The 144179-nt window shown below is 40.1% G+C and overlaps 1 protein-coding gene across 2 annotated transcripts; it reads right to left on the bottom strand.

The window, feature by feature from the left end:
* Window positions 1-37808: 37808 nt before the first annotated feature.
* Window positions 37809-141010, bottom strand: Marchf11 (membrane associated ring-CH-type finger 11). Of its 2 annotated transcripts, XM_005081304.4 has the most exons (4): window positions 140225-140996; window positions 138985-139140; window positions 59273-59465; window positions 37809-38314 (listed from the first exon to the last, which is right to left on the bottom strand). In XM_005081304.4, exons 1-4 carry the CDS (start codon window positions 140732-140734, stop codon window positions 37992-37994), a joined length of 1182 nt encoding a protein of 393 aa, XP_005081361.1. In that variant the 5' UTR covers window positions 140735-140996; the 3' UTR covers window positions 37809-37991. The 2 variants fall into 2 exon arrangements, with proteins under 2 accessions (XP_005081361.1, XP_021089328.1); XM_021233669.2 differs by lacking the exon at window positions 59273-59465 and having other exon boundaries at window positions 38092-38314; window positions 140225-141010.
* Between the last annotated feature and the right edge of the window lie 3169 nt (window positions 141011-144179).

The following is a 144179-nucleotide window of genomic DNA, read 5'->3' as shown; positions in this document are numbered from 1 at the left end:
TAAGCTTTTGGGGAAATGAAACCAAACAATAGGAGTTAGTATGCATGATGAAATCGATTTGCCATCAAGACAGTGAACATAAAAATACTTGCCAGGTCCAAGAAGCTCAGAAAGCAGATGGTATATGTGTTGATTCCTCCCATCTTTTTCAAATGACAAGAAAAAACTCATAATTATTCATAGGCATCTAGGTATTACTGCTTGAAAATCACAGCATTTGAAAAGTCTAAACAATTCCACAGTCATTTAATCCAACCTGTTTGTTTTGCAGGTGAGAAAATATTGTAGACTTTTCCCTCTTTTGCAGTGAGTCTATCTCTCTGTATTGCCATTACTCTCTTTATGTCTGTCTGTCTGTCTGTCTCTCTTTCATGCCCCTTGCCTCTCTCTGTCTCTGCCCATTTCTCTGTTTCTTTATTTCTCTCTCCTCCCAATCCCCACATATACATAAATTTCACTGCATATCTAAGCCTCTCTTAAAGAATATGTGTGGGCATTCAACCAAATATAGATCTCTATAATGTATTTGTCCAGCTTCTGAATTGGTGGTATGAGGAAGCAAGGACTGGTTTGGAGGGTTATAATAGTACTATTCTTCAGCTTGGCATAACCTAAAACCACTTAAGAGACACATCTTTGGGCACATTTTAGAGGGAGTTTTTAAACAGGGTATATTGAGGCAGGATGATCCACTCATTCTAAGGAATGGGGTCCTAAACTGAATAAAAAGAAATCTACCTGTTCACCAGAATTCGTTCCTGTCTCCATGACTTCTTTGCCATGGTGACCTTTAGACTGAGAACCTTTCTTCCTTGAGTTGCCTTTGTAAGTGTTGTTTTAACAGCAAGAAATGTGATTATTACAGAAAATTAATACAGAGAAATTAAGCTATTGCTATAATAAACCAAGTCTTGGAGATCTCAGTAAGGCTTTGTGGGAGGGATGGAGAAGAGTTTACAACTATGAGCATTAAACGCCTTAGAATGACTTATTGCTGGTGAAATTGAAAACACATAGGACCACCATGGATATCAGTATGATGGCTCCTCAGAAAGCTGGGAACAGATCTACCTGAATATTCAGCTATACCTCTCCTGGGCATATACACAAAAGATGTTCATCCTACTACAGAAACACTTGTTCATCCACATTCATTGCTGCTCTATTCATAATAGCCAGAAGCAGGAAACGGCCTTTTCATCAAATGATGATTGGATAAAATGTTGTATGTTTACACAATGGGCTATTACACCGCTGTTAAAATAAATAAGATGAAATCATGAAATTCAATGGCAAATGGATGGAGCTAGAAAGTATCATTCTGAATGAGGTAACCCAGACCCCAAAAGACAAATATGATATATATTCTCTTATGTGTTGATGGTGTTTTCCGAACATAGCAGGGTTGATACACATGTGAACTCACAGAGATTGTGGCAGCATATCCAGGGTCATAAAGAGAGGGAGGGATCACAATGCTGAGAGGGAGAAGTGGACTTAGAATTCTATGCTATGAGCAGATTTCAATGGGCTGTTGTGAAGGGGGTTTGGAAAACTGTAATGCAAAGGAAAATGTAGATGGTGGAGTTGCAGTTCATGAGATTTCAGAGGGAAACAAGGAATCTACTGGAGACTTAACTAAAAGTCATTCGTCTTATATTCTGGTAAAGAATCTGGTTCCATGCTTCTCATATCCTCACTCATATCATTGAGTGAGGCTGAGTAAAAAAATAATAGATTAACTTGTTTGATGTAGTAATTTCAAGACAGGATGGTATCTGGGCTGTGGTATAACTTCTTATCTTATTCAGGTCTACAGTGAGTAATAGAAAAAGGATATGAAAAACTATAAAGGTTGGCAAAGAAAGTCACGTGAACAAGTTTAAAACTGTGGAAAAGGAGCATACAGATAAAGCATTAATAAAAGTACCTGAGGGTAAGACCCTACCCAGTTGAAAGCTTATCCAGCTGTACACCCACTTGAAAGGAAAAAGCCTAAACAGGAGGTATTAAAGGTATTCCCTGCTCAAAAAGAAAAGTGCTCAGGAAAGAGTTTCTTCAGCACCCTTACACACAGAACAATGCAGCTGTGATGTAAGGAGGCCATACTCAATTTCAAGCTGGTGGTGAAAGTTGGTGGGATAGTACATATGGTACTGGTTCTTCAAGCACGAAAGATACAAGATTAAAGAAGTCATGAAGTCTTGCATCAACATACTAGAGGGCCAGTGGGAATAAGCAATGCATGTTATCATCAGAATTCCTTCAATGAGAACTTGAGAGACCATTTTGTGAAGTTGCAGAGGTAAAGCCTAAATTTCCATGGAGACTTAAGATGATGAAGATGCTAGGACTGTTAGTATTGAGGCATCTGTGTGGGCTTGCCCTTTGGGTTCTGACAGGATAAGCCCTCAGCTGCAGCCACTAAGAGCACCACCTGTGCACATTCACTACTTTCCCTTTTAAAAGAGCCCTACCCACCTGCCATCCTCTCTCTCTCTCTCTCTCTCTCTCTCTCTCTCTCTCTCTCTCTCTCTCTCTCTCTCTCTCTCTCTCTCTCTCTCTGTTTCTCCTTCTCTCCCTCTCCTCCTCCTCTCTTTCTCTATCTTTCCTCCTCTTCCCTCTCTTCTCTCTCCTGCTGCTCCTGTCTCTGAAGGCTGGTCTCCCCCTTCCCTTTCCCTTTTAATTTATTTATATTTTGGTTTTTCGAGACAGGGTTTCTCTGTTGTTTTGGAGGCTGTCCTGGAACTTGCTCTGTAGACCAGGCTGTCCTCGAACTCACAGAGATCTGCCTGCTTCTGCCTCCCTAGTGCTGAGATTAAAAGTGTGTGCCACCAATGCCCGGCTTCCCCTTTCCCCTTTTTATGATCCCTTCCCCCCCACACACACAAAAAACCTCTACTTGAACCCTGTTGCATGGCACCTTTCTCTCATGCTCTGCTTTTCTTAACTTACAACAAGGACCATGAGATGCCTTTTAAGGAAAACTGCAAAGATGAACGAAAGCTGGCCCAAGAGAGAAACTATATGTGTTTCACCCAGTAGAGCTGGATGAATGGGGCTACTCCCCTAGGAGTTCATAGGACTCCATCATGGACCTTCGAGATTTGCTACTTTCTCTGCTGGATTTTGATATTGCCTTTTATGTCTGGTCATTCTTTACTCAGTCCCCTCATCTTTTGGAATAGCAATATTTACTGTATGTCATAATATGTTTGAAGTATTTTTTAACATTCAAATTTATGAAATTTATTTCGCTTCAGTTCAATCCATCCCCTACACAACCCTCTTAAGATTCAATGTAGCACAATGCACAGTGAACCACTATTGCATACAGCAATAGAAAGCAAAGTCCATGTGGCTTTTTTTAGAATAAATTTAAAACTTTTCTTTTAATTGTGACTTGAAATCCATTCCAACAAATGCAAACACATGCACATATAAAACAAAAAAATTTTATGTGTGATACTAAAATGTTTGAAGTATTTAACTTAGGTTTTGCTTATATGGGAGTTTGCAGTTTAGGGATCGTCTGGACCTCAGAATAAACTGAGCGTACACTTTTGAACAGTTTGTTGGGAGGATTACAGTGTGTGGAGACCAGAGGTTGAGTGAGTGCATTTTTGCATTATGGGATAGCCATTATGGGGATAAGAAGTGGAAAACTGAAAGTGATATCCTTCTAGTTGACTTAAGATGGCAGCGGGACCATGGAGTACCTCCAAGGAGCTTGAGAGACCGATCCATGGAGGTTCTGAGGGGAAACTTCAGAGTCCGAAGTATCTCCAGAACAACTAAAACAAAGCTGTTTGACCACACCAAAAATACTTTACGACGCACTGTGGTTTGCAATGCCACTATGACAACGAATACGTGCTTGAGAGGTGGGAAAGATGAATGAACAGATCAGCATGTGCATGGTGAAGAGCGGCAGAACTAGAGGCACAATGGTGGCAACAGGTGGGGAAGACGGCTGCAGTAGACAGGTGAGCATGCTGCTGCTGACTAGGCCTGCAGGGTGGTGTGCAGCAACCTGGAGCTCATGTAGGCTCTGCCCCTAAACATGTTTCCCAGCTTCATGACCACCCTGACTTTGGGTCAAGACTGGATGTTGGAGATGGGTAACAGTTCATTTTCTGGATTGGACCTCCTCAAAAGACTCACAAAGTCCATGCTGCCCCAAGAAGAGACCATGTTGGTGTCTGGGGTCTGTGCTGCAGCTTGAGACCATGTTGACATCTGTGGTGGTGGGTGGGAGGCCACTTGATGTCAATGGCCTGTGAAGCAACTGAGGCATCCATGGTCCTTGTGTGGCTGAGGGACGTGTTAACTTCCATGGTCTGTGCTCCCTTAGGAGGCCATGTTGATGCTGAGGTCTGTGTTACCACCAGAGGCCGTGTGGATTTCCGTGGTCTGTGTTGCCACCTGAAGCCATGTGGATGTCTCTGGGTTGTGCTACTGCTGAGGGTTGTGTTGATGTCTGCACTTTGTACTGGCACTGGAGAGCATGCAGGGGTCAATGGAACCCACTGTCACCAGTAGCCATGTGAAAGTCCATGATCCGTGCTGCCCCTGATGGCAAAGTTCAAGGAAGGTTCTTTTGTAGTGTCATTGATGACTTCTGACTTACAGTTAAGAATGAGAGACATAGAAGGCTTCTGTGACAACCTCTACCTCCTTCCTCCCAAACAGAAACAGTCTAGCCAGGAAGCCATTAAAGAGAACCCTTAAATTTGTGATAGGGTAGTCACCTCAGTTCCTGACTCATGAACTGGCTCTTTGGAACCTACTCCCTAAGGTAGGATGCCTCATCCAGCCTTGCCTTGCCCCTTCTGAATGGAGACAGAGTAGGAGTGGATGGATGGGGAGATAGAAGGGAGATGGAGGGAGAAAATAGGAGGAGAGGAAGGAGGGAAAACTGTGGTTGATATATATAGTAAATAAATAAATAAATGTATTCCAATTTACAAAATTGTGGTAGGGTTGCTGAAGTGTAGTTTTACAGAGTTGATGGCTTCTGGCATGGGTGGGAATAGGGGTGAAGATGGAGTAAGTTTTCTCTAATGGACTGGCTACTGGGAATACACCAGTGAGCATATGGGCAACACAAACTGGACTTGGTATATTTTTCCTTTCTTTTCTTCTTTTACTGTGGGAGGTGTTGAGGTCACAAGGGTGGGGTTGACATGGAAGGACTGAGAAGTGAGTGTGATAGGGATGCATTATGTAAAACTCCCAAATAATCAATAAAAATATTACATTGAAAAAGGAAAGAATTAATACCTTGGGTGTAAAGTTACGAAGGAGTGGATTTCTGGAAGTCAATCCTGATTGCTGACTTGACAGATTGATAGGATCTAAAAGTCTCCTAGGAGACATGCTCTTATAGATATCTGAAGGAGAGTTTTTAAATTGTGTGAACAGACATGGGAAGATAAAGGTGGGTGGGACCATCTCCTGGACTGTGGCCATGGGCTAAATACAAAGGAGAAAGTGAGTTGAGGACTGTTATTCCTCTCCCTGCTTTCTGACTGTGTATGCAATGTGGCCAGCTGCCTCAAGTTCTTGTCACCATGCCTTCTTTCCTTGGTTTGATGGATTACACCCTTAAACTATCAGCCACAATAAACGTTCCCTTCCTTACATACGGCTGAAGATCTTTGCCTATTAATTCTTCCCTCGCTTTGGCACTTGGTGTACACATTATTACGTGATGTACACAACTATTGTAGACAGATGACCACCGAGTCTAAAATGTTTATCATTAAACCTATTTGGTTACCAGAATCATACAAACCTTTAATATTACTCTACCTCACTCTAATCCCAATACCCTCCTAGGCTTTTGCAGATTCTGATGATGGTCTAGTTCCATTGGAGAGTGGGGTCAATGAAGCAGAGCGTTGATTTGATGGTTGTGAACAACACTTACTATGCAATTCTAAACTCATGTGGCACAAACAGCAGGTAGATCCCTTTGGAGATGTCATGTGCAGTGGTTTGAATGTTTCCCCGTAAAACTCATGTATGGGAAACTTTATCCTCAACGCCACATTTTCAAGAGAAAAGGAATAATAAATGATGCTTGGGTCACTAGATGAATGTTGTTACCTTACATTGGGTCTGTTATTTTGAGAGTGGGCCATGATACAAGCCAGTCCAATGTTCTTCCCATCTGTGAACCTCAACCCAAGGCCTCCTTTAACAACACACCAGTCTCTTCCATGGCAGACACTAGGCACAGATACTTCTGTATCAGAAGATGGGCATGTTTAGTTTAACTATTACAGACATGTTTAATACCTTTTTAAATGACTTATTGCATCAACACTTTCAAGTAGAAGACAAATTCTGAGTCAGCCTTTTGTTCTCCTGAGATCATCAGAAATCATTATGTACTCAATTATCACAAAAGACTTCCCAGAGAAATAAAGGACCTCATTTACAGAAAAGAAACATTATTTACTAGTATCCCTCCAAATTAAAACTTTAATCTCAATTCTGCTTACATCCTTGTCTGCAATTCAAAGAGGCAGTCACAGTTGGAACAACTAGGATTTTATAATGGCATATACATATGTATATATGCATATATATATCCCTTATTCTCATATTTATGCAAGTATATTAAAAGTTTCCCTAAGCAGGTTTATTACTGAGGCTGTCATGTAACCAGACCAGGCACTCTAACTTTTAATCTTCTTCTCCTTTACATTCTGAAAGCACCTCTTGTAAGCCATGGAGTATGCACTGATATCTGTCATTTGAAGAAGTATACCTCTCACCTCTTTGAACATAGAAAGAGTATTTATTTTCCTGCAGGGTTATTGAGTTAAAACTGACCTGTAAGAGTTGCAGCCACCTTACATTTCAGTAATTTCATTTTCCTCCATGTGTGGAAGGAGTGATGAATAGCCATAATGATAGTAAGATAAATAACAATAACTTTCTGCATAACACCTTGATAATTACAAACCGTTCTTACAAAAACTAAACACACACACACACACACCAAAACTGCTTAAATCTTCTAGCCTCTGTTGCGCATCATGTAACCAAGATGCCAACCTGAACAAATAATGACTATCATACTACTTTCTTTAACAGAAAAATAATTCTACAGTGATGTCAGTAAAAACTGAGCAACTATTCTCAAATGAAAATAGCTCTAGGCTTGCTTAAGAGAAACAAAACAGCCTCAAGTGATGGACTGAGCAGGCAGGATTTCTCACTGGGGATGCTATAAAAATTAAAAGCATTGATTTTGTTGTGGTAGAGACAGAGATCCCGATACTGAGAGAGAGCACCTGAAGTTGGGGAAACAGAAAGTACGCTTCGCATCAGTTGAGGAACAGTGAAGCTTGCTGTCACCATCTGAGAGAACATTTGTAGGGAGACTGGGTGTGGCCATTCAGCTCCCTTAGGAAAAGTAAGGCAGGTCCTCCCGCATACTAATACTCATAGCATCCCAGAGCATCTCAAGGGAATAGTGCATGCTTACTACTGTCCTGTGCAGGGCTGAGGTTCTCAACTTAGCTTAGCTCATGTCCCTGAGAGGCCTTCTCCATGATACTTCTGTGGCAGGTCCTTCCTAGAGAAAGGAGAAGAGGGAATGAAAAAATCCTTAAGTTGATATAAACTGCAGCTTTCATGGTGCTTTGTAGACAGTTGTCTCTCTCAGTCACTAAGCTAGCATGCAGGACACAGAATTTGGTTCTTTTCATACATCTCAAGAAGTAGTGAAAAGCAAAATTCTGAAGAGGGTCTTGCCCTCCCTTCGTTCCTTTATTCCTTCGTTCCTTCCTTTGTTCCTTCCTTCCTCCTCTCCTTCCTTTCCTCCCTCCTCCCTCCCTCCATCCTTCCTTCCTTCCTTTCTTCCTTCTTTCATCTCTTCCATCTCCTTTTCCTCTCTCTTTCATCTTTTTAAAAATTTAGAGTTCATTATCTCTGCAAATGAAAATCCTTGATGATAGGATTGATGACTATCCTGTATGCCATCCTAGAACCTTCATCCAGAGATTGATGGAAGCAGAGACAGATACCCACAGCTAAACACTGAACTGAACTCCTGGAACCTAGTGACACAGATGGAGGAGTGATAAGCAAAGGGGTCAAGACCATGATGATGAAACCCACAAAGACAGCTGACCAGATAAGGGGGAGCTCTTGAATCCTAGACTGATGGCTGAGAGTCCAACAGGAGACTGATCCAGACTCCATGAATGTAGTGCCAAGGAGGAGGCCACAGAAATCACTGGGGCCTTGGGTAGCAGATCAGTGTTCACCATGGTTTATGAATGAGCTTTGGGAGCCCATTGCAAATAGAGGGATGCTCTCTCACCCTGGGCACATGGGCAAGGGCCTAGGTCCTGCCCAGGATGAAATGACAGACTTTAGAGATCCCCCCCAAGGAGGGTCTCACTCTCCCTGGGGAATGAGGTGGGGATTGGGTGGGGTGCTGGGGGGGCTGGTGGAGGGACAAAGGAGGAGGGGTGGGAGAGGAAGCTGGGACTGACATGTGAAACATTCATGTTTCTAATTTAAATAAAAACATACATTGAGAAAAAGAAATTCATAAGATAAGGCTAAGTAGAAAGTTAGTCTTCAGTGCTCACTCAGCACTAGAATACAATTTGTCTAGCCAGTCATCTATGGACATATCAAACAATGGCACAGTGGGGTACAATAAAGACTGATGAAGGGAACTACATCCTTTCTGGGTATAACTTTTCTACATCCTAAGCTTGATATTGCTTGTGGATGTTACTGGTAGCCTTCAATGTTGGGAATCAAAGAAAAGTAAAATAGGAGAACACTAAAGAGTAAAGAGCTCCTGTCAGGCATCAGTTACCTCAGATGACCCACACTGACATTCAAACCAATACAGGCTCTGCCTTGTTCAAATACTGATGGGAATATTATCAGAAGAGCCACTTTTTTATTCAGCAGAGATAGAATTAATGGCTGCTAGACATAACAAGGAATTTGGAGGCAGACAAGCTCAATTGAAATGTCACCTCCATCACTTACTAGTCACATTACCTTGGAAAAGTTTGTTTAAACTTTCTTTATCCTCAGTTTCCTTGACTACTAAATGAAGTTGCAAATGTCTGAAGCCCAAAGTTGTTTTTTTAATGAGTTCAAAAATGAAATAAACTATGTCAATACACCTGATAGAGGGGAAAGTCAGTACACATTAACTTACTTTTGTGCCTCCATCACTAGGATCAAAAAAGGTTTCTGACTAGATCCAGGAGTCACCAAAGGAAGTAAATAAGACCTTCTTCCTCCACATAGCAGAGGTTCCAATTGACCTGCTGAATGGATGGATGTCATACCAGCTTATTGCCTGGCAGCTCTCTCCAGCTCAGGAGAGTTCTTCCTATTTCATCTCAAACATAAAAAGTACTGAGAATTTTTAGTTTAAATTTTTTATTTAAATTAGAAACAAGCTTACTTGACATGTTAATCCCAGCTTGCTTTCCCTCCACAGCCCCCCCCCCCACCAGTTCCCATAGCTCCCCGTCCAATCCCCGCTTCTTTCCCCAGGGAAGCTGAGGACCTCCATGGTCGATCTCCAGAGTCTGTCATTTTGTTCAGGACAGGGCCTAGGCTCTCCCCCAAGATTCCAGGTTGAGAAAGCATTCCATATTGTGGGATGGGCAGCCAAAGTCCATTTTTATGCAAGGGATAAATACTGATCTACTACCCAAGGCCCCATAGATTGTGTAGGCCTCTTCACTGACACCCACATTCAGGGGGTCTGGATCAGTTACATGCTGGCATCCCAGGCATCAGTCTGGCGTCCAAAAGCTCCCCCTTGTTCAGTCCAGCTGTTTCTGTGGGCTAATTGCAGCCCAGTCTTGACAACTTGGCTCATCAGGCCTCCCTCTCTGTCACTGGATTCCAGGAGATCAGTTCAGTGTTTACTTGTGGATGTCTGCCTCTGCTTCCATTAGTCTCTGGATGAATGTTCTGTTTCCCAGACTCTCTGGCAGTGGGATTGTATGCTGGCACTCCCCTGATCCATGACTAAAATTCATATATGAGTACATACCATGTTTGTCTTTTTGTGACTGGGTTACCTCACTCAGGATGGTTTCTTCTAGTGTCATCCATTTTCTGCAAATTTCTAGATTCCATTGTTTTTTTCCCACTGAGTAGTACTCCATTGTGTAAATGCACCACATTTTCTCTATCCACTCTTCAGTTCAGGGGCATTTAGGTTGCTTCCAGGTTCTGGCTATTATAAATAGTGCTGCTATGAACATAGTGGAACAGATGTCCTTGTTGTATGAATGTACATCTTTTGGGTATATGCCTAAGAGTGGAGTTGCTGGGTCTTGTGGTAGGTTTATTACCATTTTCTTGAGGAATTTCCATACAGATTTCCAAAGTGGATGCAGGAGTTGACACTCCCACCGGCAGTGGAGGAGTGCTCCTCTTTCTCCACATCCTCTCCAAGAAAGAAATTAAAGAAGATACCAGACAATGGAAAGATCTCCCATGTTCTTGGATAGGTAGGATCAGCACAGTAAAAATGACAATCTTGCCAAAAGCAATCTACAGATTCAATGCAGTCCCCATCAAAATCCCAGCACAATTCTTCACAGACCTTGAAATAATAATAATTCTCAAAATTGTCAACTTTATGTGGAAAAACAAAAGACCCTGTATAGCCAAAACAATCCTGTTCAACAAGGCAACATCAGGAGACATCGCCATCCCTGACTTCAAGCTCTATTAAAGAGCTATAGTCTTAAACACAGCTTGGTATTGGCACAAGAATAGGCAGATAGATCAAAGGAATCAAATTGAAAACCCTGATATTAACACCTACAAACACTTGATTTCTGAAAAAGAAGCTAAAATTATACAATGGAAAAAAGAAAGCATCTTCAACAAATGATGCTGGCATAACTGGACGCTGACATGTAGAAAACTGTAGATAGATCCAAGTCTATTGCCATGCACAAAACTTAAGTCCAAATGGATCAAAGGCCTCAGCATAAATCCAACAACACTGAACTTTTTAGGAGAGAAAGTGGGGGGTACTCTTGAACGAATTGGTACCGGAGACTGCTTACTGAACACAACACCAGTCACATAGACACTGAGATCGACAATGAATAAATGGGAACTCCTGAAAATGAGAAGCTTCTGCAAGGCAAAGGACACAGTCAACAAGATAAAAAGGAAGCCCACCACAGAATAGGAAAAGATATTCACAAACCCCACATCTGACAGAGGGCTGATCTCCAAAATTTACAAAGAACTCAAGAAACAAGTCTCCAAAACACAAAAGGATTCAATCAAAAATGGGGTACAGAACTAAATAGAGAATTCTTGAAAGAGTAGTCTAAAATGGCTGAGAGACACTTAATAAAGTGCTCAACATCCTTAGCCAGTAGGAAAGCACAAATCAAAACAATTCTAAGATACCACCTCACTCCTATCAGAATGGCTAAAATCAAAAACACCAGTGACAGGCTTTTTCTTTCCATTCAAGGCTGTACCATACATACAGTACCTGTGTGGAGTGTGTCATATGCAATGCTTAGTTGTACTCGGTCTATGCTCACTGCCACTAAAACTTGTTGAATCTGGGTAAATGTAATGAACCTTAAAGTATCTAAAAGTGTTTCCTCTTCCTTTATCTCTTCCTCCCCAGACATACCTCCCACACATACCCTTATCAAGAGAATTACTCTGTTTTTTTTTTAAGTCCAAACAGCATAGTTACCAAAACAATAAGTTTTTAGAACATTCATGAACTTTCTGTAGAGGTAAGCTTTTGAAGAAGTTAAATTCATAATTAATAGGCATCTCTCTCACCTGGACCTAGGCACATGTATCTTCTGGGGTTCCAACATGCATTGGCCCTGATTCGGGCATCCTGTGTCATTATATCCTTATAGTCTTAGGAAAACACACTGGATTTTGAAGGTGGAGAGGTCTCTTGGAAGTTCTCCATGTGGTTCAACTGGAAGATAATAATTTCTCATTGGGTTTGGGGGACAATGTTCCAGCTAACCCTGGGGCTGTTTCATCTTCTGTCTGTAACTCACTGTTCTGAGATTTCTCTTACTTGAAATCTCTTGACGAAGGGGTGAGTCTGATGCTACATGGTGGTCACTACTGAATTCCTGACAGAATGATGTCTATTGACTCATGAGTAGCTGGTGTCCTGAAAATACTCAGCAATCTGTCAAGGAGTGAAGGTAACTCTCCCTGCTCTTAATCTAGATCCATTCAGTTGTATAAGGTTTCAAAGAAAGAAAAACGCAGACAATACAGAAGAAAATAAATGTCTCCAAGAAAAAATGATGACTTTAAAATAGTAACAGCAGTCAGATATAGCAACAGCCAAAGCAGAAGTAATAAGGACATGCCAAGTATATTCTATGCAGGGGAGCACTTGAAAGCTTAATAAGAAGAGAAGGGGGAACTAAGGCAACACATGCAGGAAGTCTAGGTTTCTGAGCTGTGAGGGGGCTCTCAGTGGGTACTTGTGTGGAAGCATGAGACCCTGGGTTCAGATCATTAGAACCCACTTAAAAATAGTGTGGAACCACAGTGTTACAGGCCAGAGCAAGGACAATTGGATTCCAGGAGGAGCTCTCTGGCCATCCGATATAGCCAAAATGATATACTATGAGTTCAATGAGAGACCTTGTCTTGAAAGAATACAGTGGGAAGTAACAGAGAAAGAAATGTAAAATATGTAAGATTTTGACTTACATTATCTCCCATATTTCTTTCAAGTATAAGGTTTTCTGTGGCATGCAAATGGACTATGTAGTGACAAGATATATATTTTTGAACAGTGAAAGTTTTTAGCATTCTACCTAATTTCACTGTATTACTAAGCTGAAATTTTAAGCTTATAGACTATGAACATTTTACTCACACATGTACAAATAGACTCACAGAGTTCTATGCTCATCCTCACACATATGCCTTGTTGAAATACCTAGTGATAGAAATAAGGAGCATTTTAGGAGAATAAAAGGGGAAGACATTGGCTGATAAGTTGCTGAATGTGGCCCTTATATATTAATAAAGTAAGTGAAACACATAATAAGGTAAATTTTAAAAATATCACTAACCAGACAGTGTTACTCATAGAAAGAAATTACAGAAATAAAATTCAATAAATATTATGCATAGTGTTGGGGGAAAGGAATCATGGCCTCAAACTGGTGTATTCTGAGAGTGCAGTATCAAGACTGTGATGTCACTGTTGGCCAGAAATATTTACTGAGAGTTAGACACTATCTCAAAAGTAATTACTAGTTAAATTCAAAGTATTTTCTAAGCTTTAATATATAATGACATATATTTATGAAGTTATGACATATCTACCTAGTCGACATATAACATGGAAATTGAAAGCATGAACTTTAACTACCTAGCCAAGGTTTAAATTCTTGTCATTTGTTAGCCTGTGATCCTAGATTAAACTCTCTCCCCTATAACACCTACTTCATACAACTGTTGTGAGAGGCATTTTTTTATTTGGGGGCATCTCATACATGAATTATGTAAATGAATATTTATGTCATTTCCATCCCACCCTCTCTTCCCATGTTTCCCCACTCTTTCTCAAAGTCATGACCTCTCTTTAATTATGTGTGTGTATGCATGTGGTGTGTATGTGTGTGTGTGTTTTACTGAATCAATTAAGTGTTGATGTAATGTATGTGTGTGTAGGACTTACCACTTGGGATTGAGCAAACTATCAGAAGGGCTCATGCATTCATAAAACTGACTCTCCCTCTCTTATCACCCACTGATTTCCTATAGCTCTTTATCTAGGGATAGGGTTTTTGTGACATTTTCCCATCCACATTGGCATGCTAATTGATATAATTTTTCAGGTCTTGTTTAGGCAACTATACTATTGAGAATTCATGAATGCAATTAAGGAAAAATGTCACCTCACAGCTTGATCCTCTGGCTCTTACAATCATTCCTTCCATTCTTGCATAATGTTCCCTGTACTTGGGTGTAGGAGGTGCACTGTAGATGTTCCTGTTGGGTCTGGGTACTCTACAGTCAGTTGTTTTCTGCCTTTGAGCAACTGTGGATTTGTGTATGGTCGGGCTCCAGATGATTCTTTCATGGTGGTTGAAGCTCCTTTTACTGGAGTTTTGTTAGTGAATCTATGGCTCTTGGGGCAGTGTTATCACCCTATTTGGCATAACACCAATGTGTGTGTGTGTGTGTGTGTGTGTGTGTGTGTGTGTGTGTTTACTTTTTGAATAAGGTTTTGACCCTTAATTTTCCTCTTCACTTCCTATTTTAGAATTTTAAGGCATTTTATGTGTGAGCCTAGAATTATACTTTTGTGAGGAAGACTAGGGTCATAGAGCCAATATATGCAAAGTGTCAAAGTGAGAATTTGATCATTGCTTTCTAAGGTTTGGTTGCTCTCATTAGCATCATTATTATTTTAAGGAATAGTCATTTTCTTTCCCTAAGCAGTAAGCCTTAGTCCTCAGTACAGGCCCCTCAATGGAGATAACTGCCTCCTCCAAAGACCAGCACAATGACATCACAAAGTATTATCCTAGTGACCTAGAGTTTTGTGTGTAATAGTTCTGTTTGTTGGTTTCCCTTGAATTATTGAGATACCGGAGACATGTCTGAACCCAAGACTGCCTCACAATAAGATTTTTAATAAGGCATAGGTGTACAGGCAAGCAAAATTTTCAGGACTCACTACATTGAAAAATATCCTCATATTCAAGTCTGGACATGTGAGCCATATTAGTGATAGCTACCTTACAAATTTCTGTGTTCCTGAGACAAACAAATGTAGTGTTCTTCACTCATAGTTTTGAGTGTAATGCTAGCAGAGAGAAAGCTGTTTCTTCACAGAGAGATCAGACAAATGCCTTCAAGGAAAATAACATTTTAAGAAGCTACCTAACTGCTATCAAAACCAAAGTAGGGGTATAAATTAGAACCCAAAGTCTAGATAAAACTGTTTCATGGAGCCAGAAGTTAGAGGTTTATATGAGAACACATACAGTATTTCTTTCCAACACTAAACATGCATCATTATCACAGAGGGTTTTATTTGTAACATAGAGCAATAGCTGTATGAAATATGTAAATATGTGTCTCAACTCAAAGCACACATTAAAATGGAGCTAGTATCCTGGGTTTCATCCATCTACATTTTGCTAATATCAAGGTTATGCCAAGGCTCCCAGCTGCACACAGTGGCAAGGCTCCATCTCTAGTCTGGTCCTTTACAGTGAGTTGTCTGGTCACTGGACACTTTCAGGATATCTGTAAAGCTGAGGCAGAAGCTTGTTTTCATTTTTCATCCTTTGAGGTCAATTCTCAGTTGGACAGAGGCCAACATTTGTTGGCTTTTGAATTACTTGCACTAGAAATGAGCAAAAATGAGGGCAATGACAAAGTGAAGGGAGAAAAATGGCAGCTTTCATCACTGTCCCTTGGTGGGAATTAAGAGGGAGAACATCAGATCACAGTAAAGAAAATACTAGGAAATGCATTAGAAGAGCCCTGTGTAGGAACTCTGGTAGCTAGTGAACAAGGTCAGGTCTTTCAATTATATCTGAATTCTGGTTAAAGCAGTCTTAGGAGCTTTACCCTGAAAATGGTAAGGAAGAGAGAAAAGTCTATGCTTGGACTTGGCGTGAACAAATATTATGTTGCAAGTGGAGTAGAGCGGAGTGGAGTGTATTCATTACATTTCCTATCACAGTGACAAAAATATCTGGCTATCTGGCAATATTGGCTGACAGGAAGAAGAGCCTATTTGTGTACTCAGGATCCACCCTTCTCAGTGGGGAAGGCACCTTAGATCATTGTGGTGAGTTTAACAGGTAACAGAGAAACTTCATACCTCACAGCAGATGAAGATCAGAGAAGTCATGCTTGAAAACAGGCTGACAAATACTGAATGATCCACACCCTCTGCTACCTGGGCCACATGCCCAACAATTGAACTGACAACCTCCCAAAGCAATGCCACCAAGTAGAGATCAAGTGTCCAAATGCAAGTGACTCTGGGAGGCCTTGCACATTCAAATCCTAGCAAAGGGAACTTGAAGTCTAAATGCACACATTGTCTAAACAACAAAAGGAAAGAAATTGAATATTGATTATGCAACTATCCCATACCTATATCTAGCTTGTTCTTTTCCACATATACTCTACATGTGAAGGTCACCAGAGGCATCATCAATCATACTTGGTCTTTCATTGAAGGAAAGGGACCTCATAAGAAAGTCAGAGACTGGGACATAAATCCTCCTGGATAGAAATATTTTAAAGTGTGTCTTCTTATCGTACTGGCTGGATGCTGCTGGCCTGCCTCCCTCTCACTGCAGTATGTGACCTTGGGGAAGAACAGCTTGCCTTCTGCTCTTTATCTCTTTAACCAATATAGACATGAGGGCAACAAGACACACAGGATGATCATGTGAGGATGCAGCCAGAGATAGCATTTGTAAGCCTGGAAGAGATGTCTGGAGCCTGGAGAGTGGTCTTCCCTTAGGAACCACCATGCTGACACGCTGGTCTTTGACCTCCAGATGACAGAACTGTGTTTAGGCCATATAGTCTGTGATCTTTTCCTATTCCTAGAAGAATAACACAAGTTCCCACAAATAAAGAGAGTGGAAGAACACGGGTTGAGGGAACACTGGAATTGAACTGCACACTGCAGCAACTTCTCCTTTGTCTTGTCCGGGTACCACGGCAGACCCCTTCATCAGTAAGGACATCCTGGAAAGAAACGCACTTACCACAGACAGAGAAGAAGCAGGACATCCCCATCTGCGTCAGCTTGCAGATTTATTTCAGAAGGCAATTCTGCAAATCACCCAAAATCAACACGGGAGTCCTTAGATTCCCCAGAGCTATTGTCCTTTTGCAGACATAAGTCAATACTTTGTTTTCAAAATACTTTATTTGTTTTATGAAAGTCTTGGCTTTTCCAGGCAAAGAAATTTAGAGTCCCAAGTGAAATGAAATAGCTCTGTACAGTTTGTATCAGCATGTATTCATAAAGAACTACTCAGGGCAACCAATTAATGCCATGCTCTCTGCAAGTCGCTTACACTAGATAATATATGCAAGTGGTGCATGCAGCTCCTTACCATAGCCCCAAACTGCTAAGGTCCCATTGCAGCACGAGAGGCTAAAGGAGAGCATGCTCAAGGTTCTGCATCTTTGCAATATCATCTCGATCACAGCAGCACCAAAAATCCCACAGAAATCTAACAGTGTATTGCTGCCAATAGCTCAATTTTTTATTGCTAAATGTTCTCTTTCTCCTTTGCTCGCGGCATATTTTTAAAATCACGTAGTACAGCTTATGTTTGGGAGAGACCAGATGATATCTCTATATCCTGAGGTCAGACCCCAACAGACCATCAGTTAGCACTTGCCTGCCATGGCCTATGTGTGTGACATTTTAAGTACTTCATTAGTCTGGGGCCATGCTCCCTGGGGCTCCCATATAGCAAAGGGTATTATGGGTGCTTTCCAAATGCTCGGTTGTTATAAATCATTGTTATTAAAATGTAGAGGCTGTGGAAGGAACAGAATCCTAGGATTTTAGGTGGTGCTTTTGAAATCTTCCAGTCCATAGATGGCAAGTAGTTTCTACCCCGGTGGCAAATTCATTAACAGTTGCTGGTGGCTACCTAAAGCATACTGTTAGTTACTTCCTCATACCCAACTAATATCAACTCCACTAAAGAAAGGCTTATTTTTGGCTTATAGTTTGAGGGTACAGTTCATGGGTCAGATTATTACTGGGTAAGTAGCACACAGAATTATGTGTCAGCTGGTCCCATGGTACCCACAGTCTAGAGGCAGAGAGGAATGAATGTTGACACTCAGTTTACCCTCTCCCCTTCTGTTTTTTATTCAGTCTGGGATGCCAACCATACTGTAAGACAGCTCTGGCTGCATCCAGCTTGATCTTGCATCCTCAACAAACCTCTCTAGAAACATACTCAGGCGTGCTCAAAAGTGTCTATCCTAAGTGGGTCTAAATTCTGTTACACTGACAATGCAAATGAATAAGCATGATATTGAAAAATGTCCAGCTCCAAATGTGAACATAGTAAGTATACTGACTGGTTCTGTGTGTCAACTTGACACAAGTTAGAGTCTTCAGAGGAAGGAGCTTCAGCTGAGGAAATGCCTCCATGAGATCCAGCAGTAAGGTATTTTTTCATTTAGTGATCAATGTGGGAGGGCCCAGCACATGGAGTGTAGTGCAAATTCCTAAGCTCCTGGTCCTGGGTTCTATAAAAATGTATGTTCAACAAGCTATGGGAATCAAACCAGTTAGCAACTCCCTTTAATGGCCTCTGCATCAGCTCCTGTCTCCGGGATTCTGCCTTATTTGAGTTCCTGTCCTGACTTCTTTCAGTGATGAACAGCAATGCTGAAGTGTAAGCTAAATAAACCCTTTCCTCCCCAACTTGCATTTTGGTCATGGTGTTTTGTCACAGCAGTAGAAATGCTAAAACACAATTAGTATCAATACTAAGACTGGGGCTGATGTCTTGTGCAGACCCAAGTGCAATAGCTATGAACTTTCCATATCTACATCCAAAGATGAGAAAACTGAGCTCCAGAAGCATTGAATGACAGCTACATGGTCACATACATCCAGGCTCTTCTGCAACACTACTAAAAAAATCCTAGTAGCCTAAGTAAAATTTAATTCTGCCTTCAAGATGGTGACGTTGGACTTCATTCTCAAATGAAACTAATCCAGAAAATATGGCTATCAGTCTTCCCTGTCTAACACAAACATTATCTCTTTTCTTTAGGACTTATACTTGAATCTGTGCAGTTTCTTCTTCATCTGAGAGGAGTTTTGTGGGCAGTTCTGATACTAAGGACCTGTATGCATACTGTGACTCATCTATAAATTGTGACTAAGCACAAAGTCTGTATTTTGCATGTTCAACCCAAAGCTCTTGAGCACTGAGTTCTTTGGGTAAAGGAGTACAATGAAGTATAAGTTCAGGTTGTTAGTAATATGCCAAATACAGGTAAAATATTAATGATCATAGAAATATAAAAATTCTGCAGTTAAATTGAACAAACCATCATGGAGGGGGTACCTAAAAAGTGCCAGAAAACCTTTTTGAAGTAATATTAGTAAGGAGTTAAATTTTAATTCCTTGTAGCAATTATTTTCTCCCCTGGGGAAAGGACATTAAGAACTTTGTGTGGCAATGACATCTATTTTTTATTACACCCGTGAACGAGTACATCTTTCCAAACTGCTGCTATTCATTGCTTTTAAATCAGAATAGATGAGCTTGAAGAGATATGAAGATTCATTAGTCCTAGCTCTAAATTTTGCTGGTGAAATTATTCTCTTCTACCACAGCCTACCGAAGGCTCAGAGGATGGTCAAGTAGCACCCTTGATCCAAAGAATGTGTCCTTGTTCAGATGAATTCAGAGGCATCAAGACACGGGTCTTTCGCTCACTCACCCAAATAATCATGTATTCTCCACAGAGATGAATATCAGATATTCACAGGAGGAGCCATTTCTGTATGTTGGAAATATTCCAAAGGCTGGGAGAATGGAAGTTTGATTTTGATTTAGAATTTAAGATATTTTATAATCTGTAGAAAAGTGTTATTATAATATAGACAAAATTATAACCTCTAGAATACAGTAACTGGATGGTATCTGCTCTCTTCTGGAAACTAGCATGAAGAGTCATGTATTCTCCTGAACACTTGATGATTGCTGCTTTTATCATCAACATATTAATTAGCACAGCATTCTAAGATAATTGATCACATTTTACAGATGAAATACTGAGACCCTTAGGACACATACAAATTAGTAAGAAGATGAGGGACCAGGTAATGTAGATGCTCAGGAAAAAAAAACCAGAAACTACTGTGAACTATGACCTCCCATTTGGATAACATAAAGGCTGTTCTAGACCATATTGATAACCAACTCACATGCCCAGAATTTATATTCTGAAGATCTTACTTATGGGCAATCAGACTTGTACAAAAACAGATGAGAATATGGTTCACATGTCCAACCTGAAAACAAAACATCTAATTCTTTCCAAATATTGGGAAGACTAACCCTACAGACATTGCTAGGGTGATATTTTAAACATGCAGTACACACAGATCTCAAGATACAAGTGGAGAAGGATCGCCACACCTCACTCACAACATTCATTTCACCTTGTTCTTTGTTAGATTTTTTGTGTGTGTCAAGGACAAGAATTGCATCATGCAACTTGAATCACCCACAGCATTTTTTACCTTTCACAGAGTGGGTGTTGAATGCAAGCAAGACTTCCTGAATAAGGGAAGGATACAACCACATTAATACTGGTGGAGTGTCCCCAGCTATCAAAAACTCCATTTCTTCATTCACCTGCTACCCTTGAACAATTTTCTAGACATAAGAACAACCTCACCTCACCCCCTTCCTCTGCAACTCACCTGGCACGCCCTGAGCTCTGTCCCCTTCACTGGCTTACCCCAGGGTAGTGATGCTCAAGAGAATGACTCAACATCTATATTTTCCATGTTTTTTTTCTCCATCACCATTTGCTTCATTGCCAGTCTCAGTGACTCAGCTCTTAGCTTAATGGAAGCGGTGTTTGTTTATAGAATATGCAATATTCCTTGTACATAATACATTTTCAAAACTCTCCCACAGCTTCTATTTCATTTGACGACATAGCTTTCTGAGGTCGCCAGGTTGCATCTTTGGGGGTTTATGCCATCAGGAGCAACAGAAAGGCAAGGTGACTTGGTCAAGGTCACACAGCTAAACCAGTTAACAACAGCAGGCCCATGTATCTCAAATTCTTTTCAGGTTTTGTTTCATGTGCCCCAGGACATTGTTTTCATCCCATTTTCTCAGCCCCGCCTTAACGTACTGACCTCTAGGAAGCAGGACTGCAACTTTCAAAGGTTCAGTTACGGTTCTTTTTGTTGCTGTGGCTTCCAGGGTTGAAAGTAGTTTTGGAGGCATAATTTTGTTGTCAACAATAACAACAAAAAACTTCCAGAAATATTTGCTATTTTACAATGATATCTGAGTAAAATCTTATGAAAAACAGACATTCTCTACTTTTTATTCTATGAAAATTTGGGCACGGAGGTGGCATAATAATGTTAAAAAACTCTATTTTTTAATATGCCCCTTGTGTCCCAGAGAGACATCCCAGAGACAACGTTTCACAGGTAGGACTGCTAGATCTTATAAACCATGAATGGATGAATGTGCAAGGGACTCTGTCTTTAGAGAGAAGGAAACTTGTCTAGGAGGGAGTGGTGGGTGAAGGGATTCTTGCAGATAAAGAGGACATGTATTGCAGAGACAGACAGAGGTGAGGAGTTGGTGTGCTAAGGGCTTGATGATGATATACATCTGTGGGAACAAGGGAGGATTATGTACATCCATGCCTGCTTCTTTATTTCTTTTATGATGGTTTGAAAACTGTTTTTACCTGAAAGCATTTAGTGGTGTGTTAGGTGGTTACAGGAAGGACACATTTATAGCTCCTTAGCTGTGTGTACTGGGGGAGTTTCTGTAAGTCTCACCTTTCTGCTGCTGAAACAGTGATGACCTAGTGCACAGGCTAGCAGTGCAGAGAAGTCAGATGACCTGCCTGTTGCAGAGGACGTGCTCAACAGTTTATTTCTGGATGGATTTTCTTGTGCCTCTCGTCCCCTCATACTAAACAGATATGTTTCCAAAACTGTCTCAATCCCCAAAGTCCAGATCTCTTCAAACTCTTATCAGTGTTTCTTCAGTTCAGAAGTAGGTTGGTTAGGTTGGTAGGTAGGTAGGTAGGTAGGTAGGTAGGTAGGTAAGTAGGTAGGTAAGTAGGTAGGTAGGTAGGTAGAAGATAGATAGAAGCAAGCATATAGATGGAAATGCACAGGGTAGAAAATTGATCTCCGTAGAGAAGAGAACTGAAGCATTGTTCTCAACCCATGCACATGCTATGAACTGTTACCATTTAATCCTGCCAAAACCAATGCCTGAGTAATTGAAAATGATGTTTGGACTTAGGAGGTTTCACTGAAGGTCCTGGTTATTTATATTTTTTCTTGTTACTGAGTAATGAGACATCACAGGAAAAAGGAAGTAGTTGATAAGATAAAAGAATTAAACCTACTCAAACACTAAAATTGGGATCAAATAAAGGCTGGAAAGCAAAGGATGTGCACTTTCCTTATTCTGATTGTACATTTTCAAGTCCCTTAACTCTGTTATGATTTCAATGATGCCTACTCCCCTCAACCCCCATACCGCCTCTCCCCTGCCAAAAGTACCCATGACCTCAACTATTAACACATAGCTGGGTGGTAACTAAAATTACTGTTTATGTGGAACTCAGGAATGGTAAAATTTAATCTGATGGTGTAGGAATGGAGGCTGGAATTAAAGAATTCTCAGATGAAATTGAGGGGTAAGACTTGTTGAAACTGAATATTGGAATAGTCTATCCATGTTTCATATTCCGGGAGAAGGAACAAGTCCTGGGTACTAACAGTTTTAGTGGCCATTTTCTGTGGTCAGAGAGGTCTGTAGTTCAGATCTGGTATGTGTTGCAATGAACATGTGTTGAAGGTCTATAGAGGGAAGTTGGAGATTTTGTACAGTGATTAGATCATGACGTTTCTGACCTCATTGATGGTTAATTGAATGGTTCTATATTAATGGAAAAATTGGAGATGTCAGGAAAAGTAGACATAGGCAAGGAATGAAGAAGGAGGAATGAAGTAAATATGTCAATGAGGCTATACCTTGAAGAATATATTTTTGTTTTTTGTCCCTGGCCACCTTAGTAGTATTTTCTCTGTCTCTCTCTCTCTCTCTGTCTCTCTCTCTGTCTGTCTCTCTCTCTGTCTCTCTCTCTCTCTCTCTCTCACACACACACTCACACACATCTGTCTCTATCACTAAGTCTCAGTTTCTGTCTATCTCATGAGTCTCTCTCTCTCTCTCTCTCTCTTTCTCTCTGTCTCCATCTCTCCTGCTCCCCTTTTCTCCTTTCTATCAGCATGAGATCAGTAGCTTAGTCACACCATTCATTTTCTACCATAATGATTCTGCTTCATCACAGGCTAACGAATGGTGGAGACAAGTGCCTGAATGCATGGACTGAATCATCCAAAACTCAGAAAGCTGATTTTCTCATATGGTTTTCACACCGATGGAAGGCTAATTAGCATAGCGAGCATCAAGCAACAATGAACATGTCTGAGCAGAGAAAACCCATGTATTAACTGCCTTTCTTTCAGAGACCATAGCATCTAGGATTCACACCCACAATAGAAGTGGCTCTGGTTTTCCAGCCAGACTCCTAGAACAAAATGTTTTACAACCAAAGATCCCATAGTTCAGAACTCATTCTTAGCTATAAAGTGTTTTATATCTGCCTCTGTGTTGTTATAATGGTAGCTATCATTTGGGGAAGGCATATCACATGCCAGGAGCTGTTTAAATGATTTCTGGTATATTTATTTCATTGATATTCATTCCATTCCAGTGGTGGAAATGATAACATGTCATCTCATAAATGAAAAACTCAAGGCACAATGAAGTAACTCACACAAAATCACACAGTCCAATCAGGGGATTCTAGATACGGACCCAGGCAATCTTCGTCAATTGTCCCTAGTCCTGCAAGCTATGCTATGCCTCATTCTAATGTGAGGTGTACTTTCTCTGGAGAAATGAGTCATGAAAGGACAAAAGGTACATCAAAATACACTTTAACTTAACATCATACAGATGAAAAACAACATGCTTGCTGCATTATTTATTTACAAACCATGAAGCAACATTAGATATGAAACTTTATGGCCTACTTACCCTGGTGATGTATGGCCAGTTCCCATATGCTAAGTGTCCACAGTCCCCTAGTTTTAGTGTTTTTATTGTTTCAAGGCCATATCCACCCTTTTGGACACTGGCTGAATCCCTGTGTTCCTTGGATCTTCATTGTGATCGTTTATGTATCTATTCCACTTTGACCCATACATAAACGAAGCAGAGTTCTAAGTTTCACTCCTCCTTTACCACCAAGGATTTTTGCAAGACAAGCAATCTAGGAACACTAGCTTACACTGTATAGTTGATGCTAATTCATGTTATGTTGAAAGAGAGATATTAAGACCTCGGGTGTTCACCCGCTAGAGGGACAAATAGAAACAAAATCATAGCACCAGTTCCAGGGGAATCTTCTGTGGTATCTGATTTATCAGCTTCTAAAAGAGAGTTAGAGATGCTCTGGTCAGTGGGAACAGCTGACGAGTGTCAAGAACACCTTCTGTGAAGATGACAAGGTTTTGGCTAGTCCAGGGTTGCTCCAGACCACGACTGTCATGTGAAACATGAGATAGAGTAAGAAGCACTTCCGCACAGTCCTTACAGACAACATAGCTGCCAGAAAGATGAAACAGATGGATTTAGGGGTTTGGGCAATCTGCCTGGCCGCTCATTCCAAATGAATGTATAATGGGAGTTGGCGCCTTCAGGTCAGATTCTGGACATCCCACAGAAAATCTCTCTCTCCCCCTTCTCCCAATAGCATCATCCTGAAAGGGATGCAGTTGCTGTAACTTATACAAATGGCAGAAGAGACACAGTAATGTCTAAAACTTCCCATTTACAGAATAAAGTTGGGAATTGCACACACCAGGGTTTCGAAAAATGTTGGTCCCTTGAGAATACAGGATTTCCTGCTATTCATAGATCTCATATTTACCACAGGGAGAATTTGGGGACCTTCAAAGCAGTGTCCTCATACTCAACACAGTAGCTGAGAAGTTGTAGGTGACACTCGGCTAAGCTCAGCATGGGATAAATAAGAATCCTCAAATGATGGTAAAATAAATCACATGTGATTTTAAAATGACCTCTCAGAAATGGGTATTATGTCACTGACTTTGAGAGGAGTTTTGATGTTAAATTGGATGATATGTGAGAAGTTCATTTATTGCTTTCTATAAAAGCACAGTGACAAAACTCTTCGTGATAACCTCTGAGATGAAGGAGAAGGGCAGAGACAGAGAATGGTCTCAAATAACTTGCCTTTAACAAGAGAACTGTGTTTGACACCCAAGAGTCTTCTGAGTTCACAACAAGAACTGAAACATTTTTGTCCACTTGTGAATGAATTTCCTAGGACCCTTTGTGATAGATATCTGGAGGCTGTTCCTTAAAAACAAGTCCTGATGCTCACACTATGCATGGACACTGCAGCAAGGTGAGCACAGACAGTTCATTGCAAGTCCAAATTTTACATGTCTCAAAAATGAGAAACATAAGAGCTGGATAGGTGTTGTCAGACTTACACAACCTTTTGGCTTATGTTGTTGAAAAAAACTCAAAATGGGACACACTGCTTGGCGAGCCCATCAGGGGCTGGTAAGAGTGGATCTCTCCATCTAACATGCACAGAAAATCCAGTTGCAGACTGGCCAGGCAGAAAGCAGCTCTGCAATCAGTTGTTTCTCATTAGGGTGAATAAAAAGAGACATGAGGAGACATGAACCTGTGCATTATGGATAGTAATAGCCGCTTGATGATTAGAAATGTGTTTTTCCTGGTGCCTTGGAAGATCACTGCATGCAGTGTCTGGCCCATTATTGACACCTAAGATTTGCACCTAATAAGCTCAAGGATATTTCTAACAAACCACTTCCAGAAACCCAATCTACCGGAACTGTATGGGTCCAGTCTGTTGAAAATACTTTTATTTATAGTATTTATTTTTTAGAATCTCACACATGCATACTGTATTACACCGTTCTCTCTGTTTGCATTATAAACTCCTCTCATGCTCCCCAACAGAATGGCTCTTTTGACCTAGCCTGTACACAAAGACATTTTTCTTTCCCCTTGTTTTATGGAAAGCATTACGCCGAGGATAGTGTGACATCTAGATCCCCATGTGATGACCAGTCATTTCATTTGTACCTTATGATGCTGTCTGCTCTCTCAGGGGGCAAGATCACTATTCCATTACTCTATTTAGAAGAGAAATGAACTGCTAAGCCCATGCAAGGATAGGGACAACTTTTTTTTAAACAAGGATGGAAAGAACCATATGGACAAACCACATAACATGTAGGAATATTTTGTGGGAATTCTTTATGTTGGACCATCCTCTTCCACCCCCTGCTTTTTAGCCAAAAGTGAGATTGGACAGTTATTTTAATCTTATTTATGGGGCTGGAACATTCCAAAGAGAAGGAGGGTTTTGCTGAGCTTTTTAAACAATCGATTCCAGATGGAATCTCTCTATAGCATTTTTGGAATTGTTTGCTCCAAATATGTTGTAAAGATAGAATGTACATGTTCGCTGAAGATTGAAGGATGCTGAAATATTAATCACCACAAGAAAGCAAATCTTTCTGGGTTCTGGTCTCACTTGGTCACATGACTTTAATTCTTATGACTTTTAGTTCTTGTGTGGGAGAAGAGGATACTCTTACAAGTGTGCATATATGTGCTCATGGGATACTCAAAACATCAACTCCAGCAAGATAAGTGTATAGGATTAGTGTATAGGATACACTATCCATAACACCTCTCTACTTATTTGAGTATTTTGAGAATATTTTATGATAATAATGCATGACTTTTGTTTTGAACTAGATTTTGGAGTGGTTAGACTGAGAAGTATGATGAGGGAAGTCCTTCTGTGTATATGTCTCTCTTATTGGTTGACAAATGAAGCAATGTTGGCCAATAGGGAAGCAAGATAGGTGGGACTAGCAGTTGACGATGATTCTGGGAAATGCAGTCAAGAAAATGCTACCAAGAAGCTGTGCTTATCCTTGTTTCTAAAAACCCTTTTTAAGTTTTTGTCAAGTTTTAAGTGGAAGTTCTTAGTACCCACATTGCTGGAATAATTTTATTTCAGGATTCCTGCCTGGGTCCTGTCACTGCTTTATTCCCCCAAAATAACACCTGGAAACTCTATTAGTTACCATGCTGTCAGACAATGTCCAGGGCTACTCATTGGCTAGTTCTGTCTCAAGTATTAACCCATGACTACTAATATGTATTTCTTATCTTACCGAAGACACAGCCTCATGAGTCCTCTCTTCTCGGGATCACATGGCAACTCTCCACGCTTGACTACATTTCCCAGAGTCCTCCTTGACTCCTAGTCCTATTTTGCTTCCCTATTGGCCAACAGTGCTTTATTTATCAACCAATAAGAGAGACATATACACAAAGGACTTCCTGCCTTATCTCCTCTTTTCTGTCTAAATAAAAAAAAGGTTTTAACATTAACATAGAAAAATATATAACAAAACAGTTATCAAGTAAGAACTATAGCTACAATATTTAGTCCATTAACATTTAGCAAGATTTAAAGAAAGTATTCTATCATCTATCCTACCTGTGTGACTCTAAAGTCTTATAAGTTGCTAAAGGGCAACAGCTTCATAATTAATATAACATCCTGCATGTTCATTTGGGACTGACACAGCTCTGGGACCAGGCTGGTGAAAAGAATGCTCAGTACAGAAGTGTGCTTGTTAGTGAGTGAGTGAGCAAACGAATGAGTGAGTGAGTGGCAGAGAGGGAGGTACTCTCTGATTAGCCCATTATCACTCACATTGAATTACATATTATACTATTAGGTTTCTATTCAATAATACTCATGAATGAGTGATGAGGAAGACCATTGGTGGAACTCTAGAACCAATCAAGCAGCATGAGCATCAGCCATAGCTTCCATGATGACTGTTGCTATGCAACAAGCAGAATGTCAGCCATGCAGTGATACTCCAGAGCCCACAAGCTCAGAACAGAAGTGAACTGCTACTTTATTCAGTGTCAGTGAGCATACCAAATAGATAGAACTGACTGAACCAGAACTTTGTTTGTCGGTTAAAAGCCCAAGTTGAAAGGTAACTAAATACAAAATAGGAATCTGCTTTGTGATGGAGACTGGATAACATAGTAAGAGACTTCTTTTCTGGAGAAGTTGAAGACTGATTTGGGAAGTAGAAAAAGAAATAGAGACAGTGAGTCCATCAAAGGAATCAGAAAACAGAAGGAGAAGAAGGTGAGAAAAAGGAAGCTAGAGGCTGAGAATGATATATTAAGTAAGCAGGTCCCAGAGATGTTCCAAGTCTTTTGATTCCTCATTGTGGGGAAATTTCCTGGCTGTAAACATATCCCCAAGTGACACTTGAGATTTCCATCACCTTGGTTATCACAAACCTCTCTCATCCATTTAACACAAAGTACTGCTAATAATACCTACAACAATAAAGTGTGTACTATATACTTAATGTTGAAGTCAATTCTGTTTTCAAGACAGGGTTTCTCTATTTAGCTTTGGAGCCTGTCCTGGAACTAGCTCTTGTAGACCAGTCCACCTTCCTCTGCCTCCCAAGTGCCAGGATTAAAAGTGTGCACCACTACTTCCCAACTTTATGTCAATTCTCTTAGTGACTGAAAAAAACATACAAAGTATGATATCCATTGTACAATAAGAAAATAGAAGAGATGGGGAAATTGCAATGAAAGCTTTACTTTAATAAGCAATTTAAAATATAATTTCAATTAACATAAAATTACATCATTCCTCCTCCATTTCATCCCTTCCACCCTTACTAGCTAGTCTAGTCAAACCCCTCCTATGCCACCATACTCTCAAGTTGATACCCTTTTTCTTTGATTATTATTATTACATACATGTATATATATACATATGTATGTGTGTGTGCTATGTTATATATGTGCACGTTTGTTATATAATATATATACACATATGTGTAATATATACACATATATAGTATGTGTTATTTTGAATGTAATTGGCCCCCATAAGCCTATAGGCAGTGGCACTAATATTAGGTGTAGCTTTGTTGCAATAGGTATGGCCCTGTTGGAGGAAGTGTGTCACTGTGGGGGTGGGCTTTGAGGTCTTATATATGCTCAGGACACTCCCAGTATCCCTGACCACTGCCTATTGCGTTTGAGTCAAGATGAAAGAATCTCAGCTCCTATTCCAGCACCATGTCTGACTGCACTCTAACATATCCCCTCATGATGATAATGGAATAAATCTCTGAAAATATAAGCTTAACCCTAGGAGACAAGAAACTAATTCTCCTCCCAGCAGTCATTAGTTGCCTATATTTCATTGTCTAGGGATGGGACCACTGAAAAAGACTCACTTCACATTAACATACTCATTGATAAGCCATTGTTCCAGTCTTGTTTATGCAACCATTTATAGGAGAATCTAACACATATATGCGGGAAGGGGAAAACTTATTTGCTGCTAGTGGGAGAGCAAAATGGTGCAGCCACTTTGGAAACCAGTGCAAAGTTTCCTCAAAAAGTCAAAAGATACCTACCATATAATCCAGATGATACCCTCTTGGATACATACTTGGCAGACTCTATATCTTACTATGGAGATTCCTTTTCATTTCATTACTGATGTGCTAACAATAGCCAGGAAATGGAAACAGTCTAAATGTCCAACTGATGAATGGAAAGTGAAAATGTGGTATATTTACACAATGAAATATTACTCTGCTGTTAAGAAAGATAAAATTAACAGGTAAATAGATACATCTGGACCTGAACAAGGGGGAGATCTTGGACCCCAGATTGATGACTGAGAGGCCAGCATGGGACTGATTCAGACCCCTTGAATGTGGGTGTCAGTGAGGAGGCCTAGGCAATCTGTGAGGCTTTGGGTAGTATATATCCCTGGCACACAAACGGATTTTGGGCACCCATCCCACTAAAGATTAATGACTCACACAGTGAAAAGCAACTACTGCCCATCCTCATTTTTTAAGGGAAAGCTAGGGTAGATCTCAGAAGTGGAGTGTAAGATAGACACACCTTTAATCCCAGCAGCCAGAAGCTAGGAGGCAGTGGTACACACCTTTAATCCTAGAACTCTATGAGTCCAAGGTCACTCAGATCTACACAAGATTGATCCAGTCCTAAAGAGAAACAGCTCACACAAAGATGATCTCAGCATCTGGGGTCACACACCTTTAATCACAGCATTAGAGAGGTATATAAGATGGGAGCAAGGTCTCAGTATAAGCCATCGATTCTCTAGCCACATTGAGGATAAGAGGCTTTCATTCTCCAACCACATTGAAGATAGGAACGCCTCAGCCCTTTTACAGGTAAGAGCTCTCTGGCAGCTTGGCTGCTTTGCTTCCCTCATCTTCAGATTGAACCCCAATATCTGTCTCTGGGTCTGGTATTTATTTGTGTTACATAGGGGTAGAAGGACAGAGTGGGAAGTTGGGTGATAAGGCCCAAAGTACAGTTAGATGGAAAGAATAAGTCTAGTGTTCTACAACATAAGAGGCTGACAATGTCTGCCAATAATTTACTATGCCATCTATAAAGTTCTAGAAGAGACAAGTTTTTCCCAAAAGTATGACCAATGTTTAAGGAACTAGAAATACTCAAATTCCTCAGTACATACTGCATGCATCAAACTGTCACCCTGCCCCTCACAAACATGTACAATTATTAGGTCAATTATGATATTCATGAAAATAGTAGTGAAGTTTTCTATTTTCATTCTTGAATGCTGCTGGAATTTAAGGCCATCAACCTGGACTTGGCTCATAAAGCTGGGATAGAAGGCAGACACTCAGCACACCTCTCAGCACAGCCAGGATTGAGCCAAAGTGGCTCCTAAGGGGAAACAGGGTGGAGCATTGGATTTGCCATAATGACTTGGGGGCGCAAAGACACCAGGCACTGGAGGATGAAACGTTGACTGCTGTCCCAGTCCTTTACTCTGATGGTGACATTTCCACGAACTGTGACAAACAGCTACCATCTTCTCTCTTTCCCCACTCCATGTCCCTAACTTAGTACCTCTATTCTCCCAGCAGAGACCAGGTGAAAAAGAGAACACGAGAATAATTGCCTCTGTGTCCTTTAGAATTTTGTGATCTCACACTTAAGAGATGTATTTTAAATGAACTTGATTATATCTTGAAAAAAAGCCTGGGAGGACCAGTAGAACCTTCAAGTACAGTTCCAGTGGCACCCACTGTTACTCACAGCTTGTATATGCTGCAGAAACAAACCCACTTACTGAATTTTAGTGCTGTGAAATCAAATTCATACACACGTATGCTCAGAAAATTATTACATATGAAAGACGTGTTTCTCTAGCTATAACTGGGAATAAATATTTTAGTACCAATTTTTCCCAAACATCAAGGACTTGTGTCATGGGTCCTATAGAAAAATTTAACCTATCATCTTGATTCAACTTAATTCTGACCGAGACAGAAAAGATAGACCTAAATAATATTCTTAGTGTTTCTGATAAAAGAATAGACTGGAAGAATATCTTCATCTTGTAATTCTGTCTGTAAATTTAATTTGCTTTTATTTGGAAGGACATTGATGCAAAGTGTTCATAAATATGATTACCTGTAATCTCCACTGGAACAGATGTTATTGAAGTATGATTCTCCTGGGTGCAAAACAAAACCTGCAGTTAGAATTACATTCCCTTTAATTCTTTCACATGGAAGTAAACAATGAAGTTTAAATCCATGAACAATGGATGCTGCACTTTCTCCCAGATCCTCCTTCTGCATTATCATTTTCCTTGTCTCTGAGGCTACCTGACACCTCCCTGCACTTACAATGGGTGCTTTGCGTGTAGATGCTGAGGAGGAATTATGGAAGTTGATGTTGAAATATTCAAAATGCTTTAAGAATTTTTTCAGATTTCAAGGAGAATCAAGTATAACTTGGAAAAGGAATTTATTGTATTACTAATTAATGGTCCCCCCTTTTCTATGGAAGGATAAAAAACATAAGAAAAACACATTATTTCCCCCTCTTTTAAGGCTATTTGTACTTTTTCTGATGTAGGCAATATATGTTTTCATTTTTGACTCTGTCTTTATTACTATGCTCTTATTTCCCTTGAGAGGAAGCTTACTGGAACCTATAGCAGATGGGAAATCAAGTACGTTGTAGGAGAATACCCACTCAAGTACATCTAAGTTCTTGCCACTTTATGTGGCAAAGGGGTATTTAAAAGAACCATTTCTTAAACTGAAAACTGAGACTCACATGTGTCTGTATGTTTACATATATAACATATATGTATGTGTGTAGATATGTATGTATACAATATACATAGTATATTCATTTATGTATATATAGATATCTATGTATATATACATAGATATATGATATATTGTGTGTCCATGCATGTGTTCATATGTGTGTTTGTGTGACATAAATCCTTTATCTTTGGAAAAAAATGAGTATTAAAATATTTGCTTCCAATTACAGCCAGAGACGTTTCTTTCGTGTGTAATGATTTTCTTGGCATATATGTTCATGTGCTTGAAAATATAGCACTAAAATTCAGTATGTGGAAGTGCCCTTTTATGTATGGCTGCAACCCTGCCTGCTTTCAAGTGGCCTGAAAAAGACATTAGGTGTGTCATTGAGGGCATTTTCTTTTGAATTCTATCTTCATCTTCATTTTAATTAATAAGCTGTGTAAAACTCTTATTTCCAGCTTCAGAGGAAGTAAGTCAACTCAGTGTGATTGGCTTTTTTGAGCTCTTATAAAAGTTTCCATTAGAGATGGTGGAGGCTTAGCCCAGCAAGGGAGGTGCTCTCCAGTGGTTCCATGTGAGGAAAATGTTAAAAGAATAAGCTGTCTGAATGTGGATACAAAGAAGTGGAGTATGGAGAGATGACATCAAATGCCTGCGGTCTGAACAACTAACTGCAAGAATATAATTCCTATTACAGAGGTGGCAGGGGGTCAGGATTTCAGAGAAACACAGAATTTGGGTTTGGCTAACATGAGTGTAAGATGCCTTGTCTCTTACTGTATGCAAGAAATTTGTGCCAGATCAAGTCAGTCAAAATCCAGTATGGATTGTGCAAGGAGTGTTGACATCACACCCCTAGCTGAGGAGCTACTGGATGGAGATTGATGGCTGCTGGAAGAGGGAAAGTCCAATTTTTTTCAGGGATGCAGCCCATGAGAGGCTACCCATGCTCCAAAAGATGGCCCTACACATATGCACATGCAGAAGCACTAAGTTGATTCAGCAGGGTTTTTTTAACTATATGAAGTTGGGAAGTGATAATGGTATGGGGGATGAGGGGATTAAAAGTGAGGGAATGAGTAGATTTAATCAAAACATTATATGCATGTATAAAATTCTCAACACATTATTTAATAACAGACTATGAGAAAAGAAAGATAGGATGCATCCATTAGCGGTTCCCTCTGTGCTTTGACAAAGATCAGTATTTAATGGTCTCTAGTTTCTCGCTCCTACTAGAGCTTGAGTGCATACAGGAGGTTCCTTCCTTCCAGCTCTCTGTAGGAAGCCTAAACAAAGAGCAGATCCTTGAGGTCCTGCAAACTTTCTTTCTCAGTCACACCTTTGGCAGTCCAGTTCCTTTCCTATACTACTTACCCGAGCTCATGGAGGCCACATCTGGAGTGGGGAGACAATTAGAAGGAACTTGTAGGAAGGGAAAATAACAGGAGTAGGAAGCCTTGTTTTGAGGAAACACCTGCCTTTGGCTTTGTACAATGTTTCATGATTAGTTCATAGCCTGTTTTTTTTCTTTCACCTGAAATTTCACTGAATCTCTTTCTGTCCAAAGCACCAGGGCTCTGGTTGTCCTAACCTTTTTGAACACTTCCCTAGCCTTGGTCTTACTTTTCAACTACATTTGGAAACTCTTGAGGTCTTCCATTTAGAAACAGTCCTTCCCCTTGGCCTTTGAATATTTATCTTTTAGTTTTTCTCTTCCTCCCTTCTTCCCTCCCTCCCTTCTTCCCTCCCTCCCTTCTTCCCTCCCTCCCTTCTCTCTCTCCCTTCATTCCTCCATCCCTCCTTCTCCACGCCCCCTCTCTCACATACAAAAATGAGTTAATTTATGAAGAGATCTTGTTCCTGACCTACAGACTCAGATATGCACTGTGTCTTGTAGGAACAGAGACATAGAATAATTCATCAACCTCATCCCACCCTGAGCTCCCTAACTCAGGTTGACACATGGCTGTGCCATCCCTCATTTCACAGGAGCCATTCTGTACAGCTCACTATTTTCTCTCCATATATATTGCTCATATGGCATTTTTTTCCTTCCCCAATGCATCCATTTTTGCTTGCACACTCTTTATCAGCACTTTCAGTGTGCTCCTGACTTTCAGAGAAAGGTGTCCTCTTGGGAAACTGCCATCAACCCATAGATCCTTGTATTTCCTCTATGTGATCTTTTACTGAATATAACTCCTACATCACCACACTTGAACTACTTCCTCTAAATACTCTAAATGCCTGTTCCCTATGATGGTACAGACCTGATCATTGGGAGGATGAGGCAGGAGGAACACAAGTTGAAGACCAACATGGACAACCAGAGATCCTGTCTCAAAATAAAAAGTGAAAAAAAGATGGAGGCTGGAATATAAATCAGTGTTAGAGTGCTTGTTGTGGCCAATAACACACACACACACACACACAATGAGAGAAAGAGAAGAGAGAGACAGAGACAGATAGCTCAGTGCACACCTTTCTATCTTCTCTTGTGGTGTCAGAAAGGGAGAGCCACTTTGCGAACAGAAAACAGCTGGAGGCAAGAGACGTTAAGAAATGCTGAGGCTGCTGGCTTGTTTTGAAAAGTGTATATAAAATGTTTTGAGGTTAAGGTTTACATTGTAAGAAAAATCATAGCATGAGAACTTCAGAGGGAATTACACATTACTTTCAGTCTCCCATAGGCTGCAACTGATCTATAGTTTTTAGGACAAAGATGTTTAGAACAACTTTGATAGCCTTGTCTAATTAACAAGATCAATTCCTGCTGTGGAGGTGTTGATCTAATGTGCAGATACTGCTGGCCCCCAGAGCTTTGAGTTTACTGCAAACTACAGCACTTGCTACAGTTCTGATCTATGCTCATATGATGGTATTGTTTTTCTTTAACTGATTGTGTAAAGTATCAATATCTTTAATCAGCTATTTCTTGACATATAGGGTATTAAATTATTATTGTATGTAGTAATATAATTTTATTATGTATAATGTATATGATTATCATATCACATTTATTACGTAGAATAAATTCAAACTTTGCTATTGGCTTGCAATTGAAAGAACTTAGGAAAACATTAAATCATCAAAAATTTAAATAAACTATTGCCACTAAAATGTGTAACTAAAACTGATTATGGTGCTGCATGCCTTTAATCCCAAACTCACTTGGGAGGCAAAGGCAGGCAGATCTTTGTGAAACCAGCGTTGTTTACAAAGGGAGTTCCAGGACAGCCAGGGCTATTATACAGAGAAACCCTGTCTCAAAAAATGTTTGAAATTTGTAATTAAAAGTAAACTATGGCATATATATATATATATATGGTGGGGGAATAAGGAATCCATTAGATGCCCTAGAACTTGGTTTTCTGTGGTCTGTCATGCGGGGGCTGTGGAATAAACTAGGGTCCTCTGCAGGAGCAGCAAGCGTCCTTTACCAATGAGTCATTTTTCAATGCCCTGAAGTGTGTTTAAAAATAACACATTAGTTGCTACATTGCAGGTAATTTTTGCATTTGAGGCCAAAATCAAATTTGTTTTAATTCCTCAGGGAAAGGAAGAAGAAAGGGTTTCAGAGTGATAACAACAACAAAAGGGCCTTACCAACTCTGATAAATGATGGGAAGGATTAGAAAGAAAGAGTGTTCTAATGGAGCAAAAGCAAGGGTTTGGGGAACACAGGAGGGAAAGCAAGAGAAACACGTGGTTTATTATGGTGAACTCTCTCTCTCTTTCCCTCTCTCTGTGTGTGTGTGTGTGTGTGTGTGTGTGTGTGTGTGTGTGCTCGCACGCACGCATGTGTGTTAGTAATGATAGAACACAAGGCCCATGTGAGATAAAAAACTCTACCACTGATTTATAATCCAAGCCCTATTCTGGCGTATAGTTAGTGCAATACATAAAAATTATTTTTTTATATTAAAAATATCAGATGACAAAACTTAGTTACTCTGAAGTGTTTGGGGAGCTTTTAATAATGAGGAAGCCATCTTCTATTTCCTGAGACACTGACCTGCTTTCCTTCCTAGAATTGTGGTTTGGTGGTTACTGAGAGGAGAGGAAGGAAACATAGCTGGCTTATAAGATGCTCTAGTATCCTGTTGTCTTATACTACTTACTCCAGTGGATGCTGAGAAAACAATGAGACCCCAGAACTTTCTTTCTTGTTCATGTACCCTTGTGGGATCCAGTCCCATATTCAAGTCACCCTGATAAGGAGGGATCATGTCCTGCATTCCCTTACACACAGTGCCCCTACTTTTGTAACATGTCCACTTCTCCCTAGACTGTTTATTGCTTTTCCTCTTCTGGTGTTCAAATGACCACTCAGGCTTCAGGAGTTGGGTTCCACCATATCCCTGTGACAACTGTTAATTCTAAAAATGGGCTGTAAATCTACTAATAAAGTATTATTAATATAATGCTCTATACTGGGATGCTAACAGTAACTAAAATTGTTCCACACTAAATGCTGTTGCTAAACTCTCCAAGAGCCTCTCTCAGAACTATGTCACATAGTGCCAGACTAAAACAAACAAACAAACAAACAACTGTTTGGAATAGAATTCCTGATACCCTCACTTCCTGGATCTGTCCCTAAATAATGATAGAATTCTCCTCCCTGCCTAGCTTTGTGATTCATTCTTCACATTTCTACAAATTGTCACCTTTTCTTTGTGATACATAATTACAACTGAAAAAATATTATTTCCAAAATAAAGAGTATTTTCTATGGAGTAATTTTAGTTATAAACACAAACAATAACGTTGTTGATGACTCCAACATTATTTTTAGAAAATAGAATGGGGTGCATTTTGTTTCATAAGCTTTTAGATCTGGCTATGAACTTCAAATTACCAGCAGACTTAACTAACATTCCTAATAATGTCTGCCTACCTCCTTGTACATTTCATTTTTGCCCTGAAATATATGTCAATCATTTCATTACAAGGATGAATTGTAACTAGTTAGAACCCTTGTTCTGGGAAGTCAAGGCTTAATTTTTCGTTTATTCTTTTCGAAAAAATGTCTAGTCTATCCAGAGGAACAGAAAGATCTTTGATGTTGGTAGGTAGAGATATTCCTTAGAACTCCTTTAAGTCAAGGGCAGATTTAGTGTTTAGGTGATTAAGCAGGCATCTATATTTTCTATAAGAGGGAAATGATTACAATAATTCAAAACATCAATTATTTACCAAATTAATTACAACAGTCTATTAGGCTGTGCTGATGTGAACAGGCTGTTTTGTGAGTCTCCCTGATTACAGCACCTGAAATGTTTTTGGTGAGCTGAGCTTTCGAGGGCTGCATGCGCTCAGGATATCGCTGGCTGTTAAGTATGAACTGGAACCTTCCCACCTTAAATTGTGCCTGTCTTCCTTCCTTTAACATCCACCATGCAAATTCCAAAGAGCAAAAGCAAGCCATAACATCTAGAACTCACAACCCTGGGAACAGATGTTTGTTGTTACAAGTTTGGCAATCCAGAGATGGTGTGTGGTGATGCCCCGAGGAGCTCTGTGAAGTACCTGGAGGTTGATACACATATATTTAAAATAAGCAAGAAAAATACCTTAGGTCTTAATGATAACTTTCATTATTTTAACTATGTGGAGTTGAATGATGTGCATCACCATTTCAATAGCTAACTTTAAAAAATGTGACAAATCACAAAGCAAACAAGGAGCCCCTTTTTTCAGAAAAATGTATTTGCAATTCAAATGTTCATATAAAAAGCATAGATTTTAAAAAGTTCATGGATGTACGATTAGAAGTGCTATGGTTTCGCCATTCATTGCAATTACATTCCGAAATGTGCAGAGCGCCACTCTCTGCTGCTGTGTATATCTGTCACACGGACGTCACTCTCATTACCACCTCCCCGGAGCCATCGTCTTCCGACACATCTTCATGGGTCCTCATCCGATTGAAGAGATGTAATAGCACATAACCACACTGGAACCGTGGTGAGGTTAGCTGTGTTGGGTGGACCAAGTTCCTATTCCTCAGAGCTGACAGCGGTAACCACAAAGTCCTACTTGTGGAAGATTCTCCTCGGCTGCTTTCTTCAATGTCTGTGGCTTTGTCATAATTTAATACATCCCAGTGCAAATTAACAGCTCGCCACCGCTTAAACACTCTGTAAACTGCCGCTCCTTCATGGACAATGAGGCCTGAAATTCAAGGAAAGAAAATGACTATTGACAATTCAAAGTTGGAAGCATTACCTTGTGTAAGGTAAAGAATTTAAAACAATAGACTCATCTCTGTTACTCAACATTATCAGAGAACACAGCATTCTGAGGAATAGGGCAGTCACAGGTAAACTACTTTGTGCTAGGTAGAGTTTCACATTACTTAGAGGTAACTCATTAACGTGTGGAGAGTTCAGCTGTCATTGTGGAAAATCCCTTCCAACACCCTGGCTCAGAGTACACAGAGAAGTATCACATTGCTTTCAATCATTGGGTTCATTTTTTTAAACTTGACATTGTGCCAACTTTGTCCCATGCACTATGCTAGGAACTAGGATTGAAGCAAGAGATGACACAACCATGGATGTCTTGAAACCATAATAAAGATATCAAAATCAAAGTGGGAAGAAATGAAAGTTTCTTACAGGCATGACTGAAGTGAAAAATACTGTACACTGTTATATTTGATCAGTGTATAAAACCATGAAAATAATAACTACTAAACTTACTGCCATAAGGAGGAGAAGGGTAAATGAAACTAGTGGCGGCTTGCACATGTGCTTTTAATTATATTTCAAATAGAGAAATAGGGACACAGACATTCTACTATCATTTGGAATACTTTTTGCCCCTGGGTGATTCAAATTTCCCAGATAACAGATAATTCATTAGTAATCTAACATCTACAGAAAGCTTTGGGGAAAAAAAGTTGTGAACCTAACTTTGAAGAGCAGAGAAGTTGTAAGTAGGCAACAGAAGGGAAAACAAATCTTCACAGAGAGAAAAATACTGGGTCTTGCAGCAACAGATTAGGCACAATGAGTGATTTAAAGATCACTGATTTACCAGAGGCTTGGTAAGTGAGGGTTGGGAGTGTGGTTGTCATGAGGAAATTGCCTTCCCCTCCCTCCTTCCTTCCCTTGCTTTCTTTCCTCTTCCCCTTCCCTTTTCCTTCCTTTCTTGTCCCCTCCCTTCCATACATTCATCAGCTGAATGCCAAACAGGTGATGAACATATCTAGTCCTTGAAAAAAAAGGTCAGAATTTTGTCTATTCACACCACCCCCTTAGCAAAAGAAAAGTGTCTTGTATATGTGACTAAACACCTTGCAGAGACATTTCCAGGCCCCTTAAAAAAGTGTGCAACCTGATAAGTAAATACATCTTTGAGACAAAGTCTTCTATGCCACAAAATAGCAGGGAAATATGCTCTGTCCATTGTGAGAATCACACACACACACAAAATCCATGTTGAAGTTACTTTCCCTAGAGGAATAACAGGAGTTGACCCAACTGACTACTTGTTTATAGGGAACAGCCAGAATTACAAGTAAAGATGACTAGCTTTTAATTGCTGTGTCTAGTCTTAACTTCTGGAATTCATCATGGCCAGTGACTTAGCCTTTCTGACTTTCTCTTTCTTCCTTAAAATGCTTGAAGTACCCAATTTTTTGATTTAGCAGGAGAGTTTGGAGATATATTGTAATTCCTCAATACTGAAGTACCCTAATTTCCTCTGAGATGGTAACTATATAAATATAAGACATTGCTATTAATTACAAAATCAATAACAAGTGATGTGAGAGCTCTTTCAAACTAATCAAAAAAATTTAGTCCAAGATAGGTTCATTCAGAGTGAGTATAGCGGGGATAAGGGTTCCAGGATGCATTTATCATAGAAAACCACTAATTTTTTGGCATTTTTTCTTCTTCCACTAGCTTCCTTTGAAAGGCCAGAAGTCTGGATCATTAACTAGAGCATAAAGTCGCTTTCTAGGAATATCATAGAGTCAGTTCCTCAAATATAAAAATAACTCCAATAAGCAGAAATGCATCCTTCAGTCCCCTGGAGCCCATTCTGAATAGTGTTTAAAGAGACTCCTTCAAAGTACTCAGAACTGAGAGCCTTTTGTCTGTCTACCTTCATGGGCTGTGTATCAATTGCATCAGTCATGAATCATGTCTACATCTTGTTTTATTTCCCCACGAGTGTTCAGAACTGCCCTTTGTATTCTGAAGCTTAAATTTCCCTAAACAGAACAAACACCATATTGCCCACAAGGAAATTCTCCTCTTCAGAGTCTCCCAGACTGTGGCAAATAATTATTTGAACTGGTGGCTATGGAAAGCCATGACTACCAGGATCTTAAGCCAAGGGTTGGGATTCACTCAAATCTAGTTCTGAAAAGCCAACCTTTAAGAACAGTTGCACACATGTACTCACACATACATACAAACTATATTTGTCTCTATCTACTTTCACCCCTGATGTATTGTAATTAACAACGAGTTGGGCTAGGGGTGTATCTCAGTGGTACAGCACCTGCCTGGGTGTGTTCCAATGCTCTGGGTTCAGTACCCAACACCTTTGGGCTAGGGGTGTATCTCAGTGGTACAGCACCTGCCTGGGTGTGTTCCAATGCTCTGGGTTCAGTACCCAACACCACACAGCAGAAAGAGGGAAGAATAGAGGGAAGGAGACTTTCAAGTTTATAATCAAATATAAATTTTACCTGACATTAACTACAATCCCCCTGGCTAAATACTTAACTTTTTCTGTACCCCTCCTCCCTCCCACCTCTTCCCCACCACCCACAACAAAGCAAAGCAATGTGAAGGTATAACAAGGAGATGTCAGTCCTAAAGGCTCTATGAAATATAAAGTGTGCTGGTGCCCTGAATTAGCTAACCTTCAGAACCACAACAAATAAATGTTTGCTGTTTGAACCATCCAGTCTCCAGTATTTCATTATAGACTCTCTTGACTACAGTATTATAGACAAAAACTGTCACCTTCATTTAAAACTTAGTAAATCAAATGCTGGAGGTTGGGATTTGAGAGAAGTTATTTAATTTGTTGCTATCATCAGCACCTCTGTGCTTCAGTGGCATTAACACTGCTAGGATGCTTTCTATCCTATGACAAAATGACTTAATGAAGACAATGGTAATTTGGCTCTGGGTTTCAGGAGTTTCTTCACTTTTTTATATAGGTTAGAAACAATCTTGTTTCACATGTCAATCCCAGCTCCCTCTCCCTCCCCTCCTCCCCTGCCCTCCCCACCAGGCCCCCAGTCCTCTACCCAATCTCCACTCCAATCACCAAGGATGGTGAGGCACTCCATGGTGGATCTCCAGTGACTGTCATTTCATCAAGGGCAGGGCCTAGGCCCTCCCCCAAGAGTCCTGGCTGACAGAGCCTCCCATATTGTGGCATGGGCACTCAAAGTCTATTTGTACACAAGGAATAAATACTACCCAAGGCCTCCTCACTGTCACCCACCTTCAGGGGGGCTGGGTCAGTTCCATGCTTTCCACACAGCTGTCATTCTGGAGTCCAAGAGCTCCCCCTTGTTTAGGTCAACTGTTTCTGTGGGTTAAACCAACACACTCTTAACTCCTTTGCCCATCAGTTCTGTCTTTCTGACACTGGATTCTAGTTAAGATCAGTGTTTGTCTGTGGGTATCTGCCTCTGCTTTCATCAGTCGCTGGATGAAGGTTCTGTTTTCTAGACTCTCTGGCAGTGGGAATTGTATGATGGCACTCCCCTGAGTCATGTCTAAAATCCATAAATTAGGGGGTACCATTTTTCTCTTTATGAGACTGGATTACCTCACTCAGTATGGTTTCTTCTAGTTCCATCGATTTGCCTGCAAATTTCAAGATTCCATTGGTTTTTTCCACTGAGTAATACTCCATTGTGTAAATGTACCATATTTTCTCTATCCACTGTTCAGTTGAGGGGCATCTAGGTTGCTTCCAGGTTCTGGCTATTAGAAATAATGCTTCTATGAACATAGTGGAACAGATAATTTTGTTGTATGAATGTGCATCTTTTGGGTATATGCCTAAGAGTGGAATTGCTGGGTCTTGTGGTAGACTGATTCCCATTTTCCTGAGGAATCTCCATACTGATTTCCAAAGTGGCTGTACAAGTCAGCACTCCCACCAGCAGTGTAGGAGTATCCCTCTGTCTCCACATCCTCCCCAGCATCTCCACATCCTCCCCAGCATAAACTGTCATTGGTGTTTTGGATTTTAGCCATTCTGACAGGAGTGAGATGGTATCTCAGAGTTGTTTTGATTTGCATTTCCTGGATGGCTAGGGATGTTGAGCACTTTCTCAAGTGTCTCTCGGCCATTTTAGTCTCTTCAATTGAGAATTCTCTATTTAGTTCTGTACCCATTTTTTGATTGGATCCTTTGGTGTTTTGGAGACTTGCTTCTTGAGTTCTTTGTAAATTTTGGTGATCTGTCAGATGTGGGGTTAGTGAATTATCTTTTCCAAATCTGTGGGCTGCCTTTTTGTCTTGCTGACTGTGTCCTTTGCCTTTACAGAAGCTTCTCAGTTTCAGGAGGTCCCATTTTTTAATTGTTGATCTCAGTGTTTGTGCTAATGGAGTTATGTTCAGGAAGCTGTCTCCTGTACCAATTCCTTCAAGGATGCCTCCCACTTTCTCTTCTAACAGAATCAGTGTGGCTGGATTTATGTTGAAGTCTTTGATCCATTTGGACTTAAGTTTTGTGCATGGTGATAGACATGGATCTATGCACATCCTTCTACATGCCAGCATCCAGTTATGCCAGCACCATTTGTTGAAGATACTTTCTTTTTCTTTTTTCCATTGTATATTTTTAGCTTCTTTGTTGAAGATCAGATGTTCATACATGTATGGGTTAATATCAGGGTGTTCAATTTTATTCCATTGGTCTACCTGTCTATTTTTGTGCCAATACCAAACTGTTTTCAGGACTATAGCTCTATAATAGAGCTTGAAGTCACGGATGGTGATGCCTCCAGATGTTGCTTTGTTGAATATGGTTGTTTTGGCTATCCTGGGTCTTTTGTTTTTCCATACAAAGTTGATTATTGTTCTTTCAAGGTCTGTGAAGAATTGTGCTGGGATTTTAATGGGGATTGCATTAAATCTGTATATTGCTTTCGGTAAGATTGCCATTTTTACCATGCTGATCGTGCCTATCCAAGAGCATGGGAGATCTTTTCACCTTCTGGTGTCTTCTTTAATTTCTTTCTTTAGTGACTCAAAGTTTTTGCTATCCAGGTCTTTCACTTATTTGTTTAGCATTACCCCCAAGGTATTTTATGTTGTTTGTGGCTATTGTAAAGGGCGATGTTTCTCTGATTTCTTTCTCAGCCCTTTTATCGTCTGTATATAGTAGGGCTACTGATTCACTTTTAAGTCCAAATAAGTGGAACTACACACACACTGTGGTCCAGGGAATGCTTGGAGGGCAGAAGGTCATCTTGTGGCAGCCAGGTAGCATAGTGCTACTTGCTACTTTCAACCACCTTCCACTGTGATCATCAAGTGATAAATTAATTTAACTGAGTAGGTTTGAGCTCTCAAATCCAATCACATCCTCAGAGTCACACCACCTTTGAATACAGCACCAGGGATTAAAACTTCAATAGAACAAGTACCTTCATGGAACATTCCATACCCAAACAATAGTAGTCAAACAGCTATGTTCCCGTCCACCCCCTCTACTTCATGGAGAGAAAGGTCTCCGAGTCTTTTTAGAAGGCAATATTCCAAGCTGTGAAGACTCTGTCTAGTTATTGGGTAAGTTATACTCATCTCAGCTTTCCCAGGAAGGACAGCCCTCAAACAGAGAAGCCCTGTGTAGGTCCTTCTCTGCTCAATCAAAATGCCGTTGGGAAGACTGGTAAGTACAGCAGAGATCTGGCCAAAGGAGAGTTTGGTTTATATCTCCTAAATTTTCTAGTTTTAAATTCTTCCTTGTCCCTTGCCAAGGTGTCACCACCCCAGTATGTGTGGGTGCACACATATACACTTGCATGCATGAGTTTGTGTTCAAATGCTGTAAGTGCAAAGCACGGGACCTGCAGAGGTCTACTCCAGTTCTCTGCATGCCTGTTGTGACTGTAAGGTTGACATTTTTGTGGAATTCCTAACTGTGGGAGCGGGTGTGTCTTTGCCTGCTCTTGGTACTCTTCCTCCTGTTGTGTTCCTTGTCCAGGCTCAGTCAACCTTGTTGTAGTTTGTTTTGTTATACTTGTTGTCTCTGGGAGAACTTCTCTTTTCTGAAGGGAGATGAAGGGGGAGTGGGTCCTGGGAATGGGGAGGGGGGCTGGGAAGTGTGGAGGGAGAGGAAACTGTGGTCAGGATGTATTATATGAGAGTGAGAGAAGAATCTATTTCCAAAAAAGTTTCCAGTCTGTCAACCTGAATAGCCAGTGGTTCTAGAAGCAGCCTGAACATTTGGATCTGTTTATTCCTATACAGTAGAGCAGTTTACTTTTTGTCAGAAATTGGTGAAAACAACAATTCTGCTGCTTCTGAGTATCCACAATATGAAATGTTAGTTCACAATTTCCTTGGTGTTGGTAAACTTTGCTGAAATTCTTTTAGCGGCTAAAGTGCTTGCTCAGTGGGCAAAAGGCATGTTGCGGAAGACAGACTAAGTTCAATCCCCAAAGCCTACTTAAAAGTGGAAGGAAGAACCAATTTCACAGAGTTGTCTTCTAACTTCCACAAGTACACTGTAATGTGTTCATCCTCTTGTCCACTCTCAATAATAATAATAAAGAAAACTTAGAGTGCTATGAAGTGCATTCAATCTCCTAGCTCTGTTTCCCAACCTGTTTCCAAGCTGCATTTCCAGTGCTTAGAGAAACTTAGGTGTGAGTGTGGAAGCCATTACTGAAAAGGCATCTCTCATTGAATATTGTTCACAAATGTCTTGAAGGAAGAACTGTAAGTCACAGCAATTTTTCTATGAGCTGAAAGATTTCTATTGTTGAACTGAATTATACAGCTAAAACCCTAAGAATTCAGGGGAGATAGGAACAGAGTGGATGGACTTGGGAGGAGAGGAAGGAGTGAGAACTGTGATCAGGGTTATTGTAGTAGAAAAGAATCTACTTTCAATAAAAAATAAGGAAAAATAAAAACAAAATAACACACTTTTATCTATAAAAGTTGTGTTGGCCTTTCTATTGTAGAATGTTAATGGCATACATCTTTGCTCTTCTCAAAATTATCTAGAACCAATCTGAGAGTGATGTGCCAGCTCTAGTAACCAACAGCACGCACAATTCGCCATTACCACTGGCAGGAAGGAGGCCCTTGTGTTGGAGAACCTGACAAGTACAATGAATTCTGTCACGACACAGAAACGAAATCTTTGCAGACAGTGACTAAGTGTTCAAAAGCCACCACGCCCTTAATGTAGACAACTGCAACTGCATACACACACACACACACACACACACACACACACATCAAGAAGTGAACATTGCACTGTTGGAGACCCCAAGAGACTTGATGGAGTTTCTCTGAGTCCACAACATAAACCTCATGACTGTTTTATGGCCCTGTCTCTGTGTTCCCTGAGATCTACATTCATTAGGTGGATTGGAGGAGATTGTCCAGGCTGGATCTCCAAGACTGGTCACACCAGAGCTGAATAGAGACACAGATTTCGAATCCCATATTGACACAGAAGTCAGCTCACTGACTGAACTGAGTGAAACAGACCCTTTCCCAAAGAGCACTGACAATAGGTTTTAAATTTGTCTTTGTGTGCCTGCCACTGTTTCAATGAATGTCTATTGTCCCCCCTCATGATGATGTATTAGGACCAACTTCTTCTCTGTTTCCTCTCTAGATCTGTCAGCTCCTCCTCCCTCCCTCCCATCTCATCTTGGCTCCCATGGGACAGATCTGTACTGCGTTACTTATTTCTTGTCCAGTCGTACCTTGTATAAACACTGTGGTTCCTAGTCTGCTGTGTTCCCAGCAGTCTCAACCCCACCTTCTTTTCCTTTAGGGAGATACTTTTTTCCTGACCCATTTCCTAGCATGGGATAAAAACTCAATCAATCCTTACTGAATTCTAGAGAAAGAAAACACGCATTAGCAGACCTTGGAGGGACCTACTGAATACCTATCTCAAGCACCAATTGAACCTAGTTGTGTTAGTACATATTTAAGCAAGATTAAAAACAAAACAAAGCAACACAAAAAAAATCTCCAGCTGTCAGTCTGGGATCCATGATCTCCCCCTTGTTCAGGTCAGCTGTTTATGTGGGTTTCCCCAGCCTGGTCTTTACCCCTTTGCTCAACACTCCTCCCTCTCTACAACTTGATTCAGCATAGCACTGAACCAGACACCCTGAATGTGGGTGTCAGTTAGGAGGCCTGGGCAGTATATGTGGCCTTTGGTAGTAGAACAGTATTTATCCCTAGTATATGAATGGACTTTGGGAGCCCATCCCCCATAGAAGAATACTCTCTCAGCTTAGACACATAGGGGAGGGCCTAGGCCCTGCCCCAAATGATGTGACAGACATTGATGATCCCCCATGGAAGGTTTCACCTTCCCTGGGGAGCAGAAAGGAGATGGGAAGGGGGTAGGTGGGGAATATGGAAGGATGGGAGGGAAAGGGAACTGGGGTTTATATATAAAATAAGATTGTTTCTAAAACTCCATTGTAGTTCTTTGAAACATTAAAATAATATTTTAAACACTGGCAGATGAATTCAAACATGTTATTCTAGATTTGAAAAAAGCATAAGGGGTCATTGCCTATATTTTATGACAGTAGCTTTGCCTTCAGGGGAACATGGGGATGGATGAATAGAGGGATCGATAGTGGCAAGAGAGTTTCAGGGAATTTTTATTTAGCACAGGAAACTGTATCCTCCTTCTCCTCCACTCTCTTGTCAGTCTTGTCATCAAATTCTTGGCTGAATCAAACTCTTATGAACCCAGATGCTTACAAAATGACTGGACCAGGACTAATGCTTAAGGAGCAGTATGGATTCCTCTTGGTTGTTACAGGAAAGAAGACAGAGAGTCTCTTCATCTCAAACTTGCAGTCAATTCATCCATCGATCATATTTTTATTGTTTTGATTACCAAGTAGTCAAACCTTCTCTTGATCATTCAGTTACTAACCTGTCACTGGTATAGTCACAGAACATTTCTTCAAAGGTATAATAAAATGCTATAGATTATAAATCTGTGATGTGGCAAATGAGAGGAGATTAAAGTCACCCTCAGCATAAGAGTACTTATGTCTCCCACAATTTTGGCCAATAATCTTTGTAAGGATCTGTGCCTAGGACCTTTTTTAAGTGAACTGACAAGATAGGCTTACTACTTTTGTAGATTATAAAGGTAAACATGACATATAATTAGGAGTACAGGTTAGAATTAATCAGTTGAATGAAACATCAGTGCTATTCCTCAGTTCAAGGAATAATGAAGTACCTTTTAACAAAGGAGAAATACCCTGTATCAAGGAGGCAAATAACTGAAGACAGCCTAGTGGGTATAATAGTCATTGAATTTCAGAGCTACACAGCACTGGTGTGTTGTAATCCAACTCTTTCATTTGTTGGGGGAAGGAATACAGATTCTGAGATCTAGAGATGCTAAAAGACAGGGCTCATTCAAGGGCCTGAGGGTTAAATCTGAATCCAAACACCTGGTCCAGGAGATCTCAGAAGCCAAAGCCAGCTATTCTTGACCACTAAATAGACAGTGATAAAAAGGGATATTATACTGATCAAGGAGACGAAGTCAAAATCCATTGGTGACATCCAAGGCTGAGATGAGGATTTTACCTAGTGAAAAGTGAACAAACATGTTAAGTTCCCATTTCCTCCCCAAATAACAAACTCCTACTACAAACTCACAAAGCAAAATTTAATAAACCTCTGAAACCTAGATGATACATGTATTGCTCAGTAGGTTTTGAGAGGTGAGAGTAATATGCTAAGACACCTAAACTGAAAGATATATTTGAATAGTTTAAAGCTTATTTATTTTTATAAATCATAATAGGCTTCTTAGTTTCTGTTGTTGTTTTTTTGTATTTCCCTTACAACATAAAGGAAATGAGTAAAATTCCCAAATGTATGGGGCCAGCTAAGCATTATTGTAATGTTTAACTCTTCTTTTATTCTATGACAAAAGCAAGATATTTTATTTGAATATGTGATGAAATTTTAGTTAGAAATAAAAATTCTCAAACTTTAGGTTTCTTAGTATTATTTCTGTAACCTAGTTAAGTGAGAAACTTCAAGATAATAGGGGTGAGTGTGTGTGAGAGAGTGTGTGTGTGTGTGTGTGTGTGTAAGATTGATGTGTATATGTGAGTGGCATGGCACGTGCCTAGAGATCAGAGGATAATTTTGTAGATTTTATTCTTTCCTTCATCAGTTTGAGAGTTCCATATATCAAACTCAGTTTAGCAGGCATACACTACAAACACCTTTACCCAAAGCCTTCTCTCCAGGCCACATATAATTTTAATTGAGAAAAACAATAGAAATAAAGAAAGGCCTTATGAGATTGAAATAGATTATCATGCTTCATACTCTCTTTACTAATACTTTTATACTTTTTATTTCTTAGTTATAGATAAGTGTATGAGTAAAGATTATACATATATAATATTTGGGATTTTAGGAAAAATATTTGTATTATCTAAAATCAACTCCATATCTTCATATTTTACATAATTTCCATTATTATATGGACAGTAAGTTTTATAATTATTCCAGTTTAGCACTGAAGGAGGGTTTTTTAGTCAAATTGTTTATTTAAAGAACTATCACATAGATATTCTTGGTCTTTCTACAGAATCTCTGGATTTGACAGAATCCCAGGTTTAGATCTTGTTTCCAGTCTGACTGTGATCATGGGTTAACTTTTGTCTGTACTCAGATGTGTCATTCTAAGATGAGAATGACAGCAGTGTCCCACCTCACTCACCATTTGCTGTTAAGGTCAAACTTGAACAATGAGGTGAAGGTTTTAGACTGGTGCATGCGTCCTATTAATTCTGACTTCAGGAATCACATAGGATACATTTTAAGAAAAGCTTGTCTATTTATTTGCAAGTTGTTGTGGAGACTTCTATGCCATTCCCCTTAGTTCCTGATGACTCAAAGCATGTGTCCCACTCCCTTCAGCCTCCAGGGTCCCAGCCATCATTTGAAGGAATGGTCATTGTTGTGTTCCCTTGAGAAATAAATGTATCTCAAAACTTACTAAGCCAAGAAATCCCCAAAGGTACAGGTATCCTGTGGGAAAGATAGTCCCTGCGTGTGGGGGACTGAGAGGGATACTTTTTCCTGTGTCCTTCTGAATGGTGGCAGTTGGGTCTTCTTGCAAGAGCTTGACCTCAATGTCATGTGATCTGACTCCTTTCCCTTTCTAAGTTGACTTATCTTTCATAACCTCGTTATCTCACAATGCCATAGGACACACTCACATATAGTACATAATTGCAAGAGATGTGTACTTACAACCACTCCCCAATGTCTACAATCACCACAGGTATGTTTCGTATGCTTGCAGGATCTGTGGAAATGCAGTCTCGATAAACTAAGATGCAAAATTCCATTGTTGGCATTGCCTTCTGGAAACAATATCATCTCCAATTTCTGCCTCTACTTCCCAGTTCTCTACCCTACCCATTTTCTTCATCTTGACGCCCACCTTACACCTCTTGAGGCATTTTCAAGGGGGTTTGCCAATTTTACTGCTTATTTGCAACATTTTTTTCTTCTCTAGAAGCCAAAAAACCATCTCAGCCCATCCTGAGGCTATTTTCTCACCTCATAAGGTCAGATACATGGCTGTTCCATCCCAGAGTCTCTGAATCACCAAATCCCATCTTATCCCAGATACAGTGCTTCACCTGTCTGAACTTGATCTTATTTTCTGGAGTAAAATGTACCACCTAGCTATTATTTTACAGGGTTAGTAAACTGTGGCCTTGGGAAAGTGTTGAATCAGACCTAGTGGTTCTCCTTATTCCTAGGATCAGGCTCATCTCCCAATGCATTCAGCAGCCAGACACCATATTTATTTCTCTCCTGAGACTCTTCTTTCCATACTCTGCCTTCTCTGAGAAGATGCCCACTTGGCCCATCTTACTGAGAAATAGAGGTGGATTCAGTGGCATTCTCTCCAGCAAGGCTCACCCTTCCCCTTCACTCAGGGGAATGGGTCAGTTGTTACCGTGCATGACAGCCTTGCCCACCCGAAGGTGGGCTCAGCTCTCTGCACTCTTAGAGATGTCAGGCGGTTCCCTCCCATCTTGATCTTCACTTTCTCTTTTGACTTCCAACAAACATCTCTCCTCACAAGTTGTCTATATCTAACTCTACCATTAAAATGTGCAGTCCAGTAAGCAACATCTTTTTCAAGTCCACATCCCATCTAGATTCTATCCATTTTTAACTGTGTCCTGCCAGGCAAGACTGCTGAACTTATGTTTCCGCCTTCTTCTGCCCATCTTCATGCTGCTGCAGTCTATGCTTCTCCATGCCCCCTATACTACCATATCTGCTTTTCTCTCCTTACCTGGACTGATTTCTGATTGGGTCATCTCATCCTCCCCTCTCTCTCAGCTGACCCTTCCTACTCTGGCCATGCTCCCCTGCCCTTTCTGTATCCCTGTGTTCCTCAAACTTCAGCTCATCTTGCCCAAATCATTTCCCTTGCAGACACGTGTCTCAGAGACTACATATATATCTCTAGCTCCAACCTCTATCTCGAGCTGCAGGCTCTTAATTCCGTTGCTTGTTGGCTGAATTCCTTAGGATTCCCCAGAAATTCTGACAAAAATATAAGTTCAAGAGGAATCCATGATCTTTCTCTCCTTCTATCCCTTCTGATGTCCCAGCCTTCAGAAATTAACAGCAACCTCTGTGAGTCCAGCTGAGGGGCTCTCCCGGTATCCCCAGCTGCAAGTCCTTCCCACTGCTATCATGTTGATCACTGTCACCTGACTCATCTCCTTTCATTGTGGTAATTCTCCACCGGGGCTAAGAAATCCTGAATCACTTGCCTAGGTAACTGTACTGTCTTTATCACCCTCTCCTACATGACTGCCCTCTACATCTATGGATATAAAAAAATTTCAGTATTGGGATGGTCAACCATACTCTGAAAAGTGTATCTTAAGGTCTTTTGAACTGTAGTCCAGAGACCAGCATGGTCTATATATCAAGTTCCAGTCCAGCCAGGGGCTACATAGTGAATCCCAATCTTTAAAAAAAAGAAAGGAAAGAAAAGAAAAGAAGGAAGAAATGAAGAAAGGGAAGAAGAGAGGGAGGAAGGGAGGGAGGGAGGAAAAAAAGGGCTCTAAACATATGAATAGTTCCAATAGTTTGCTCCCTTTCTGAGCACTTGCAAGTTTCTGTTCTTCAAAATTTAACTCAAGACAGTGTCTTCCACATGGGTTCTGCTGACCCTAAATTGATTCCCTTCCTCTCACCAGTTCGCACAAATTTGTCTCCCGGCACTTTCCAGGTCATATTTAATCTTTTTTCTATGAATGTCTCCCTACGATCAGCAGACAAAACAGTAGGCATGCTACATCCCTGTTTAGCAAATGCAAAGGGACTAACTAGTAATGTTTTATTATTTATTTTATGTGCATTGGTGTTTTTGTTTCCATTCATGTCTGTTAGGGTGCTGGATACTCTGGAACTGGAGTTACAGACAGTTGTAGGCTGCCATGTGGGTGCTGGGAATTGAACCTGGGTCCTCTGGAGTGAGTAGCCAGTGCTGTTAACCACTGAGCATCCAGATAGTGAAATTTTCAGGCTGTGCAAACCCTGTGGTCCCTGTTCCAACTTCTCATTGCTAGCACACATATAAACAGATGTGACTTTGTCTCCATACAATGTTTAAGCATTAGATGTTTCAGTTTGATAAAATTTTCATGTATCATAAATTAGGATTCTTTTGGGGGTATTTACCCATTTAAAATGCAAAAAAAATCCAATCATTTTTAAAGTAAAAAACAATCAGTGTGTTGTATCTGGCCCTAGGCCCTGTGTGCTGATCCACTTTCTGTCTCTTTCTCTGCCCTATACTTCAGGGGTAGCACCATGTAAATACATGATGCAAGCAACATATATCTCAACAGGCTACTGACACCCTTTTGGCTAGACAGTGAGAGTGTCTTTATTTCCCATTGAGGAGATGGCAGTTGATAATAATAGCCCACTTGGTGTGCTATTTGTTTAATTTTGTTAATATTTCTTCAAAAGAACTAGGCCTTTACAAGGTCATTTAAGATGAAGGCTTCCTTGGGATTTTTTATTTTTACCCCTCATGGGAGACCTATGGGGTTAATTAGTTAATGAGAGACCATCCCAACTTAGCCCAGAAAGGCATGTATCAAAGATGATTTCCTTTCTGTTTTAATTCCTGTGGTTCTAAATGCAACAGTCTCACTAATAGCCAACCAAGATAATAATCTTTTTTTAAAAAACTAGTAAATATCACTATGAATAAGGCACAGAAAACCCTATAATTTATATCTCCAGAGAAAGGGATAATGACCTATTTCTCAAATCATATGAAGTATAAAAGCCTCTTTTTCTTTAACCATTTCAAGGAGTCAAGGACCACTCTGCCTCTGCCCCCAGCATGCTTCCAAAGTGCAGTAACATTCTACAGCATTCGAGGCTGGGGCCAATGTGCAGGGACGACTTGGATTGTGTTTAAGTCTGACTTATTGTATCAGACAATTTCTGAATGAAACAGTGGCATTTCCCAAGACCTGGAGCATGTTAGCCTATTCTGAAGTCAAGGAACAGTTATATGCCCATATAAATAAATTCTACTACATCTGAGGTATGATTTCTAGTGAGCTAGCAGAGTGTGCTTTCTGTATAATTGTGGTCAAACACGGCAAAGACTCTGGCAGTGCAGGGAACCATACAGCCTATCTTCCCCCTTGAGATGAACTTGAGGGAGAAAACCCCAGGGAGGTTCAGGCCAAGGACAGAAGAAATGTTCTGTCCTTTGTGTAGAAGCAGATGGATGAAGGTCTCCTAAGTAGCCAAATTGTAGTACTGAAGGATGTGGGTCTCTGATCAAATTACAGCTCAAGAAAACTGAAAGAATCTCCTGGAGTAGAAAGTTACAGTGATGCAGACATTCAAGAAAGGCAATCCAAGCTAATCAACTTTTGGGGCTATTATGCCAAGCAGTGTTTAAGCTGGGCTTCCTTTATCACTGCCTTTTGATTCCTGCAGATGTCAATACATCCGTGCTTCCTACCCAACTCAGCAGAACACAAAAGCAGCAATTTCTCCTATAACCCTCCTTTAACTAAAACCAGAGTGCCAAACACGACTCAGGAAGCCTTCTGCACCCTACTCCATGGCTGAATGTTAACCATTGACTTCAAAGTTCAGTTTCTGAATAACTGCAATGACTTAGTTCCAAACTGGGTATGATAGTGGTGTCTGGGTAAAAGGATAGGGTGTGATGATGGGGTTGCATCTGGATTCTGAATAGTTTTTATAGAAAAACATCTACATATTCATTACATCTTTTGATGAAAATTGCTAATGATTTTGAATGGGAAAAACCTGTCCAGTTCAGGTCACCCCAGGATATGTGTGTCAGGGGAGAGGGGGTAGGAGAATGGCTGGAACCTATGGTGTCTACTTTCCACAAAGAAAGCTAGCCCATGCCAGATGATGCTAGACTCTTTTGGTCCCCCCCTCACTTTAGGCAGGTCTAGGACGGAGCCCCCTCCATTCACATATCCCAACCCCATAAATGTACAATAGCATCCCCTGCAGGACGTTAACAGTAGGAAAAATACACTGAGATTCTCTTGGTAATTTTACATTATTCATTTGGTCCATCTGATGAATTTTATATGTATTCAGAGATGTCTCTAGACAATGACCCTGGATATGCTTCAAACACACATATCTTACTCATGATGAATAACCACCAACATGGAGGTCCTAATTTTATGACCTGTCTCAACTTGTAGTGATAATTCATTTTTAACACTTCTGTCTTCTCTCTAGACCTATTTTTCACACAAGACACTTTAAAACATTGTCAGCTTTTGAATCTTTCCAAAATGTACAAGAAAATAAGAATTCAGCCTTTTCTTGCTTTTTGCTTGAGATGTATTAGAATTTTATGTTTCCATACCAGATCTGTTTTCTTAAGTTTTCTCAAGCCAATTGCTTCATTTTTAGAGAAAGCAATGCAATGGAGATGACCCATAGCCCCATTTTAGATGGAAACTTTTCATCATTATGTGGGCATCACTGATAAGGGAATATATTTATGGTAATATTGAAATTTTTTCTTACTAAAATTATTCATCTTTACTCACATAATACCAAGAATGAGAAAAATGTACTTTTAAAGTTTCCTATCAACATAATATTAAATCACATGATTACTTAGTGTTCTGCCTCCCTCCTTCCCTCCCTGTGTGTGTGTGTGTGTGTGTGTGTGTGGTGTGTGTGCTCATTATGTATATGAGCAGTTACTTGTGTGCTATCACAACTGTGTAAAGTAAGAGGAGAATTTTCAGGAGACAGTCCTAGTCTTTCCATGTTTTTTAAAGATTTGTTTTTGTTTTATGTGTATGAAAGTTTGGCCTGTATGTGTATATATGTAGTACACCCACTCAAGCAGAGGTCACATGAGCACCTCAGATTGGAACTTAAGTTGAAAATGGTGGTGAGATGCTATGTGGGTGCCAGGAACCAAACTTAGGTTCTCTGTAAGAGCAGGAAGCATTTGTAACCACGGAGCCATCTCCCCAGCCCCTATTCACATTGGTGAGTCAGGGTGTCTATTGATTGGTTTTGCCACTGGGTATGGTGGGCTAGCTAGCTCATGAGCTACACAGTGATTTTCCTGTCTCCATTCCCATTTCTCACAGGAGTGCTGGCTTCACTAGTACCTGCTGTCATAGTGCAGTATCTGACATTTTACTTGGGGTCAGAGTATTCCACCCAGGTTATCAGGCTTATGTCACAAGCACATTCACTCACCGAACCATCTCTCTAGCTGTATATTTAGCTTTTTTATGTGGAAAAAATTCACAAAGTGAAACAAAATTACCTGCACAATGAATGCTAATCTAAAATTAAAAGCCACATAAAAGTGTTACCTTGGCAGTGGTAAAGGCAGAGGCAGGCAGATCTCTGTGAGGTCAAAACCAGCCTGGTCTACAAGAGCTAGTTCCAGGACAGCCTCCCAAACCACAGAGAAACCCTGTCTCAAAACAAAACAAAAGTGACATTGAATGGTTTAAGTTGCCATCAGTAGATGGAAGGTGAAGTAAATCATGATATAACTTACAAAGAAAGGTCTTGAGATCACATTGTTGTGTGGAAAGGACTGTTTGATGTACATGTTTGCAGAGCATAAAGATGAAATTCCTCTGAATCTGTGTGTTTCTAAGGACAGAATGATCTGCAGATACATTATAATGTTGAGAATGGACATTTCCACAAAGGGAGTACCACGTCAGGAAGAGGGATGTGAGTCAGATGGCCTTTTGATAACTGCAGATTTCATAACTACAAATAAAATGTATGTCTCTGTGCATATTATGTGCATAGTTAGAAACATTTTAAAAGAACAATGTCAATCCATCTTTTAAAAGAAGGCTACAATAATCAGTGCCTTCCATAATATCCCAGGAAAGATCAAAACCTATCTTTCACAGACATGCATTTGCCACCAACTTGCAGTGTTTAATACAATTTTTTAAATTGGGTTTTCTAATTCTGTGACATTACATAAGTAAAGATATAATTTTGACAAGAAGATATTTCAGGATTACCTGCCTTGGTCAGCACAAATAAGTTCCCTCATCAGGAATGTCTATGTAATGACAAAGGTTTTCCTTTTAAAATGAAGCTGTGATATAACATGGCTTTAGTCTGTTGCTTTTACAGTGTTCTCCTCACTCCTCCTGAAACTGGAATGTCTTGGGAAATACCTTCATTTTAGATGCAAGCTAATAAACTGACTCTATGTCCTTTCATCTCCTATAATGGCTAAGTTAGTCATTAATAAATGCATTCCTCTCACAGCACAGTCTCTGTATTGCACAGTCTGTGTGTGTATGACCTCGCATCCCTCAATTTGCAATGTGAAACATCCAGTCCTCTAGCCAATGCCCTGCCCCACTCCCCAGTCTGGCTTTTCCTCCCTGGGGTTTCTAGTCTTCCCTGGTCCGCTGCACAAATATTCCTTGGGAAAAGCCAGGAAAAGTCTATGTTGGTTTTCAATTCTTCCTAAATTACTATATCTGGCTATGTATCTCAGAGAATCAGGTTGTCCCGTGAACAATGATAATCTGAGTGGCATCCACTTAATGGTTGGTTGGTTGATTATTAAGGTTTGACAAATGACATTGTTTTGATTCTGAAGACCTCTACAGCCATATGAGGCCATGGCCTGCCTGGAGGCAGTAAAACAACTGACCTCAGCCGTGTTCCTAGTATCTAGCAATGTGTTTGACCCAGTACATGCCCAGTGACTAAACTGAGCAGACTCAACTCAAATCTGTAAATCTCCTTTCTACTTGGCTCCATGCCTTCTAGTCAGTAGTTTTTAAGTGTAATCTGTGTAACTTTTGTTAACATGTACCTTCAATTCGAAGACATTTAAATTCATTTGTAATGTTGGCTGGGGCTAATACTGGCCATAATCCAGCTGGCTAATGCATCCTTTACTATGTTACTTTCTCAGTTTCCTAAGGTAAAAAAAAACATTTCACATTTCTAAAATATACTAATTAATGAGGTTGCCAAATGAAATCATGCTAAATCTGAATCATTAAAGTTCTTCTAACCCTGCAAATAGATCAGTGAATGATGAGAGTGGGGTCTGATGAGCCAAAAGACAACAGAACGTGTTTTCAATATTTATAACAGATAAAAATTCACTTTCTAAAATGTCTTTTCTAAGAAATTTGACTTTTATAAAATGAGAGAATATTCAAATTTTAAAAGAGGAGCCCAAATATAGCACATTTCCCCCCAAAGATCACTGGTTCACATGCTTGTACTCTGGGAAGCAGGTCTAATAGTCTTAATTAAAATGCTGACAGTAATATGTAATAACTTAGCAATGAATGCATACTGAAAACCCATAGAAATGATTTCCTATTTAGGACGCTTCTGGTCCTTCTTAAAGAGGTAAGGAAGACTGCTAACTCTTCCCCCACAGGTTCACTTCTGAGCCTAATAGATTCATAGTGTTTGTGTGTTGTATGTGTGTTGTATTTATCTTTCTTAAATTTATTTTGGTTGGTTCAAAAATACAAAACTGGAAGCTATTGATGTACCTATAATGTTCATATTAAGAAGTTCATAGATCTTTCTTCTCCTGAATTTATCCTTTATTAATGACGAAAAGTTTTAAAGATCATTCCTTCAGGCAAAGGAAGCGCCTCCCTTGTGATATCAAAAGCACACTACATTTTATAACAGACACTGGAGGAGTAAACACATTCTCTAAGATGCCTGGGGGAAATGGTGTGAAAAAATGGTTTCATGACTCCACTTTATCTGGAGCAATACCCTAGAGATTGAATTTGAAGAGAGACTTGGAAGTTTCCAAGTGCTTGCACATGTATTAGCACATTTATTGTAGAGTACTCATATGTGTGATCAGCCTAATTAACCAGGAAACTGGTACTTAGATTACTGTCTTCACAACATTTAGCTCTTTCATTTCTCTTTTGGACCTGAAATTTCATCATTTTCTTTCTTGTTAGTCTTGTATTGGTGACAAGAGAAGGAAGAAAGTAAGGAAAGCCAGGATGCCTACATTTTAAATGTGCAGAAACTTCCTTTTATGCAGAAACTGAGGATATGGAAATTTCTCGATAAATTTAGACTTTCATAAGTACAGACAGCAATTCAAGGGACCCAGAGTAACTTTGGTGTTTCTGACGGGTGTGTCCATATCCAATATGCCATTGCATACTAATAACGGGGTTCCTTCATAATCACAGCTGCCTTTGTTTAGACTTGCTTGGTGGAAATTATTGTTCCATTTTGTGGACAGAAAGGCAAAGAGGGTAGAGAGATTAAGCAGACCTACTCGGGCAGAGGATGGGATCAGAAACCCAGGCATTTGATCACACACGGAGCATTTTCCCAAGGACTGTTGGCTCTCCAGCTTCAGTATTCACCACTGCTGCAGAAAATTTGAACAAGACAGATGCCAGCTCCACCTCCCAAGTTTCTTGTTCAGTAGGTCTTGGATGATCAGCATTTTTAATCAGGTGATGGGATGCCACTAATGCCAGTGCTCTGGGGACCACATTTGGAGCAAACTGTTGCTTTAAATCATGGCTACCTTTCCATTTGGTTCTTTTTACAACCCAGGAGCCTGCAAACCAACTCAAAGGAGGCAAAATCTCCTGAGTGCCCTTCTCCAGGCATTGTCACCACATCCCCATCCACTGTCACCATCACAGTGCCTGTGAGGACACCTCGAACACACCACACAAGGTTACCTGAGTCAGCTTCTGTTGATTTGTCAAGTAAACCATAAGTATAACCTTGCCTGTGAAGTCTAATTTAGCTACATTTAGGAAAAGCAGGAAACATTCCCTCTTCTCAGACACTGAATTTATTAAGTACAATGAGAAAAAAGCCAACAAGGAAAATGGTCCCATGCCCTCCACTTTCTGAGGTGCCATTTGTGCTCCCAAAGGAACCTGAGCCTCAACTATGTACAGGTTTCTTATGGCACAGTCATCTCTGCAAACCCACAATATTGCTGTTGGCATTGGCCATGCTTCCTCAGCTTTGGAAAAGGCACTGGCTTGTTCTTGCTCCTTAGAAACAAATGGCAATGCTAACATTGCTACCCCCATGTAAATTCCTCAACCACTCAATCTTCCTTTGGTTACAAAATATGCCACATTAAATGAACACTAACCTGGTTTATTTCTTTTCAAACTACCCTAGAAGCAACCTCCTCTTCCTGCCCCAATAATTAACCAGAAGTCAAGATAATTTATACAGCAACATTCTGTGTATAGTAGACATGACTGGTAGGAGTGCAGGTGCTGAAAGAGATGCATTACTAACAGTTTGTGAATAGTTAACGCAGTGGTCTTACCTATGCACACTAGATCCATAAAACCATACATTCCATAGCAGATTTGAAAAAGGATGTCCTTCCTCTGCCACACTGCATAGGGGCTGAAGGCTGACCAGAGGAGCCAAGTCACACTCGCTATTAAGAACAGGGATCCTAGGATTACAGCAATCATCTGCACTTTCTCAACCAGTGTTATAGAAATGCTCTGCCACTAAAAGAAAAACAGAGGCATGTAAGGAAAAGGTGCTGTGCAGAGTTAAAGAGGAAAGAAAAAAATCACATTTTTAGTGTTTCTCTTCATAATGCCAGACCCCTTTCAATCAGATAATCTCCCGAATGAATTTCTCCATTATGTCCAGGTTATAAAAAAACAGACAAGCAGATAACGATTGCCTTTGACTACATTATTTTCATTAATTCACCATTATACAGTTTAATGTAGCTTTAGTCCAGATAATAATACTGGATGTGAATGGCTCAGGAATATTTGGTTACCTGGAAATCATATACCCACATGAAATTATACTTTCTGACAACACAAAATGAGAATCCCTCTATCTCAAACATATTTGGTTTTTAAGAAAGGGAAAATTCTCTTGTGTTCTTGTAGAGAATGTAAAAAAATAGCAAACAAACTAGATGCGATCAGTGAAAATAGTTATTAAAAGTAACACATTAAAATAACCATACAGTTGTTCTTATCTGTTAATGGAATATCTCACATTCTTAGACATCATTGGCTCTTATTATCAGTGGGTAAACCATGGAACATTTTACCGAGATTTAGAATTTGTATACCAATGACAGATCTTAGAAACAAATGAAACCATAATATCACACAGTATTGAATGAAGAGAGACTTAAATATTCTAAGTATCAGTATTTGACAGGAATTAGAGGTGCTCAAAATGTCCTTCAGTGGCCCTACTAGGTTGAGAATATCAATTAATCATATTCTCACTTTTATATGCTTGAGAAACACACAAGACAAGAACTGAGCGTTGACCCTTAAGAAATGAAACACCTACTCAGAATGTAGAGGAAAGGCCTGGCTGCTGCCATGTTAGGCTCATAGAAGAACTTTCCTCAATGGAGTTCAATCTAATATGTCCATTCAATAATTCTGAGTTTTCTTAAAATCTATACTTACCTTACTTAAATCTGAATGCACAAGCTCTTCAATGGTAAATCTATCCTCACTTGTAATTTCCCTCTACATTCTCTCCTTCCCTTCCTTTCCTATCTCACCAACAGATCATGAAATATCCAACGCGTAATATTTTAACTCTGAAGTTGGTCTCCTGTATTCACAGGTATATTATTGAATTTTATATTGTTGTGGGTTAAATATAAACGTACATTTAAAATAGTGCTCTAAAATCATGTACTAAAAAAGGCAGAACCAACAGTCAACAATTATTTAGTGTGATGAACACATCTTAATTGTAATGTGGGGTTTTCTTTTTATAAATTTAACAAATATGAAAATAATAATAAACTGTTGTGTATTGTTTCAATTTTACAACAGGGTTGTAGTAAGTGTAGTTTTGCTTTTTCCCTTAGTTTTCTGATGTAATTAGAAACACATTAACCCCACCTGCTAGGTACTTAATGGCAAAGCATCTTAAGCTTGTTGTCACCTAACAAATGTGAAGTGGTACTGTTCTTGTTTACTGTGGGCTTATATTAAAATGTGCCTTAAATACAGCAACACAGTAAGCAACACAGAAAGCTGGCATACATCCTAAATGGAATGGATGATGCCACGTCTACATGCATGATCTTATCCTGAATCAATCACTTCAGGTAAATAAAAGAAAACAAAACAATGAAAATACTTGTGGATCCTGCTTCTCAGACAGGGTCACAATCATAGCACTGAGTTCACAGTTCTCTTGCTGTGCAGACTCTTGACCACTGAGGAATACACCACCACTGCTGGCTCTAAAAGAACTCATACTTTTAAGTTCACAGAGTGGCGGCGGTGTGGTGGTGGTGGTGATGGTGATGTGGTGTGTGTGTGTGTGTGTGTGTGTGTGTGTGTGTGTACTTGATTTTCATCTGGAGGTTCATATGCTAAGCACATAGGACTGAATCACAGGACTTCTGGATAACCAAAAATGAGTGAGTAGGGTCAGTAAGTATGTTCTATTCACTAGTATATATTTTTCGTTTTCCAATCGTCTGTTTAATAGAAGAGTGGAGTTTAAATTGAACAATTCAGTCTTGGTAAGTCATTATACTCGGCTTCAGTTAGACTTTGTCTGTAGGCCAAACTTCTAACCTAAGAAATATGCCCCTCCTTAGCAGAGAAGCCAAGCGAGTAAAGGGACACATCAAGGAGGAGCAAGAAGTATTAATGCTTCACCTTTGTGTGATTAAGGCCACATTTATGGTGGCTTACTGAGTGAAAACTTGTAGTCTGAATGTATGTGTTGAAGGTCATGTGAGCAGGCTACAAGGAAGTAACAACTTGATTATGCCACACCAGGAGAGTCAACATGTACATTATCACAGAAATTTACTGTTTCTGGGATAGTTTATCCAAGTTAGTTTTAAAGAAGGATAAACTGTATATACTTTATAACAGATCCTTTGTCATTTTCTGGTATTGCTCTGTGAATAATCAACTTTCTCCATTCACAACACAAACTATCCAGTAAGTTTATGTTCCCCATGTGTTGATGAACCCCAATGTGACATTGCTTTACTGAGTGGCTAGGTAGGACAAACACTGTCAAAGCCAAAATTATGGAATGTGAACATGGGCACAGGGACTTCCCTTGATATAGTGACATCATCTTGGTAATTTCTTTGCCCTCTCTTTGCAGCTCCCTCATATTTCCAGAGGTAAGTACAAGAGAAAGAAAAGTTGCCTCATTTCTTCCATAGGAAAATAACTTTGTCTTCCATCTTAGGCAATTAAGCCAGCATCATTGCCCTTAGTAGTAGGAGACTATTCATAGGGTCAGCTTGGCTACAGCTAGACAGAACAATAAAAGTAGATGAGACCATCTCAGTGCCTGTCTTTCCACCTCATGGTATCCAAGGACTAGACTTCAGTTTGTAAGACACTTTAAACCTGAGCTAAAGTTTTCAATTATGAAACATATTTTTGCCCTCTGGACATACAGATATAGTAGTGGATGCCTGAAATCCCAGTGCTCAGAGAAGGAGGGAAATGGCCATTAGATTAAGCCAACCTGGCATGCTTAGTGACTTCTGGAATAACTAGGGTTCCATAATGAGACCTTGTCTCAAAGGGGTTTTCTCATATAATCCCTTTTTCCCTCCCTTCTCTCTCTCTCTGCCTCCTTCCTCTCCTTCTCTTCCTCCCCCCAAACCTGTATGTGTGTGTGTATTTCACTCACTTCATGCCATGAATGAGTAGAATGATTATACCACAGTACCTAAATTGGCTTTCCATACTGGTTATTTCACTTTAATCCATAATATTCGTGTCTGTAAAACAAACTAATATTCCTTTAAAATCTGGGACCAAGAAGGTCTTCTTTTGGATGTTTACCCTCATTGAATGTCCTGGAGATATTTTAACAATAATAACTTCCTTTCATATAGGACCAATATATAGTAGTCATCTTTCTAAGTTATATCTATCAACTCATTGAATTACCATAACAATGTTGTGAGAGAGTTGCACTCATCATTTTAAAGCTAAGTAAATGCAATCTGAAATGACATGATGGTTAATATTGATTACTAACCTGGCAGGACTTAAAATACTTAAGAAATAAACCTCTGGGCCCGACTATGAAGGGTTATATTGATTAGGTTAGTCTTCGGCCATGTCTGGAGGGATTACGTTGATTAGGTTATCTGTGGTGGGAGAGCTCACCCTAAAGCTGGGAAGCCCCACTCTCTGGTCTTGGGTCTTTGACTGCATAGAAAGGAAAAAAGAGGCTGAGCACAAGCATTTGTCATTGTCTACTTCTTAACTACAGATGCAATGTGACCAGCTGCCTCAGTGTCTGCTATGATGAGGTGTACAGGGTGTGTGGAAGTAAAACTTTTCTCCTTCCATTGCTTGAGTTGGGTATTCTATCACAACAGCAGGAAAACAGTAAGGTATGATATTGTACCAGCAGGGGGCCATTACTGTGATGAACCTCACTGACTGCAAGGATTTTTGGCCTCTACAACTGTTCTGTGAGTGAAACTTGAAAGAGCTTGGCAGTTTGTGCTTCAACACCCTTTGCATGCTAGAACCGGAGCATAACTGGCCATTCTGACAGGGACTTGGAAGACAAGAAGACTAAAAGAAATGTACATAGCAGAGGTCCCACTTCATGAGGTTTCAGGAGGGGAAATAAGGACTCTACAGGAACTGGACTAGGAGGAAATTTAATGATATTTTGGCCAAGAATTGGGCTTCATTCTGCCAATGTCCTGAGAAGATGAGCTAAGTTGGATTTAAAGACAACAGACTAATCTGTTTGCTAGAAGACATTTCCAAAACATTAGAACATTCGGTTTTGGGAATAGCTGGCTAGTTTTTATGGCTCTTACTCAGTTCTGTAGTAAAAAAAAGCAAATCATTGTACAGATAGATATTAAAAGTGAGATTATTGAGGGCAAGAATAACTTGAAGAAGTTAAAGTGTGCAGTCTAGGTAGACGTTGAAAAGAGGGCCGTAGTCGTTAAAGAAACACACCCTGATCTGCACAGGGAGAGTAGTATATGTGCCTCAAGAGCTCAAGAGGGTCCCTGACCCATGGAAGAAACTGCCTGGGTCACTGTTTCCCCATGACCAGATAGAGAAGCTTACACAATAGGACCAGGCTACATCTCAAACTGATGGCACCACCAAGGGGGTACACTCTTCTCAGATGTGAGATATGAGAGATTGAGGGGATAACAGAAAGCAGGTAAGGCAATGTGTGATAGGTCAGAGCTCATGCAATGAGCCATGAGAGACCATTATGCAAAGCTTTAAAAGACAGAGACCCCAGGAAGATGAAGATGCCAGAACAAGAGGTGTCTGCTAAGGAAAGTTGCATTCATGGAAAGGAGTAAAGTCAAAAGAGAGGTTCTGTGCGCTGCAGGTACTAGAGCTGTCTAAGAGTGGGGCCACCTAATCTTTGGTGCCCAGGTGATTCTATCACAGGCCCAAGATGCTAGACACGACGCTACAGGGTATAGAGTCTTACCTGGTGGGTTTCAATCTTACTTTTGTCTCATTGACACTTGATTTGCCTTCATTTTACCTTTTTGGAAATGGGAGTGTTTATTTTATGCTGTTGTATGTAGGAAATATGTAATGATTTATTTTGGATTTAATAATTAAACGATTGCTCCAGAGGTCTACAAGGATAATACCAACTGGCAACCTAAACAATAATGGAGAGACTACACTAATAGCCCCTCCTTGATGGTAAGGTTGATGACTACCTTATATGCCATCCTCGAATCTTCCTCCAGTGACTGATGGAAGCAGAGACAGATACCCACAGCTAAACACTGAACTGAACTCCTGGAACCTAGTGACAGAGATGAAGGAGTGATGTGCAAAGGGGTCAAGACCATGATGATGAAACCCACAAAGACAACTGACCGGATAAGGGGGAGCACTTGAATCCCAGACTGATGGCTGAGAGGCCAACAGGAGACTGATCCAGACTCCATGAATGTAGTGCCAAGGAGGAGGACACAGAAATCACTGGGGCCTTGGGTAGCAGATCAGTGTTCACCATGGTTTATGAATGAGCTTTGGGAGCCCATTCCAAATAGAGGGATGTTCTCTCAGCCTGGAAACATGGAGAAGGGCCTAGGTCCTGCCCAGGATGAAATGACAAACTTTAGAGATTCCCCCCTCCAAGGAGGGTCTCACCCTCCCTGAGGAATGATTTGGGGATTGGGTGGGGGATTAGGGGGCTGGTGGACGGATAAGGGAAGGGGTGGGAGAGGGAGCTGGAACTGACATGTGAAACATTCATGTTTCTAATTTAAATAAAAACATATATTGAGAAAATAATAATAATTAAAAGATTGCCTGTAATATCAGATAAGACTTGGACTTTGGATTTGTAAATGGTGTTAGAATTGTTAAGGATATAAAGACCTTCAAAGTTAGACTCAAAATGTTCCTGCATTATATGACATGCTATGAGCCACACAAGTGTAAATTTTTGGTTTAAAAGTGATGTGTTTGGATGTCAAGTAGGTAAGGGATAGAGTGGTGTTGATATTGATTATTGATATGATTTAGAATTACCTAGCAGGCAAGCTTTGGGGCAAAATGCTGAGTAAATTATCTTAACTAGGTTAATTGAGGTCTGAAGACTCAGCCAAAAAGTGGGAAACACCATTCACATGGCTTGAGTCCTGGGCTGCATAAAGTGGAAAAACATGACTGACCTTGAGCATTCATTATTCTCTACCCCTTAATTGTGGAAGCAATATAACTGGCTTCTTCAATTACTGCTGCCAGGGTTTTAGCCTTGAATTGTGAACCAAAATAAATCTTTTATCCATAATTGACTTTTGTCATGGTATTTTGTCGAGCAAGAAAGGCAGGAAGGCAGGAAGGCAGGAAAGAAGGAAGGAAGGAAGGAAGGGAGGAGGACATGAAGTTAGACAGTTTTCCCAAGCTTGTCCTGTTTGGGACTGGAAACAAGGCATAAGCTCGGGCAGTCTGACTCCTGCAATCATACTGTTAAGATATTAGATTTTATAATTCTAGCGAACTTCATGACAATTTCATATGTCCTCTATATCCTCCTCCTTGCAGTGCTGTGACTTGCCTCTAGTGATGTCCCAATGCTGTCACCTGTGGTTTGTTGCCGAGCAGCATTCAAGCTGGGCTTGTGGCAGAACACTATTCTCTGTTCTGTGTATAATCCTAGACCCACATTTCTAAGAGAAAGAGGACTGAGCCTGCTAATTCCATCAAAGAGGGCTCTTCAGATCAATATTAACCCTCAGTGCTTGAAACACTATTGATATAGAATGTAAGAGAAGGTGATCAAGGGGGAGCAAGAGAAAGAGAATGAAGGGACAGGAGGAAGAAGGGAAGAAAAGACCTCTCTCAGTTCATTTTATTTCTTTCCCTCAGATGTGATTCATCACTTTGTTAATCAAGCATGTTCCTTCTCCTTCCCTTACTGTTTCCATCCATTCCCACGGGGCTCTAAAGCCACACTGACTGCCCTAGCCATTCCTTCTTACTCTCCCTCTTCAAAGAGTGACTCTTCTCTCCTGACCCTCACATCCACTATTTATACATCTGTTTAAATCCCATTATTTCTCCCTTCAATCACAGACAGGCCTATGGTCTCTACATCTTGCACAGACCACAGGTTTTGTGACAGTTGAAGCTGAAACCTATCCTCTCACATTCACCACACTGCTGGACACACCCCACAAGTGCCTGGAAATAAAGGATAATGAAAGTGGTTTCTGCCATCTGTGTGACTGTCAAGTGGTCATTCTTTTCACATTCATCATCATGAAGTTCTGGATCTGGCCAAACCACCATGAGTAGAGACCTGTCCTTAAAAGTCTAGGTTATTTCCAAATTTCCCGCTCTGCTTCCTATGTATGCTCTCACCCTTTTCCTACCTGTTTAAATCTGTACCTTAAAGTTAGGAAAACACAGACAAAATCACAACAATCACAGAAAAGGCTGAGAGAAGGGAAACCATGGGAAGCAAATGCAACCCAGCCCAGTACCAGCTAAGACTGACACAAACTCAGGGGCATCCACAGTATTTCCTGACTCTGGAAATTACAGCTTCTGAGATATACCTACATGAGGAAGATAATTTCAAGTAGATGAATCTCTTTAGTTTGAATAAAGTTAGGAAAAAACTAAACAGGAACAGGAACTCTTTAGAGGTGCTTTCATTTGTTCCAAAAAGATATGGACAATACACACAGCCAGAATTAGCAGCACTGTGTGAGGGTCCATGTTGGTCACTCGTCTTAGAAAATAATGTTAATTCCTCTGGAACTATAACAATGGTGATCTTACAAAAAGTTTATTACTAATTAACTCAGTTTTATTACTGCCAACTGAGAAGACAAGATACAAAGAAAAATCTAGGAATCTTCTATAACATTTGACAGATCAAGCCAAAACAAGATCTAAAGTTTCCTTCTGTATAAATAACTTCCAACCAGTAAAACATGCTTGTGCATCTAGGAAACCACTTGAGAGATGTGTTTTCCTGTTATCTGAAAGAGTTAAAATTATTGTCTAAGTTAAGAGTCCAATTTGCTCCTGGAAAATAATATGTGCGGAGAGGAAACCAGGCTGAACATAGAGAGTGCAGTTCCGTTTGGTGAGCACTAAATCACTAAATCCAAAGGACTGTGTCATCTTTGTTTTTACAAGGAAGACAAGATATGAATCATAAGCTAATGGATCTGTACTAAGATGATAGGTGGGATTACTCACCAGGCCTACTCGAGAGAACATCTGCTCCTAAGGAGTTTCTTCATCACAGAGAAATGATGTTAAATGAAATCTATTTTCAATCATCTTTACATGGTGTTTAGATTGCAGTCCTAGAGTCAGGATTGAAAACACAGGCAGAAAACTTGCTATGGTGGAATCAGATTGACAAGAAATTGTAATGCCCCCCTTGATTACATTCATTGTAGAGCTGTTTTACAGGCTGCAAGATAGAAGTGTTTCGTGGATTTGAACAAGTCTCTCTTCTACAAAAGCATCTTCATAAACATTTTAGAACTGAGAAAAAGCCAGACAAATGAAAGCTGAAACCTGATCAACTTCTAGAAAATCATCAGGAAACAGAACCAGGTGTTTGGAAAAGTTAACAGCAACTTACAGAATGAAAGGGGTGTTTGCAATCATCCACTCCATACTATAGATGAGATAGATAGGTTCCATGGAGGGAACACTCATGCTCTCAAAACTGACAAATGCAGCCCAGGCTACCCCTTGAATTTGTTATGTATCTCAGACTGGCTTTTCTCTCCAGATACCCCTGTCTCATTGTCTTAGGCACTAGTGCCACCACGTTCATCTGTGAACCAAAGTGCTTAAATATGACTTACATGCTGTTCCTCAAAGAAATTAAAGACTCAAATTACAGCTATAGATTAAGATGTACTGTTGTTTAGGTAGCCATTTACTCCAAATTTAAATTCTAGATAAAAATAGAATCAAAATATTATCATGAAGCCTGTTTCCTTGTTATTTATCATATATTTACAGTACATTTCACTCATTTGTAATAATACTCTCTCATGTGGTACTAATAATTCTAATTTTTATGTTCTTGTATGACAAAAGAAAAAGCAAGGTTTCAAATCCCTAGTTGGGGTGAAGTTTCTATAAAGACCAGACAGTTGGAAAAATCTCAGAGCCCACTTTCTTATGTGAAAACTGTCTTCATTCTAATCTCTTGGCTATTGTAAAGGCACATGATTGACTGACACTGTCCTAACTGCAAACTATCACTTTATTTAACTAAAATGCCTGGACTCAAGTCATGTGATCAGAAAAAAATGAAAGAGGGGAATGGGTAACTCAAGTGTTACAGCAGATATGAGAGCTCCATTTTATTGGATAGTATTCAGAAAGTCAATGAAACATTGTCTTCCAAATACCTGGAAATTTCAGAGCAGAACAGATAAGGACAAAAGGGAATCTGGCTCAAGGTCATGCAGAGAGGGGGTACACAATATAGAACAAGAAAGAAGAAATTCGTCAGCCTGAGAAGTTCCAAATTCAACTCTTAGGAGAAGGGGGAATTGGTGTCAAATGAGCCCATTAGGGTGGTGTCTACCCAGATTTCCCCCAAGGAAACTTGACCTTCATTTACAGGCCAGTTATTTGAGAATAGGTGAAGGGTCCTATAGCTGAAAATTTGGGAGTTTGTTGAGAAAAAGCACATGTATTGTCCTCATAATCCCAAAGAACTATCCATATCTCATCTCTCTCACTTGATTGTCCTGATAGTTTTTATATTTTCATACACTGGGCAAGGTTTGTGTAGTAAGATATAAATATATGAATATCTCTGCAGTTCTTGAAGCCTTGTGCTATCTTTTCCCTCCTTGCTTAAGTTGTCTTAAAACAAAATAGGTGCTATTTATTATTTGAAATGAGGGAAATGTTCCTTGTGTGACAACTGTCTAATGTCAGTAGCCTGGATTTTGCCAGGCATGATCTAGAGGTGTGTGTCAGTGCACAGTGCATGCTCATCTCATTACTCCTCTAAACACAGAGTGAATTGTGTTTGCCCGCTGGGCACCTGGGAACTCTAGGTGTAGGGCTCAGTTGTTCTCAACACAAAGATGCAAGAACTGTCTTTGCTAAAGGAGAGTATTAAAATTTTCAGTGTATTTGAATTTGCTTTTTCCACAAAATTTCCATTGCTGGAAGCTACCTTACTGTCTCAGTCCGTCCTTGCAGACCATCCATTGAGTATTTATTCTACTAGTGGGCAGAACAGTGCCCTTGGTAGTAAGGAGTGACAGCAGAAGGCAGACAGTTTCTTCTGTGGGATTTTTACAGTGATTTTGTCTCTTGGCTATGGTAATACAACATAATGAGGTAGGACAAAGATTAGAGACTAAGAAATGGTCCCACAACCAAGCACTTCAATTCATAAGCACCTCAGTGGCATTTTATGTGAATGGCACTCAATAATAGCTATTGGTACAGTTTTCCTGTGCTGGAAATTTTATAAGAGGAAGATTGAGCAGTGTGTAATTATGTACATACCCAGGAATACATGTATATATAATACATGTATGCATATAACAATAAATAAAAAAGGCAATGAATGTGAAGCAAAGTAAGAAGGAGTATATTGGAGGGCCTTGGAGGGAGGAAGTGGAAGGGGAAGTGATATAATTGCATTGTAATGTCAAAAAAGCGTATTAAAGCAGTTTTGTAAAAAGGAAGCTATACTCCCAGAGGAGTAATGCATTTCTTACCCAGTCAGCTCTCCTGAGTGACAGTAGTTACAAGACAAGGAAGCCTGGCTGTGATCTCTTGCTAATTCTCACAATTATGTGATGCTATTTACCTTGAGGCCTTCTCCAGAGGATGAACAGATGGGGCCACCTGATCTGAAGCTTCAACCTCCAAAACTGTGGGCTCAATATTTTCCTAATAAAGCATTCAACCTTCGGCATTTTGCTATATCCAATAAATAAACAAAAAGGAACTAAGACCTAAGACAGTTATTTCAGAAAAACTTTGTACATGTGTACTCATAACATGTCTACTTCCTCAAATAATGAGTCCTGGAAACTGAATCAGTGGTAGAAAACAATAAAGAGGCTGAGTTTCAGAGCAAAGACACAGTCTATGAAACTGAGTGTTGATTCTGTAACATCTACGTCATGGAACAGGACTTTGTTTCAGTTCAAGGTTTGAAAAGTCACACTATGGAACACCACCACCAATGTAAAAGTACACTTAGAAAGTTTACACACACATCCCTTTAAGAACTAAAATATACTAGTGTTTCTTTTTTATTTTATTTTATTTTCCAGTTTAAATTTAGATAAGAAACAAGATTGCTTCACAAGTCAGTTCCAGGTCCCTCTCCCTTTCCCTCCCCTCCTCCCGTGCTCTCCCCCCAACCCCCCCCCCTGTTATCTCCTCATTCCCTCAGGGAGGGTGAGGCCCTCCCTGGGGGAATGAGGGAAAAAAAAGAAACACTAGCAAAGCTGTCAAAAAAAAAGAACTAAAATATATACCTCCATTCAATATGCATTTATCAAATGCTTGGCATATGTAATACATAGAAAAAAACTACGTTTGTAAAAAAAATTCCTGTTCTCAGGAGACCAGAAGACTAGGTATACTCATGGAGAAAATGAGTACACTGCTTAGTGAGTGGAGGCATTTCCTTTGCTGTGGCTGTCAGGAGAAGCTTAGCAGGATGGGTAAGCTTAGCAGGATGGGTAAGAGAGAGTTTGATGAGGAAGCTACTGTAGACTTGTGGGGAGGAAGGAAGCATATGGAAAGACACTGCTGGGAAACAATAAGGTTTTTCTTGCTATAAAGTAGGCAAGTGCTGGAGGGTTTCCACTATCAATCAGAGCTTGAGTCGTTATCACTGACCATAGCCTAAGCACAAGAATGCCACAGCTCTGAATGTGACAGGGTGGCTCAGAGACATCTCCTGCTTAGTTCAGTCTTGCTTCTTCTCTTTTCCCCAAGGATGAGCAAAAGTGGTGAGTCCCAAGCCAGGTGCTCTTATATCATATGGCTCTTGCAAGCATGGAGTGGCAATCATTTCCCTACCCCTGTTAGTAAGGGAACACATTTTGAACAACAATGCAAGGCAGGAATGGCCCTGTGTCTACCGCCAAACAAAGACTGTCCCTGTGTAACCAATGTGAATTTTCTAGCTTTTAGAAACCACAGCAGTGAACAAGTCTGACTTCCCTGAAACTAGCTCAAGCTACCTGGAGAGGCCCTGGGCCAGTGGAAGTGGCACTGTGTGGTAAGGAGCTTCAGGATATTGGTCATATGGTAGAGGCACCACCTGGAAACAAATTCTCTAGCTCCAAAGCATACAACAGCCATTATGTTGGCCACAGACACACAGTCAGTCAAAACTTTTTAGACTTCAGAATCAAGTGCAATATAAAGACAGTCACTTAGACAGCTAGTCATAGGTCAGCTTATTCTTCCCATCATGGTGAGAAGACAGAAATTCATGGTAAGAACCTGCTGAGACTCATGGTGAGAACCTGCTGAGACTCATGGTGAGAACATGCTGAGACTCATGGTGAGAACCTGCTGAGACTCATGATGAGAACATGCTGAGACTCATGGTGAGAACCTGCTGAGACTCATGGTGAGAACATGCTGATCTTCATGGTAAGAACATAATGAGACTCAGAGCAGTAAGTTGCTAGCATTTCACCAACTCATTTGAGTTGTGCAATTTCTCAACCCTTCTATTGGCTGTCTTTACATAAGATTCCAGCTTGTGACTCTTCTTTTTCACAATTTCCTCAGTACCAAGGAGTTTACTAACTTATTATTTACTCTAATTTTTCTTCCCCCTCTCTTTTTTCCTACACCTTAAGAATTTTGTAACAATCGAAACAAACAAGCAAACAAAACACTAGAGATGCTTCCAGGGTGATAGAAGTGCCTAAAGACTGATGGTGGTGACACAAACATAAAGCCTGAATCCCCCAGTATTATACACTGAACTTAGAGGACATGCATGGCATGTAAGTCACAACTGATTAAAACTAAGTTTTATAGTTTTGAAATAAAGACAGGGCCTTAAAAGAGAAAACAAGATTTCAGGCAAGAAGCACCTTATCTTGCTCACCATTAAAATAGAGTAACTGTACAGGCTAGAGCTATTATCTAACATACATAATGCCTAGAGTTCAAGCCCAACACCATAAAGAAAAATATAAAACAAAATTCAGCACTTATTTCATATGGTTGTGGTAAAGGTTAAGTAAAATCACACATACTCACTTATACACACACATCATCATGCATACACACTCATATACACACTCATACACACACGGCAGAGGGCCTGAATTTAACTATAGAATTCGTTCAAAGGGTGAAAGAGTCCTATCATACACCTTCTCTGAGAATAGGAAATTCCTGAACTCCTTGTTTCTATGTAACATCTAGTAAAATAATGTCATTGCTGAGCCTGTGTTAGACCCCAATCTATTTCCTGATTCAGTGTTTTGATCAGCATGTGACCTTTAGCTGAAGTCCAAAGAAATCCCATTCACTGACAAAAATACTGTAACCTCCAATGTGCAAATTGGTAATTCGTTGCCTCCTTGTAATGTGCACAAGAAGGAGAGCTGACATCCTATTCTATCCTTTACTTGGGCAAGGCATTCAGTAGATGAATGCCTTTCTGGAACGCTTTGGCCTTTTCTTTGCCTCTCCAGGAAAAGGAAATAGATAGAAGCTTTTCCTTAAGGGCATCTTCCTCTTGCTTAAACACTATACCACTCACTCACATGGTAATTGAGAGTCCAAGAATTTGATGGCCTTGCAAGAGTGCAGGATGCTGCAGTGAGATGTCCAGGTTCCCAGACAGAGTCCCTGACCATACACTGATGATGGAGACCCATGGCCAGTGAGCTAAGAGAACCAGTAATCCCAAGACTTGGAAATACAGGGGAGTAAGTGTGATTTTAGAAATATACATAAGGAAGGAAAAACAACATTCCTCAGAGTTACAGGTGCTTCTCAGCTTTTTTTTTTAAAAATATGGCCTTCTACTTGCCTTTGTTGAGATCTGGGTTTTTCTCCCATGCCTCACTCTGCAAGTCTGTAGAAATATTCAAATAGTAACTCCTTTAGTCCAAAAATCTAGCACAACATCTGATTTCTACCTTCAGATATTGCACAATGCCTGTGAGTAATATGACCACCAGATGAGATGTGGTGCGTCATGTCCTAAAGTCACAAACTATGAAAAAGAATGGTGTCCTTTCCTGTGGGCATTGAGTAGATAGCAACCCAGAACAGCTTCCTGGTGGAGGCTTTCTGTAAATATCAGGGAGAATCTGAACGTATAAAAATCTTAGATGAAGACATCAGCCTAAGCAAGTACCACAAAGGGTAGATTAGTGGGTTGCCTCTGCCGTGTCCCATTTAAAACAAGCCTGCGCCTACAGGACTCCATAGGAGTAATTTCAACAGTAAAAGATACAGTACAAAATATGATTGTAAAAACTGGTGTCCATGACATCAGCAGCAGGATGAAGTGTGTCCATGTAATTCCTGCTGACCCATGATTATCTATCCATATGCCTGCTTCTCCAACAGCATCATGAGCTCTCATAGCAGGAACTATAACTTATCGATGCTGAGACCTTGAAACTTAATACCCTGATAGAGAATGATATCAGAACGTAAGACACACTGGGTGAGGGTTTTGTCTTATCTGCTTTACATGAGGAAGAGAATGAATGGGATCTCCAAAGTCATTGCCACTCCTAACCCACTATCTGTCAGATGAGCATGCCCAAGTTTATTCAATGGTTGTCTACAGTCATCTTTGGTTGGCATTTCTAGATATGGCACCACCACCATCACCAGTGAATAATGTTAGACACTGTGTGACACACAAGACAGACCTCTCAGCAAAACCAAACCATCAACAGTACCAAGTTCAAGAAACCCCATGCCTCTCTGTTACATAAAAGGACTACACAAGTACTGTGTCTGGATCACAGGTGCACTAGGCGAATTTAAAACGCATTTATTCCAATTCGTCCATAATTATTTCTTGTCAACCCAGGGAGCTGGCATGGGAGTGACAGAAACAACCTGTGTCATAAATGTCAAAGGAGGTTGCAGGGGAGCTCTTAAGCTGTGACTTTGTCTGCAAATGAGGGAGTAGAGTATTATTTCCTATGAAAGCTTTGATTATCTTGACAAACACTCCAAATGAAGGAATTTTACAGAGCAAGATGAATATGAAACCTGTCTGGTGACTCACTGTTACCGGTCTATTAAGCAGGGCATTTATCCATCAGCAGATGTGGAGGCACAAACCCTGGAACATCCCTCTGCTTAGCTGCTCAGGGGAAACGGCCCAGAATAAACATGTGGTTTGACAAAGAGAAGGAGACTTGAAGGAAGCACTACTGATCTTTTTCTGAAAATCAGATCACTCTAGTTTTGGTTTCCAGTAAGTTATGTCCCCATTAAAGGATAATTTTCTCTCCAACAAACTTCTCTGGGGAAAAGAAAAAAGTCTGGAGTTGTACTGACAGTAGTAAAAATAAGACCACTTATAACTTAGAGACAATGACCATCTTGTTGAATAGAAGCAACAATATTAAATATGACCGCCCTTTCCCATGTCCTCCATGGAAGGCAAAAAGCTTCAGAGCATTTGGAGCCGAGGAAGTGGAAAAGGAAGGCAGACACTGGTTTGCAGTGGTGAGTGAATGATCTTGGAATGATGTGTTGTGGCTTCTGTCCTAAGAGGAAAGGAACTGGGTGGCTGGGGTAGAACTGCAGCCAGGGTAGGGACAGAAGTCAGGTAGAGAGGGGGAGAGGGGACAGAAGAAACCTCAGCTGCATTCATCTAAGTAGCCCTGTGACAAGGCAGGGAGGATGCAGGTGACTCTACAAAACAAGAGTCATAGAGCTTGGAGGCAACAGCCCATAATGTCCTCTGGAAATTGTCTTCTCCTTTCATTACAAGGCCATGCAATACAAGGCAAGGTTAGTATTTTTCCAGAGTGCTGAGACACCTAAAAAAGCTTTAGGGTAATTTTCCCCTGCAGTTTTGGAAGCCAAGCTGAGCCTGGAGAACATCATGGAGATAGTACTTGCGAAATGTGTATGCAGATGTCTTTGGGCGCATACATGTGTGACTGGCCCTGTGTTCTCCACCTGCTGTTGAGAAAGGGTCATGCCTTGATAACAGTTCTAATTATTCCTTTTCTATTTCACCTCAGGAATTTGCTTGACCTTCAGAACCTTGGTGTCCTTGGGTGAAAGACAAACAGAGCTAATAATTCCTACTTCATGGCTCTGCTGTGAGCATCTGTCACATAACCAAAAATGTATGTGCCTCATCTCTGTCCCCATATCCTGGCATGTGGCTCTTAAAGCCACTGGGCTCTCTCGAGTCACAAGTGACTTTATGTATATTAACAAGAAGACTGGGATCCGTGGTCTCTTAGTGTTGGTAGAATATCTATCCAGGACATTCTGGCTTTCAGAGTTTCCATGGAAAAGTCAGGTGTAATTCTGATAGGTTTGCCTTTATACATTACTTGGCCTTTTTCCTTTGCTGTTTTTACTATACTTTCTTTATTCTGTATGTTTAGGGTTTTGATTATTATGTGCTGAGGGGACTTTTTTGTGGTCTACTCTATTTGGTGTTCTGGTGTTCTGTAGGTTTCTTGTACTTTAATTGGCATGTCTTTCTTTAGGTTGGGAAAGTTTTCTTATATGATTTTTAATATGTTTTCTACCCCTTTGAGTTGGGTTTCTTCACCTTCTTCTGTCCCTATTATTCAAAAATGGCCACAGTAGCCCCTCACTGCCTTTCTGGCTGAACCCAAGGAAATGAATGCCGCAGTTTTGATCACAGAGGGGATTCAGGACTCTTCTCTGGGAAGATTCTTCCCTGGAAGGTCTTTGAAAGAATTCTGCACTTCTAAACAATGCAACTTGTGAAGACTGCAGCGTTGGCAGCTTCTGAAATGCCTTTAAAACATGTTCCCTCGGGGTAAGCACTGGGGTGGTTCCTCTTTCCTAGTGCTGGCCACGGTCTCCTTGGCCACATCTTGCATATGTTCTCTTCTTAGCCAGATTGTAGTTTCCTTTTCCTGTCTGCCCACCATGCTCCACATCTCTCTTCACTTTGACTTCTATTCCAGGATGGTGTTATGGAATCACAAAACCTACCTTCTGCGAAGCGCCAGAACTTTAGATACTGCCTGCTCCTCGTCCCCCAACACACAGAGGAGGCCATACAATAAAGGCCTGGTCTCCCAGGTGACACTACCGGAAAGTGATAGCTCCTTTATAAGACCCTCATGTTGCTGGGTATATACCCTGAAGAGGATAGTGGAACCCTGGTCTTTCTTTTGTTCCCCAGTCATGAAGTAAGCCACTTATTCTGACATGTTCTCCTTGACATTGCCACCAAGAATCCTCACTAGAACACTGAAAGAGATGACCAACTTAATCCCAGACTGGAAGTTCTAAAAGTGAAAGATAAAATAAGGCTTTTCTCTTTATAAGCTAGTGATCCTAGGTATTTTATTATAATTACAGACAAGTGAATAGATATAGAATAGTATCTCCTACTGAGAGGACATGGAGGGACCTTAGAACTTGTTTTACAGGGAGAGTTTGGCCAAGCATGGAGGAGCACACTAGAGAGAGCTCTGTCCTAGAGAAGAAGTACCAAGGAAAAGCAACCAGCAACCAACCACTGACATGACTGAGTTACCAGAGAACCTCAAATGATAACTGGCCCAGCAACAGAAGACCATTACACCCATCATAGAGTTCCCCAGTAAGCTCCATTTAAGAAAAGTATCCCCTCCTAGTTCTCAGAACCGATTTATTCTTTTTTCCATTAACCCTAAAATGTATAATGAGTATAGTCTTAAAACCCCATCCCTTAAAAACAAAAGTGACAGTGTAGAATCCCAGTCACTGTGTTCACGAATTGTTTTTCACAAATGAATACTTGTTATGTGTCACTGAATGAAAGGAGACCAGATGAGACACAGACAACCGTCCAGCAAACCTGCTTAGGTACATGTCCACCACTGACTCATAGGGGTCTAGTGGTGGGGAGGACTAGCACGCCATACAGGAGAGCAGCAATACGGCACAATACAAACATGAGATATATGTAATGGGTGTGCATGTGAGCTGCAGAGGCTCGGGCACCAGATCAGTGCTCAGAAATACTCTAGTCCAAAGAATCGTTTAAGAAAGTCTGAGGGCAAAGGTGAGGTGACTACCAGGAAGGTCATAGCTAGTAAGGGGACAGCAGAACAAAAGGTGTGCACACTGCAAAAAGTAGCAGAAGACCTGGGAAGTCTGTCCAGTCTAGGAAGTAGTAATTACTGCATTTCCTGAGATCTGACAAGAAGATGAGGAGGGGAGGACCCCAACAGGAGCTACCAGGTTAAAAATGATGTAAATAGAAAGCACAGTGTTCATGTGATCCACATAGCCACGTACACCAGGAAGCAAGAGTGCAATATGTGATATCTTTAAAATAAAATCAGCCTCAGCATATATATGTGTGTATATATATATATGTGTGTATATATATATATATATATATATAGTTTCCTCAGAATCACTATAGCTTAAGGTGATCCACCAATGTCCCTTCATACATCAGATTGGTGACAACTCCATGACTCATGATTTTTCTCTTTCTTACAAAACAGAGTAAGAAACTCCCATCCCAGAAGGAGGCCACAAAGGCCTTAGTCCAGGTCACTTTGTCACTGAGACAGTCATCACCAAAGATGACCAGTGTGCCAATGGAAGGCCTGACTACATTGCAGAATACCACTGAAAGAACTCAGTCTTATTTCTGATTGACTTTACAAAGTACAGTGTTTCAACAAGATAATCTTTTCAGATTATGCAAAATGTAGCAATGCATCCAGGGGATGGGACGGGGAAGGGGGATATAAGGCTTCAATGGAGGAACAGCACTTATTAGAATCTCAACACCACGCTGTCTTTGAAGAATCATAAACAATGGGATTCATTCCTCTAGTTCTGATATTTTTAACCAAGAGGACAGTTTTATTTCCAAAGGAAACTTATTATTTCATTTTTAACAGAGATACTTTATAATGCCAGAATTAAAAGTAGCAGAAATCTTTTGCCAAAAGGAAAAACAGATAATTGGGGGAAGCCTTCATCTTGTCTGGTTTCATCTTCACCAAGGCTGTTTAAGGTCAATCTCCAGCATGCTCGATTTTCACATATATCTTTGTTCATCTTCCAGAAACTATCATTATTCTGTGTGGTAGTAATCTCTACTTTTTTCCAGTAAGCCTAGCCCCCCATCCCCTGCCACCCTGGTTTAGGTACCAGGGTCTGGGTCCTCACAAGACTTACTTTGCCATCAGGATGAAATGGCTTTTATACTTATTAATATAAAAATTGACTACAACATGATTGTTCACTTTTTATGAGTTATGTTTCCTTTTAACAAGTTTGATTATTGTTTTGAGAATTAGAATCACAGGTAGCCTGAAAATTCTAAAAAGAAATCATCTAAGAATCCCTGTTCTGTGCCTTGGCTGCTGTGATCACTTTGCCTGTTTGCACAGGAAACATTAGTGATGCTCGTAAGTGAGATTGTGACTCTTGGTTCTGCAGTGATATTTTTAACAAAAGCTGAGATGGGGATTTGTAAAAGGCATTTTGAAAGAAGAATAACTTAAGATGAAATATTTAACCCATCTCCTTATTAAGACAAAATTTGCGATTCTAATTTCAGCCATTATTTTGTAATGAGTGCCCTCCAGTTCCCTAATTCGTCAATTTCCTCCATGGCTCTTGCATTAGCTGTGCACTTAGCCCTTCTTCCTGTGCTGTCTCAGGCTCGGCTCCTGTTCTGTGCTGCCAGCTTCCTCCCCAGCTAAGGACCACTGTCAAGTGGCTCTTGATTTCATAGCCTCATCCATTAGGGGAAGGGAATGAGCTCATCAACAAAGCTGAACCCAGAGCCCCGCCCCCACCCCAGAAGCCTGAGAGAAGATAGCAACAGGACACAGGGAAGATATTCATGTTGCATATTCAGAAAGCCCACATGTTAGCAGGCAGTCGGAATTGTTAAAATATTGGGCAGGAAGCAAGAATAAAATGATTCCCACGAAGACGATATGCCAGTTAAATAGGAACTTGGAGATCTTTACTTTTTCCAATAGTCACCTGCATCAGTAAAAAGACGTTTGCTTACACTATTTTCAGATGTGTCGTTAAAAGAGCTCAATGTACACAGCTCAGTGAGGATGTGTAACAGAAGACACACTTCGAGTGGTAAAGAAAATTATCTCTTTTGTGTTTATCAACTCAGCTTTAAAAAATATTCTTGGAGCTGGAAGCATTTCAGTGTTGGTGATGCAAGGCTTTGTCTATTTGTCTGACTGGTGCCATCACAAAGTTGGAACCATACGTATAAAATCACACTGACCACAAACCTCAGAGCCAGGACCTGAGCGACTACCTCTCAGCAGAAACGCAAGGCACGGTGCATTACACCAGTCCCTGCTGGTGCGCGCCTCTAAGCAGGGATGGATCTGCCCTCGCCCAGGCTTATGCTTTCACCAAACCAGATGTCCAAGGGGCGAAGTGCAGCCATCTACCTCCTGAGTTGCAGACAAACACTATTACAGGTGTTTCGGGAAAACAGTCAACACTACTCTGTCAACTTCTAACTACAAAACAAACAAAGCATACTATTTGCCTACCCTTGGAGATGATGTCTCAACTTGATACACTTGTAAAGGACCCAAAGGATATGACATCATGCTGTACGTAACAGCTGTGTGGAAATGCTTATGCCTACAGAAAAACGCTTCAGGAAGCAAGACTTGGGTGAACAGTGTATGCAAAGCACAAATTTCTTACTCTTTGCGCCAGCGGGTCGGACAGCAGTTCTAAGGTGTTTTACAGGCACAAAACAACATTCTCAGGAAGACTTAATGCTGCCCCAACAGAATGTTTGAGGAGGACAAACAGAGAGGCAGAGTTGGACTCAATATTAATGGCAGTGTCACTCCAACAGCAGCTGGGATTTCAGGGCAATGACTTAAAGTCACAGGGTGGTAATACACAGAGAAGGACAGGTGTGCTAACACTGCGATGCTGTGACTGGGGATTTAACCAGCTTCCTTAATCAGGACAGCAAAAGACGGGCCAGTGTTGAACTGTCCCCTTCTCAAAAACACTCACTTCACACATGCTGGGCCAAGAAGCTGACTACCAGGATCAACCACTCTGGAAATTCACAGATTGATTTTTTTCAATACAGAGATAAATAAAATATGACTCCGTTGGCTTTCCTATAGCATGATTCATTCGGGATGCTGTGAATTATTTATTCCTGACTATCTGTGCTGTCTATTTATTCACTAATCTTTAAAGCTACATGATAAAACGGTGCAAACTTTCCTTAAACTGATTCGTTTGTATGGACGTTTTAAGCAGTTATCTTTTCCATATATCCAGGAGGTGAAATCAATGCTTCTCGGGCAACAGAGAGTCTCGCCCTCAGGAAGATGGAAAGCACGTGAAATTATGACTGCTTTAATTTAAACTCATGTATCATGAAAAATAAAATTATTCTTGCATCAACATCATGGTACCTCTGTTCATACATTAGTGGAAAGATGGGAGACCAGAAAAAGCCCTCACATGGAGCATGTAAACCAGCAGATTTTAGATTTTTAAAAATTACATGAAAAGTCAGAATGTAAGTCCGTGCCAATAAATCTGGAGGAAGAAAAGGGGAAAAACATAGGTGGATTTGGAATTCCAAGAAACCTTGTTGATCAAAAATTTTTTAAAAGATGGTATTTATGTCAGTCACTTTTCAACGGCTGTGACAAAATACTTCAGATAAACGTGGTTAGTTTTAATTGTCTCAAGTCGATACACCTAGATCCACCTGCACGGAGAATATCAATAAGGGATGTATAGATTAGGTTGGCCTGTGGGCTTGTCTGGGGGTGAGTGTCTTGATAAACTGAGGTGTGAAGATCTGCTCACTGTGAGTGTCACCACTCCCTAGGAAGGGGACTGTGAACTACCAACAGATGGGGAAGCCAGAGGAGGGGCAAGGACACACAGGGGCCGATTCACTGCTCTCCCCCCTGGCTGTGTGTATAATGTGACCAGCTGTGGTTTGTAAAGTGGCATTGTGAGCCAGGTTTCTCCTCTATGTTGTGTTTGTCATGGTGTTTTATCATGGCAACAGGAGAGTGATTAGTTCTGTAGGTATGGGGCCTGAGGCAAGACAGTGAGGTATCACGTGACCATACTACAAAGAAATTGTTTTAACATCATGATGGTTTCAAAGAGTGGGAAAAGGGAGGTGAGTTCCTACATCCCCTTCAAGATCATGCATCCAGGGACCAAACTGCCTTCACCAGGCGCCACTGCCTAAAAGTTCTACCACTCACAAGAATGTCACAAGTTAGCCACCAGGTCTTTAGCATGTGGAAGAAATTTAAGATTCAAACTATAACATTTTATTCAAAATACCAGAAATGTATCAGTAAGACTCATCCATGAAGTGAGAGACATGAGTGCTTAGATGGCTGATGCACTGGCAGCGTTCAAAAGCCTGTGGAGAACACAGGTAGCAGGATATAGACCATGAACATGAAATGAGTTCAGAGAAGCAGGCCTGGCTAGCATTAAAAGGGAACTTAGTTTTCTTAAGATAATTGAGATTTCTCCCAAGATGGATAGACAACCAACCACTGAAGAGGTGGGGAAAGTAAGAGGGAGAGCAGAGGACAAATGCCCTGAGGCAGCATCCAGGATGAGCTTGGAACCAGAGTAGAAAGATAGATCCTGAATAACTTAATCGTTCCTCTCTGGTGTCAGATTGAAAGATGTCACTTGGGGACCAAAATTCTCACACCGTATAGGATTTGAGGGAGGACTAATACTTCTAAGCCCTAGAGTTACGATAATTAGAAAATTTGTGGTTCTCAAATATTAAAAAAAATAAAGGAAGAGGCCACTGAATGTGTGTTTGGAACTACTGTAGTTCTCTCTCTCTCTCTCTCTCTCTCTCTTTCTCTGTCTCTCTCTCTGTCTCTCTCTGTCTCTCTCTCTCTCACACACACACACAGACACACGGTGGGGGGGAGTGTTTTATGTTTCTTGACTTGCTGACAATACCATTTAGGGCTCTTCAAGTTCTTGAGTTTATTCCCCCAATTATTCCCTTAGAGCAAAAAGCACAAAGCTCTGTTTTATTACTTCTATTTATAGTAATAAAAACTCAATCAACAGATTCAAGGAAACAATGCAGAATGCAATGGAGTAAAATGAAGTAGCTTAACACACAGTACTAAATAACCCTCCACAAATGGATCCCTGCCTCCCTTGGCTTTATGTCCATTCATTTTCTGCTAAGTGCTTTAACTCAGGGGCATCCCCCAAACCCTGGCAGTCAGTCTAAGGACAGCAAGCATAGAACAGCAAGCACACAGCACTCAAGGACTATGGGAGAACTCCTACAGACATTCTGGGAAGGGGATCATGATTGGTTTCTCAAGTTCACCTCAGCCAATTTAAATTCACATTGACTCATTCACTCTTTTAGTTTTCAAATATGTTTTTAATTGAAATAGAATCACATCATTATCCTTCTCCACCCCTTCCCAGGCACCTTCCTTCCAATCTCTCCCATGTCCTTCAGCTCCCAAGTGGGTACTGTCTTTTCACTCCTTCACTTAACCAATATGTGTTGTAAATTCACAATGTTCCAGCTACACACGGCAAACATTGTAGAAAAGTAAGACATCTCTTGCCTATGTGCCAAATCTCACTCAGGTAAATACAGTAGACTACTTCCTGGGTAGTTGGTTTCTGCTCTCCAGCCTCTGTTGAACAGAGTAGCCGGAAAGCGCTTCTCAGTGATTGTATCATCTCAGGCTTGAGCTCCAGATCCTCAGGAAGCTTCACAACCCATATATGCAAGTGGACAAGTAAGGTTAGGACAAAATCCAAGAGGAGTCTAATCCTCTCCTTGGGAAGACAAGACCTCTGTCCAAGAAAACATGGTAAAAGAGACATGCTGGGAACAAACATGGGATAACAGATCAACATGGGCCAGAGGTAAGCCACACCACATGAGTGTCATAACACTGACCAGGGCCCAGATTTCTGGGTCTGCTAGTGAGACTAGAAGATTAACTGCTGGGTTAAGCCCAGCCAAATTGCTAACAAATAGGTTACTGAGTAGAACAAATAGTAGTTGTTCAAAGCCACCAACTCTGTGGTGGCCATTCAAGTCGGCAACAGTTAATCAATACGCCCCCTCTTCACATATGCTGAGCTCCTTGTTCTGATGTGAACACAGCTTGTCTATTCTGTACACACCCTTCCTGGGGACCATGTCTCACCCAGGTAGACACATGCATCACTTCCTTCAAATGTCTGCTGAGCTGCAATTCACCAGTGAAGTGAAGACCTCTACAGGAGGCCAGATAGTTTTAAGCCTAACAGCCACATCCTGGATGAGCACTTCATGCTTTTTGTGTATAAGATTTACCACCACCTGACATAATGCTTTACTACATATTTTCTTATTTATTTTTAATCCACCTTGCCCATGATGACAAGGCATTGTTTTTTGGTTTTTTTCATCCTCACATGTTTGTCTTATCACATACAGTGACTGCGACATGGTAACAATGTAATACACATTGACTACATAAGCAAGAAAATGAATGAGTGAAGCAAACAAAGAAATAAAAACAGACAATAACTGCGATACAGAAAATAAAAATACAGTAAGGAAGTGATGGTTAGTGGGTCCAGCAATGAAATCAGGAGCCACAAATTAATGTTGCAATTGAGTGGATACTTAATTAAATTCAACGTTTTCTCAGTGATGAAGTCCAAGCTGCACTAGCAATGTTGCTGTTAACAAATCCACTTTACTGTGTAAACAATAGCTCAGAGAACCACTTCTGTTGATAGATCCAAAGAGTAGGACTAAAGCTTCTATGTCTAATGAAATAAACTTACCTAACCTGGAGCAGCTGTCTTTATTCCAACTGCTCCATCAATGCCCTGGCATCAGTATCACTAAAGCTACTGATCTCACATGTCTAATGAGAACAATGTCAACTTTTTTGAGCACTTGTACTTTTCTAGGCACTGCTGTTCTAGAAATACTGGCCTTTGAATCATGATTACTGTTATCTTTACTCTAATACACAATGGTTCTATTAATATCCTAGAAACTCAGAGATAGCGAGTTGAGGTACTCTGTCTGATTGCATAGAACTACAAAGCTGTCTTAAAATATGAGCACTGTAGCTCTAATGCTTCCACCTTTTCTCACCCACATTTGGCCCCTCATATTGATGCCAATAGCTTATCTAGAATTGCATCCAAAGGAAGCTTCTGGTTCCCTATGTCTCAGCATTATGCCTCCCCGAGGAGTGCTTCATCTTCCCCACTCGTAAGAACTGTCAAAGCATGGAGAAAGAGGCTCTTTCCAGGTGAGCCCTGGATTGGGCTTCTCCACATTTGCAATAGAAGGCAGTTTGGTCCAGTCCATCTGACTGTATCTGTTTCAGGATACTTTCTTCAGCTCTCAGCATCCATGTAGACATACTTAATACCTTTCCAAAGCCTGGCAGAAATGAGCAAAATTTAAGGGAAGCATTTTCCAGATAAGGAGAATTACACAAATGATAAAAGTTTGCACACTGGTATTCTGGTTCTGCCAAATGATGGCTTTACTGTCGAGTCTGACCCATCCCCACATCCCTGTGTTTTACCCTCCTCCCTCATCCCATCAAGTATGCACACAGCCCTGACTTTCCTCTGCATCAGCCACTACATTGATTGCTTCCTAACCAGACTAAATCTCCTTGGCAGCAAGGCAGGGACCAGGCACAGCAGAGGTATGTTCACCCTCCTTCAGAAGAGAAGGCTCTCCATCAAAGGAGAGTGATGCAGAGATATTTAGAGGAGTTGGTTACACACTCATATCCACAAAACCTGAACAGAGTTTGCCACAGAAGACGTGCTTCATTAATCCAGAAATTCTGGACCATATATTCTCAATGATACATTTATTTCTTACAATGAGTAGTCCCTTTACAGTTGATGTCGGGAGACTGTGTAGACAATGATTTTCTCTTGAACTTGATTCAGCCCTTCCAACTGAAGCGTTCCCTGAATCCATACCCTCTACTTCAAGCCTTTTCTCTCTCCCAACCTCTTCACCCTATCTACTTACCACATATGATGCCATGATTTCAACTGAATCCTCTCAGATATCTCTGTACTGAGGTCTTATCACCACTACCTCAGGCCGTGGTTGCATTTAGAGACAGGGCTTAGACAGAATGGTATGGGGCAAAGTAAGAACAGCTGGGTGGATTGGGCTTGGAGCTGAGAGGGGTTTTGTAAAAAGTGTTTATAAGGATGCAGGTACTCATATACAGCTTGGGAACAGAAAAAAGGCTGACTACTGAAGGCCAAAGAGGAAAACTGGAACAGTCCCTTCTCTCACAGCTCTCAGAGATTTTGCCAGCACCCTGATCTAAGATGTCTAGCCTCCAAACTTGGAAACAGAAACTCTCTTTTGTCTAAGAACCTTGTCTAAGCAGCTCAAGTGAACAAACACATTGCAAACACCCTTGGAATATGCCTCATGCTGCTTTGTCTCTGAACTCCTGGGGTCTTATTTTGGATTGAGTTTTGTGTTCAAGATGTAGTGTTCTGTATAATTATTTAAGCCCCACGTGGACTCATTTCTCCAAGGTCAAAAGTTTGAAATCATGCATTTTTATTTAATTGCAAAGGCATTTGTAGTGGCATTACCAATGTCATCAGAATCATCATTTTGGAGAATCTACATATGTGAAGATGGATCTGTAAAAAGATAAGCATATGTAGTACTGCCATATTAAAAAAATAAGTCAGGTGCCTCATTTAGTGTATAGGTATAAAAATAAGCTTTTTACAAGCCACCATATAGCATGAAAATGTTCAGAAATCCGTGAGTCAACAGAATAAAATGCTGAAGCCTGGACAGCCTGGGAAAAGTCCAGACCTTTCCTCTCAAATAAAGTTGTGATGTGTTGGTTTTTTTTTACAGAGCTATTAAGTGTAAATCAGGCAAGTGCTTGGAAACAAGTGGGCTTGTTGCAATTTCTGAGCATGAAATTAACCTTGGATGGGAGTAGGAATGGGCTGAGGGCAGAGAAAGTAATTAGTGTGGAAAAAAAAGAAAAAATGAGGTATTGCTACTAGGAAACTGGAGTGCAGAATGCTGAAGAAGAATTTGAGAAGTGACTCACAGGAGAGAAGAGCAAGAGAAACTGAGAAAGGAGGAGCTGTGAGAGCTAGTGGGTGAAAACATGTGTCACCTGCAATTCCTCACCCAATTTTCTATCAGATTTACCATATCCACAGAGCTCCAGGAGGTCTGTGTGATTACCTCATGGACTCTCAGTATTCCAGTTCCTAGAAATTATAGGATCATTAATTTATATCTTGAGAGACTAACACATTTAGGGACAAGATATTTAATTAACTACAGAAGATGCAAGCCTTTACTTGTCATCTCGATTGTTTTAGGAACGATTCACTATAGGAATGCAAACCAAGAGGTGGGACAGAGGGCAGCTTGGTCTCTGTGATAAGTACTAGGTGGTACAGAAATATCTGTCTGCATGCTGGAGAGTCAAAGAATCAAGTTTCCAAGTCAGGAAGTGGAATGTCTTGGCAGTCACTGATCTCAGGCCGATGTTGGAAGTGCACTGGGCAGTCTCCGTATGGGTGCCGTGTTGAAGATGGAGTGGAAACTAGTATGATGTCAGCAGGCCACAGCTGCCATAGACAGACCCACCCAGAATAGAAAGAGACTTGCTGAGTCCTATGTGACCGTCCTCACATTTCCCTTCTTTTTCCAATCACTTTGCCCATTTGAGGGTCCACTTGAGTCAACAGCATAGACCAGCAATCACATCAACCATGTCTACATTTTTGACTGATGTTTGTCATAGCTGATTAGACTGTTAGTGGTGGGATTTTTTATGATTTTTGGTTTTGGTTTTGGTTCGCATGTTTGTTTGTTTGCTTGTTTGTTTTTTGGAAACATGACAGTGTTGCTTCAAAGCACAGCAGCTTTGTTATGTTCTTACTGCTCTAAGACTATTCAGATTCTCTTTCATTGGCAATTTCTTTTTTGAGCATTGTTCAGCCTCCTTTTTTCAGTTGTGTGAGGTGACATGGAGTTTAAGCCATATGCTGTACTACACAGTACCAGCTCAGCAGGGCTCTGGCAACTCTGACAGGACACAGTCTGCTGATAGCACTGATGGCAGCATATTCATGACCATCTGATGTGAAGGTGCACCAGGACCCAAAGCTGACTCACACTAAACACTGGTGAAGCTATTGCTGTGTGGACTGTGGATAATACACGTAGCTGTTCAAGAACAGGGTAGGTTACATTTAATATTCGATGAATCATGTCTACCGTCTAACCCTATACTCCTCAGCTCTGGAGGGAGTCCCCAAATGGTCCTGTGCCATGTGGCTTTCAAAGCGTGGGATTAACTTCCGAACAATGTTTGTGCTACCATGAGGATTCTAGTCTCCAGGCTCGCTCCAGGAATGGATTTAGAGTTTGTAAAAGCTGTCAACACTGTAGGATGGGTTCTTCTACCAAAGCCATCCAGCTGGTTAACTCCAACTATGATAGCTTCATGATACACACCGCTTTGATATAATACCAGAAGGAATGATTTGAGGAAGCCTAGAGTGGTCAACTAGGAGGAAATCCTATTGCATCTGCACCATGAAGTGGAACAAATTATTTCAAATACATGAGAAGAAATTTAACATAAATCCTTCACAGGTAAACTGAAAAAAAAAAGAAATCTCAATTTTTACTTTCCTCCATGAGAAGAAAGACACCAGCAAAGATATATTACCTCTGAAATTTGTAGATACTAAGTCAACGTCATGAGAATTTTCTCTATTTGATTTATGAACATAACCTCTTGCTTGAAACTCTCTAGAATGCAATTGGATTTAGATTAATCACTTGCTATAGTTGCTGGTTTGGATTTCTTAAATAATATGACTTTAGTCGAGAGTCATTGTGCACAATAAATATTGCAAATACTATAATCAGGAGTGATTAATGAAGGGATAAAGGACTCATGATTGCAACTCATCTGTGAGTAAGATTAGAGGCAGAGGTAGTAGAAAGTGGCAGGCGTCCTATGTTTTGGATATGGTTTGAGTGTGATACCCAAAACTTCCCTTTTGGAAGCTCTGATGCCAGTGTGGTGATGCAAAAGCTGATGAAGGCTCTATAGGGATTAGCTCAAGGTAATGAAGTTGCTGAAGGGAGTTCCTTCTCTGAGCACAATCACTGCTAACCTCCTGAGGGGACATTGTTAAGTCTGCTGAGGGCTGAGGGATAACTCAGTAGGCAATGTGCTTATTGTGTGAGCACAAAGATCTGAGCGTGGAAAACCTAGGAGTGATGGCACATGACTGTATCCTTAACACTGGGTGACTGAGACAGGTAGAATCCTGGGGTTTGCAGAACAGCTAATCTAGGCAAAATGGTGGATTCCAGGTTCAGTGAGAAACCCTGTCTCAAAAAGTAAGGTGGATAAATACAGAAGGGGACATTGACATCTGGATTTCCTATAGCAGACACATACATCCATACCCACACAGATCATCCTCTCTGGTACCACACAACACACAGAGTGAGATCAGATGCCTTTAGCCTCTGGCTTCCTATTTCACCACGGGATTTTCCCTGCTAATATGTACTGCCTCCCTGATGCTTTTGACCATGTTGTGATGCATCCAAAGAAGTCCTCACCAAGTCCAGGTTCCACATCCATGAACATTAAAGATAGTTAGCTAAACAAATGTTTTTGTTTTTAAAACATTTATCTTTTTACCACCACATTTCCATTTGATAAGTGGTTGATTTTGCTATATTTTACTCTCATGCACTCTGCTCATATTCACCACCCATTCACTGCACTTTCTGTCCCCATGTCCCACCTCCTACTAATGCCGTTCTACCCTTCTGCTCTCGGGTCGAATCTAGCTTCCATACACAAGCAGAATATGCAATTTTTGTTTTTCTGAGTCTCATTTATTCTACCCACTCTGAGGATCTCCAGTTCCATGTACTTTCTTTTGAAATCATTTCATCCTTTCTGACAGAATAGAATTATTTTGGATATGTGTTGTGGGGGGGTGTATTTGTATATATATCGCATTTTAATTATCAATCCATACATAAATAGACATCTAGGCTGGTTATTATGAACAGGGTTATAATAAACATGGGTGCACAGGAATCCCTGTAGCATTTGACATGGAGTCCTATGGTTATACACCAAAGTGGAATAACTGCTGAATCATGTGGTAGTTCCACTTTGGTTTTCTGAGGATCCTTCACACTAGTTTCTTCCAGAAGGGCTACACTGGTTTCTACTCCCACTAATAGTTTCTTCCAGCATGGCTGCACTGGCTTCTATGCCTACTAACAGGGAAGAAGGGATCGTTTCCGCCCCTCATCCTCACCTTGATGGTACCATCCTGTCTGGAACGAAACATGACTCAATGTAATTTCATTTTATATATTCTTGATGGCTAGGATTGTTGGGTATTTTCCCATATGTTTATTGGACATTTGTACTTCTTTGGGTATGTCTATCTTGAATTAATTTGCTTATTATTGACTGAATTGTTAGTTGTTTTGATATAGCAACACAAAATTGGTTAATACAGCATATAAAGGAAAGGGAATCAATAATTAAACAGTTTCTGATTTACATAAAGCTCACTGATTCCAAGAAGTTGTATGCCAAGAATGTACTATATAAATGCCACTAATTAGCAATGTAGTTATGCATTATGTTAGCAGATAAACTAATTTATAACACATGAATTATTATGTTCTTTACTTCTAGTTTTAATACTTTGCATATTAAATTAAGTCTAGGTTCTTAACTACAAAGTCCCTGTTTGTCATTAGTATTATAATAGATACCCTTTTATGCCCTGCATACACATTTAAAAATAAAAATCAATTGTTAATAATAAGGGAAAAACTCAGTGCTATATTTTGGTGGTAAACTTCCTAGGGCAAGAAAAGCTAAATGATGTGTCATTATTTCTTGGGCTTTGGTCCTATGTCAAAGATTTTAAGCAATTCTAAGTTTCTCATACAATGGGATCTACATAGTTAAGACTATATACAATGAGATTTGAGTAGTTAAAAGTGTAATGTAATGAGTGTTGGCATTAAATAAACTCATCCTATGCATGTTCATTACTAATACAATTAATTGTTCCAACCTTAAGAATTAGTAACTGTAAAAGCTCTGCTTTGGTTTGCATCTACTTTTCATAGGACTAGATATCGAGAGTCAAATTAGTAATTTGATTAAACCATTAAAAATTGGGAGATGTAGATAAAGAATCATAAACGTTTAACAACAACATGAGTCTTCCTACTTGTATTGGCACAGCTCAAACAGGAGAAAAAGCATTTCTCCCGTTTCTCCATGATATGTTCAAATATTGAATGATGAAGTTAGATCAATATATGTAGAATGGCTTTAAATATTCAAGTTTTACTGAGTATAATGCAAATTTCAGTGACATCAGGATTTAATGATTATTATATAATATGTGGAATACATATTCAATTAGTTCCAACTCACTCCAGTCATGTTTAGAGCTGAGATTCCCACACATGCTCAGCACAGACTATTAGTCATCTTTATACCTGCCTTTCTCTGAAGTCAGTAAAAGCAGTAAAACCATGTAACCAATTAGTTCTGAGCGCTCAGGTGTCACCACACAGGGATGGCAAAGATTATATTATGTGCTCATCATCTCTCTCCTTTCTGGTAATCATTAAGGTTACAAATTCCAGAAGGCACCTCTACAACACAGAGATTATTGGACAGGGACATGAGTGTCCCTGCTAACCTTATATGTCAACTTGACACAGTCTAGAATCGCCTGAAAGGTGTCTCAGTTGAGTGATTATCTTTATCAGGTTTGACTGTGGACATGTCTGTGAAGGATGGGTTTTCATTGTTAATTGGTGCAACATGGCCTGGCTCACTGTAGGCAGTGCTATTCCGAGGCATGTGGTTCTGGCTACATATGAAAATTAGCTAAGCATGAATCTGTGAGCCACCCAGAAAGCATGCCAGGCAGCAGTGTTAGGCCATTGTTCCCAACTCCAAATTCCTTCCTAGAGTTCCTGCCCTGACCTCTGTCAGTGGTGAACTGTGACCTGTAAGTGTGAGATGAAATAAACACTTCTTTCTCCTTTCTCAAGTTGTTTTTGGTCCGAATTATTTTATCACAGCAACAGAAATAAATGAGAAGAGCAAGCAGCAAGTCATTCTGTTGAGGAAGCCACTGAAACTTTGAGATTTGCCCACATCAACCTACTTCCTTGACTAATGCATGTCAGAGAAGGTCTAGAGATCACCTGAGTCAGCATAACAGACATGCATTCGCATGTGTAGCTGGCCTTCTGGATAAGGTCTTTATACCAAAGCTACAATCTGGTGTTGTCCCACAGAGGAGTGAGACTGTCCTCTTCCTTGCAGAATTTTACTCTGACCCAATTCCTGGGCACTGTCCCTGCTATGCTACAAGATCTATGGGAGAAGCCATGTGCTAAACACTCTTGATTGGACCTTTGTCTTGGTGTTTCTTACTCTCATGTCAGTCCTATGAGGTCCCCTGCCCTCTGGATTCTGAATAAGTGGGATCAACTGAGGGGAGTTTAGGAGGTCAGAGGGTAGAAGCAATAAAAGTGTGGTATTGATCTACACAGGACAGTGAGCCCAGCAAACCCTGCCTGCCTGCCTGCCTGCCTAAGAATGTGGCAGTGACTACACCCACTCATCTCCTTTTCCTAGCCACAGCTGCGGAGCCGTTATACAAGTGATTCTCAACCTTTGGATCACAACCCTTACACAGGGTTCACCTAAGACCACTGGAAAACACAGACACATTATGATTTATAATTGTAGCAAATTTTCAGGTATTAACTTGCAATGAAATAATTTTATGGCTGGGGATCACCAGGACATGAGGAACTGTATTAATGAAGGGTCACAGAATTAGGAAGGTTGGGAACCACTGCTTTATACCCTACTATTGTAGTCTCTTGTGCCTACCAAATCCTGCTGGTTTTCATATCCCGAACTAATAAGTCAACAAAACCCATCAGGCAATCTATGACCTGCAGTGGGTTGGTGAAAGCACATGGAATGCAAAAGGCTAAAACTGGGTGGAGATATCTACAGGACATTACAACTGTAGTCTGCACTGCAGGAGAAACAAGTGTGTAACACGAGTTCTAGGAAGTCTTAATAATAAAAGCCAGGAATGGGATATAGGGGAAAATGCTGAGAGATCAGAAATAAGAAGGGGAAAGCCAAAGGCACCTTTACCTCACCAGCTTCCCAGTGGAAAAGAGACAGTTCCTGTTTCCTCCCGGCTATATTCCTCTCTCGGCCCAGCCATCTCACTTCCTGTCTGTACAGACCTCCAGATGTCTGTGGTTAGCTAGTGGCAAGCTCCACCCTCTGATCTTCAGACAAGCTTTATTTGTACATACAAGATATCACCACACAAGTGTACCCAGAGAGATATTCTAACACAGTCCAAGTGGGCTTCTTAAGGTCACCAGAAGCACACAGTCACACCAGGACTACGGTGAGTATGGTTAAGTAGCACCCCTACCTTTGTGATTAAAAGACAATGCTTTGTAGACAGTTCACATGTGAATGGAGACTCTGGATAAATACTTTTATTCAGCTTTGCAAACTTATGAATAACCACTGGCTTCCAAGCCATGCTAAAGCCTACCAGGGGAAAATGAATTTGAAATTGATAGGATCATACTATATTGAAGAAGAAACAAAAGCAAGAGAAATGATATCAAATATTCTTTATGTTGCCACCTGGTCTGGTTAGTTGTTGTAAATTTGTAAAAAAAATCATTGGAGATGAGCCTCTGGGCATGCCTATGAATTATTTCATCGATTACATTAATTGAGGTGGGAATAACGGACTGTTAGAGTAGTACAATCCTTATGGGGGATCTAAAGCAGCCGCAACCATTCATTGCTCTCTGCTTCCTGATTGAGGATGTGGTGTAAACAGTTGCTCCAAGGTCCTCATGTGTTGATGTCCCCACCATGACAGACTATGCCTTTGAACTAAGCCACAATAAATGCCTCCTCTTTAAGTTACTTTTGTCAGAGTAGGTTCTCACAGCAACAGAAACACAACTAAGATGCCAACCATGTGACTCCAAGTTGACTTGGCCTAGGAAAGACTCCTTAGGAAAGTGTTATATGGGAAAAGGTGCATAGATTATCCTCCCCCAAAAAGAAGTAACTTTAATGTCATTGGTCATGTATCAAACTGTGTGTACATCTTTCAATGGCCATGGAAAAAATGCATTCAGTGCTCAAAATTATGTGAACACACTTTGGCTTCTGTTCACACCAGGAAATTTCAAGTCAGTTGGGTGCCAGATGGGCACCTAAACTTTAGAGACTAAGCTTACCCTGGAGTATTATGCCTAGTCCCTCTCACTGACAAAACAGATGATCTCCTTCATCAAGTATGGCCCTACACTTTCATCACTAATGTTTCTGTATGATGAAGTGCCATCACCCCTGTCAGGCCCAGGGTGATTAGGAGATGGCTTTGCTTTGGAGGGACTGTTCACTTTAGCACCATAGTTCAACATTCTGTGTAGGAACCAGAACCCATTAACTATTCACATCGGCCATGCAACTGGCATAAGACTGGCACAGACTGGCACAGACTGCAGTGTATAAGGGTATAATGTCTATAATGTATACAAGAGTGTAAAGTGTAAACGTGTACAAGGGTATAATGTGTAAAAGGATATAATGTATATTTGTGTATAATGGCATGATGTGTATAATGTTATAAGGGTATAATGTGTACAATGTTATAAGGGTATAATATGTATAACGTGTATAAATGAGGGTATAATGCTTTCTTCATTTCTGATATGACAAGTACCTTAAACTTTAATGTGGGAGCACTCCAAAGGCACTTCATGGAAATTTAAGGTCTTAAGGGGATTAGGGATCATCCCCGTCAGTTCCTCACTGTTAGTAGTATTCCCTTGGTTATATTTTTCTGACATTTATCAGGCAAACTTCTAGCAGAGAGGCTATGCTTTTGATGCTTTTTTCTGTAAAGTAAAATACTAAACAACTTATCAAGTCATGGTTTACAATGAGAAATATACTTATTTTTGAATGTTTAATTGAAGTAGCCTTGGCAAATTTAATGATAAGATATTCAAATAAAATATTTATTTTAGAGTTATTTTATAGACCCATTATGCCTTAATTAAGAAAATTAACAACTTGCTGGCTCAGCACTGTTTTCTTACTATTCTGAGTTTCAGCAACTCTGGGAAAAGCTGTATAACATTTAACAGTAATGATGAGTGGGGTGACCCTGATGTCTTTCTAGAGCTTGTTTTCAAGTTTCAATAAAAAGTAACCTCCAGTTGACATTCATTCCAATGAGTTACATAATTCTTTGGAATGATACTGTTTTTTTTAACACTTGTTCAAACTTACTTTAACTTTATATGTACTAAGTACAGCAAGGATCCAAAAAGAAATACATGAATTTGGGGAAAGTGCATGGCTAAATTTCTGATATAAATCCAAAATAGATATTATTTCCTTCTCTTCCCTTTTATCATCTTTTAAGTTCTATTTCCTTAAAAATCAATAAAATTACCATATTTCATCAGCTATGGAGAAAAAGAGAGAGCAGGGTTTATTGCCCACTAAGTCTTAATTGGTAAATACAGGTGGTATCCAATGCTAACAAATCTTAATATTATAACCAGATTCAGCTTGAAAAACTGGGTCGACCTGTCAGCTAACAACTCACTTTGATTGTTCTACTGGTGGAAGAGGATAAGCCCCACATACTCATATGTGAGTACATTGAGTAACTGTCTGCCCATGTAACAAGTCAGTTAAAAACACCAGTGCTTCATCAAGACTGGGTGTGCACTGATCTTGAATTTTACCACTTGTACTGTGCAACATATTCTGACAATGGGAATCCTGAGGTGCTGAGTGCTGTCCTGCTGACATTTGTGAATTTTAAATACAGCTGTGTTGTTACACAGATTCTGTAGAGATTCTCCCCCGGTCATAGAACATAACCAATGGGGTGCTAATAACCTGAAATGACAAATTGTTCTTTGAAAAAGAAAAGAACCATGATTCTGATTTTTTTTAAAAAATCAATTGTTCTGATGTTGAAACACAGGAAGAAACCAGGTGTAAAAGACAACTACTCAATTCTTTCATGAAAACAATCCAAAAAGCATTTCTAAAAGGAGTCAAAAAATGTTCAGGATCTGCTTAAAATTTGAGATGTAAATGGGATAGAAGATGTAAATGCATCATAATAGGACACTGGGAATCCAAGTATTCCTACAGCAATTTTATCAGGCATGCTCTCCACCCTCACTGAAGACAGGTCAATTCCTAAGTCTTACACGTTTGAAGTAATTATTTTAAGACAGGTGCCTGTAAGGTTGGGTGAATTTATTAGGAAGTTAAGATTGGCTAGATCTTTCATGTTAAACAGATGTGTGCCTCTAATTGTGCGTGTCAAGCCAGCCACACTGTGTATTTTCCATTTATCAAAAGTCAGCCTGATGCAGTAGACTGCAGGGAGGAGTAAACTAACACTTTCCCATATGTAAAACCAAGGCAAGTCAGAACAGTTAAAGCAACCACTAGCTGTTCAAGGCTCACTCATAGGCAGGGAGTGGAAGGTCATCAGGAGGCATAGCAGGAGTTGCTTTTGCCCCATCACAATTTCAGTCTATGGTTCACGAAAGTGGAAAACAGTAAGCTAAAGCTTAGGATGATGCAAGACTTTCCACACAACAAATAGGTTCTGGAAACATTTTCAATCACATTTAAAACAGAATAATCACAGTGTGGAATAGCACTGGAACAAAAGCCCAAAAGTAGCCTATGGAAGTAGAAGGGGTTGGGGCTCTAAAGCAAAATGTACGTTATCAGCAGGGAGTTGGGGGTGGGGTAGAGGTGATTACACAAGAGAGAGATTTAGGAGGCTCCAGCTTAGTTGCTGTGGTCAGGAATGAGTCATTCACCCACCCCAGGCTGTTTTCTCTAGGATGCCTTTCAGTTCTAATATTCTGGGCAGCTTAAGCAAGATCACTTTACTGTGGCCAAAGAACACTCCCCACCTCCTGCACCAACTACACACTCAGCTCTAATTTTTGCTGCTTTGGGGCTTCAGAAACTGAATACTGGTAAACAGGCGCAACTTAAACTGCCCAGGTCATTAAGTAGACAGCACTCTTGGTAAAGGAAAGTTCACCAAGAGAGGAATACAAAACATCAGAGAAACTGCCAGCTGTGACCTGTGACTGTCCTTTGGAGACTGACTGCAGAGGGTTCCTTTTACCTAGGTCCACGGGCCCCAGGAGCTCAAACCATTTACCCCGTAGCTGTGGAAACAGTCCAGAGGATGAGGAGATTGCCTCCTGAGTATGAAACACACAGGGAAGGGTCACCACAGTGTTCAGAACTGAATATGAAATCAGTTCTGTCTGAGGCATCTAAGAGTCCAAGAGCAAAGGTATGAAGAAACAATCATGGTGAGTGGCTGGGTGCCTTCCCTTTGATGTGACCTCATGGACCATGGGCAGCCACATGTGTCTATCCTTTCACCTCAGGACAGCAGGATTCCATTCCCTTTGTTCAGAGAGGGTCTGTCTCCATTCTTTCTTCTTCAGCAAGCCTCCTCCAGGATGTGGATCTGCACAGTCAGTAATGGGGACCTTAGACATGGAGATCTAACTGTGTAAGGAGGGATTTTTAACAGAGAACTGGGATGGGAGAAACATGTTAGCAACAGACAGATGGGGCCTATGCTTGGAAATGCATGGTCTGTATTCAAAGCATCAGAGAACAAGAGAGTATGACATGTTAGCCTGGAGGCCAAGACTAAGAAAGACGATATTTAATTTACAGACACAAGAAACATTTCAGAAGATATCTCAGAATCCTCCAAAAGCCTGAAAGCGGCTATGCCCTAGTAAGCAACAGAAACAGGAAGTTGGTGCAAAAATATCAAGTACATCATTGAAACCTAAATTGAAAAATAAAAAGTAAGGTTAATTCTCCCTACCCTGATAGGGAAGTCCTATGTATATGTAAATAAAGCACTGTTGGCCAATAGGGAAGCAAGACAGGTGGGACTAGGAGTCAAGGGGAATTCTGGGAAATGTAGTGAAGGGAGTTGTCACCATGTGATTCCCGGGAAGAGGGGACGCAAGTCTGTGTTCTCGGTAAGATACAACCTTATAAAAATATATATTAGCAGTTATGGGTCAATAATTAAGTCATACGTAGTCAATGAGAAACAATAGTAAATGGCCAACAGCTTCATAATTAATATAGTCTCCTGTATGTTCATTTGGTACTGACGCAGCTCTGGAACCAGGCTGGTGGGAGGACTACATGTTACATTACCCTGCCTGCCACAATTTAAGGGGAAAGGTTCAGAGAACAAGACTGTAAATAACTGTATCTCTTAAGAAATGAGATCCTGTAGCTCAACATGAAAACACTGTCAAAACAGACTGAAACCCCTTGGGACCAAGGAAAAGAGGTATTATTTTAGTTAATGAGTGTCTTTCATGTCTACTAAAAAAAAGTGGATAAATCACACTACATACTATATGCATAGAGATCAATGTTACTTCATCTGAAATATGCCCTTCAGTGTGAAGATATGAACATGAATGAAAGGTATCAAGACACAGAAAATCAAAGGAAAGAAGAGAAAGGGAGGGGGAGGACCAGGGCAGAAGCAGACAACAGATAAGGATTACTTGGAAAGATATTCAACACTAACAAACTCCCCTTCTGAAAATACAGGGTTCTACAGAGCTGAGCTTGAGTCCTAGCTATCTGGTCTCTTACTGTACACAAATAGCTCATAGTAAAGTAAGGGAGTGTGGTCAGTGAAACACACTACACACTACTAAGTTCAGGGGAAAGCCCAGCACAGTAGCAGATGCCTGTAATGCCAACACTCAAAAACACTATGAGTTCAAGACCTAGAAAGTTGTCAAAAAGAAAGGGGTGAAGGGAGAAGTAAACATTCATGAAAAACAATAGTACTTGCATGTAATAAATGTCTAACTAATGTCTCAGAATATGAAAACAGAGCAAAGAGGGCAGAAAAATTAATAAGCATGTAAGGTATAAGTCAATAAATTAAGAAGGAAAAAAATTCCAAGCCCACACTACCAGAAAAGTTTGAAAGATAACAATAAACACACAAACAGCAGACCTTGATGAAATTGAAATCACCTTTGGCATCGAGATAGAATAAAGGTAAACCCACCCTAAAGGAAAAGGCATCCATCACCATGGGATTCACCCAATAGTAGCCAGACTCCTCAGGCCAAAGAAGTCAAGAGACAAAAACCACAGGAAAATGATTGCTGGTGGTCACTAAATGTACATAATGCATTAAAATAAAAGCAACTGCAAGAGCCACAGCTCTAAAACAGAAAAGAAATGGTATGTACCCTGGCATGAGCAGAAAAGGGTGACTAACAAAATGTTGGGGGGCACAATGGGAAGGGAAGGAAAGGTTTTATGAGTTACACTGACTTACCCTAGAGAACTGATATGAAAACATCAAATATAAATTGAGTAGGGGAAAGGAATTACAGACAATAAAAGTGTAAAAGCTGCTAATAGGATAGTTAAAGCAGGGGATATGATCAACTAAATTTAGGCAGTAAAAAGAGAGAAGTAAGTTAGGAAAATACTTATCCCTTCACATGTCTTAAGGGACATGAATAGATACTGTCTAAAGAAATAAAATTATCTATGATACTATGGTTATAAAGGTTGTTCCTAGCAGAGTTACAATATAACATAACCTTTCCAAATAACATGAAAAACTACACAACTAAATCCAGACACTGTCGTAAAAATGTAAGCAGTAAAACAAAGCACAGCATAAAATGTGATTACAGAGCTGAGACTAGACACGTAAATACAAGTAAAACTTCCCATTATAAAAAAAAGCCCCAACTTTGTCCCCACAGGAATAAGTGGTATAGATATGTGTAGAAACACAATAATGCAACCCAGAAATGGTAAAAATAAAAACTCAGGGAGCAGCAGACATGAAAATGGAAGGGAGGCTTGAGAAAAAGGGTTCTGGGGGAAGGGAGAGAGTGAGAGAGGGGACTGAGATATGAAAATGCCTAAAATTCATTATACAAACATATGTGTCTGCCAATTAGAAATCCAATAACTTTGATTTTAATAAGGCACATTGGACTCATCCATCACAAACAGCATCGGGAAAGAAATAGCTACTTTGAGGTTGAAGAATGTGTAACCTACAGCACATCTAACACTTACAAGCATGACATCAATATTTATGTAGCAAAACCATGAAAAACTGCAACTGTGTAAGGGTTGCTGAAGAGTTTGGAGGCATCCTTGTGCTGGAAAACTTTCAGGGGAACAAGATATAGGAACAAAGTTACAGATCTACCCAAGTAAACATATAAATGGAACTGCATATCAGAAAACAAAGATGAGACTTCCTTACAAACGACTACTAAATGCCTTTACTATTTATTATGTTTTAAAAAATTCCCTGCAAGTTATAGAAATAGATAGGAACAATACTGCTTGTTCACAGTGGAGTGAAACGGAAAATTTATAAAACCAGAGGGAGAGAAAGCCTATGCCATCTGTACCAAGTTGAAATTCTCCACACTTAGTTGTCAAAAATGAAATTAAAATAAAAATTACAGAATATTTATATAATACTGTAAAAAATCTCTTGAAATATCTGGAGTGTCCTACATATTCATAGGAAAGCCCATTGGTCACATTGCATACACTACTTACCTTAATAAAAATGAAATAATAAGACCATTTAAAAAGAATTCTCCATGTCAAAAATAAGATAAACCCTTAAATAGCCAAAATTGATGCAAAGAAAAGACAGAAAATGGAAATCATCACAGAGCAACTGTGAAACAAGAGCATCCTGACAAGTACTGGCTTAACTGCTTTCCCTAGACTTTTTAAATTATATGAATGTGTGGAGGGATTGACACATGAGGTCAGATGCTCATGGGGGCAAGAGTGTGTAATACCCCTATAGCTGGAGTCACATGTGGTTGTGGGCTACCAGATGTGGATGCTGGGATTGAACTCAGGTCCCCTAAAAAGCAGCAAGTGCTCCTAACCTTTGAACAGTCCCTTTATGCCCCTCAGAAAATAATTTGACAGTATATAAAAGCTTACATGAATGGATTTTGTAGATCCACAGCCTGTGACTAGAAATGAAGATGTCATTATTTCTCAATATATAACCTTCCCCCAAATGCACTAGGTAGCAACGGTCTCACACAAGTGGGTCTGCCGAACCCTTCAGATACAGGTGATGCCTGTATCTACTTCACATACAAAAAGGAGTGTGCGTTTCTGAGTCTTTATGCACAATCAACACAGTCTCCAAACCATTACCCAGCATGTGCACACACTAATGTTCTCTCACACATGTGTACACATGCATGTCTACAAACAACACTATGGCCTCCGTGCAAATGACCTTAAGCCTACACAGTATAAATGGCTTAGAACTGTTCAACAGTTAAAACACATATGTAAATATAATTTCTTGTGTTTTTTCAAGATAGCAAACACCAGGTGGAAGCAACATACCACCTCTCTATTACAAATATGACAGCTGCTGGAGTTTTCTGAGAAGAGTTGGGACCAGGGCAGGTACTTGGGAAAGAGCAGTTACTAAAGGAAACTGTCCACATGGGAGTCAGGCTTCTCCATGCCCATAAGATATCACAGTGCCTTAGAAGAGGGCTGAAAATGAGGCTCCTGAGATTGAGTTTGAAAGGTAATCCTCCTGGGAGCCCTGGCCTGCAAAACTTAGGACAGCTGTGAGTGGAAATCACACCTGGGCCTTCTCTGAAGCATGGAGGGAACCAGAAGTATTAGAAGAGGGTCAGGGGCAGAGATCTTCACATTAGCATGTAGAGGGGGAAAAACAACATTTTCTCCATTCACACTGAGAAGGAATTTGACAGATTTTATTAAACTTAAATGTATATGTTCTCAATTTTCAAAAACTTTGTAGAATTAGAGGGTGACATCATACGAATAGGAATGACTAAGATATATGTAGTACTTGCATTTCTGGCATCTAAGGTAAATATGCACCAATGTCAAGATTGTTATTTTTTTCCTGAAGTTGTGGTGAAATATACCACAACACTGAAAAGGAAGGGACCTGGGAAAAAATTCCAAAGCTGAGAAAATCCATTTATTCTTAAAGGTGGAGGAATGGTCTAGTCTAAATCAATAGAGGAGGAAACGCAAAGTGTCAGTCATACAGGTGTTTCCAAATCCCCCACAGCACACATTGGAGACTTTACTTATGGACTGAAGAATAACACAGAAGATAGCAGACATTTGTAACTTAATAGTCATTACTAATATCAATGTGGAGACCAGACTCCATGAATTCCTAATTTCTGTACAGAAGACAATGATGGATTCGTGGCCTGTATCCTATGCAGGAAAATATTCTTTAGTCCTCTTTGCATTGGAATCACCTCTAGGTTACTAGTTATATGAAATACAATCTAACTGTGAAGGCATTTCCCCCACTGATACAAGAGCAATGCAACCAACTCCACTCTACCCATAGAACTGAGTTTATAAACAATATTCCTCCTGAAACCATGGTGTTTCCAAATAGATGCCTCTTAGGGCAACCAGATGACCAAACAGATCACAAAGAACTCTGACAAAGCCTGTGTTTGCCCTCAAGGCCCACACTGCCCACGTGTTCCTGATGCCAGCATTTCAAAGGAACACAGTGTTCAGTGTAACTCAGTGAGTCAGGTCAAGATCCCAGTTATGACTCTCATTGTCCTTGTCTCTGTCCTTTGCTGGTTCTACTTATAGCAAAGCTCTGTTTACAGTCTTTGCAGTTCATGTTTAAATGCATATAGGAGAATTGCATCAGACTTAAATAGAGCAGAATACTCTATGCCCTTCTCTCTTTTCTTATTGGTCCTTGGCATTTCACACTGACTGAAGCACTTCTGATCCTTTGCTCTGCATCTACTTCTCCTTTCTGATACAGCACAGGTTTATAAGACGCCAGAGACCACCATCCATGAATGTGTAAGCAAGGAGCCAAGGAGGAAGGGTGGGGCAGGAAGACTTGACTCCCATTCCCCAGCCTTTCTCCATCGTTGTAACTGTGGGCCAAGGCAAACTGGCTACCTGTAGTCCACTCTACTTGGTTTCTTCTTTCTTGGCATCTTTCAAGAGACAGCTGACTGGGTCACTGAATACTATCATCCTCACCAGAGAGAGTTCATGTGCTCTATGTCTGAGGGCACATTGATCCTGTAAGATGCCTATCAGAAACAAGTATGTAGCCTTGAAAGAAAACTTTTCTAAACACAGTTAAGCCCTAACCAGCACTCTACACATGAAGATGCTTCCCCCACCCAAACTTAATCTTTCTGTTTATTCTATAGACACTAACTCTAAAATGGAATAAAATCAAAGAAGGCAAACAATTGGGAAAATTTTGTCTGGGTTCAAGGGCAGTAAGGCATATGGGGTAGGAGTATGCATCCTGAATACTAGTAAAGAGGTTTGTGTAAATCCCTCAGTAACAGACCCACCTGGGACAGTCTACTGGATAGGACTTCAGAAGTATGGGTTAACAATCCCTAAATGAGATGCTTAGGGGCATGGGGTTTCAGATTTAAGACCTTCTTTTCACAATTTGGATCTTTACATATGCATGAAGGGGTCTCTTGGAAATGAGTGCCAAGTCATATGAAATTCAGGCTGGAGAGATGGCTCCCCGTTAAAGGCTCATAACCGAATATGAAATTCATTTGTGTTTTATATGCAGCCTGTACACGCAAGCTGAAGAAATCACTGACAATGCTTTAGCAGGTTTGTGCATGAGTCAACGTTTGAGCAGTCACACTTGCCTCATCATATTGATATTCAAAATGTCTCCAATGTTGGGTCAGATGCAGAAAATTTGGTCTAAACATACCCAACTTGAGGTTTGAATGGACCGTGGAACTCCTGAATGCCTTGGTGGGTTAATTAACTTTGTGTCTTTACAACACAGCAGTGGGGGAAGCTAAGTTTACTAGCTAACAACATTCACTTAACTCACACTTTAGAGATAAAGGCCAAGATCCAGTGACCACAGGGATTTGGACTTTGGTGAGAGGCACTTATGTAAGAGAAAATGGACATACCTTGAAGCCATCTGTGTACAACACACCTGCAATTACCTAGACTCTCCTCTACACTAGTCTGGAAAAGTCCATAGCATCTCTCAATAGTGCTGCCCTGTAGCCAAGCTGTGACTTATGCATCAAAGACTGGGGAACATAACTAAATACTCAAACCATACCAGAACCACAGCACTGAGTTGAGTGCAGCATTCTGTAGGCTTGTCCATACCCATTCTTTCTTGTGAACAAAAAATAACTGAATTTAAGAAAAACCAAGTTTATTTCCTGGTTCATTGTCATTTGCCAAGTGACCAAGAATAATTTTGTTATTACTTCCATAAGGCCCAATGGACCCATCTATAAAAAGAAACTAATGATTAAACCAATAGCCCAGATTTTCATAAGGCTTCATTGAGCTAATACAAGTGAGAACACTTTATATACAAAAACAATTAAGAATTAATGGTTATTGCTCAGAAAATTCAGTATAAATGCTGTGAAATTAGTTCAAGAAACATAAAGGACTAGGATGTATCTAAATACTTGCAAATATTAATTAAGTTGACAACCCTTTTAGGTTTTTTTCCCCCAGTGCTGTGTTGTAAAGACACAATTAACTAATTCACCAAGGAATTCAGGAGTTTCTGGATTATAACATGTCACACTGTAACATGTCTTAGTCCATTCGAACTTCAAATTGAATATGTTCAAACCAAAATTAAGACCATTAAATAAATTGACGTCTTAAGATGAAATTTAGCAAATTGGTCCGTGATGCTCAGATCTCATGTGCTCTACCAGTTTGATGCCCATCTCAATGCGCACCCTCCAATGGTCCTTCTTCCTCCCGCAGCAGCACACTCTCCAGCAGCATCTCTTACCACTCCTCTGCTCTCTAGCATTAAACCACTAAATGCATGTTCATTGTTATTCTCTTTCTCCTCCCTTAATCCTACCTCTTGCTTCCCAACAGCCTGCTGGATTGATTTGAGGGTTTTCGCATTTAGTTAAGCCATGCATTCTGATTCTTCATCAAAGCAACACATTTCAATCTGTGTACTGAGCACACAGAGGAATACACAGAGGCGAGTCACATGGTTCTGAATTAGGTAAAAATATATCAAAATCTAAGAGTCATGTGGGGATCTTATGGTGCCAAAGAAAGCCTGTAATTTCACAATGCAAAATGCTGTGAATGTTACAAGAATGCAACATTCATTTCCTTATCTGAGTATTTAGTCTGTTAGGCAACCATCCAAATTGAGTGGAAAGTTGCCAGCAGCTAGTGAGGTTTCAAGTGTTGATGTTGTGTACAACATATGAAACCAGCATAGTTAAAAGTGACATCTGATAAGAAAGAAAAGAGGCCACCTGTGAAAGGCACAGGGAATATCTTTCCTTTGGGGTTAGGAAAAGGGCTCAAACAGAAATTTGTGGAGTAGGTTATCTGAAGAAGGTTGAACATATGTTTCTAGGAATTTCTCCAACCTAGTCTTGACTCCTTCACTCATCACTCCTCCCTCTCTACAACAGGATTCCAGGAGCTCAGTTCAGTGTTTAGCTGTGGGTGTCTGCTTCTGCTTCCATCAGCTGGATGAAGCCTCTAGGATGGCATATAAGGTAGTCATCAGTCTCATTATAGGAGACAGCTGTTTAAGGTAGCCTCTTCACTATTGCTTAGATTCCCAGTTGGAGTCATCCTTGTAGATCTTTGGACATTTCCCTAGTGGCAGATTTCTCTTTAAACCTATAATGGCTCCCTCTATTATGGTATCTCTTATCTTGATCTCCTCTAATCTTCCCCAGACTCAGTCTTCTTGCTCTCTCACATTCTCCTCTCCTCTCCTCTTCTACCCTTCTCTTTCTCCTGTCTCCTTCTCCTCTCCCTCCATGCTCCCAATTTGCTCAGGAGATCTTGTCCCTTTCCCCTTCTCCAGAAGACCATGTATGTCTCTCTTAGGGTCCTCCTTGTTCCCTAGCTTCTCTGGCTGTTTGGATTATAGGATGAAAATTCTTTGTTGTGTCTAATATCCATATATGAGTGAGTACATACCACTCTGTTTGTGACTAGGTTACCTCACTCAGGATGATTTCTTCTAGTTCCACATATTTACCTGTGAATTTCAAGGTTCCATTGTTTTTTCCAATTGAATAGTATCATTTCTGAATCCATTTTCTGGTTGAGGGGTATCTAAGTTGCTTCCATCTAGGTTGGCTATTACAAATAATGCTGCTGTAAACATAGTTGAACAGATGTCCTTGTTGTACGAATGTCCATCTTTTGTGTATATGCCTAAGTGTGGAATTGCTGGATCTTGAGGTAGACTGATTCCCATTTTCCTGAGGAACTGCCATATTGATTTCCAAAGTGGCTGTATGAGTTTATACTCCCACCAGCAGTAGAGGAGTGGTCTCCTTTCTCCACATCTCTCCGGCATAAACTGCCATTGGTGTTTTTTTTATTTTAGCAAGATGGTATCTCAGAGTTGTTTTGATTTGTATTTCCATGATGGCTAAGGATGTTGAGTACTTTCTTAAGTATCTATCAGCCATTTTAGAATCCTCTACTGAGAATTCTATATTTAGTTTTGCACCCCACTTTTTAATTGGATGATTTGGTGTTTTGGTGACTAGCTTCTTGAGTTCTTTGTATATCTGGAAGACAACCCTCTGTCAGATGTAGAGTGGGTTAATATCTTTTCCCATTCTGCGGGCTGTAGTTTTGTGTTGCTGGCTGTGTTCTTTGTCTTACAGACGCTTTTCAGTTTCAGGAAGTCCCATTTATTAACTGTCAATCTCAGTGTCTGTGTTACTGGTGTTATGTTCAGGAAGCCGTCTCCTCTACCAATTCATTCAAGGGTACCTCCCACTTTCTCTTCTAAGAGGTTCACTGTGGCTGGATTTATGTTGAGGTCTTTGATCCATTTGGACTTAAGTTCATGACAATAGATACAGATCTATCTGCAGTCATCAACGTACCAGCATCCACTTATGCCAGCACCATTTGTTGAAGATGCTTTCTTTTTTCCATTGTATAATTTTAACTTCTTTGTCAAAAATCAGGTGTTTGTAGGTATGTGGGTTAATATCAGGGTTTTCAATTCAATTCCATTGGTCTACCTGTCAATTATTGTGCCAATACCAAGCCTTAACTCACCCATAAAAAGACACAGACTAGCAGATTGGATTCGAAGACAGAACCCTTCCTTCTGCTGCATACAGGAAACACACCTCACCCTTAAAGACAGACATTACCTGAGAATTAAAGGTTGGGAAAAAATTTTTCAATCGAATGGACCCAAGAAACAAGCCGGGGTAGCAATCCTAATATCTAACAAACTAGACTTTAAAATAAAATCAATCAAAAGAGATGAAGGAGGTCATTACATACTCATCACAGGTGAAACCCACCAAGATGAAGTGTCTATCCTGAACATCTATGCCCCAAATACAAAGGCATCCACATTCGTTAAAGAAACATTATTAGAACTTAAATCTCATCTAAAGCCCCACACAGTTATAGTGGGAGATTTCAACACACCACTCTCACCACTAGACAGGAATACCAAACAGAAACTCAACAAAGAAGCAAAAGGGCTAATAGAAGTAATGACCCGACTGGGATTAACAGATATCTATGGAACATATCATCCACATAAAAAAGAATATACCTTCTTCTCACCACCACATGGAACCTTCTCAAAAATCGACCACATACTTGGCAACATATCAAACCTCAGCAGCTACAAAAAAATTGGAATAACTCCATGCATCTTATCAGACCACCATGCTTTAAAATAAGAATTCAACAACAACACAAATTGCAGAAAACCTACAAACTCATGGAAATTGAATAATGCTCAACTGCACCATCCCTGGGTCAAAGAGGAAATAAAAAAAGAAATTAAAGACTTCCTCGAATTCAATGAGAATGAAGACACAACATACCCAAACCTATGGGACACTTTGAAAGCAGTGCTACGGGGGAAGTTCATAGCGCTAAATGCTCACATGAAGAAACAGGAGAACAGTTATACCAGAGAATTAACATCACAGCTGAAAGCTCTAGAACACAAAGAAGCACACTCCCCCATGAGGAGCAGACGCCAGGAAATAATCAAATTGAGGGCTGAAATCAATAAAGTAGAAACCAGGAAAACAATACAAAGAATCAACGCAACGAAGAGTTGGTTCTTTGAGAAAATCAACAAGATAGACAAACCTTTGTCCAAACTTACCAAACAGCAGAGAGTGAACACGCAAATTAACAAAATTAGAAATGAAAAGGGGGACATAACAACAGACTCTGAGGAAATCCAGAGAATCATTAGGTCATACTTTGAAAACCTGTACTACACAAAATTCGAAAATTTAAAGGAAATGGATGACTTCCTGGACAGCTATCAATTGCCAAAACTAAATCAAGAACAGATAAGCAATTTAAATAGACCTATAACCCCTATGGAAATAGAAGCTGTCATCAAAAGTCTCCCAACCAAAAAAAGCCCAGGTCCAGATGGCCTCAGTGCAGAATTCTACCAGAAATTCAAAGAACAGCTTATACCAATTCTTCTCAAAGTGTTCCACACAATAGAAGCAGAAGGGTCTTTGCCAAACTCTTTCTATGAGGCTTCAATAACCTTGATCCCCAAGCCACACAAAGATACAACTAAGAAAGAGAACTTCAGACCAATATCCCTCATGAACATTGATGCAAATATACTCAATAAAATACTGGCAAATCGGATCCAAGAACACATCAAAACAATCATTCACCACGATCAAGTAGGTTTCATCCCAGGGATGCAGGGATGGTTCAACATACGAAAATCCATCAACGTAATCCACCATATAAACAAGCTGAAAAACAAAAATCACATGATCATCTCACTAGATGCTGAAAAAGCCTTTGACAAAATCCAACACCCCTTCATGATAAAGGTCTTGGAGAGATCTGGGATAACAGGGACATACTTAAACATAATAAAAGCTATATACAGTAAACCAACAGCCAACATCAAACTAAATGGACAGAAACTCAACGCAATTCCTCTAAAATCAGGAACAAAACAAGGCTGTCCACTCTCTCCATACCTTTTCAACATGGTACTTGAAGTTCTAGCTATTGCCATACGACAACAAAGGGGGATCAAGGGGATACAAATTGGGAAGGAAGAGGTCAAACTTTCACTGTTTGCAGACGATATGATAGTTTACATCAATGACCCAAAGAACTCTACCAGGGAACTCCTACAGCTGATTAACACCTTCAGCAAAGTGGCAGGCTACAAGATCAACTCAAGAAAATCAGTAGCCCTACTATATACAGATGATAAAAGGGCTGAAAGAGAAATCAGAGAAACATCACCCTTTACAATTGCCACAAACAACATAAAATACCTTGGGGTAACGCTAAACAAACAAGTGAAAGACCTGTATTGTAAGAACTTTGAATCTTTAAAGAAAGAAATTAAAGAAGCCCTCAGAAAATGGAAAGACCTCCCATGCTCTTGGATAGGTAGGATCAATGTAGTAAAAATGGCAATCCTGCCAAAAGCAATCTACAGATTCAATGCAATCCCCATTAAAATCCCAGCACAGTTCTTCACAGACCTTGAAAGAACAATAATCAATTTTGTATGGAAAAACAAAAGACCCAGGATAGCCAAAACAACCCTGTTCAACAAGGCAACGTCCGGAGGCATCACCATTCCTGACCTCAAGCTCTATTATAGAGCTATAGTCCTGAAAACAGCTTGGTATTGGCACAAAAACAGACAGGTAGACCAATGGAATCGAATTGAAAATCCGGGTATTAACCCACACACGTACGAACATCTGATCTTTGACAAAGAAGCTAAAAATATACAATGGAATAAAGAAAGCATCTTCAACAAATGGTGCTGGCATAATTGGAGACTGGCATGTAGAAGAATGCAGATCGACCCATGTCTATCACCATGCACAAAACTTAAGTCCAAATGGATCAAAGACCTCAACATAAATCCGGCCACACTGAACCTCTTAGAAGAGAAAGTGGGTGGTACCCTTGAACGAATTGGTACAGGAGACAGCTTCCTGAACATAACACCAGTAGCACAGGCAGTGAGATCAACAATTAATAAATGGGACCTACTGAAACTGAGAAGCTTCTGTAAGGCAAAGGACACAGTCAGCAAGACAAAAAGGCAGCCCACAGAATGGGAAAAAATATTCACTAATCCCACGTCTGACAGAGGGTTGATCTCCAAAATTTACAAAGAACTCAAGAAGCAAGTCTCCAAAACACCAAAGGACCCTATTAAAAAGTGGGCGGCAGAACTAAATAGAGAGTTTTCAATAGAGGAGTCTAAAATGGCTGAGAGGCATTTGAGAAAGTGCTCAACATCCTTAGCCATCCGGGAAATGCAAATCAAAACAACTCTCAGATACCATCTCACCCCTGTCAGAATGGCTAAAATCAAAAACACCAATGACAATTTATGCTGGAGAGGATGTGGTGAAAGGGGGACACTCCTCCATTGCTGGTGGGAGTGCCAACTGGTTCAGCCACTTTGGAAATCAGTGTGGAGATTCCTCAGAAAAATGGGAATAAACCTACCACAAGACCCAGCAACTACACTCTTAGGCATATATCCAAAAGATGCCCATTCATACAACAAAGATGTCTGTTCCACTATGTTCATAGCAGCTTTATTTGTAATTGCCAGAACGTGGAAGCAACCTAGATGTCCCTCACCTGAAGAGTGGATAGAGAAAATGTGGTACATCTACACAATGGAGTACTATTCAGCAGAAAAAAATAATGGAATCATGAGATTCGCAGGCAAATGGATGACACTAGAAGAAACCATCCTGAGTGAGGTAACCCAGTCACAAAAAGAGAAACATGGCATGTACTCTCTCATATATGGATTTTAGACATAGATCTGGGGAGTGCCAGCCTACAATCCTATGGCCAGAGAGTCTGGGAAACAGAAACTGCATTTAGTGGCTGATCGAAGAAGAGGCAGACTCCCTTGGTTAAGTACTGAGCTGAACTCAAGAAAGCCAGTAACAGAGAGGGAGGACTGATGATCAAAGGGATTAAGACTGGGCTGGTTTAACCCCCAGAAACAGCTGACAGACAAAGGTTAACTCTTGAATCCCAGGCATTAGCCTGGGAAGCCAGCATGGGACTGATCAAGACCCCCTGAATCTGGGTGTCAGTGAAGAGGCCTAGGGAATCTATTGAGCATTGGGCAGCAGATCAGTACCCATTCCAAGTATACACACGGACTTTGGACTCCCATAGAACAATGTGAGGTGCACTCTCACCCTGAACTCTTGGGGAAGGGTCTAGGCCCTGCCCTATATGAAATGACACACTATGCACAACCCCATGGAGGGCCTCACCCTCCCTGGAGAAATGAGGGGATAACGGGGGGGGGGGGGGAGGGCACGGGAGGAAGGGAGGGAATGGGAGAGGGACCTGGAACTGACTTGTGAAGCAACCTTGTTTCTTATCTAAATTTAAACTGGAAAATAAAAAAAAAAATGAAAAAAAAAGAAAAAAATACAAAAAAAAACTAAAAGTAAGAGATAAAAAACAAACTGAATAAACAATCAAACAACAGAAAAAAAAAAAAAGAAACACCAGGACCATTCAATTTGGGCTAGCATACAGTGTCAGAGGTTCAGTCCATTATCATCATAATGAGAGAGCATGCCAACAGCCAGGCAGATGTGGTGCTGGAGGTGAGAGTGTTATGTCTTGCAGGCAACAGACTGTCACACTGAGGGAAACTTGAGCAAAGGAGAAGTCAAAGCCCACCCCTACAAGGACACATGTCTTCCAACAAGGACAGACCTCCTAACAGTGCCATTCCCTTTGGGGGCCATTTTCTTTTCAACCACCACAGTTGGTGTATATGCATGGAGGCCTTGGGCATTGTTCCTTAGGAGCTGGCCACCTTGTTTACATCAGCTCCCTCCACTAGGCCTATTGATTATCAAATAAACCAAGCTGGCTGGGTGGGTGATGAGCTCCAGGGAGCTGCCTGTCTCTGCCTCCGCATCACTGGGATTACAGGAGCATGTATCCATGTCCAACTTATTGTTGAGTGCTGAGCATCAAACCCAAGTCCTTGTGGCTACAAGACAAGCACTTTACCGATTGACTCTCCCTCTTTAATTTTTATTTAGGAGTTAACCTCCTCATGAGGGCTAATGCACAGACAGCTACAGGTAACTTTAGGTAATCAGTGGGCCATTTGGAGTAATGTTTAGATTTTTAAAAATTAATCCATGGAGGCAGCAGTATAGATGTGGAGCAGCCAAGACATAGTATAATATGCATTATATTCAAACAAATATTTGTAGACAATGTATGGTAACTACACCCAAAGCCCAATTAGTTCCCACACCCACTCTTTTGCCACATCTTACTTTTTCAGACTCTTCTAACATTTTAGTATCCTTACAGAACAAATCCATCAACCTGTTGTCTTATATTCTTTATTCAGAAGTATATGTGTATTTGTGTGGCTATGTGCAGGTTTTCACTAAAGTCCATACATTTGGAGATATTGACAATGGAATTAAATTCAATTTCTTCAGCCAGATCTCCAGTTGTAACCACAAATAAACTACCCCAATATTGCCAGGAAACCTATGAAATGAAAAAATCCCCCAATTAACCAAAAAAGGGGGACAGAAATAGTTGCTTTTTCATTTTGTTTTGTTGGAATTTATGAACAAAAACAAAAAACAACATTCCAATTGACATGAGTGTAGTGTTCATGTGTGCATGTGTGTATATTTGTAGTGTGTGTGTGTGTGTGTGTGTCTGTGGTATGTGTGTACTTGTGGTATGTATGTGTGTTTGTGGTATGTGTGGGGAGTGTATGTATGTTTGTAGTATGTGTGTGTTGTGGAGTGTGTATGTATGTGTGTGCATATGTTGTCCTTCCCTAATTATCTATCTAGCACTTCCAAAACAATTTGAAGTAGCACTAGAGAGAGCACTTGTGTTTTAATGCCAGAGTTGATTGCCTCATTTCCAGTATCTCATTCATTAAGTGTGAGATTTGCAGTCGAGCTTTATATTTTTTAATTTCTACTTCCCTGTCCTACTATCAATAAATAGTTTTGCCAGATGCATTCTTTGCATTTATCAGATGGACATGCCCTAGCCAGTATACATACAATGGTGATGCTACAGGCCAGGCAGTGCCTACTTGACCAGCCATACAACAAGTCTATTCCTATCTAATAATGAGACTTATGCCAGGTTTCTAGGCCAAGGAAAAAAGCACAAATAAAATGTGGTTTTAGTATTTCTTTGGAATAAGAATTTTTTAATCACAGCCCATGTCACAAATCACTGCAAGCCCTGGTAATTAGTCCTTTCAAAAAGAACCTAAATCACCTTTCCTCAGGATCCTATGGGTTTTATCAGAATCCAGCTTTGTTTTGTAAGGATCTGATCACCAGTGCAACAAGGACAGCTGTGGATGGCCCAATAAATCACCTCCAAACACCTTCTGAGCAGACTCAGACCTTCAACTCCTACCCTAACTGAGACACAAATGCAGCCAACATGTCTCATCATACCCTCCAAGAGTCTATGAGAAAATTTCCCTGAACAAATTGCAGAAATTGGCATCAATCCTGAATTTTGTTTCCTCTACTTGGTTAAGAAGGAATCCACTAGATATACAGATGTGCTTGGGGTAGACTCTAGCACTCCCCTGACACTAGCAGCTTGTTGTGCTATCTCTGAAGTGAACATATCTCTCCAGTCACAACTATGATTAATCACCAATAATGTTATTTGGACCACACAAAGTATAACTTTCATGAGTGTGATATGATTGTCTGGGTTGTATAATATAACTGTTTAGCACTAAGTGCATACATGGATGTACACTAAATCATCTATCAGCTCCTGTTATCAGCGTGCTGCTCAGTGTTCTGCTCTGTATACAGCCAAGAAAAGCAAAACAATCTAGGCACAAATCCTGTCCTCGGGTGCCTCACAATGTCACACACACACACACACACACACACACACACACACACACACACTGTGCACCCAATTCCAGATACAGAGATACAGTTCAGCTCTTGAGGCTAGAGAAATGGTTCAGTGGTTAAGAACATATACTACTCTTGCAGAAGACCTGGGTTCAGTTCTCAACACCCAGTTTGGTGATTCATAGTCACATATAACTCTAGTTTTAGGGAATCCAACAGCTTCTGTACTCCTGCACATCTGCATTCATGTGTGCATATACACAGCCCATAACATGTATAACTTCAAAATGAAAATAAAAGTTTTAATAGAGTGCTGAGGGGGTACTAAGAGGGAAGTGAGGGAAACAATGGTACAGAGACTGATGGGTAAACAGCTTGGAAGACTGTGGCTTTGGATTAACCTCAGAAACCTAGAAGGGATTGCTCCTTGTGAAGAACAGAGTGAGGGCATTCCACAGGGAGAAAGAAGCCTCCTCAGGGAAGTGATAGAAGCAGGAATCTGTGCTGGGAAAACAAGAGTGACTCCACCCGATAACCAGTCATAGGAAGCCTGGAAGGGGCAGGCACAAGCCTGGTAGCTCAGGTGTGGCTCACTCCCTAAAGCCTTACTACCATGCTAAGAAGCTTGGCTGTCCCTCTACAATTGACTGGCTGTGACTGAGAGGCTCTTAAACAAGGGAGCTTGGTGTTCTGTATGAGGATTTAGAGCAGCTGGAATGATAAGCATTGCACTGAAGTTCCCATCCAAAGCTAGGTGCATCATTCTCTACACCACAAGACATTTCTATAGAAGAAATTAATATAATTAGTGGATGCACACACTGATAGAACAAGTTATAGTGGAGAATGATAATTGTCCAATATCTATTCACCCAGCTCTTAGTAAAGAACTAAAATAGCTTACTTCAGTAGGTCTCATGCTAGCCAGAACAAACATAACACATTCAGGCTTATCTTCTCTCTAGACATGATCACATGAATAAGTCATGGTTCATTAGGTATCATCTCAAGTACTGTAAACAATTTCTGAGAAGATTCCTTAGGTATTTCTCTAGGTATCTCTAGAGAGATTGCCTTTCTCCTCTCTGTGCCCCATCAAGGAACATGGGTGTGGTGTCTAGTACTAAAGTGGTCATGGTAGGCAGGAAGACAAACTTGAGGATGAACACCTCTCAATGATACAAAAATGGAATTCTCATCCATATACACTATTTCAAATGAGATGAGGGCACAGATTCTGGGAGACAGGAAACCCCTGTCGTCTCCAGCTGATGAGCCTACCATGCACCAATCGATAGCCCATGTACACAAGGGCAGACCCTGTTAAATTCAGTGTGTCACAAAACACAACAAAAAGGCATGAAGTACAAAAAGGTCTTGTGGGAGGAGGATCGGATTAGAGAGGTAACCACTATGTATGTGTATAAAACTGACAAAGAACAAATTTAGTAAAAGACTTCCTTTAAACAATGTTATTTGTGCAAATGCCTACAAAAATGAAGATACATTAATGGCCAGGATTCTACACAACTATCTAAAAATGAAGGAATACTAATGGCCAGTAGACCCAGGAAGTAACATTACACCAATACCTACAAAAATGAAGGTACACTAATAGCCAGTAGACCCAGGAAGTAACATTCAATCTCCCTAATCAGAGAAATGAGAATTAAAATAACACAGTATCACTTTTATGCAACATTAATAATTCAGTAATAATTGACTATTTATAATTTCCTTGACCATGAGGATATGAGAAATGAGCACTGTCCCACAATGCTGATGGAAAAAGCAGACAACTAGATTGCTGATGGTGGGCAAAATCCAACCCTTCCACATCTGAAGGAGTCCCACAGCAAGGATCCCCGTGTGTACAGAGTTCACTATACTACCTTTACAACAGTGAAAATTTGGAGCCCCTAATAGGAAAACCTACCAGTTAGATTGCCAGATTCATTTTAAATAATACAGTCCACTAGCTGAAAAAAGGTAGGAGCACATGTACTGAGAAGGTTGTCAGGGCACTGAAGCTGTAGAACAAAGCATGTAGGGGTTTCCCATGAGGAGGGACAAATAGTACAGACGCACACATACACATGTAAACGCATCTACAAGTCTGGGAAGTCTGTGGAACATTCCTTTTCCCAGGATGTCCCCTGGGAATCATAGGGTAGGTTAGGGCCTGGGGAAGAAAGAGGAATCCTACCTGTTTCTACTAGCCTGGTTAGTCTGCTGTCTTAGTTCTTTAAATATCAATAATATTATGCTATTTTGAATTAGTTGTGTAGTTAAAAGTGACTTAGTAGACTACAATAAGATTTATTCCAGATCTCATAGTGCTGGGCAGTGCCTCACCAGGGATACTGGTCCTCTGACTGGATGTCAATCTTCTACTTCTTCAAATTGACTCTTGGTACAAGGCAAGGAATGCATTCCGAAGCTGATCACCTTTCTGCATGCCAAGTATGTCAGTCCTACTAAGCACTCTGAAGAACACAGCACTTAAGAGCTCCCTAAGTGGCAGGTGTCATCACTGTCAGTATCTCTGGAGCTAGGGTTTGTTGTATATTGTGAAGCTTGTAATATAGCAGCCTCTTCCCCCGGATCACCAAGTTTAGACTAGGCAGCTGGTAAAAGTGTGTATGTGGTGGGACACACAAACATATTCTAACCCTTTCACTACGAACGATTTTCAACCATATCTCTAAAATGTTTTCAGTCCTAACACACCTCTCTAATAACAATAGACACCTGCCTAATGTCCATCAACTCCCATTGCCACTACACAAAGAAGTAAGGCTTAATCCATGAGTACCCGCATGTGTATGGACAGTTTTTGTGTCAGTTCTGGATCCTTTTGCCACAAAAGATAACAACTATAATCCAATCACTGCACCATCATTTTGTGGACTCTGCTTGGTTTTGATCAACAATGAGAAGGAATTCCATTGCCAGGCTCTCTAATGAGATATGAGAAATGAGCTCTCTCACTTCTAAAGTACGAGAAAGATTCTGACTCAGAACTGATAAGAAGTTATGTACCAATTTCCTATCATAATTGCCACCTATACATTGTCAGTATTATATTTGAAGAGCTTTGTTTTTGGGACTGAAACTGCCTTTACCAGTGTGTAACATTTTATTAGTTCTTCATGAGGTGGCTAATCTATTTATCTCTCTATCTCTCTATCTCTCTATCTACCTATCTACCTTCCTACCTACCTATGTATCTATCTGTCTACATACATATATAATTAATTTTTTAACTTTGATTTTGCATCCCAACCTCAGTTCTCCATTACATCCCTCTTCTCACTCCCCTTGCACCCGCCCCAAGCCCAACCGCTGTCTACTCCTCCTCACAGGTAAAGACTCCCATAGGAAGTCAACAAAGTCTGGCACATTAAGTTAGGGCAGGACTATGCATTAAGGCTGAGCATGGCATCCCACCATAGGAAATGGACTCCAAGAAGCTAGCTCATGTACCGGAGGTTATATCCTAGTCCTACTGCCAGGGGCCTCTCAGATAGATCCAGCTACACATTTTTTTTATCACATGCAGAGGGCTTAGTTTGGTCCCATGGAGTTTCCACAGGAGCATTCTGGGATCTCTCTGTAGATTTCTCCATCATGATCTTACCTCCCTTGCTCATATATTCCCTGAGGAGGCTGATCTTAAATCAGTGAGTTTCTGCCCAGAGATGGTTAGGTGAGTTTAAATACATAGCAGACTGCACCACTCAAATGCATATTAATTTAAGTATTCCTTTCTTTGCTCAATGAAATTTTATGCTACATCATTGAAATGGTTTCAGTTTGGAACAAACCCTTTATTAAAACATGAATTATTTTTATTATTATGTTATTGCCATAAAAATTAGTATGATGTGTATTGGATGAAGGTTTAACTATTGAAAATATTTTATTGACCATACAAATCAGGTTTTGATTTACTGTGTGTCTATTTCATTTACTATATATTATTTGCTACCAAGACAAACAGCTAGTTTTGTAATAACTTTCATATCATTTTTCTTATCAAAGTAGGATAGAGAATATTATTCAAGTTGTCTGAACTAAAATATATGCTCCTGTAACATATGACTAGATATTAACTATCCGTTTGTGTTAATGCTATGTTTAACTTTCTAATCTCTAAAATTATTTTGGTCTAGAAATACATTTTAATTTTCAGTAAAACAAAAGCATTTGTACATCTTTAAATTTAATGCAATTAGTTATTCACTAAACTCTTTCATGGGGTACATCTTCTTTAAATGGGTTTAAAATAGATTTTAATGCACAAACTATACAAAAAGAAGGTTATTATATATTGTAAAGGGAATTAATTCATCAAGATGTTTTAACAATTGAAACATAAACACAGTCATATCAGTGCACATGCGTACACATAAGAAGTATTAATAAGTCTTATGAGAGAGTGCGGTTAATACAACAATCATTTAGAATTTTAGTAACTCACAGCAAAGCTCAGAACACTGAGATAGAAATCAATAAGTAAATATCAGATTTTAACTACACTTCAGACAAAATAAACCAACAAATAGAGTAACTTCGATATAGTATGTACACAACACACATTATTCTCAAAGATACATGTAGCATTTTCTAGAATACATCACATCTTAGGCCCCATAGTAATATGCACAAATTAAAATAGCATCAAGTATGTTTTTCAATCACAATCTCATGAAACCAAAAATCATTAATGGCAGAATGTAAGAAAATTCCAAAATACATGGGCATTGAATAACAAAAGAGTTAAAGAAGAAATTAAAAGTGAAATTCAAAAATGTCATAAGACAAGGGATAATATATAAATCTGTTTGGGATACAGCAAAAAGAGACCTAAAGGGTTTATTATGATAAATTTCTCCATCAACTTCAAGAAACAACTTCAACAACATTACAGTTCAAGAAGCTGGAAATACAACACACTAAGCCAAAATAATAGGAAAGAGTATAGAATATGTTAGTAATAGATCGTATAAAAGTAAATTAAATAAATCCAAGTAAAACAATGAAATAGAACACCAATAAACTAAGAATTCTTTTGTGAAAGGATAAACTAATTAAAAATATTAAATAGACTGGAATAAAAAGAATATCATAAACAAAAGTTTTTAAGTGAAGCTAGTAACAGAAAAACAGGCTAAAGGATGACTTTGAACAATTATGTACAGATAACCCAAGCAATGTACTATCACACCAAAAATAAATTGTAAAGAAATAGAAAATCTGAATCAAGCATTAACAAGAGGCTGCATCAATAGCCAAACAAATAATTAAATAAGCCCAATACTTTATGACTTGACTGGTGAATCTATCAAATATTTATACTATTGCCATTCCTTTTAAACTCTATGACAATGTCAAATGTTGGCAACTCACTGATAACATTGCTGAGATTTTAAAGCAATACAAAGATACTATGGAAAAAAATTACCAATATCCCTGGTGAATATGGTCATAAGAATCACCAATACCAGCAAACCAAATTCAACAGAATTTGAAGAAGATGAAGTGGAGTTTATTCTTGGAATGTGAGAAAAGTTCAATATATACAGAGTATAGATATGACATACCACATTAAAAAATGGAGAATTAAAATATGATTATCTTAGTATATGTGGAAGTACTTGATGAAATGCAACATGCTTCTACACTAAAAAGTTATATGCTAAGCTAAGATCTTGGTACCACAGATGATAAATATGGATACTTCATAGTTAGCATCAAGCTCAACAGTCAGAAGGAGATTTTTATTCCTTGACAGTTTCAAACATGCATATAAAGAATTTTAGTCATTTCAACCCCATTGTCCTCTCTCATCTTACCCTCCCCTGCTGACACCCTTCTTTTAACAAGCCCCTTCTACTTTTGTGTCTTCTTTTTGTGTGTGTCCCACTGAATTTATGAGTTTCTTACATAAGCATCGGTTTGTTTGGATAAGACCCTAAAAACACAGACAACATAAATGAAGGAATAGATAATACTACACTTAAATTTAAAAAGACCCTATGTAGCAAAGGAAACTACCATCAGGATATGGAGACGACCTACAAAATGAGAGAAAATATTTGTAATCCATGCATTCACAAAGGCCATAGCAAGGAAATAAAGCCTGTTTTTTAGAAGACCCAAATCTATATTTCTGAAATGGCCAAAAAGCATGTGAAAAAAATTTCATCATTTCTAGTCGTCAAGGAAATATAAGCAAACCACAATGAGTTGTTATTTCACACCTGTTAGAATGACTATTATCGAAAAGATTAAAGAATATAGGAGCAAGGCAGCTCCATGCCTTGTTTAAGGATATAAATAGGTACAGCTGTATAAATGCATAGAGGATGTTCCAAAAGTAGAAAACAGAATTACCACATAGCTCATGAATAACACTGGGTACACTCCAAAAGAAATGAACTTGTTTGGTATCTGCAAGGACTACTTGCACAAACATAGCCCGTTGCAACAATATTCATGGCAACCAAATAGGGAATCAACCAGTGTCCATCTGTTAGACATGAATGGATAGAGAAAAACATGACATCTGCACATAATGACTAGAAGTATGTAATGTTAGGATCCAGCCTCTGTGCACAGATACTACCAAGCACCATATTGGATACTATCTGTCAATCCTGAACTATGAGACCTGCCTCTGTCACACTCAACTGGGAAGTCAGTCTACATCAAGGAGTACCACGTTTGTCCCCTTCTGCCTGGGACTCAGTCTGGCTTCAGCTCTTGATGTAAACCTTATCCTTCATAAGGTATAAAAAGAGGTTCCCTCACCTGCCACACGGGCTTTAAAACACTTAGAGACCCTACCATGCTGTCTCTCTCTCTTATTGTAGAACATTATTTTACATTTGCTTATGCTGTGGAATATTTGTTTAATGATGCAAAGATGTGCTGCATTCCTTTATGTTGCATTTGTTTAACTCTGTAAAGCTGTGTTACTGTGTCTGTCTAAAGCACCTGATTGGTCTAATAAAGAGGTGCATGACCAATGAATAGAAAGGCAAGAGAGGGAATATGTGAGGCTGGCAGGCAGAGAGGATAAATAGAAGGATAAAAAGAGAAAAGATGGAAGAAAGAACAAGAAAACAAGGAGGACATCAGGAGCCAGCTACATAGTAAGCCATGGAGTAAGAAAGATAAAGGGCATAATTTAAGAAAAGCTGGAAAGAAACAAGCCAAGTTAAGGCCAGGAATTTTTAAGTAATAATAAGTCACTGAGTGTGATTTATTTGGGAGCTTGGTGGTGTATCTCCTAAAGAATAAAAAGCCCAAAGAGAAAAAATAAATACTCTCTGATGTTGTCACCTGAACTGTCTTACCTTGTTGTTGTCCCTCTGTCTTTCCACAGCATTAATAACACTTAATAACATTAATAACAATGAACTCCTTAGTCTCCAGTTTTCCATCCCAGTTTCCCCTTGAATCAATCACCTGCTTCCAAAATCTAACAATAACATACTAGTCAGCTTTACATAAACAAACAGAACTTTCTGTTTCTAATGACATAGATAAACCAAGAAACATTGTTAAGTGAAATAAGACACACACACACACACACACACACACACACAACACAAATACCATATGATGTCTCCTTTATGTGAAATCTGAAGAAGCATGAAGCAGAATGTAATCACAATGGTCCAGGAGTGTTGGCCAATGGATTTACTTTAGGAAGTTCAAGAGCTCTATAGTCAGTACTGTAGTAATGTATTCTTGAAATAGCTAAGAAGTAGGTTTTAAGGATTCTCATAAACAATACTAAGTAAGTAGGGTGATGCATACATTTGTCAGGTGGCTTGATTTAGCCTTCTCACAAATTTACATATGTAAAAACTACATGTTTTACAAGATAAACATATGTAATATTTATCTGCCCATGTAATCAATTTTAAATGAATAAACAAAAACACATCACCAAATATCCTCAGTAGCATTGAAACCCAGTGGTCTATCTTGAAAGAATTATGCAAAGAGTGAAATAGATTCAATGAATGTTAGGAACACATTGTCATCTTACAGACACTTGCATGGCTAAGCTCAGCTCCACTTCCTCAACTTCCCCTATACAAGCCTGAAAACCAGAGCTGAAATGGATGTCACTGACAGAGATGGCAATCTTTCTGCTGTTTGTCATGCTTCCACACCCTTCCGACACATGAGTCAGTCCATCAGTAGGGTGGGGACAGGGTGCAAAATCAGTTACTTAGAACACTGCCCTTAAAAGCTCATATTTTTGGTGCTTCAAACCAAGAGCAATTTTTACTTCATTAATCTGAAAAGGTAAAATCTAGATGTGTTTTCAGACAAAAAAAACTTTTGCCTAAAACAAACTATTTGAGTTGTTAAAATGCATTGCAACTCTAAAATTACATTTTATTTCCTAGTTAGAAAACTAAAATTATTCATTATCTCCCCAATTTTTTCCCTTGATTTCTTTGTTATTGCCAGGGTACATCACTAGGGACTCACAACTACAAAGAAAGTATTCTTCTTCACACATTCTCTCACCACGAAAGAGCCTCAGGGATGGTCGGTGCCTCAATAGTTACAACTTAATTAATGTTCATCTGGCTGGTAACTAAGAATTAAAGCTGCCTGGAAAGAAGTCCTCCCTCAAGCATGATGGCTCACCATTAGTAAAATAATCAGTAGTAATGAAAAACCTCATTTTCAAATACAGTTCATCAGCTTTACATCATTAAAAGGATGTCTCATCTACTTCTCTTTGGAAATGTGGCCCCAAGCAAGGCAAAATGTTTTCTTTGAAAATGTAAAAACAGAAGTTCAGATGTGATTAGCTACTCTTTCAAATAACAAAGTCTTTCCAATTACTGGTCAGTGGTTGCTTTTATACATGTGATATTAAATAATTATGTTGCATAAGGAATTTAGGCCTTGTTTCCCAGTTTGATTTTCAGTATGTCACATATATTCTGATACCATTAGGCATTATAATTATCTTCTCTTTAAACATACCACACACAGAAATACAATGAGCAATGATAATTCAACGCCCTCCCTAAAATAAATGCAAATGAATTTACACTCTGTGTGAGTTAAAATGCTTTCTCATCTTAGATTGCCTTAAAACTTATTCCAAAAATATCTGAAGAGTTTAAGCCCATCAACAAGTGGAACTACAGATAGATAGATAGATAGATAGATAGATAGATAGATAGATAGAGATAGATGAGAGAGAATTTTTTATATTTTTTATTTTAAAATTTAAATTTAAATTAGAAATAAGGTTGCTTCACATGTCAATTCCAGGTCCCTCTCCGTTTTCCTCCCCTCCTCCCGTGCCCTCCCACCAACCCCCCCAATACGCCCTCATTTCCCCAGGAAAGGTGAGGCTCTCCATAGAGGTGTCCATAGTCTGTTATTTCATCCAGGGCAGGGCCTAGACCCTCCCACAAGAGTTCAGGGTGAGAGTGCATCTGAGAGAGAATTTTTTGATTCAATTAAAGCCTGACCAAATAGAAAATTTTCATTCACATTTATTGGGTAAGCAATGACAGTTGATACATCTTTTTATCATTGATTTTAAAAATACTTTAAGTAAATGCTTATTTTAAAATGAGAACATTAAATGAATTTACTCTTGGTCTTGTTCATTTCCAAGGAACATGAAAAAAGTACAGAGATCCCTAACTCAGCACAACTCCAGTGGAATTCCAAAAACACCATGACCATGGTTCCTGCGAGACACTAGAGGGCAGAGTTGCACAGGGAAGTCTATCTGCCACCAACCAGAAAGGGGTTTCTTGCTCTACTGATTGATTCATTCTATAGCCCCGCTGATTTATTTGGAAAGGATTTCAAACTTTTAAAATGTAGTCTAAACTTTTCCAATGAAAACTACAACCAACAAAACAAAAGAAACCCAGAGAAGGGCTCATGAAGAATGTTTTCCTTGGAAAGACCATTCCTCCTTCGTGCCTGTACTCATAATGAACATCTCATTCCTTAAGACATGACTGCTGCTTTTCTTCTGAATAAAAGATTTAGTAGCCAAAGTACACTTGTAGACTCTAAAATTTATAAGTTAATAATGCCTTGAGCTATCAAATTTTGGGAAGCAAGTATTCCATTTGTGTTAACAAAGTACCGTAAGATCAAACAAAACATCTCTATGCTGTTAAAAGTTTTCAAAACAAAAGGAGGAATCCTCACACTTCAGAACATTTTACATCCACATTCCCTATCAATGGCAGAGATGCAAAAAACAATATGGGCTGTCCTGCTACACTGACAAATGAAACCCATTTATTTCCAAATGGATTCTGGAAGCCCAAATATCAATTTGCACAGCTCGAGGAGCAACAGAAAAAAGTCATTTCCCACTCTTTAAGTCATTGCATGTCTTTCATGGTGGCCAAGACATTCAAGACACTTCAATATATCTCAATTATTTTACGTTGAACATCAGAGCATCAAACATTCATTCTCCAAATAGCCAAGTTTCCAGAGTACATTCAATGAGATGCTCAAACTCTCCAAAGCCATTCATCTTAGAAACTGTGTTTTCTGTGAGAAAAAATTGCATTTGTCCAAAAATGAAATCATTTCAAAGTTGGTTTTTATCTGTTTTCTTATCATACCGAATAAAAACAGCATTAAAAGGAATTAATCATCTATGAATATTTAATTTGATTTAGTCATAGCAACAGCATTAAAGAGTTAATAGATACAATATCTCTGCTCACCACATAGCTTGCCAAGTGGCTGAGCTGACATCAGACAAAACCAACATTGAGATGAAGTTGTAGAGTTCTATGTTTTGAATGACAATTCCCCTCAAATTTATATGTGAAAATTTAATGACCAGTGTAGCTACTAAGAAGCAGAGATTTAAAGAGGTAGTTAAGTTATGAGGTTAGAGCCCGCATAAAGGGAACTTAGGCCTTTGTCAAAGGTCTTGAAACTTCACTCTCTTTTACCCTCACCTTTGCAGGAGGACACAGTATCCACATTCTCCAGTGGAGTTAGCCACCACCAGACACCAAAGCTTCAAGTGCCTAAATCTTAGAGTATGATCCTCCAGAATGGGGAGAAAGAAGTTGCTATTTTTTCAAACTCCTAGACATATGGTATTTTGTTACAGAACTAAAAATAGACAAAGACATAGAAACAAAGGGTATTCTATAATGATAAAATGATCAGCATGTAGGATGACATAACACTTATGAACATGTTGGCATTCAATCACAGACCCCTAAAATACACAAAGGACAAATGGATAGAGCTGAATAAATAACAATTCAAAACTAGCAGGTGGGAACATCAAGGATCTGCTTTCAAGTAGAAAGAAAATAGAAGACTTTAACATCTCCATAAACAATTATACCTAACACTATAAATCAACAGATAGCTCTTATCAACAGAAGAGTGCAGGTTCTTCTCAAATCCACTTGAATGCTCTTCAAGACAGAATGTACCTTAGGCCAAAATGTCTCATCTAAAACACTTGGACCATGTGAGAGTCAGAACTCCAAACTTTCTGGTTCTTTGATATAAAATAGTACATTTGGGACATATTATGGTCTACCCACATTATCATCCTACAGGTCAACACCCTGTGATCATATATTTCCTCACAGACATAGACACTTCTTGGCACTAAAACAAAGATTATATAATAGCACTGCCTTCATTCCGATGTCTTATCATCAAGCCCAAAGCATTTTCAATGGATTTTATTCTCTTTAAACTCTGGTGTAATTATTATATATGAGCACCTATTGCCCCCCAAAGTTTTGTACCAGCATCCATGCTTTCACTCCTTCTTCTCTTCAGCCGTGTGTCCACAAAACAATAATGGCATCGACTGTCACCACTATAGTATTGGAATGAGTCTCAAATAAAATAATGTAAGCATTCATGAGTGGTTTCTGAGGCCTTTGACATCCTGAGACTGATAACTTTCTTCTTGAGACCATTTAATAGCTTCCATTTGCTCTTCAAATGAAATATGAATTCTTTGTGACAGTCTGCCTGACATGGTGAAGGCCTACTTCCTCTAGAGCATCACCAACTCTTCTACATAGATTTCTTTTGTTCCCTCAAACACCCCATTACTTCCTAGTTAGAGTCTGGTTTTCCCATTCCCCCCTCACAGTACACCTCAAATGGTTATCAAAACCATCTTCTTCATCAACATCAGAGTCTAATTTCAGATGTCATATCCTATAACTTCCCTAAGTCCCCTATCCAGCTAATTTCACACTTCTGCATGTACTTTTTCTTTGCCTTAAGAAATTTAATTTTAGACTGCTTTTGTTTATAAAAATGTTGCAAAGTTCACATGTAGCCCACATTCAGTTTTCTTCATGTTAATCTGTCAGATTGGCATTGCATATTCACTGCAGCTGTTAAACCAGCCACCACTTTAACACACGGATGTTGTGTCGACTACTTTCCATACTTGATAATTCACTGTCTCTTCCTGGCGTCTGTTTGCTATTCTAGGCTCCAATCTGGATTCTCTAGTCATCCTGCCCTTTTGTCTTTTCTTTTCTCAGATGTTCCTCATTGTTTTTCCTTCTGCTTTAAGAAGCTCAAGTGCCTTTCAGATTTCTTGCCAATTTTTAAGTCTCATGTTGGTTAATTATTTTTTTTACATAACTGTATTGAGGTGAGTGTTTAGAGGTGAAACTGTTTCATCACATCATATTAAGGGCATGGGCTATCAACATGACCTATCGCTGAGGATGCTACCAATCCCTGACAGGGTTATTAACCTTAGTCATGTGACTAAAGCAATGCTTGCTAGACATTGAAAACAGACATCCATTCCTTTCTCCCCTTTCTACCATAGCATTCCTCTATTCTTGGGAAACATATTACTAGTTGATGCTCAATTTTGTCAAGTTGACACTGTTTATCTTCACACATCCATTCCCAAATTATTAGCATGCTCTGCCATACTAATAATCTGCATCACTCATGGTGACTTGATGGTAGAAATTCCATATAGGCAACTTAAGAAATAGATGGCATTTTTCTCCTTGCAGCTTACAGGATTGGAACGTAATCATATCCCAAATAAGGAGGCAGGGTTCCTTTTTAAGTCTTCAATGGACATTAGCCTCATCAGTAGCAGGTCAGAAGAAAGGGGCGGCACATTGAAAGACCACAAATTGGAAGGACAGACTGGATAACATTCAGGCAGAGCTGATGATGCTGTTCGAACACAAAAACATTAATCCTGACTTAGAAACAAACAGGTGGAATTCCTCTTCCTTCCAAGAAGTGGTCAGTCCTTTTGCTCTACTTAGGATTAATTCATTGGACAGGTGAAGCCAAATTAGAGAGACATTCTGCTTTACCTTACCTATAGATTCAAATATCAGTCTCTCCAGACACATTCTCACAGATACACCCAGAATAATGTCTGAGAATTTGTCCAGTGCATCTAAACATAAATTAGCCATCATACTCAATTTATTTCCCATAGAATTAATAGCACAATGTACAATTAGAAAGGCCTTATAGTTATTTTCTGTCACTCTTATTAATGAGCTCAGCTCTAGAATCAGAGACACTACCAGCTTTAACAAACCTGGCAACTCCAGGGCTTAGGGCATTTCTTATAATGAAGCAGTAATTGATAAATAATCAATCACAAAGTATTGATTATATAGTGCATAGTAGAAAATAACAATGATGGAATATGCTGTGATTACCTCTGGGATATAAGTAAAATCAAACCAAAAATAAACATATTTAATAGTTGTTTGTCTTGCTACTATGACCAAATACCTGGAAAAAATCAATTTAAGAACAAACAAAGGTTATTCTAGCTCATAATTTAGGGGTACAGTCCCTCAGAAAAGCCAAGGCAGAAAGAGCTCAAATAATCTAAATACATCATATCCACAGTTGAAAAGCAGAGAGCCATTAAAGCAAGCTAGTTCTCATCTTGCCTTTTCCTGCACTTTATAAATACAGAGAAACTCTTTACCAGAGAGTAGCCCTGTTCACGATTAGGACAGGTCTTCATGCATCAATTCACTTAAGACACTCCACTACAGGCATGCCCAGAGGTCCATCTCCCAGGTAATTCTAGACTTTGTCAAGTTCACAATTCACAATATTGCCAGTCATGGTAGGCAACTCATGGTAGCAGGAGCTTGAAGCAGTTGGTCATGCTGTGTCATTCATTGGAAAGCAGGGGACCATGAAGTTTACCACTCAGGTCACTTTCTCCATGACATGCAGTCTAGGACTACAGCTCACATGTGAGATGGATCTTCACAGCTCAGTTAACCTAACAGGCATGGCCAGAGACTATCCTAATGACAATAGTCTCACAGGCATGCCCAGATGCTTGTCTCTTATGTTACTCTAAATCCTATTAAGTGAAAAATTATTAGCCATCACAACTCGCCCCTGTATCAACTTGATGTTCAGACACATCACTTAAACCATATCTTTCTACACCTTGTCTCCACAGGCTTATGTCACTCCCATAAGACAAATTGCAATTAATACAACTTCAAAAGCCTCCAAAGACTTTAAGACTTTCAATACTGTTTAAGAGATCGAAGAGCAATCCTCATATATGAGGATTCTTACACAATAAAAAACAAATTGTATACTTCAATTTGCAATGGCACAGGATTGTATACTTCAATTTGTGATGGCATTCCAAAAGGGAAGAGTGGGAGAAAAATAAGGATCAGACCAAAACAAAACCAGATCCCAGCAGGTGAAACACCAAATCCCACAGCTGCAAGTTCAGCATCTGGGGTTCCTGATGAATTCGCCTCCAGTTGTTGCTTGCGGCACACTCCTTTAGCTGTTGCCTGCAGCACACACTCACAGCCTCTAGCCTAAGCATCATTACTTGGGACCTGTTACTTTCCTTAGAGAAAGGTCCCATGTTCCTGACATCTCCAACCTCAACCATGTGACTTTACACAGGCATTCCCAGAGTCTAACTTAGTCTAGATAAAATCTCACAGGCATGCCCACAGGCTTGTCTCCTAGTTGATGCTCAATTTTGTCAAGTTGACACACTATTTATCTTCACACATCCATTCCCAAATCATCAGCATCCTCTGCCGTGCTAATACTCTGCATCACTCATGGTGACTTGGTGGTAGAAATCCCATATAGGCAACTTGAGAAATAGATAGCATTTTTCTCCTTACAGCTTACAGGATTGGAACTTAATCATATCCCAAATACAGAGGCAGGGTTCCTTTTCAAGTACTTTTCTTCAATGGACATTAGCCTCATCAGTAGCAGGTCAGAAGGAGAGCCTTAGAAGAAAGGGGAAGTCATCACTCCTCCTTGCAAATCTCTCAGAATCTACGTGTTCTGTACCATGTAGCCATACAACCACATAGTGCAAAGCTACCCAACACATTTCAGACAAGTTCCTTGCAATCTTGTTAGCTAGCCTAGCATTTTATGTGTTTGTTTTTGTTTTCACGTCTTTAAACTACTCACGTTGTGTAGATCTAAAATGAAATCCACAGAAGTTCCTGCACTATTCCTGAGAAGCCTCCATGAAATAAAGAAGATGCCACTACAGGAGGCTGAAAATTCATTTCAGCCTCTAGGTCAGAGACTGGGTGTTCTTGGTCCTGGGGAACACTACACAGGCAAAGGCCACCACCTTTCCTCCTTGTGCTCTTCTCTCCAAGGGTTTAGAAGATTTGCTGAAAATTACCCACCTATTGTCCTCTTATAAAAATGATAGAAAGATGACACTCAGAAATTAAGTAAGAGATGGGCCAAGGATAAAACAAATAATAAAAGAGACCCTGTTCTCTTTTCTATTCACCTAACAAGTTTTTCACACAGTTTATTTTAAAAACTAATAGACCATTTAAATTCATATTTGTGTAAATATCCGCAAATGCGACACAAAAAATTTTAATACCATATTTTTTGAAAAATTTCTCACAAAAATATAAAGTCCCCCAGTGCTTGTGAAAGCTGCTACCCTTTCCTAAAAATCTTTTCGACGAGTCACACTGAATCTGTGTAGCATCTTGAAATAGTTTCCTATTCATCTGTACTATTTTGTAACTCAGTATCATGATGGTAATTGAGGAGAAAGATGCCATTTGGCACAACTGCAAGACCATATATAGCAAAGGAGTATCCAGAGAGCTCCTGGAATAATAGCCAGACACTTGAGGAGCCCATCCATTCCAATCCCACATTAAGCTCTTGGCCACTTGCATGTAATTAGCATGCTAAAAAGAGAAGCAAGACAAGGACACTGTAAGAAAATAACCTCCATTATTCCGATTGGAACACACTGCCCATGTGTCACCAGTCAAAATGAACTAGGCTGAGATAAAAGTAGAAACAGAGTGTGTTATCATATGAAAGTTTGCACAGCATGTCAAACCTAAGGGGGTTATGGAATAAGAAATGTCTCTTCAATAAGCCCCTATATTGCCTTTGCCTGTACTTGCTGCTTCCAGGTTATCATCATATCCTCCCACACAACGGTTTGCAGTCCACCTTTACTGATACTAAACTTCATTTGCATAAATCACATAGAACAGCTGTTGAATTATGAGCTATGCTCACAGGGGACACGTTGTCAAATATCCAAGGATACAGAGAGTACAAACCACAATACAGTTGTTCTCAGCAGAGTCCTCTGAGTTGGCCATGCATTTCCTTGTAATTGTAGTGATTATCTACTCATCAGGCCACTTTCTGCAATTCTGAATGGTCCAATGCACTCCCAGTTTGTTCTCCAAGTCATCATTCTACCCTCTGAAGGTCCAAGAATAGAAGGAAGCTGAGTTTTCTTTGTTCTGATACCCTTAGTCACAGCACAGCAAAGCCACACACAAGGTACAGCAGGAAATGAGCAAGGAGGAAATAGTCTGCCCATTGCTAGATTTCCCTTTGCTGCAGTAGTGTATCCAGCATTCAAAAATCATCTTTGACTACAATGATACAAAACACACATCAAAAAATGTAGCCTTGTTTTCAGTCAGGTGTCAGATTTCATAGCAAGAATTTGTATCCAGAAGACTTTCTTAGTGGCTCATCTACAGCCATGAACACATGGTGAGATTTCAAAATAAATTATTCAAATTCCCTGAGCAAATGTTTATGTGAAACCCCTCAACTAGTGACAATCTCAAGAAAGCAAGTGTGACACACAAAACAATTCCATTTTCACTGAGTCTTTCTCATGGCATTTAAAATTTTTTAAAGAATGGATATATCTCACTAGAAGCTTTTTTTCTAAATCTAGGTTTTAAAATGAATATTTTTATTATTTTTGATGATTTTTGTTGTGGTCTAAGAAACTGAAAACATTTGTCCAGGCATATTCTGAATATCAATGGTAGTAGATCTAAGACGACAAATGGAAAATGAACAACCAGAAAATAGAAAAGCAACCAGTCCTCAGGTAATGAGAGCAATTTTAGTCCCTTAAGAAAAAGTCTCACTGCATAAGTAACAGAACTGCCATGTTTCTAGAGATTTGCTAAAATGCTCACTCATGTACGCACAGACTCACTCACTCATTCCTATCACCAGTATTCACTGAATGCTCCAAAGTGACTATAAAGATATTTAATCTCAAGCAATATTGTGCTTTATTCTAATTAGTTCTAAAATTTGTTCCACTCAAGACTATGCATGCCCCATTAGAAATCCAGGTCTAAAAACCTAAGCAAACTGGAGGGATTCAATATCAGGACATTCAGAAGGAACTATGGACACCTGGTGAGTGGCAGATGCTGGGAGGATCTGTGTGTGGAGGGGCCACTATCACTCTGAACACATGTGTCAGTACTCACTGAGATGAGAGGACAGCTTGCTCCAAGGATACTGAAGGCTTCTATGGCCCTGTCTTCCATTCTAGAGCTACTGAAACCATTCCCATGGTTTGAAACAACTAAGAAACTGGATGGGTTGAGTAATTATCAATAGTCAACACTTAATACTTTTATGAAACTGAAATGTCACCATATTCTAAATGATGTAAGATCATTATGGTTTTACTTAAAGCTGCAAACAGTAAAACTGAAAACTCTTTGCCCATGTGACTGAGAGACACCCAAGTCTACAAGTCTGCCTTCCATTGTTTGAACTACTGCTGACCACACAGAGCCCACCCAGTTCTGCAATTGTTTTGCGTATATGCAGCAATTATTTACATTTTAAAATGAGAGGAAGGGAAAACTCAAAGGAATACCATTCCTTGAAAATAAATTTGATTAAGTGAAATTAAAACTCCAGTATTGCTAAGTGAAACTTCCCTGGAATATAGTCATGTCCATCCATCTATATGGTGTCTGCAGCTGTTTCCAAGCTAGGGTGGTGGCTACAGTGCCCCTCAGAGTTTAATTAACTTTCTATTCTGGCCCTCTGGTTTAAATAACCAAGTAAAAAGTGAAGGTATGTTGGAGCTATGTTTGTAACCCTTTACTCAAATAATCCCTGCCACCATAACTTGCTTTGAGGGATAGATTTACCCACACCTGTGGTGTAGTCCTTTCTCATAGAGACAGGTAGGTGAAGAGGCACAGACAGCAAAGAACAGAAAATGTATCAAAACAAAGGGAAGATATTCCTTAAGACATCTATAAAATATGGAAAAGCAGATGCATGCAAGGGACAAATGTCTGGAAGGTATCATCTACATGATCTACATTGTCTCTCAGTCTCTCCCTATACAAGTTTTTCAAAGTACCAGAACACAGGAAGTCCCAAATGCTCCCACCCTCCCTCCCTCCTCTTTCTCCTATCTCAGAGCCATCTGGCTTTGGGAACTTGGAGAATCAACAGTACATAGGGCTGTTCAGTAAACATGACGGCTACATCAGTGCACAAAGCTCATATACATATTTCACTCAGCAGAGCATCATCAATCTTGTCTAGTGAGTGATGTCACCAGACTTGAGTTGCCTACATGTTATGTCAGCATATACATCTGAAACGTATGTCTGGATATCACCTTTTTGCTATTGGGCATGATTATGAAAAGCTTTGCCTCTCACTCTGCTATTGGACCCATGAAAACATCAAGGAGAGCAACAGCTAGGTAAAACGTCGAAGTGAGACAAGCTTGCACACACATGGACAAATTGATATCGTCATGATCAAGCACTGGAGATGTTTCCCGGGGACAGCATGCCAGGATGGAATCTGAGCCCTCCCATTTTATTAATAAAATTTCAAAATCTCGGGTAATTTCAGTGATAATTCATCAGCTTTTTAGTGCATTATACTAACTATGAGGTTCAGTGAAGGCGAGAGTAGCCCCTCATATCCCAAGAATAAAGGAGTTCTAGGCATGCCTCGCAAATATGTCTAGAAGTTGGACCTTAGAACAATGGGCAAGATAAATACAAATGCTGCAGATTTTGTACCTATTATGGTGGACTATGGTATTTTAGTAATAAGGATTTAAAATTGAAAAGTAATTAAATGCCCTTTACCTTTTATGAGCGACTTTCAGATAATTCTTACTACTCTGAGAAGAACTGTGGCCCAGAGTGCATTAAGCATGTTTACGGGAAAAGCACCTGGGATGATGAGTGAAAACAGCTGGGGAGCTTAAAAGGTATCTGGCCAGCATGCAAGCCTCAGTCCTTCCCCAGGCAGACAAACCAGGCAGACAGCACTCATCTTTTCCTCGGTTCCAGTAATGGTGGAGGAGGAAGGAGAGTTTTCCCTGTTGGTCTGCTGCTTCGTGATGCTCTGTAAGGCTGCTCTGTGTCATTACTCACCAACAACCTCTAAGACTCCCTAACTTCCCACTGGCTGCTCAAATGCAATCCACCCAATGGTGACCATTCCACACTACAAATTAACAATGACTCTCTGACTTTGAATAAAGCTATTCTGTGAAATAACGACATTTAAAATTCTCCAAATCTAAGATCTGCAAATATAAGAATATTCAAGATGGATGTAAATTAGACTCATGGGGAAGGACATCTGGACTGTGACTGTGCTTAGAACACTGAGATCAGTATATCTCAGTGCTTTCAAAAATACTGGTTTGCTAATAATTTATGATGATGGGTTCAGTTGGAAACTGGGATATGTTTTGGCTTTAAAAAGAAGTAAAAATGTAGGTGAAGAACACTGTTAAAAATGGAAAAAAATAAAACAATATGGAATTCACAATCACCTAGTAATAGAGCAATCTTCATGCCTACAGATTATGATATATATACACAAAGGAACACTATTTAGTCTTAAAAAAGCAAAAGTAACAAAAAAATCTCTGTCACTTGTCACAATACAGATGAAGCTTAAGGGTTCTATGTTAAGTGGAATAAACCTGGAATTGAGTGATAAATGCCATATAACTTCACTTATGTTTGGGACCCACAAATATTGATATTTTTCCAGTAGAATGGCAATTATTAGAAAATGATATAGGTTGAAGTATGAAAAATGGAGACAGTGGTGACCAGGCATGAAATTTCAGTTAGATGCAGGGAGTAAATTCTGGTTCCCTGTGTTGTCAACAATAATGTTCTTTATAATTCAGAAGAGCTAAAATACCATGTCTGAGATAATCCAACCAAAGAAAAAATGTTAAATATCTGATGTGGTGAATACATCAATTAACCATATATAATCATTCCACAATGTACCTATTACTGAAACATCTCTTTGTACCCTATAAGTTTATACAGTCAGTATTAATTAGTTAAAAATAAAATTTCAAGAGTTATATGAAAAGGGAGCCTTTCTGCCTGGGGAAGGACTAAGGTTTGCATGCTGGCCAGTTACCTTTTAAGGCAATTTAGTGACAACATAAGGGTAAAAAGAAATACCTCTTATCAGAAGGAAACAAAACCTCTATTTCTTAGCAGATTGAACAAGTAATGACTATGACAGGCAAGGGAACAGTCATTCTTAGCATGACATGTATGTTTATGCAATTAATGTATAAAATAACACATGGAATAGGTGCCATCACCTATTAAAGATAATTACTAGGGAAATGGCTCAGCGGGTAAAGGCACCTGCAACCAAGCCCAATAACTGAGTTTGATCTTCAAATTTCACATGGCAGGAGAACCAACTGTCACAAGTGGTCTGTCCTCTGACAGGCACAAAAATGGCATGGCATACACACACACACACACACACACACACACACACACACACAAATGCACACAAACACACACTAAGCAAATAAAGGTAACAACTAATAAAAGTTAACTGGTATGTACAATAATACTGTTAGGACTTCTTGTGTATGTATGTTTTTTATCTGGAGGCACTGGAGACTAAGTTTTACTTCAAGATTAAAGTGTCCCACACTGCATATTACCTAATAAGTGTTATCCTCTCAAAGATGTATATCACCAACATCATTCATAACCTAAAACGTGGCTTCATCAGTTTATAATGTCACCAACATCTTGAAGTAAATATGATCTTATATGTTCATGCATCTCAATCTTCAGGCATAATTATGTGATTCAAAATAGAATTAGCTTTTACTCTTAAAATACCATTAATGTATCATCTTGGATGCATTAATAGATTCTGTAAGTAAGAAGGAAGGTAAATGCATTTTAATCACCTCAAATGTCTTAATTAACTTCTACTACTAATGATACAACAATTAAGGTGTAAATGTGGCTGCTTGATTTCTCCCAGGTTCTACCACTGAGCATAACTGAAACATAAGGCAAGCAAATGGGAGAAATTGAATCTTGATGAGAAAAAAAAGAGGAAAACTAAAGTTTTACATGGCACTCTGTGGCATGTTTTGCTCACACATGTCTGTCCTGGAAATCACTGTCTCTGTTGCCTCATGAACAATAAGACCATGACGACATAATGGCAACAAACACTCCTGGAAAGTGCTTGATGAAATGCATCAAACGCCAAGGGCAAGTCAAGCTTCCATGCACTGACAGTCTCCTTTGGCCCTGAGCCCACAAGGGGGAAGTCATGCCTGCTGGTCCACATGGACCTGATGAAGATCAAATAGAGAGATTAGGGTGGGAAGGTTAGTCACAGTACACACTTCCTGGGGAGATGGTCTCTCTTTAAAACAGTTTGCCCTTCTCTTGAATCAGAGTGAGACTAAATTTGCTTTAGATCAGAGAACACAGTAGATGTGAAATCATGTGAGTCTTAATAGATTTGTTAATGTTCACTTATATCCTCCTGAGACCCAGACACCATATTTGTGGAAGCACAGTATTTGGGAGTAGAACTGGGTTTCCAGTGAGTATCTAAGACTGAACCCCAATCAACAGTCACCACCAAGAACAAGTCAAATGGACAAGATACCCCGGATGCTCTGACAAGGCCAAACCTCTGGATTATAGTTCTAGGTAATTCCATATATGGAACAAAGATCCCTAGATAACCTCAGTCAATACACAGATGATAGTGAGATAATGAGTTATAGTGGCTGTTTAAATAACTTAGAATTTAGGAAGTTCGTTATATAATCAAAGACTTTCTAATCCTTCTTAGAGACTTGAGTGAAATCCAGCTCCTGCCTATGTCAAGTTTCATTCATGAAAAACCTTGAAACATCAAGACAGGCTAGCAGATGACTAAGAAGAACTTTCCAACATAGTGGTTAAGACCACAGACCCTGAAGCCAGATTGACTGAGTTAGAATCCTGATATACTCCTGAGACTGGCTGTGTTCCAGTTTCACATTGTTTAATGTAGAGATAACAGTACTGCTCAGATTACTAATGTGTTACAAAGACTAAATATTAGTACCTGTGTGTGTGTAAGGCATTTAGAACAGTGGCTGGCACAGACTCACTACTCAGCAAATACCCAATATTATTGTTTATTCTCTATTCTGTTCTTGTCCAGTGAACTGCCTGCTCATAGCCATGAGATGACCCCATGATTAGGAAACAGAGACACAGACAGGAAAAGGAAGAGTCATGCACACACTTTCTGTTTGATTCTGACCTGGAGGAGGAAGTATTATATCAGGCCACAGGAACATGGAAGTGATGACTGGCTGATGACTCCCATGGTCCTCTCATAAAGAGTCAGAGTGAATATGCAGGCTGTGGGTCTTCCATATTAAAGATGACAAGCTGAGAACAGAACTCTACCCCTTCATCTGAGCATTAAAAACCATTCTTTGGGGCTTCGTGATCCAATTCCAGTTAAGTAGGGCAGCAAGCTTGGATTGGAGTATAGTTCAGTGGTAGAATATTTGCTTCATGTGTGTGAGGGTCAGAGTTCAATCCCTGGCACCTTAAAAAAATGAGCATCAAGCTTTGTAAGTGTTGAGTGTAGTCATACAAAGTTCTTTAATCTCTGCATGATGCAACAACATACTAGCATAGTATTCATGTGAACCTCCTTCTAAACATCACTTTCCATCTCAGTGTAATAATGGGATAATGTTACAGATCATATATATAACTGTATATATATATATGTGTGTGTGTATTTGTACATACAAGCTTATATATGTGTATATAACAACAAAACTAATCTTAAATACATGTGTAATGTTGTGTTAACTTGGAGAATTTTGATTTTTTTGAAGGGTAAGTATTTGGGGAATCACTTTTGTTAAAATAATTACTATATTTTTAATGAAGCAAAAGAGATGAATTCTTTTTGCTCTAGGATTATAATGACTTTTACCTCTGTTCATTTTTCATAAAGAGGCTGCAAAATTAATGCTCTCAATTAAAGTTTTTGAAATATCGAGCATTCCATTGTAGCACCATACATCTTCTCACCAGGTTCACTATTGGAGACAAGACTCCTATGTCCTAACTCACATGTATTCTACTTATCACAGACACAACAATGCCAACCATGCCATGACCTTTGGACACAGCTCCAACAGGACAAGATAAGTAGATCCATTAACTCATGCAGTAAGACGTTCTGGGAAAGGTGTCAGGTCTGTGCTGACTTCAGTGTGGCCACACCTCTCATTAGATCAGCTCCCCCTTTTCAAGCAACTTGTAAGCCTGAAGTGGAGAAATTCTCCCTTTCTCTTCATGAGTGCTAACCATGCCTGAAATGCAGCTCTCAGAGATGCAAATTAACTGCATAATAAGTAAGGCACCAATTAAACACTAAGAAATTTAAATTATTAATGCAATAATCCATTCTGGGTTCCTTCAGAAGCACTACAGTGCCATGCATGTTATATAGCTCAATGTAAACTGGATTTGGTAATATGGATACAAACAGGTTCCATCATGTTCCCCTCTCCACTTTCCCACTGCCTCCTTCATGACTGCTCAATCTCCCTGTCAGATCTCTGCTACACATTTCCCCACTTTGTTCTGGATATCATTCTCAATATTCTGCATTTTAGACTCCATCAACCTACTCAAAGAAATTGAGTCATTTCCACCAAGAAAAATAAGGGAATGTGGAGAAAGAAGTACACTGGGGGGCATTTGCATGCCTAGGATACTGTGTCCATGTGTTGTGATTTTTACAGAAAAGTTTGAAACTATATACAATCTCAGCAGCATTATTGAGAGCACCTGCAGGGAACATGTCTTCATCCTCTATGAAATGAATGCCACCAAGAATTAATATGGGCAAAATTTAACTCATACGGAACAGAAGCTTAAGGAGGAAGAATACTAGAGAGCTGAGCTGACTGTTTCACCTGGAAGTTTCTGCACTAGTAAGTGGCCACTTCATTTGCATCATCTGCGTTTCCATAAACTGGACTCCACATCGTTTGAATAAATGTGAAAATGTCTACTAAAAGAGCTGTATAACATCTCTAACTAACAAAACAGAGAAGCAGGTTCTGTGACATTTTACCGACTTACTCTCTAAGAAACAGAACTGTTGGTAATTTGATCAGCAAATGACAAATTACGAAGGAAAGCATTGGTTAAAACGTCCTTTGAATTTCTCAGACAGAATGTCATAAGCACATCCTACAAATTCTAAATCTTGGGCTTACTTCATCTTGCATTAAATACTCCTAAGTAGCGTAAAGGGGATTGCTTAAGTAAAAATAAAAGTCATGTGTACCCTTGTTAACAAAATTACTACTGGAAAAGTAAGAGCTGTGTCTACCTGGCAAGGTTGCTTCATTTTAATGGCTGTGACATGGTATCTATAACAGCACAGTTCGCAGGTCCAGGAGCCTCTCTCACTGATCCACTTTAGAAGACACAGCTGATGTGTGTACCGAACAGACCCGTCACATCGGCAGGGGTTTAACAACTCACCCTGAAAAGAAAACAGCTCACTGTGAATATTCCAGTTTCTGCCTCTGCTTAAAAATACCTGAGCTTCTAAACGGTTTACCCAGTAGGATACAAGCATCAAGTTCTATCCCAGAAAACCAAATTAAAATTTTATATGTCTGATGGGAATGATACTAAAGTCTTAAAAACTGTTTCCAAGATAGTGCTTAGAGTTATGGCATAAATGTTCCACTGACATACAAAATGTCTGCAAGACATGGCCCCCAATACCCTTGGGAGAAAGCTCTACTGTTAAATCTCTTTAATAACTTTTAAGTGGATGGTCAGATGCATTTCCTCTGCAGTTATTCTTAATCATTGCTGAAGAAGAAATGCATGGCAGAAAGCAGCTCATAGTAGCATTATGCTTTTACTTTTTCTAAATGCAGCATCATAAATATTGACTCGGGCATTATATTTCTGAAAGCCTCCATAGTCTTCCTTACTTTTAAAGACATTAAACCCAGTGTTTTCACACACTTTGGAGGGGCGATGCATTATCTTTTCCCCTGCATGATGACTATCATGAAAGTTTGCATGTGCCTCTAATGGCTTTATAATTTTTGAATTGTGTTTCTAACAAAGCTCAAGTACATCGATTGGCTAAAATAGCCTTTCTCTTAAAGTACTTCCTTTTACAGAACTGTAGAGCCTTTTGCAGTAATAATTTGCAATAAGGAAACACCCTCTTTTGGTAGCATGACTTACACGCCCCCTTCCATTTGTAGTCTAAGACTAGGCTCCCTGGATACATTAATAGGAAACAGACTTCACCTTTGCAGCCTATAGATTTTATTCCACTTGTAAGCTAAAATACTTTGAGTAATTTCACAAGAAACGCTTGATAATGTTGCCATTATAGCACCTGAGGCGTAACCGACTGCAAAATCGGGTAGAGCGAAAAAGTGTAGGTTAAACTGATTTCGGTATTCACCGCTAAGTCACTTTTTATCTGCCTTCATAGAAAGGGGTCTGGAGTGGAGTGGAAGGCACCACTGCGAGGCGTGCGCTGTCCGCGGTGCTGAAAAGGTTCACCGCCTGCAGACATGGGGTCCCTCTGGCCTTACCTGCTCTGCGCCCTGGAAGCAGATCTTGCAAATGGGCTGATGGTGCTGGTGCTGATGGCCCGAGCGCTGGTCGCCACCGCCTCCGCTGCTGCTGCTGCGGCTGCTGCACACAGAGCGTGTCTCGGGCTGATCTCCCGTGCCCCGCCGCTCGCCCTCCCCGCATGCTCCGGCCTCGGGCTCTCCCGGGCCGCCTTTCTCCGCCGCTGCCTCGGGGACCACCACCTCAGGAAGGCGCTTCGGACCTTCGCATGAGTCGCCGGCCGCTGACACCTCCTGGTCGCGGGGCAACAGAGACGGCGGCGGGGGTTCATCCTTGCGCCGCGGGGCCACCTCTACCAGCCTCTCGCCCGACCCCGCGGTGCGCTCCAGAGGAGCGGGCAGAGGCGGCCGGTAGCGTGGGGAGGTGGGGACCAGGGTCGGCTCTCCAGGCGGCGGAGGCGGAGGCGGCAGGGGCGGCTCGGCTTCGCGACTGTCCACCCGGCTACACCGTTTGCTGCACTCCTCGCTCATGGTGGAGCCGCCGCCGCCCTCCTGCCCGCCCGGTGGCGGGCCGGGCGCGGACTGCAGCCAGAGAGAGCACTAGGAAAGGCCGGAGGGGAAGGAGGGAGGAGAAAGGGAAGGGGGAACCAGGGCACCGGGACTGGGAGGGCGGGACCGGGAGGGGACCCGGAGGATCGTCGCGGCGGCGGCAGCAGAGGCGGCTGTTCGGCTGAGCCGCCGGCTCGGCTCTGCTGGAGGCGGCGCAGAGTTCGGCTGCGCGTGCCAGGCGCGCGAAGGGGGAGGAGGGCGGAGATGCGCAGGGAAGCTGGGAGGGAACAGGCGCGGGACTGGGGCGCGGGGAGGGGGGAGTGCGAGTCGTGCGTGAGAGGGAGGGGTGGGGTGCAGAGAGGACCCGGCTGCAACTGGGGGATCCCTGGGCCGCTTCCACCAACCCCGCCCGGGGCCGCCTCACGTCGGTTCCGGGGCGGATTGCCCCTCTCAGAAGCGCACAGCACTGCGGCTCCCGCGAGCTAGGAAAAGGGGGAGGGGTCGGAAGCTTCTGATCCAAAAACCGTTACTGGGTGGGTCTGGGGGGGGGAATTCCGTGACAGCGGCCGGGTGGGGGCGCGATGGACCAAGCGGAAACCCGCGTGGGAGTGGGGATGAGGGAAAGACAGGTATCCCTGTGGTGCAAGTACCCATTGAACAGAGGCGCGCGAAAGGGCTCCTGGGGGCTGAGGCTGTAACTGCTTTTTGCTCCACTGTTGTTTGGCGGGTCCCAATCCTTTCCCTTCAGAGGATTCCACATCCCAAGTGCCTTCAAACAGAAGCCTCTGTAACCTTCCTCATCCCATTCGCGCCCTGAATCCTTCAGACCCCTGTCCCTGCCCCCTGCAGTATGTGTCCCGGGTTTATAAATTTTTCAGATGCCTCAGAAGTTAGAGGGTCATATCTTGTAGCAATGTCCCATAGTGTGGCTTGTGGGTCTCCTTCATCCTTGCAGGGACGATGCTGCCTCCTTCCCAGGAGAAGGGGCTATAGCCTTGTATTTGACTTAGTGTGAGCCCAGTTTCTCTCTTAGACTCCTTCTCAGGCCTGGTCCCCACCCCACCCCCATTCCCCACAGAGTACTGGATAGAAATCTGCCTTCCTGTGATCTGGCAGTGTTTTCCAAACCGGTAGTCAGAATTCCTAAGTCATTGGATTTATATCCCAAAAGGTGTCTATGCAAATCGCTTGTGACTTTTCACTGATGGGGCACTTCAATGATGTGGACACAAAAAGTGGTCCTGGAAACATTCATTTTTGACTAACTCCATAGCTGAAGATCCAAGATCAGAGAGGCAAACCGCCATGCTGCCCAATGTCACCAGTCTATTTAAGGACTTTTGAGATACCCAACTGACTTCATCTTTATTGGCTCTGGCGTGAGTGCGTCTCTCTCTCTCTCTCTCTCTCTCTCTCTCTCTCTCTCTCTCTCTCTCTCTCTCTCTCTCTCTCTCTCTCTCTCTCTCTCTCTCTCTCTCTGTCTCTCTCTCTTCTCTCTGTCTCTCTGTCTCTGTCTGTCTCTCTGTCTCTCTGTCTCTGTGTGTGTGTATGTGTGTGTGTGTGTGTGTGTGCGCGCGCGCGCGCACGTGCTCTGAATCCTGTCTCCATTCTCTTAAAATAGTTTGTAGAATGTGGTTTGTTTAGTGTCTCTAACTCCAGTTCACATATTTTGAAATGGTTGAGACAAAACACCAGCCTAAGTTAAATTTTTCAACTGTATATTTGGCAGTATGATATACATTTGCCTTTTTCAAAAAAGAAAGAAAAGACCCAGATCTGTTGACATACATCAGCGGGATTTGGAAAAGAAATCAAGAATGCTTTGTCACAAATGGCCTTGAATGAAACAGCTTCCAGGAATGTCCTGTCATACTTAGTTCCTACAGACCAGTTTATTTTTGGTAGCAGAGTGGCAGGCAGCAAACACAGTTTTAAAATAATCTTTACAGGCCCTGAGAACTTACCATATTGAAGAAATGTGATTGTAGATCTGTGTTGTCTGGGTCTTCACCTGTCAAAATTACACTGTGTGTGTGTGTGTGTGTATATACATATATATATATATATATTATCCCACTCTTAAGATTTTCATAAGTATAATATACTCATAATCCTAGATCATAAATTATTAAAGGGAGACAAAATTTATATATAATGCCAAGTAATTCAGAGTATTGCTAATAAGTCTCTGAGATTTGACAAAATATATTATTAAGGACAAAATGAAGGCAGACATTGTGTGGATAGCTAAGCAGGTAAATAGCACCTAGGTATGTCCTTTAAGTTGCTTGTTTTTGGAGGAGAAAAAAACCTCTAATGACAGAAATTTATGTTTCCTTGCAACAGCTAACCACATAAAAACTGAAGGAAGCATTTTTTCCCAGCTTCACTGAAATCAGACTTAAATCTCCCCTCCCCTGGCCCCCAAAGGCTTGCTTAGGATTTTTGCTTTACCTGCTGAATCTTCAAGGGGCCAAGAGAAACTGTAAATTTTGGCCTCTGCTGTAAAAATGTGGAGTAATGAGAGGCACGGAAAGAGGAACTGCCAACACCCAAATGGAAGAAGACACATAAGGAGGGGCAGGGAAAGGACACCACAGTCCAAGTCACCAGAGTTGATGTATGTCAACCTCATTTTAAAGAATCAAGTTTTCTCAAATGCAAGTGAATGTTGTAAAGCACATTATATAAATACGGAGAAATCTAAGCATAACATAGCAGATTATACAAATCAATTATTATGCTCCCCACATACATCCCTCACTATGTGGGCTGTTTCACTGTGAATTACAGGCCCTTTAGACACCACTAACTGAATCTAAGAATGGTGAGGAAAGTGAGAAAGAACTAGGCAAGTGTCAGATGCTCTTTTGTGGAATTAATGTATATCCCTAAGAGTTTCTTCTGCAGCTTCCCTGGTGTGCACACCCTGGAATTAGACGCTGAAAACACTTCAAGGGAAGAAGGTTAGACAGCAGCTAATGGAGGCTATGGCAGGTAGGAGTGATTTTAGATTTTTCCTGAATCTGGACTAGGCCTGGTGGCCTTGGTATGCCCTTCAAACAAATAAAGACAGCCTGGAGAGTTCTTTAGAATTGCTTCTTCAAATCTTTTAAGGGTAGCTCTTACAGATATTCCGCTGGAGGATACATTGGTACTTTCAGGATACATTGATACCTCCATTGAGAGTGAATATAATATATGGTATTCTCAGTTGTCTTCACATACAAGAAAAGAAACTAAGAAGTCAGCCTACAGTAAATCCAGAAATCATTTCCCTAGCCTTATGCTGTGCTTGAGAGTTGGGGACTACATGTATCATACTTGTAGCACAAAAAATAAAGACCCAGAGATTGATATTGGGGGTTAATTTTCAAACTGAAGATCAGAGAAGCAAAGCAATCAGCCACTAGCTCTTACCTCTACC

This window comes from Mesocricetus auratus, unplaced genomic scaffold (assembly GCF_017639785.1).
Source record: "Mesocricetus auratus isolate SY011 unplaced genomic scaffold, BCM_Maur_2.0 Super-Scaffold_100015, whole genome shotgun sequence".
NCBI lineage: Eukaryota > Metazoa > Chordata > Mammalia > Rodentia > Cricetidae > Mesocricetus > Mesocricetus auratus.
The sequence above is the reverse complement of the archived record's forward strand: the minus strand, read 5'-3'. Positions and strand labels throughout refer to the sequence as shown.

Bases quoted from the DNA above. Each gene is read 5' to 3' on its own strand.
- Marchf11 (XM_005081304.4), bottom strand. From the start codon at position 140,734: ATGAGCGAGGAGTGCAGCAAACGGTGTAGCCGGGTGGACAGTCGCGAA. The intron at 59,466-138,984 runs GTAGACACAGCT...TTTTTCTTTTAG, and splicing joins AAATGAAGCAACCTTGCCAG to TGGCAGAGCATTTCTATAAC. The intron at 38,315-59,272 runs GTAAGACCACTG...CTTGAATTTCAG, and splicing joins TATGGATCTAGTGTGCATAG to GCCTCATTGTCCATGAAGGA.